Source organism: Cyprinus carpio, chromosome B7 (assembly GCF_018340385.1).
Source record: "Cyprinus carpio isolate SPL01 chromosome B7, ASM1834038v1, whole genome shotgun sequence".
NCBI classification, from domain to species: domain Eukaryota; kingdom Metazoa; phylum Chordata; class Actinopteri; order Cypriniformes; family Cyprinidae; genus Cyprinus; species Cyprinus carpio.
This window is the reverse complement of record NC_056603.1, coordinates 39,766,042-39,910,220: the sequence shown is the minus strand read 5'-3', so window position 1 is coordinate 39,910,220 and position 144,179 is coordinate 39,766,042. Positions and strand designations below refer to the sequence as shown.

Here is a 144,179-nt window from a genome sequence, read left to right as displayed (position 1 = left end):
AACTGTGTTTGTCCTTTTATCGACGCAGGAACACATCCATCATTTCCCTGCTCTGGATGGCCTTTGGCCTGCGTATTGAGCATGCAGGCTTATTTTAGGATCAGTCTAAATAATGCACATTTATGAACACAGGTCATGTTATGAGTTCTGTTTGTTTTTCTGTAAGATTGGCAGTTTTAGAGAGCCTCCTTGGGCTGTGCTAATCAGACGCTGTCTTTATTCATGGGCTGGGAAGTGGGAAGTGATATGGAGAGAACGTTATGTCAGTGATTATGTGATAGTGATTATATTGTGATTGGAAGGAAACGAACATGTAATTTGCAGTCTATCCTGTAGTGTATTCGTGTGTTATTTACTTTGAGAATTTGGTGTGTAGTAATCATGTTGTTATTATGTATTGCTTTCATCCGCACTGGGAGAATCTACATGCTCATAAAGCTGGATCTATTACTATGATTAAAAAGAGATACAAACAGTGACTCTAACAATACAAAGTGGATCCACATATACAGTTGCACTCCAAAAAATGTACTCACCATCAGGCCACCTGAGATGTATGAGTTTGTTTCTTAATCATAACAGATTTGGAGAAATTTTGCATGACTTGCTCACCAATGGATGCTCTGCAGTGAATGGGTGCCGTGAGAATGAGAGTCCAAACAGCTGATAAAAACATCATAATAATCCACAAATAATCCCCATGACTCCAGTCCATCAATTAACATCTTATGATGAAATATTACATTTATGCATTTGCATAAGCATAAGCAAATCCTATGGAAATGTTCATATTCAGCTATCAGTGCTTATTTTCAGGTTGTGTTTTTGTCTATTTAAAATTGTCCACTCACCACCCTCAATATAATCTTGACAAGAATGATCTCTTCTCTATTTCAGTGAAGGTCACCTAGTGTTTGCTTTCAGATTTGCAAAAACATTCGGCCTCTTTTGTGGAACACATTCCAATTGCCCACTCCTGCAAAATTATGCTTAACAACATAAAACAAACAGCTTCTAGTTTTATAGCAAAGCAAAACAGAAGCATGCAAATAATCAGCATCAAAGGAGTGCTGAATGAAAGATTTCATATTTTCTAGGACTGTATCTTGTCAGTTTAATACACAAGTTGAAAAGCAACTTCTTTAATATCATGTCTATGACTCATTCGTAAATTCAAGAATTCATGTTTTTGTGAGTCGGCAGTCTGTCCAGCCCAACTGCTAAACGAAGCACCTTGCCAAACCACACTTACAGACAGCAAAATGAAACTGGATATAGGATATCAAGACTATTTTTAAGTTGGCACAGTGTTAAACATGCATTTCTTGACCTCTGCTCAGCTTTTTGTGTCATTTCACAGCCAAACTACTGCAGTTCTTTTCTTGCCGGACTACCAGCATCTGCCCTCTGTCTCCTCAAGCATAATATGTGGCCACACGACTTGCTTTAACCTCTGGAGGTTTTCTTTTTATGGCTCTACTCGTGTCTTGACACTTGCTGCCAGTTTTTTTCTAGAATTCAGTTCACATTTATCTTACCACATCTTATAACACCCAGAGAAAAGTTTTAATGTTCAGAGTGTATATATACAGGTCCTTCTCAAAAAATTAGCATATTGTGAAAAAGTTCATTATTTTCCATAATGTAATGATAAAAATTACACTTTCATATATTTTAGATTTATTGCACACCAACTGAAATATTTCAGGTCTTTTATTGTTTTAATACTGATGATTTTGGCATACAGCTCATGAAAACCCCAAAATTCCTATCTCAAAAAATTAGCATATTTCATCCGACCAATAAAAGTAAAGTGTTTTTAATACAAAAAAAGTCAACCTTCAAATAATTATGTTCAGTTATGCACTCAATACTTGGTCGGGAATCCTTTTGCAGAAATGACTGCTTCAATGCGGCGTGGCATGGAGGCAATCAGCCTGTGGCACTGCTGAGGTGTTATGAAGGCCCCAGGATGCTTCGATAGCGGCCTTAAGCTCATCCAGAGTGTTGGGTCTTGCGTCTCTCAGCTTTCTCTTCACAATATCCCACAGATTCTCTATGGGGTTCAGGTCAGGAGAGTTGGCAGGCCAATTGGGCACAGTAATACCATGGTCAGTAAACCATTTACCAGTGGTTTTGGCACTGTGAGCAGGTGCCAGGTCGTGCTGAAAAATGAAATCTTCATCTCCATAAAGCTTTTCAGCAGATGGAAGCATGAAGTGCTCCAAAATCTCCTCATAGCTAGCTGCATTGACCCTGCCCTTGATAAAACACAATAGACCAACACCAGCAGCTGACATGGCACCCCAGACCATCACTGACTGTGGGTACTTGACACTGGACTTCAGGCATTTTGGCATTTCCTTCTCCCCAGTCTTCCTCCAGACTATGGCACCTTGATTTCCGAATGACATGCAAAATTTGCTTTCATCCGAAAAAAGTACTTTTGGACCACTGAGCAACAGTCCAGTGCTGCTTCTCTGTAGCCCAGGTCAGGCGCTTCTGCCGCTGTTTCTGGTTCAAAAGCACAACGCCTGTGCACGGTGGCTCTGGATGTTTCTACTCCAGACTCAGTCCACTGCTTCCGCAGGTCCCCCAAGGTCTGGAATCGGTCCCTTCTCCACAATCTTCCTCAGGGTCCGGTCACCTCTTCTCGTTGTGCAGCGTTTTTTTTTGCCACACTTTTTCCTTCCCACAGACTTCCCACTGAGGTGCCTTGATACAGCACTCTGGGAACAGCCTATTCGTTCAGAAATTTCTTTCTGTGTCTTACCCTCTCGCTTGAGGGTTGTCAATGATGGCCTTCTGGACAGCAGTCAGGTCGGCAGTCTTACCCATGATTGCGGTTTTGAGTAATGAACCAGGCTGGGAGTTTTTAAAAGCCTCAGGATATCTTTTGCTGGTGTTTAGAGTTAATTAGTTGATTCAGATGATTAGGTAAATAGCTCGTTTTAGAGAACCTTTTCATGATATGCTAATTTTTTGAGATAGGAATTTTGGGTTTTCATGAGCTGTATGCCAAAATCATCAGTATTAAAACAATAAAAGACCTGAAATATTTCAGTTGGTGTGCAATGAATCTAAAATATATGAAAGTTTAATTTTTATCATTACATTATGGAAAAATTAATGAACTTTTTCACAATATGCTAATTTTTGAGAAGGACCTGTATATATATATAACATACAGTACAGGTCAAAAAGTTTGGAAACATTACTATTTTTAATGTTTTTGAAAGAAGTCTCTTCTGCTCATCAAGCCTGCATTTATTTGATCAAAAATACAGAAAAAAAACAGTAATATTGTGAAATATTATTACAACTTAAAATAATAGTTTTCTATTTGAATATACTTTCAAAAAATAATTTATTCCTGTGATGCAAAGCTGAATTTTCAGCATCATTACTCCCAGCCTTCAGTGTCACATGTAACATCCACTCTATCACATGATCATTTAGAAATCATTCTAATATTCTGATTTATTATGAGTGTTGGAAACAGTTTCTGCTGTCTAATATATTGGATGAATAAAAGCTTAAAAAGAACTGCATTTTATTAAAAAAAAAAAAAAAAAATTCTAATAATATATATTCTAATAATATATTTTCTTTACTATCACTTTTTATCAATTTAACACATCCTTGCTGAATAAAAGATTTATTGCTGAATTATTGATTTTATTTAAAAAAAGAAAGAAAAAAAATTACTGACCCCAAATTACTGACCAGTAGTGTATATTGTTATTACAAAATATTTATATTTTAAAAACATAGCTTCTTTTCTTTTTTTTTTTTCTTTTTTTTACTTATTATTCATCAAAGTATCCTAAAAAAGTATCACATGTTCTGAAAAAATATTAAGGAGCAGAACTGTTTCCAACTTTGATAATGAATCATCATATTAGAATGATTTCTAAAGAATCATGTGATAATGATCCTAAAAATTCAGCTTTGCAATCACAGAAATAAATGATAATTTAAAGTATAATAAATTTAAAAACAATTATTTTAAATTGTACTAATATATCACAATATTACATTTTTTTTTTCTGTATTTTTGATCAAATAAATGCAGGGCTTGATGAGCAGAAGAAACTTCTTTCAAAAACATTAAAAAATTGTAATGTTTCCAAACTTTTGACCTGTACTGTATATATATATACAGTATATATATATATACATATACATATATATATAACCTGTACTGTATATATATATATATATATATATATATATATACAATATATATATATATATACATACATATATATATATATATATATACATATATATATATATATATACATATATATAATATATATATAATATATATATATATATATTATATATATATATATATATATATGAATATACGGATGGGATATATTAGTCAAGGAAGAATGTGATGGTAAATGTGTGTCTTAAAATCACTGAGTTTAATTGCAGACTTTAGTTTCCTGTAAAATCTTAGCATAGTTTGTGACATGAGAAGTGAAATATGAAAAATAAATCTGAGAAACGGAATAAACTCCATTTGCTCTCAATTCTCCATTTAATCTCACAGCTGTCTGTAGTATAAACGATTGAAGATAAAAACTGATTTACTTTCATACAGGCAGAGTCATAGATGAATATACACATACAGTATATATATTTAGTATATATATTCAGACATACTTGTAAACTCAGACATACTTATATTTACAAAAATATACAAAAAAAAGCCAAAAATGTATTGCTAAAATAGATTTTACATGAATGTATTTTTATTAGTTTAATTATACATTTATTTATATTAATAACCTTATATATTTTTGGCCATATAAATATATCAGTAGTCAAAAATACATTTTACATTTACCCAAATTGACTCCTAAAGTACATTTTGCAATATCATTTGACATTTAAAGTTTTCCAATTTGAGAAATGTGTATATATATATATATATATATATATATATATATATATATATATATATATATATATATATATATATATATATATCCTTAATCAGTGCTGTTTGCAACATATATTTGCATATATTTGAAAAATTGTTTGGCCAAAAAAATCATCATTACACCATTATGTCACCATCACACAATATAAAATCAATATAATTTCAGTATGCACTATATGCATTTTCTTTGAACTGTTGCATTCATTGTGTGAGACGCAAAGCATCTAATTTAGAAAATTACAATTGATTATTTAAAATATATTTTTTTTTTTTTTTTTTTAAATGGACCGTGTAAATCTATAATGATTCTCTGGCTTATAACTAAGTGTAGTAGATCCATTGGAGTCTTAAAGTCACCCTGAGGAATGAAGAGCTTCTTACTAATCAAGATCAGCGGAGGAGCTTTACGCACAATCAGACTTTTCTCACACATGCCTTCAGCTTCACATTCTTCCATTTAAATGAGTCAAGGTGTGGTGTCTGATTGGCAGAGATTAGAGAAAGCAGACAAAGATTCACAGGAGAGTTTAATCTCTGCTGGCATCTGAGTATCCATTCATCTGAACCCCTGCGTCTCCTTCATCTCCTCCTTCCCAGCAGCACCTCCTGCTCTCGTTACGGTGCTCTTGCTGGAAAACAGTGCCAGTGGTTATGTAGTAATCCAAAGAGATTTCCGTTTCCTACCGGGTCTGCGACACAGCTGCCACTGTGGTTTTCATGCACCCATTCACACTTTTGAAAGGGAGATGTTTGTTGAGAATGCTGATCTCAGATTACTGTTGTGCCCACATCACTCTGCTCATTCTGTGAAGTTATATGAGTAAAGAAGGGCATCTGATAAGTACTATGCACATGCGCATGAAACTGATGCAACTGGATTCATTTCAATCTAAAATGCAGTAGAGGTCTTCTTGAGGATCACTTAATGTATAAATAACATTCTGTCAGCATTTACTCACACTCATTACTTTATTTCATCATTAAAACCCAAAGTTTTAGTTTTTTTATATTTATAACTTATGGTTAAGCAATAACACATGAGGAAGAGTGCTGTTTTCCCCAGTATCAGCATGATTACAAATGTGATATTAATTTTATGCAATTCAAAAACACAACATTAATATAACTTACATTGTAGACCCAAGATTGTATCTGGTTTCTTCTTCTTCTTCTTCTTCTTCTTAACGTTGGGATCCTTCAGAGGCATTTGTGACTCATTTTAAGGGTATTTAGTTTCAGAGCTTGCACTGCTTCTATTTTTGGATAGTTTCACTTTAACTTTTTCACACTCCTTCCCACATGTGTTACCTAATGTACACTACATGAAATTTATTATTATTTGATTTCATTTTCAACTCATTGTATATTTTATACCTTTATAGTGTTTATTGATGTCTGTGATTTTTGCAGGGTTTTTTTTTGAAAAGTGAAAACAATATACATATATACGTATTTAACTGCAGAGGAAGTTTTGAGTTTGGTACGTACCTCGATTTTGACTTCATGGTTCGGTATAGTTTCAGTACAGCAGGAGGAAAAAAACAAAAAAAAATTTTAATAAACAGTGGTTGCTTAAACAAATTGCTTTTTCTTTAAATAAATCCAATTACAATTTCATTTTTCTTAGGGATAAAAATCTACCTCAGCTTCTCCTCCAAACTATAAGGAGTCCTTTTGCATTACTATAAGGTTACAATTAACAAAAGAGCCCAAACTTAAATTCAATTACTATTTATTTTTAACTATAATAATAAACACTCAAATTCAAAATTTGTATGCAAACATGTAAATTGCATATAAAGCAGTTTTTTAATTAATTTCTAAATGATGTAATTTATAATCTATACAGTGATCTGTCTCACCACATCAAAGAGCACCAAAACAGCATTTATTGTTTGAATTTCCTGAAAAAATGGAATGATACATGCGTGTACCGAACCGAAAAGACCCATACCGAAAATTTCCGGTACGAATACGTGTACCGTTACTTACACCCCTAGTTTTCTGTATTTTTCTAAGTGCAATATAGTACAACCCTTACAGAAATTAACTATGGTAAAAGTTTTCTATCTTTTCCATTAATCTCGAATCACATTTGCATACTTACATATTCAAACCTACACAAAACAGCAAGTGAATATATGCTAGTGTGAATGAGATTTGAAAGCTATGCCTGTTTCTGCCACTGAATAAAAAATAAAAAAGTATCTGCAGAATTTCTCAGAATTGCATGACATAAATCCACAATTGAGAGTTATAAAGTCAGAATAGCGGGATATAAATTTGCAATAAACTCGCAATTCTGACTTTTTTCTCACAAATGCAAGTTTGTATCTCGCAATTTTGACTTTGTTTTTCATCATTGTGAGATATAAACTCACAACTGTGAGTTATAAAGTCCCATTTTGAAGGGAAAAAGACTGTTAATGCATTTATATCTCACTATTCTGACTTTTTATAAGAAAAAAAGAAGTCTGAATTGTGAGATAAAAACAACCTTTTTGTTTTTCTTTTTTATTCAGTGGCAGAAACGAACTTCCATAGGATCTTAATGGAATAACAGTTAAAATTGTAATTTAATAAACTTGGAATATAAGTTTCATTGTTGTATTAAAAAGAGCAGCATGAGTATTTCACTTAACATATGCAATCACACATTACTTGCTTTATGTTAACAGGACTGTTTGGGATGTGTGCATTAGTCCATAAAAATAGGACCCAATGTACTGTAGTAATATGAAGAAATTTTGAATTATGTATGGAATTGTTTTGTGTTTTAGTTAATTGAAACGGCTGTGAACCTAGCAGGTGATGTCCTGGCAGAAAATTAACTGTACATTTTTCTTTATTTTATTTTTTTTCTTCTTACAGTGTCTGAATGAACATGGAAAAGCATATATAGCATTGAAAAGACATGAGTGTGCATAAATGATGCATACATTTTCATTTTTAAGTGAGCTAGTTTTTTAAAAGTAGGTTGTGTGTTCTTTAAAAAGTGACTCAGTTTGTCTGAAAAAATAAAGCTGTATCCCGGTGTTTATCAGGCTGTCTGTTTTTGTCTTTGACAGCTGTGCAATGTCAATGACAGAGTGCGATGTAACCCAGGTGGAGTCGCATCATTCAGGGGACATTCAGCAGCACTGCTACTGACATGTTTAGCACATCTGAGGGCCCGCTGGCCTCACAGTTCAGTTGACAAACACACACTGGAACACCCAGAGGGGCTGTCACACAGCTTCTCTCTCTCTCACACACACACACTTCAGAGCAGAGGGGCTGGCACCCCTGTAGTCCGCTCTTAACCCTTCCAAGCTGTTTGCTGGCAGGGAAACTGTCTGCCACATTGCCCGAGGAGGAAGAACAGCTCGTTTCCTCACAGCAGTTCTGACACTTCCTTGTGGCTCATGGGGACAGGAAAACTTTTTTTTTCTTTTTATGTTTAATGTTTCTGGTAATGTAGCAAAGCATGTCAGTAACATTGAAATAAATAAAAAACACTAGCTATAGTACTCTTAATTTCTCTAAAAACTGTTCAAGCTTGAAGTACTGTCTTTATGATTTTTGCTAATCCAAAATAACCATAGTTCTTCAAATTAAACTATAAAGTTAGCATAAAATGTATTTTATAAATGCATGTTAATGATCTTATTGCGAGCATATTTAAACTGACCATGCCATATTTAATCAAAATAATATAACTGGATCTACCAGTGAAAATGACAGACTTCTTTCTGGTGATGTAAGATTCTGATTATGTAGCAATGCATGCCACCAAAATAAAAACTCTCTTCTGTTTAAAAGATATGATTATGTTGTTGATTTCTAGGACTTTACATTTTTTGTGTGTTCATTTAGTGTAAAAATGAACATCCATCCTTCTTTTTTACAAATTCCATCTGAACAATTAAGTACCACTTTCATAATTTTGCATGCCCAAAATCAGCATAGTTTTTTACATTTAAAAACTAATTTTACCCTATTGCATGATTTGAAATTTCACATCTATTTTCTCATTATTGATTTTATTGTAAATGATTCATCCATGCATATGTATCCTGTGTGTGTGTGTGTGTGTGTGTGTGTGTGTGTGTGTGTGTGTGTGTGTGTGTGTGTGTGTGTGTGTGTGTGTGTGTTTTAATAGACCTTGTAATATTTAATTAAAATATTTAAGATTAATACTTAATCTTCCAGTGAATAAATAGACTTCTCTCTGGTGATGTATGCAAACGTTTCCAATCATTGCACTCCTGAAGCTCACATCCATCTGGTTCCAGTTTTGAGTGCAACTGTATGGAAGAAAAGGTCTGTTGCTTCTTTAAGTTGCCACAGATTGAAGTTAATTAAAATAATAATAATAATAATAATAATAATAATAATAATAATAATAATAATAATAATAATAATTAACAAAGCAGTCATCCATTTGCATGTGTCCATACACACAAAAAAAAAAAAACCCCACAGATATTCAGTAACAAAAAACCCTCTGACCTACCTCTTAGTCTACCTCAAACTCAACTCCAAAATGAATGGATGTATTCCACTAATAGACCTTTTTATAAGCTCAAAACCTGAATGGATCTGATATGGTGTGAAATGGTATGAAATATGGTGTGAATAATTTGCTGTGGTACAGTTCTATTAAAAACTGAATAGAGTCAATGTATTCATTAGAGGATTTTGTCCTATTTTTCTTCCATAATCACAGTCATTTTCAGCCTTAATTAAAGATTTAGGAAAGATATTGAGTGTTCTTCATCCCATAATAGGCCTCTTTCATACAGCTATTGTCAGTTGTGTAAAAACATCTGAATTGATGTTTCTCATGATCTAAAAGAACGAAACAAGTCGTTTGTCCAAAGTTTTGACTGCAACTGGTCTCATGCCCTTAAAAATCTGTAAAATCTACCCGAAAGCCTTGGATAGAAAGTTGAAAATGTTTCGTGCTGGCACTGTCTACACAGATCATAGCTAATTAATCAAATTAAAACATCTCTGCAAATGAAAGATTTCTCTCATAAACACGTTAGTAATTTATTTATACTGGAAACATTTGTGTCAATTCATTATGCCAAAAATAAAGATTTTCTAGGTAGAAACTACTGAATCCAAAACTCATTTTGATCCCCTTTTGCATGTACTAATTTTTTTAACTCATGCAGTATAAGGTTAAATTACTTTAATTTGGTGTTTTTCTCAGCAAACAAAAAGATATGCTGATTATTAATTAATGTAATTAATTTAAGTTTTAAATGATTGACGGCCTTTTAAAAACCCCAAGAGCTGAATGACTTCCTTTGTACTACTTACCAAGGACATTGATGGGAAGATAGGACATGTTTTAGTCGACCCAGAAGGGTGTCTTCCACATTATTATTAATCCATTCAATCCAATATTCTACACATGGTTAGGAACCTCTCATCAGTTACAGTACACCATACTTGGTTCATAGTCCCTAAATGAGCAGAGAGCACAATGTATAATTGTCAAATTCCCAGAGGTGGAAAACGTATTCTTTACCCTTGACTGTGCTGACCCACTTTAGCACTTTCTCTTTCTTCTCACTCATCGAGTGACACAAGAGACCTGACTGGTGTGAGGGTGAGAGTACGGGTTTCGATGGGCAGTCTTGACCAGGGTGCTGCTTACTTTGACCTCCTCTCCTTACTGCTAATTACAGCCATCTGTGGCCGACTCTCCTGCATGATTGCCCTGGTCCTCCACTGGCATCATCTGCATCACTGCCCAAATTTTCCAAAGAGACACAAAAGAGTCAAAGTGCTCGGCCTGCTCAATTATCCACAGCGTTGACTCTGTGCTTTGTGGTATGAAATGCAAATAGCTTCCACCTTCTGGAGATGTGACATTCCCCATTTTATTTTAAAAAGTAATCTCCAGCCACTTTAGCATTTCAGTCATGTACGGCCTGCTTCCACCACTGGCTGCATAGATTATTTTAAAGCTCTGCCTTTTTCCTAATTAAACGAAGGTCACTGAAAGCACACAATCACACAAATATAAATGCAAACTGATCTTCAGACTATTTTGTTTTTAAGGAGGCCACTTACCTTCAACAGCTTGGGGTTAATGTCAATAATGTGTCCACTGCAGCGGGGACCAATACAAAACTGGATTGTTATTGTAAAGGTCCTTCTCAAAAAATTAGCATATTGTGAAAAAGTTCATTATTTTCCGTAATGTAATGATAAAAATTAAACTTTCATATATTTTAGATTCATTGCACACCAACTGAAATATTTCAGGTCTTTTATTGTTTTAATACTGATGATTTTGGCATACAGCTCATGAAAACCCAAAATTCCTATCTCAAAAAATTAGCATATTTCATCCGACCAATAAAAGAAAAGTGTTTTTAATACAAAAAAAAAAGTCAACCTTCAAATAATTATGTTCAGTTATGCACTCAATACTTGGTCGGGAATCCTTTTGCAGAAATGACTGCTTCAATGCGGCGTGGCATGGAGGCAATCAGCCTGTGGCACTGCTGAGGTGTTATGGAGGCCCAGGATGCTTCGATAGCGGCCTTAAGCTCATCCAGAGTGTTGGGTCTTGCGTCTCTCAACTTTCTCTTCACAATATCCCACAGATTCTCTATGGGGTTCAGGTCAGGAGAGTTGGCAGGCCAATTGAGCACAGTAATACCATGGTCAGTAAACCATTTACCAGTGGTTTTGGCACTGTGAGCAGGTGCCAGGTCGTGCTGAAAAACGAAATCTTCATCTCCATAAAGCGTTTCAGCAGATGGAAGCATGAAGTGCTCCAAAATCTCCTGATAGCTAGCTGCATTGACCCTGCCCTTGATAAAACACAGTGGACCAACACCAGCAGCTGACATGGCACCCCAGACCATCACTGACTGTGGGTACTTGACACTGGACTTCAGGCATTTTGGCATTTCCTTCTCCCCAGTCTTCCTCCAGACTCTGGCACCTTGATTTCCGAATGACATGCAAAATTTGCTTTCATCCGAAAAAAGTACTTTGGACCACTGAGCAACAGTCCAGTGCTGCTTCTCTGTAGCCCAGGTCAAGCGCTTCTGCCGCTGTTTCTGGTTCAAAAGCACACGCCTGTGCACGGTGGCTCTGGATGTTTCTACTCCAGACTCAGTCCACTGCTTCCGCAGGTCCCCCAAGGTCTGGAATTGGTCCTTCTCCACAATCTTCCTCAGGGTCCGGGTCACCTCTTCTCGTTGTGCAGCGTTTTTTGCCACACTTTTTTCCTTCCCACAGACTTCCCACTGAGGTGCCTTGATACAGCACTCTGGGAACAGCCTATTCGTTCAGAAATTTCTTTCTGTGTCTTACCCTCTCGCTTGAGGGTGTCAATGATGGCCTTCTGGACAGCAGTCAGGTCGGCAGTCTTACCCATGATTGCGGTTTTGAGTAATGAACCAGCCTGGGAGTTTTTAAAAGCCTCAGGAATCTTTTGCAGGTGTTTAGAGTTAATTAGTTGATTCAGATGATTAGGTTAATAGCTCGTTTAGAGAACCTTTTCATGATATGCTAATTTTTTGAGATAGGAATTTTGGGTTTTCATGAGCTGTATGCCAAAATCATCAGTATTAAAACAATAAAAGACCTGAAATATTTCAGTTGGTGTGCAATGAATCTAAAATATATGAAAGTTTAATTTTTATCATTACATTATGGAAAATAATGAACTTTTTCACAATATGCTAATTTTTTGAGAAGGACCTGTATAATTTGAAAAAACAACAACAATACATCTCAAAATATCTAATTTTAAGAAAAGTTTATACAGGTTTGAAACAACATGATGAGGATATATAAATAATCACAGAATATTTTTTGTTTAACTTCCCTTGTGAAAGAGAAGTGTGCTTAATTGCAATGAATGTGGTATAAATCTTAAAAGTACAGCTTCTGGTCATATAATAAGAATATCATCAAAAAGTTGATTTATTTCACTAATTCCATTCAAAAAGAGAAACTTGTATATTATATCCATTCATTACACACAGACTGATATATTTCAAATGTTTATTTCTTTTAATTTTGATGATTATAACTGACAACTAAGGAAAATCCCAAATTCAGTATCTCAGAAAATTAGAATATAATTTCAGACCAATACAAAGAAAGGATTTTTAGAAATCTTGGCCAACTAAAAAAGTATAAAAATTAAAAGAATGAGCATGTACAGCACTCAATACTTAGTCGGGGCTCCTTTTGCCTGAATTACTGCAGCAATACGGCGTGGCATGGAGTCGATCAGTCTGTGGCACTGCTCAGGTGTTATGAGAACCCAGGTTGCTCTGATAGTGGCCTTCAGCTCTTCTGCATTGTTGGGTCTGGCATATTGCATATTCCTCTTCACAATACCCCATAGATTTTCTATGGGGTTAAGGTCAGGCGAGTTTGCTGGCCAATTAAGAACAGGGATACCATGGTCCTTAAACCAGGTACTGGTAGCTTTGGCACAGTGTGCAGGTCCTTGGACCTCAGAAAACACAGTGGACCAACACCAGCGGATGACATGGCACCGCAAACCATCACTGACTGTGGAAACTTTACACTGGACCTCAAGCAACGTGGATTGTGTGCCTCTCCTCTCTTCCTCCAGACTCTGATACCCTGATTTCCAAAGGAAATGCAAAATTTACTTTCATCAGAGCACATAACTTTGGACTACTCAGCAGCAGTCCAGTCCTTTTTGAACCGAGATGCTTCTGACGCTGTCTTTTGTTCAAGAGTGGCTTGACACAAGGAATGCGACAGCTGAAACCCATGTCTTGCATACGTCTGTGCGTAGTGGTTCTTGAAGCACTGACTCCAGCTGCAGTCCACTCTTTGTGAATCTCCCCCACATTTTTGAATGGGTATCGTTTCACAATTCTCTCCAGGGTGCAGTTATTCCTATTGCTTGTACACTTTTTTCTATCACATCTTTTCCTTCCCTTCGCCTCTCTATTAATGTGCTTGGACACAGAGCTCTTTGAATAGCCAGCCTCTTTTGCAATGACCTTTTTTGTCTTGCCCTCCTTGTGCAAGGTGTCAATGGTCGTCTTTTGGACAAACTGTCAATTCAGCAGTCTTCCCCATGATTGTGTAGCCTACAGAACTAGACTGAGAGACCATTTAAAGGCTTTGCAGGTGTTTTGAGTTAATTAACTGATTAGAGTGTGGCACCAGGTGTCTTCAATATTGAACCTTTTCACAATATTCAAATTTTCTGAGATACTGAATTTGGGATTTTCCTTAGTTGTCAGTTATAATCATCAAAATTTAAAGAAATAAACATTTGAAATATATCAGTCTGTGTGTAATGAATGAATATAATATACAAGTTTCACTTTTTGAATGGAATTAGTGAAATAAATCAACTTTTTGATGATATTCTAATTATATGACCAGCACCTGTATATTTAAAACATAAAATTAATAATATAGTAATAATAAAAGGCCAATTAAATGTATATAGAGTACACATGAATGATTTCTTAACACACTTAAATTGGCTTGTGCATTCTGTACAATAATCATAGAAAATTAAAAGTTTTACTTTACATTTTAAATAATTGTGCTTTAATAATTGTTTGTCGTTCTTCACATATTTTTGTTGACTAAGATAAATCACATGTAAAGGACTAGATTTCATCTGTAGTGTGTTAATCAATATTACATTTAAAGTTAATATATTTTACATTAAATACAACATAATTTCAATAATCGCAGTAATTAAAAATATATTACATTTGAGACATTTAAGTTTCAATAGAAATGGCATTAGAGTATGTTTTAGGTTACCACAAATGCTGGTCAGTACATATGACAGTGTACTTTAACCATATTTCAAATACAACAAAATAATGAAATTATATATACTGTAGTCCTAGATGTACTTAAGTCCTACTCAAAAAAGTGGCTCAAAAAAGCACTCTAATTTCAGCTAACTGCATTTAATATAATTTAAACTATAATATATTTTAATTGCAATTCAAATACATTTTAAATTTGCACTCAAAGAAGCTGTAAGTAGTTTTGTGTATTTTTTGCGACTCCAAAAACGATAGCGGGACCGTGAGAAAGAGACAGAAGCTATTTGCCCAATTAGAAGTCATTGCACCATCAAAATTATTCGAAACTGGTATTTCAAGGTAAAAATATATGTTCTCTTAGCATATCTTATTTCCATAATAAGCACTCTCTTTAACAATTTCACAAATTAACTTTGATTTTGCAAATTTAGCAAATTTAACGGTGGTTTTCGGTGCATTTGCTATGCTGTACTGTGTGATTTTTATGGCTTTAATAGATACTTGCTTACTTGCTCAAATCAAAAATTCCTGTCTCTAAATATGGCTCAGGTGACATCCCTCCTCCATTGTACTGTAGCTCTATGGGATTTTTGCAAATGGTTCAAAACGAGTTAAGTGCCAAAGTAGTGAACAAACCTCTAACACTAAGTTGCAATAACAGTGATGCACTGCGCGATTAATATATCTCAGGATGAGCTGGACATAATGGTATTACAACTTGGCAGAACAGTCAATAAGTAAGTCCTGTAGCATGACTAAGTAATGGCCCATGAAGAGTTTATTGAGTCTTTCATCAGCTGAGCTAACGAGAATGGCAAGGACAGACAGGCGTTTGTCTGTGCATATTAAAATGTGACAGTCATTAGCCGGTTCTCAGTAATGGATTACCTGCCAACTCATGCATCATTGTCAAATAACATATAGCAAATAGAATACATTCATAAACTATCTGTACCAAACAATTTATGTCCTCTATCGAGTGCTCCCTGATCAGTGTGGACAAAGATCCAGATATAGGATTTGTAATGAATGGCTCCATTTAACACAGAAAGAATGAATCAACATTTATGGCCTCATTAGTTTTCACAAAGCAATATGGGAACATTTTATAAATGGGATTGAACAAAATATTGAAGTAATTAACAGACGAACACTGAATAATGCAGAAATCTAATAAGACATGACTGAAAAACAAAGACAGACTAAATATCCTCAAAAAACGAATGACTCATGCAAATCCCAGTACGTCTTAACCATTCACATCAAGCAGAATTCTTTAAAAGATTTATAAAATTTCCACATATCCACATAATATGTTCTCCACTAACTGTGTTCCATTTCATTCAGCTATTTCTATTCTCTGCCTCTTGAATTTCTTCTGCTCAGTGTTAATCAAATACGGTGCTTTACTTGTAGAAAGAACATATTTAAAATGTATTAAAAGGATATGAATGTAATATATAAATCATCAATGATAACTACCTTAAACTTAACACATCTTAAATAGCACTTCATATTCCTACATACAATGAGAGTGACTTTAGACTTATTCCATCTTATATGGCATGTTGTCATTATTACAGCTAATTAAATTCAAGTACTTTAGGTCATCTACTCAATATTCTGAGTGTTCTTTCATGGCTCCATCCAATCATTCACTGGAATAAACTAATTTAGACTTTCCTTAAGGCCTCTAATCTGAACTGTGAGGTATTCTGTGAACCTTTAACAAGCATATTGCAGAATTTTAAAATTAAACTTGTCCTCTTACAGTCTTCCTTTTGTATATTGTATTTTGATTTTATTTTACTTATTTATTTTGAGAAAAAAAATTGTCTGTAAGCCATATATTGTTTACAGTATCTCTGTTCTGTCTTCTTGAGCTGGTATAAATCTTCTGTTGTCCCAAATATATCTTTAAGACAAGATGGAAGTTCTAAACTTCATATCATTATATTTAAAATAAATACCTTTTTCGAAGTGATGTGCGGAAAAGAACAAGTTCGGCAAAAGGCATTTTCAAACTCTGGTTAATCTTGTCACAAAAAGTTAGTGGTACACGTTTTACTATCTAACCAATGCAGACGTTGTGTGTGAGGTTAGTATAAATAGCCACTGCCAACAAGGAGGGCTATGTGCACTTATATAGACACTCTGTAAAAATGTTTTTTTTTTTTTGGAGATGGTAAGTTGGTACAGTGCTGCAACAGAACATTTCAAAATAGTTTAGAACTGTAGAACAAAGATGGAAGTGGGAGACAGTAAAATAATGTTTTCTTCTTTTTTGCATAAAATGCATTAAAGGGATACCCTTACGAAAAATAAGTTTATTTAAATGTGCTATTAGTATACTTTTTATGTACTTCTCAGAAATGGGCTTTATGTACTTCTCAGAAATATACTTAAAATGACTTTAAGTATACATGACTTATACTTACAAAAATCTAAATATATTTGAACTATACCTGTGCTCCTAGAATCCTTGTTTTCATTGTTATACGGTAGAGGGCGCTAGTAGTACACATCAATTTCCAAAAAAAAAAAAAAAAAAAAACACAAGTGAAGAAGAAAAAGAAACCACAGATAGTAACACGTTCAATCTAACACGATCATCTGACATAAAAAAAAACAGCATCAAAACTGTAACGTTATGGAATAAAATGTCAACCGATGAAGAGGTAATAATTACAGTCAAGCTTTGGGGTGTTGATCGACTCCATCTATGTTTTGATTATCAATCTGAATCCAATTCATAGTCTTTTTTCAGCTTTTTGTTCAAAATGTTATTTCTTTATTTTTAATGAAATTTACCCACATTAAAGTGTTTAAAAAAAGAATGCATGAAGCTAGAATAAAATGTTTTTGTTTACAGGCAGACCCTGTTCTTTCTTTGGATGTTTTGTACAGTATGTTCAGATATTCATATAACAAAATATATACAAATTAAAACCTAAATAGGGACATATTGCTACTCTTATACTTAAAGTATACTTAAAAGTATACTTTTATATACTAGAAAATGGGCCAATTTAGTCCCAAGGAGTATTGAAACAGTACACTTACAAGTATACTACTAGAACACTGATATTTGTATACTTGCTACACAAAGTATACTTAAAATATACTTGAACTTTACTTAAGTATACTTAATAAAATAAACTTGAAGTATACTACTTTTTGGTAAGGGTAGTTCACCCAAAAATGAAAATTCTGTCATTAGTTACTCGCCTTTATGTCATTCCAAACCTGTAAGACCTTTGTTTATCTTGGGAACACAAATTACAATATTTTTGATGAAATCCGAAAGCTCTCTGACCCTCCATTGACAGCAACACAACTGAAATGTTCAAGGCCCAGAAAGATAGTAAGGACATTGTTAAAAAAGTCCATGTGATATCAGTGTTTCAAATGTAATGTTACGAAGCTATGAGAACAAAAAGAACGACAATCAACAGAGGTAAAAAGCTATAAACGAACTACTCCACGGTCGCGTGACTTCAACGTCACCACCATTAAGCTTCCCTTTCAGTCTTCATTTAAAAACAGAATAATTTGCAAGAGTGTGAATATAAACATAATAAGGTTGTAAAAGCAACATATTAGTCTTTAAAGTGAGTCTTTTATAAGATGTAAACCCTTTAAAAGTAAGAATAGATTTAAGGTGTTTTGGAGAGATATTTGACATTGGCATGTAAGGCGAATTTTTGCTGTAGACGACAGCTTATACTACAACTTATAATGCTATTACAAAAGGTTCACTGGCAATTATAAAGAGCGCAGGGGATATAGGGTACACTGACTTACATTAAAGGATATAAGGCGGTAGCATAAAGCGACTTGACCCACTCGCATTTTTTCACCAGGTCCTAATTTGGTAAGAGTTTAAAGATATAGCCATTAAACCTTATGAAGGCTTTTTTCAGGAGCAGTGTCTGATTTTCCCTTTTCATGATAAAGAACATTCGGCACTTTTCCAGCGTTGTGAAATCTCTGTCTGGTGTGAAACTCATCCTGCTGTCTCTAAATAGGGTAATGAGCCTCCAGAATCCTCTTCAGCTTTACACAAAGTCTTTGTGTCTGAATATAAAAGGATGATAGGGTGCATGTTTTCAAAGTTTATGTTGATTAAAGCCTCTCCCAGAACAGGAGAGAAGAAGACCTTAGACAATAGTCTCATCCGTTTGTTTCAGTTTATTCTGACAAGCAAGTATGCTTCCTGCTGTCTTCCCTAGTTCCTTAGAAGACTGTTTGAACTTCTACATAACTTATATAAGCAGCTCTATTCGCTGACAGTGCATTACATTGGAACGAGGAGAACGCATTCTGTTGGGCATCAGCGCAAACATCCATTAATCTTAAGACCCAGAAATGTCAACTGTTGTCGAACTAATAATTTGGTTTTAAAGGCCTCAAATGTTATGCAGGGAGATGTTTCAGATAGATTAATCTTTTATTTATTTATTTTTAAGTCTTTGAAAGCCACTTATGCTCACCAAGGCTGCATTTATTTAATCAAAAATACAATAAAAAACGTATTTATTTAAAATATTTCTGTTTCTGAAAATATTATATATTTTATATGCTGATTTGGTGCCCACGAAAAATCAAAATTCAATTTTTGTCTTTCTCAGTGGTTGTTTTTATGCTTTTTGTGTAATTCCCAACCATTTGTTAAACATTTTAAACCTTGGACATGCTATTCTTTACACCGACACTGTCACAGAATTCAAGGACTGAGAAACAAAAAACAAACTGAAAATAGTAGTACTCAAATACCTGGATTTCAATCAATAATCTCATCAGTTTTTTTCAAGGTCGATAAGAAAAGCTGATACAGAAATGCCTTTATGGCCTTTACAAGAAAATTCCTCAAAACAGTATAGATACTCTCTTTATGAAACAAACAAACAAACAAAAGCTTCAAAAGAAGCCATAACCAAGAAAGACCTAGAAGCAATGTAGGAAAATATTTTGTTTTAAATCGAACCAAAAATCAAAACTAGGTTGCATGGCACTGGCTGCTATTCATTAGAAGTGACAGAATATCTTATTAAAACAAGAGAAGTATCAAGGCCACAAAAGACTAGAAAAACTGCAAGAAAAACTTGTTTAGGCCGGCTAAAAAAAGTTCAGTGTTTTGCAGGACTATGATAATAATACAAGGCCAACATTAACATTGGAGAGTCTCAAGAAAGAAAAGTTTAATGCCCTGCAATTGGTCAGTTCTATTCCTAACTTTTTTTTTTTCATTTTGATAAATGTTTTATAATAAAGAACGAAGGTTATTGATTAGAAAGTAATTGAATAGTTGCTACGCCCCTGCACTTCACTCAAAGTTCAGTGCAGCAAAAATTTGGACATTTAATTTGAATACTTTTCAATGAAAATGTGCAAATACAAGAGTGGAAATTAATAACAGTTTCTTTTTGACTTGCATGAATGCACAACATATAAGGTGTTTTGTTTGTGCTGCAGAGTCTTCACCAAAACCTGTCAATTATCTGAAATGTCACAGCTTAGTGCCAGTTGGTGTTGGTATTTCAAACATGCTCTTGTTGTCTATTCAGTAAGCTTCCCTTTAGTGCAGTCCTTTCATTAACATGAGAATAAAGGTAAACAGTTTGCAAGCTGATAGTGCTTTCTATTATGGGATATTGATTGAGATATTATAACACATTCAGTGTTGGAAACAGAAATGAAGTCAACACTAATTGTTTTGTTGCAAGAAATAAAATCAAAAGCAAGATTTAGCATGCTGTTTTCATTCCAAGTGACATTTATATTTTGTGCATCATGTTCAGTATGGAAGCAGTGGTTGAACTCAATATTGAACTCAGCAGTGGTTGAATGCAATATTAATAATGTTTGTTATAATGCATTATATCTTTTCAGATATGATTGTAACCAAACTTAAAATGCATTATAGTATTTGCAGATTCCATGTTAATATCCCTGAAATAGGTTGTCTGTCATGTGTTTTAATGCATATTACTGTACTATCTAATGGTGCGACAATGTACTGTATATATACGTAATTTCTGGGCAAACAATTCCTGTAAAAACATTTTTATAATGCATTACATATAAAGGCTTCAAATAAAATGTTACCACTTTTGTTTTACCACACTAGAAAAGCAGAAATTACTATTAGTCTACTGGTATTATTTCTCGGACACATAACTGCAATGCACTTTAGATTAAACTGTGTTTACTTCTTTATTAGAGTGAGTCTTTTGGAATTTGCTCAGGTTATGAAAGAGCAGCAGTGTTCTTGTGCAAACAGGCCATATTTTGGGGGTTTAATATGCTCAGTGCATTAGTATGAGTCTGCTGTACTGTGACTTTCTCTCCCTGCTGGCAAGTCCTCAGATAAACCCACCACCGCATGTGTCTGCTCATGTCGCCTGCCATGAGGTCGTGTGCTAGGTCGCCTGGATGGGACTCCATTCCCTCATTTCATGAACAGAGATTAGGTGATGGTGAATTACACATCTGTAATTGCATCCACATAGTCTGTTTCATCTATTATCTATAATCCTAGGCTAAAGCAACCACAGCTCAGATGGCAGCCGGAGCAGCGAGCGACACAGAGCAGAGCCAACAAGCCCCAGTAATCCTGTGTGGGTTCAAGAGATGTCAAGAATTAGGCTTCTTTTACAAAGTTGCCCCCGTTATCCGCTGTGTTGCTGCTTAGTATTTTGGAAAATGTGAATAGTAAATGTGTAAAGTATATAGAGTGAGGTTAAAAAATCTAAAGCAACTAATGGTGGAAAATGGTTCTATTTAACATTTTTCCAATTTTCATAAACTTATTTTATAGCAAATTCTGTGATCAAAACAATAATTTAAAGGGGTTATTATATATATTTTGACATATAAGAGGTCTTTATACACTGTCAGAAAAAAAGGTCACTGGGGCAGTTCATTTTCAAAACGTACACCTTTGTACCTTATTTACCCCTAAACGTGCATATTAGTACCAAAATAGTACATATTAGTAAAAAGGTACTGCCCCAGTGACAGCTTTTGCATATTTTTTTCTGAGGTGCTGTTGACTTGAAATTTTCACCAGTAATCAATACATACAAAGAAAAAAATAAAATAAAAAATAAGTTCAGAAATTATGTTCTGTGTAATAAAATGGAATGGCACAGGGGAAAAGCATTCAACACATGAAGAAAGGGAGGTGCAAAAAGGCATGGAAAGCCAAGACACCAGCTGAAATCTATCAGTAATTAGAAAGCAATCCTGCCCCTTGACAGTGGAAATTAATACTAGCTGGTTCAGTCCCAACACCTACAGTACCAGGATGATGAAGATGAAACAAGGGTGGAAATTTCAGCAAGACAATGATGCCAAACACCGCCAAGAAAACTCTCAATTGGTTTCAGAGAAAGAAAATAAAGCTGCTAGTATGACCCAGCAATCACCTGACTTAAATCCAATAGAAAATAAGAACTAAAAAAGAGTTCACAGAAGAGGCCCAAGAATTGAAGACATTGTGGAAGAATTGGTCAAAATCACACCTGAGCAATACATGCCACTAGTTTCTCCATACAAGAGGCGTCTTGAAGCTGTCATTACCAACAAAAGCTTTTGTCCGAAGTATTAAATAAGTTTCAGTAGTTCAAAACTTTTTCCCTGTGTCATTCCAATTTATTACACATTACTTAATTTCTATTTGTTTTGTTTTCTTTGTATGTATGGATTACTTGGGTTGTTACCGACATCTAGTGAAAAGTTCATGTCAATAGCACCTTTAGAAATATATTTACTGGGAGAAATGGTGGTGTGTTCAATACTTATTTTACCCGCTGTAAAAAAAACAACAACATTAGTTCACGTATTTATGAACCAATATGAATTAACAATGAACAATAGTAGGCTATATTTATAAATTTACATGAATAGATTAAATTGCTAATATATCAAATTAATAGATAAAAATGTTGCTCATAGTGTTGCCATTCATTTTACTCTTTTTTTTCTTTCTAGGCTTAAATACATTTTTGAGTCCCAAACATTTTTAATGTGCTTTCAAATTGTTGTGCACACAGAGCACAAATTAAAGGGAGATAAAAGTAAGTGTGGGAAGGAAAAAGCTTATTAGGAAAGACTGCAAGCGAAAAGCCGGCAGTGGGAATGAGTCGGATGCCTCTATGGTCTACAGTTATTAGTCACTGTCATGGTTCGTGCCTGAGCAGTCGTAGAAGCTTTTCATTGAGGATGATATCCAGAGACTACACTATACACCCCAACAGAGACCAACAAGCACAATAATTGCTCATCCTTTCTATTATTTTTTTCTCTCCAAAATTGTAACCCTTTATGGCTGCAGCTCTGTGAACCATTTAGCCCTTGAACTTGTTTTTTATGTCTTTTGCTGAACCCATTATTCTGAAGATGGGCTGTGGAAGAAAATACTTTGAAGTGCTATTTAAACACAACCCTGCTTCAACTCACTCACCTACGGTGAGCTTTTATGAGAGCTAGTCATGCATGTTCACGGCTCTGGTAAATATAACACATCCAAACAGCTGTAGCCAACAGCATCTTTTTCGTGTCATTGGACATTTTATTGGCCGTATGCTGCGATCTCCTTTTACCATTAAATAACACATTGCAGTTTTAGCCCAGTGAGTGAGGTCAGTGTGCTCAGAAAGAATGATTCGATTAGAAATGACTCCTATATCCTGGCAAGATATGAGGAACGCAACCTGAGTGTAAGACAAATAAACCGAGGCGCAGAGAAGTGTTTTTCCAGTGTGAGAGAGAAATATCAGTGGGCTTTCATTGCATTACACACACTAATGCTGGACACGAAAGGACTTTTATCTATGTAGAAGTCTATTCTTGTGTTTCAGAGTAAGACCCATCTATTATTCTGCTGCTGACCACAAAACTAATGACCTCACATGATCTTGCATGCTATGAATGAACTGAGAGCACCAACTAGACCAACATAAGGAATGGGTAAAAATCAATTTTCCAGTTTTTTTCCAATCGATATTTCAGTGATCATTATTTGAGCAATCCAGATTGTATGTTGATTTTTAAAAACCAAAGATTAGTCTTTTCTTTGAGCTGGTTCTTTTTTTATGAATCAAAACATACAGATGAACAGTGGTACCTGTGTAGTCCAATTCACTGACAAATTACTCTTGTGAGAGTTTTTTTTTTTTTTTTAATGAATCAAAAAATACAGTGGAACAGCACTGCGTAGTCTGATTCATGAACAAATGACTCTTATGAACAAACAAATAACTCTTGTCAGTTCTTTTTAGTCAAAAGTTCACATAAACACAATCGGTTATGTCTGCAAAAGAGTTGTGAAATGGTGTCTCTTGGACATGGTGACAACACTGTGCAATGTAACCGGCCCTTATATTTTTTTGTTTGCGTTGGGCACAAATATGGTCAAAGAAGAAAATTCAAGACTCCAATCGAGTTGTTTGCGGGTGTTCAGAAACAGTACTTACTGAGAACAATTCCCTTTGGAGTGAACTTTGTGTTGTGTAACTTTGTAGATCTTTTTCATGCAAAAACAGAAAGATTATGCCTCAAGGAAGTTGAATCATAGGGCTCCTTTATATCAAAAGCTTGTGAATCCCATTTGAAACAAGACTTTTTATCAGTATCTGAAGCCCTAAGCATAAACCAGTCTTGGTTTGCATCCAACATGACAGCGGATTCTGACCTAAGTTGAACTTCTTAGCATAGTTCTTCTTAGGTGGAAGTAAGAGATCAGATCAGGACACATCCTATAACCTGTCAAATCAGACAGATAAAATAATAGAGTGATGGAAAAACCAAAATAGCTTTCAGTACAAACGCACAATGCAAGCAAATAAACCTGCTCTCTTCACCTCGTATGACTCTGCTTCAGGGCTGCTGGAGCTGATTTCTTAATCCATCCCACTGACTAATTGGAATGTAATTAACAATTAAGGGTTGACAAACGCAAGATGAGGCCTTCTTAATATGGTGCTGATGAAACTGTGGGTTTGGAGTGTTAGAGATTGGGCAAAATGCCTCCGAAGGTTTTATTAAAACCAGCTAATGCCTGTCTTTATGATTTATCAAAAAAGTTTTCTTGCTCCCCTAGAGGTGATGTAGGGCGATATCTCTTGTTGCAGACATGGGCCGTTGTGTTGTTAGTGCTTGCACATATTTAAAAGAAAATGAAATGAATTACATTGAGGAACTGCACCAGAATGCAGAAATGACTTTTGCTCCCATGGTTTGCGTAGGCAATGTAAAAGACAGCTGGAGCTCTTGTGGACTGAGCCGTCTGGCTTGGGGAAGCAACTCAGTCAATATGCTGAAAATGGAAGATCATAACCTGGAGAAAAAGAACAGGTACCAACCAGTTCATTTGTAATCCATATTCATGAGTCGATTGACAGACATACTGCGGTACTTATGGGACATTATGTGCTCTGTTGGTGCATTGATTGCCTTACAGAGAACGATCTTGGCGAAGTTTTTTAAACATTTCCATCTCGGAGTTCACCTACTGTCTACTAACATAAAAGTATAATGATATTGCAGTGAAAGAGCCTTTTTCACAAGGGTCATTTTAAACCCTGAATTACTACACCTGAGTTATCCTGTTCACTCTTTGTTAGAGCTGAAGTTCTTATTTATAATTTTTATTTGATTAAAAGCATCGACTGGAGAAGTACAGCAAAATTTGTTTTCATTAACCTGTTAACTTTTTCCCTCAAAAGAAATTAAACACAGTGGCTTCTGAGACTATAGCACATGAATATTTAATAAGGCATGCATTTTTAGTTTATGATTAGTCTCACGTAGCCACTTTGACACAATGGCAAAAGGTCTGTTTCACACTGCAGCTTATTTTGGCCAAAAATAACCCACTTAGACAGGAAGAGCGTGTCTGACCGACATGCAAAGCATTTTGTTTTATAGGGTGCGTTTATATGAAATATAGTAATAATAGGCTGGTGTGGAAAATAAAACGAACCATTGCACAGAAAACGACAGCAAAATAACAAGTCTGGTCAGAAGTTCCATTCCTCCAAAAGTAATTTACACAGACATAACTGTCACTGACACAACTCTTGAAATGTGTCCTTGTGAAAAAGAAGTGCACTAAACTGTACTGAGTGTACTTCAAAGAGAAGTATTTTTAAAAACTGTAGTTGTAGATAATATTAATGAATTAAAATGCACTTAAGTGTGTTTAAAGAGAGTACATTCCAATGTTTCTTAACACACTTAAGTACACTTTTAAAACTGTAATTTGTAATAAAGTCAAATTTTTTTTTTTTTAGTTTAAATCATATTTTAATAATCTTCTGTCATGCTTTATCTAGGTACACTTATTTTAATGTATTGACTAACATATTCACACATGTAAAGTATTTAATCATATTTTCAACTGCACTGGTATTCAAATTAATATTGCATTTAAGGTTTATATATTTTAAATGTATTAAAATGCTAATTCATTATTACAAAGGTGTAATTACAAGTATATTACAATATAATTCATGACATACAACTTTTAATACAAATGGCTTTCAAGTATAGTTTAGTTTATCATAAATGCTTATCAGTACATTCAGCAGTACACTTTAACCTGATTTCGAATACTGTGTGCAATTATTACATATAAAGATATATTTATGTCCAAAAAGCACTCTAAAGTTCAGCTAATTCCATTTAATGTTAATTAAACTATTACACATTTTTCATTCAATTGCAATTAATATGCAATTAGTGTCTGAAAACATTCCATTCAGTCCACACTTATGTTAAGTATATTATTTTAGTACTCTTTTTAAATGCTAAAGTGTGCTTCTTTTTCACAAGGGGCATTTTTCCATTAATTATCTCTCTCAGCATGTTAAAGGTCTGAAAAGGTGACATGTCTAATGGGTTAAACCAGCACATCAGTCTCCTCCCAACAGACTGATCAATGGCATTGATCTAGTGGTTGGCACTTACAGCCTGTGTCTAAAGCTGGATGTGGAGTTGGATTACGGATAGCATTGCACTTAGTCTAGACTCCACACCTCCATTTTCACATCCCATCCACTGAGGGGCAGCGCAGAGATTTACCTGCCTGGATCAAGTAAAGGGGTTGTGTCAAACTGCTGAAGGCTTGAGGTTAAAGACAAGGTTAGTGCTAATGATGTTCCAGGGCTGAACATGCCGAACACTGTTCGTCGTCCCACTCTGAGCAGTGCAGGTGTTGCTCCATGACAGGTGAATGTGGTAGGGTCAGTCCGGAGGTCAGAGCACTTTAAGAAGATTCAGGTCGAACTGGAAGGTAGTTGACTTTAACTGTTCATGAATTTTACACTTTGAAAAGTTGCTCAAAGACAGTGAAGTGTGTATATATGTATGTCTCAGAAAAAAGGTACAATGCTGACATTGCAAACCTGGCGGTATCCTAAGGTGCAAAAGCTCAAAGGTACATCTTTTTACCTTATATACACCTAAATGGTACTTATTAGTACCTTAGAGGGACTTGTTTTTGCATAATAGTACTTTTTGAAGTGCCCCTGAAAAGCATTTTGACATAAAATAATGTTTGCATTTCTTTGCAATAATAACAAAAAACTCTAAAGAAATAAAGCACAAATAAACTTTTTAGTGTATAAAGAAAAGTTTATTAGGTTTAAAAAGAAGTTTATTAGGTTTTTTCAGGTCTGGATCACTATTGGTTGTCTTACGCTATGTCCACACTAATATGTTTTCATTTAAAAATGCTAATTTTTCTCTCTGTTTTGGCCTTCCATCCACACTGAGACAACAAAAAAAGTCGATAAATTTGAAAACGCCGTTTTCACTTCTCAGTATGGACTGTGAAAACGGAGGCTTTCAAAAACGATGCATTTTTAGTCATGTGGCCAATTCAACTAAAATGGTGGACGACATTGTACAGCAGTTGTTTTGGATGCTCTCCGTTACTGTTCTTTGAAGCGGTCCAATATTTTGGCGTATTTGTTTTGGCACGTCTCCCAGTCTATAATCTCACTCGCTTTTGCAACTTTATACTCCTGTGTTACAGCACCTCACTGTCGGTCCATTTAAAAAACTTTGTTGCTTTTCCTCGACATATTGCTGCAACGTTTCAAAGAGCCAGAAAGTAAATAAACGGCAAACGGAAATGACGCAGGTCGAAGCGTCTTACGTTTTACACATACGCCCTGCAGGGATGAAAGCGTTTTCAGTCGTTTCAGTGTTGATGACCAACTTTTGGGAAACGATTGAAAACGATAGTATGGACGTGGAGCGTTTTTAGACGAAAATGCCGTTTTTCAAATTTATCCGGATTAGTGTAGACGTAGCCTTAATTTGTGTTCATATGTTAATATGATGAACTTGATGGGATATGACTTTATACATCTAAGTCCAGTTGGTTGATTTAACAAGTAACTTGAAAAAGTGAAGTAACTTTTTTTCAGAAATAATGAAGTTATATCCGACATTTGTTTGTAGATGTCACTTGTTTGATGTGGCATCAATGCAAGTGCTATCTATCTATCTATCTATCTATCTATCTATCTATCTATCTATTTATCTATCTACTGTATTACACTATTACATTTAGCTATCTATTACACTGTATATTCCACCCAAAATTAAGGTGGTATGGGATTCATTTAAATGCATGCAGGTGTTTTGCTTGAAATGTATATGTATGTATGTGTGTAGCATAGCAAACAAAACCATCAATCTTATTCAAAACATAAACTCTTTGTAAGCCTCTGCTGTAGTTTTTCCTTTAGTTCAGCTCTTTGTTATCAGGAGCTGTCAGCAGATATTAACATTGAAATTATTCTCTTTTATTTACAAAGCTCCTTCATCTACACCTTCTCAGGTTTTCTCAGAGGAAGACTGAAGCCAGGCAAAGGTTGTGCTTGTTTAAATGCTGCATATTGTTCTCTTATCCTGTCAGCCTCTTTAGAGCGTTTAGCTCCTTTATGGCAGTAACCGTATCTGCTCCCACCCAGAACGCTCATGATATTTCAGAACAGAAGTTAGGAAGCCCGCATGAAACCAGAATGATGGATGTGAGAAACTTCCTGTCAAAAGTCTTAAGAAAAAGTTCTTGGAGAATGTGCAGGTTTCTGTATTACAGCAATCAGAGGTAAACTGTTACTTCATTAAACAAATGATTACAAGCCAGTAATCTTCGATATAGAACAAATTAAATGTAATTAGCTCTCCGTGTCAGGTTTATGAAGGGAGCGTTAAATTTAGGATCACAGTGGCGGAAGTATTGATTAATGTCGCCTTTGAATGGACACTGAGCAATTACAGAATATTAGATCTAGTGAACAAGACGGTGCAGTTGTTCATCATGACTGCATTTATCAGAGCGGGCATAATGGAAGATACAAAAGGCAGGCATATTATGTACCATATAAGCCTCTTGAACAAGGCTCATGGATATTAATTGATGTAACATTCCCTCAGTCAGACATGATAAAGTTGGTAAGTAAGAGCTAGTTGTATTAAGATCACCATTTACAGACTTGGCATTTGTGTCTAATGCTGATGCAACTATTTGCAAACTTTGTGCTATAGGTCTTAAAGATGTTGATTTAAATGGTCAGCTTTAAGCAAAATTAAAGGCAAAAGTAATTGAAATTTGTGAAAAGTAAAATGCTTGCTTGCTACGTCCTTGCACAAAACTTCATGAAAACATTTTACAAAAACTACAAAATCTTTTATGTTGCTAACAAAAATTTGTTCACCTGCTAAAATGATTTAAGCAATGCTTTCACCTGATCATTTCTGGCTAAATATCAGCACAGATAAACTACCTTTATTACTGACAGAGCGACTCGCTGGATTTGGATTAATGTGAAACTAAATGAGCCTTGAATGACTGAAACTTGACAGATGCATTAAGAGCAGAGTCCAATGCTCTTTTAAAGAATATTGTACCTGTAATACATTGAACATATTAGCCAGGACGCAGAATCACATATCTGAGCCCGCAGATTTCCACAGAATTGGAATCCCATCATTCACAAAAAATATACACATCCTGCACTCTTTTAGATATTCATTTAACAGCTATTTTTGTGCTCGATAATGCTTTCAATTACCAGTGTTTGCACATGCATATTCTTCCAATTTTCTCCCATAATCAGTGCAGAAAATGTGTGTGGGGGGAGTGAGGGGGCAGTGGAAAATATACAGTGGAAACAATTTTTTATTGTTATTACCACAAAAAAGTTTTTTTTTTAATTGTTTTAACTGTAATTGATATTTCTTTTCTTTTTTCTTTGTCCAATCAAAAATGATGATAAACAATACCAATAAATAGTTAATATTTTCTACAGTAAGCTCATAAGGACAAGAAGTATTTTTAGTTGTACCTATGTCAGATACCATACCCAACTCAGTCAGTTCGGTCAGAAACTGTACCATAGTGCATTTGAAGTACTAAAATAATAATGCTCTAAAAATAATCTTTAATGCTCTAAAGTAGTGTAACCAACTGATTGCAAGTGTTTAAATATCTTAAAGGATACCGTACCATATGTTTTCCCAGTCCTTGGGGTAGGTTTTTTTTTAAATCCATTAGATGATATTACTTTAGTGCGGTGAGTCTACGAAAGGCATGAAAACATGAAAGCATAAGCACTGATATTAAGTATCTAGTTTTTTTTTGTTTGTTTTTTTTTTAAAATAAGATTTAAATATTGAGATAGTTTTGTTGATAGTTTAGTTTTGTTTGTTGTAGTACTGGTTGCAAACTAGATTAATCTCTTACAAAACCATGTAGTGGTTTGTTTAGCTTGGTGTTTTTTCAAAAGGACTGAGGAAGATCATCATAATTGCACATTAGCATTTATTGCAGAGGAAAATAAAATATTAAACAGCTGCAGTGGAATACAAATCAAATTTAGCCCAAGGGATCATCCTGGTGTGCAAGCAGAACAAGCCTGAGTGAAATTAACCACATTAATCTCATAAAGTGACCACAATCTCAAGCTGAAACAACTTCTTATAAAGGCTGACTTAAAATGCACTGCTTACTTTCTCTATATTTCCATCATATGCAACTGCTGAATTTGAGCAGGGTGTGCATTTTTGTTATAAATGCTGCTAACACTCCAGGGGCGTAAAAATGTTAACTCTAAATATACTTTAAAAAAAAAAGAAAGGATATATGAATAATCAATCTCAAAATCATGAATCACAAATTTGTTGAAATACGGTTGTCCATGAACTAATCCACTGATGATTAATGCGTGTCTTGAACTTTGAAGAAGTATATAGAACTAACCTTTCTGGGAAGCTTATCTAAATAACCTGCTAATATCCAGTTTAAAAACAGACTATTTGCTGTTCCAGACGCTGCCCAGTTGGCAATAGAAACACTGTTTTTTGGCTGTGTGGAGTCAGTGGGGTGAAATGCCATGGTTCTGATGTGCAGCTTGTGCTTTGAACATTCATTTACATCAGAAATGCAAAGTAAAGGGGGCAGACATCAAATACACGCAGCTCAATTGAAGTTTCTATTTTGTTGTTTGTTTGTGTGTGTTATCAAGACACGGAAATGGACCTGCCTGCTGCACAGCTAAAATACTGGCAGTCAGTTTGATCGGTAGCACAATGCCAGTTCATTTCTCTTATAAAAGCTAAAATGATAAACACATTTTCTACTGCTGATATCAGGGACATTGGGGGGAAAATAAAAACTGTTGAAATAGACTTGGTCTTATGGCTTTTGCATGTGGGTGTTTATTCAGCTTTGGTTCAGACTGAAAATCAAACTGAAACTTTTTACTCTTCAGATGTCTTTTATTTTAGTCCCAGATTTTTACATCTTAAACTATGAAAAGCCTTCAAAATGTTACATGCATTTTTAAATCTAAACAAAGTTTGAAATAATTATAATCCATTTTAATGATTTAGTGAAAACATTTTAAAAAATGGCAAAATATGACACATATAAAGTAAACAAATATCTCTTGTGAACATAATATTTTTGTCATTACATGCTACATTTCTGTAAAATTTATGAAATTACCATATATAACTATATTGTGTATAATTAAGATACATAGCATGCTAGATATGAAATAATCCTTCACTATTTGTTCCGGAAATATTTTCACCATTTCCGCCGCCATCATTTCCACCACAGAGTGCTATTAAATACAATATATCATTTGAGATCTGGTGAAATGGCAATTTTCATGACTTTCAGACAAAATGATATAATTCTCCTATCATATCTGTCTGCTGTTGTACTGTGGTGACAGACCACCAAAAATGCCAATAGTTGAAGAAATACACATTTGCATAACCAGTTAAAATGTAATTAGTTATTTATTAAAGGCATGGTCTTTTAAAATCTTTTAAACATCTTTTAAAGAATGGCAGAAAACCAGCTCTCGGCATTGTTGTGCTCATTGTGCTTCAGGTGGTCCATGAATGGTCCGTGGGTGGTTTGATCTGTTTTATATATATATATATATATATATATATATATATATATATATATAGACAGACATGGTCATCAAAAGGTGGCAGAAACAGAAAGCCAAGGATAAGGGAAACATAATGACTTTCTAAGCTGGCTAAATTCAAAAGACAGACATGGTCATCAAAAGGTGGCAGAAACAGAAAGCCAAGGATAAGGGAAACATAATGTGTGGAACATCATACACAAAAATCAAAAAAAAAAAAAAAAAAAAAAAAAACAACAACACAACAGAGGAAAAAATGTTCAATTAACTCTGCATCCCTTATATGTATACAGAATATGTAAGCTGTCATATAACATACCCATATATACACCAGAGGTCCTCTTGGCCAATGCATATTATCCTCAGTTTGAAGTTAAAGGTATGGCTTTGCTATTATCATGGTTTTGGCAGCTGTGTTTCTCTCTTTGGGATGGATTCCTTATTTGGCAGCTGCCATTAAAACTTAGAGTTGTCACGTTCACTGAATTCATTCAATAAACCAGTTAAAATCCAATGCATTTTCCATAAAATGTAATTTACAGTTTGTGCACAAATAGTGAAAGGTAAAAATACTTGCATCTGACTCTGAATAGGATGACTGGATAAACAAATGAGTTTTTCTTTCAGTAAACATTAACAATGGCAATCCTATTCCCATCTTCAGTAAACAACAAATCGGGTATTTATGCTCTTACACAGTCTCAGAAACACATTACTGATGGTCTAAAAACCTGTGTATAACTCTACACAGCGTCAAGATCACTGAAGTTGCAATTCTGTGCTATTCTTTGAACGGCCTGAACTTCACTCAAGGTTGTTCGGCTCTTTTAACAATTATCTGCTCCAGCTCATCTCGCTCCATTTCTTCATGGCTGCCCTTTAAGCACCCAGCAAAATCTCCATGGCAACTACAATCATTCAAGCAGTCACTCAGTGAAGTGACGCGACCGAGGTATGCTGAGGAGACCTCATAATCTTCAGTGAAGATCCTACCGCCGGCCTCCTGGAGCTGGAAAGCTGCTCCGCTAGCATATCACGCAAATGACAAGATTCACTTAGATATTGCTTTTGTGCAGCACATTTAATGCTTATGGTGTGAAGGCTGAAAAATTGAAAACAAAAAAACAGTGTGGATTTCATTTCCTTGAAATAGGTTTTTTCACATCCTTTTATTACATCCGATACAAATGGCAGGATCTGTATCGCTCTGCTGTGCCAATTACAGCTAATTTAACTGTGTCTATTTTTCTAAATGATCTTTTTTCCGTCCGTTTTAGATAGGGTGTGTATTACAAGCGCATCATTTATAATAATACTGTATTTACTCTACACTGCGTGTATTGTAGAAATGACTTTATTCAACTAAATTACCAAACACTTACACATAACATTTGAGTCCATGACAATTAGAGAAGTCCATTTCTCTAACCCCAGGCCATTTTCGCTGATTATTATCTTAATCATGAGAGCAATAATTGCAATATAATTCACTTTCTTAGAAGCTTAGTTCTTCAGAAAGCCTTTTCTAAGGTTTAATTGAGCCTGATATTTATTTGTTAATAAGTAGATTATATAGACCATCCCACATAAAGCTATCTGCATGAGGAAAAAAAAAAAAGGAAATGAAGCAACTAGTCAGAAATGACCTGCAATTATGCTATCGCATGCTTATAAATGCTGTGCATTGTCTGGGTTACTTTAAGATGCTGTAATGCATATACTTGATGCTTATCTAATGACAGATGTAGCCTCTGGCTTAAATATAAAGACACAATTCTGTTGCTGGATGCATTTAAATTACCACCACAGATATTAAAATAAAACAACTTTTTGGAACTAGCAATATTAGTCTGATTTAGATAGAATGTGACCTCAATTCATTCCCAATTTAAGGTTTTGCAACTCAAATTTCAAACAATAAGATATACACTACTCTGAGAGTTTGGACACATTTACTTGCAAAGTTTACGTTATCTTAAAACTTTTTAAAACTCTCAATTCCTTTCAAATTTTGCAATTTTGAAACAAAAGCAGCTAGAAAATGTCCAGCATTCATGAGAACGTCTTCTCCCATATGTGACATATATTGCCATATATGCTATAAGGCGATATATAATTGTCACATTCTCTGGGTAGATTAAGATTTATCATGTATATAAAATCTCCATAGTAATATTTACATGTACATATATATTATACACTATTATATGTAGCAACAATATATGGCAAAAATATATTTGTAATATTTATATTTATATATGCAACTTTACTAAAGAAACATATATATATATATATATATATATATATATATATATATATGTACAGTATGTATGTTTATATGTTTTTGTAATTTTAAATTTATCTATCTATCTATCTATCTATCTATCTATCTATCTATCTATCTATCTATCTATCTATCTACATATATACTCATATAAAATCATAAGCTTTATTGCCAGGTTTTAGAATGGATATACATGTACATAACAAATATGTCCAAAAATGTATTACACATACATAAATATACATACTGTTTTATATGGGTTAGATATGTATGTTAATGAATGAAACTGTTCCAGTGTCTTTCATATATATTTTTATTCCATTTGACAATATATTTCACGTATGGAAATTTTATATATTTACGTTTTACATGTGCATATGAACAATGATGTTGAAAAAAGGTCTTTACAAATATTCATCATCTGCCAAAATGTAAATATGTCCACCTCCATCAAATCAACCATTTCTTATCCAACATTTTTCCTTTTCAACATGCACAATGACATACCACCATTCAGTCAAATTATTAAAAGATTTATTAGCCTTGATGCAGGATTACAAGTCTAAACTACAACAAACGAGCTGGCGCAACTCGCTTCAACAGAATAACACTGAAATCAGACGGGTACATTTCAACACAGAGGAGTGCATGCAGTAAATCACAGCTTTTGAAAGAGATACTTCCGGTAATGTCACTGGCTCAAATCAAAGCACATTGTTAAAGCATAGACAAAATATGTTCAGATGACTCCTTTTGCTCCCTGCGATCCAGTGCCTTAGACAGTGAGAACAATACAATTTAATGAAGATTCATTGTTGGACAGCATAATCTGCCAATCTTTTCATTCATATAATGCTTTAGGATGCAGCTGGCTGTCTGTGAGCAGACTTAATATGTTGCCTAATAACTCAGAGGCCTGTATGAATATATCTGCAATGACCTTAGGCTGCAAGAAAATACCAGCAGGACGATGACCCACATTTCAAATGAATAGTACAAGGAAACTCATGCTCAACATTTTCCTCTCCTTCCGCTAGTATGTGGCAGAATAGCACCTCCAAACAAGAGAGAGCAAACTTCTCCCGGATACACTGAACATGCAAATGCAGTCAATTTAGAGATGGATTAAAACGACAAGTGAAGAAAAGAAGGAATTATTAATTAAATGCAATGTACAAGACCGCTGCGGAAATTGGAACAGGCAAGGTGTACAGTTCAAAAGCCATTTCAAAATCAGCAACTTGTTAAGATCTGGCAAACTTCATTTACATAACCATATCACAGTGGAATGAGAATGTTGCAGTCGTACCATACTGTGCTTCACAATACTGTGGGCAGAAAGAAGGGGAGAAAGCAGCAGCTACAAGAGTACAGGCTCATTCATTTGTGCTCTTGCATAGATGTGTACTAAGCACATCATGGGATGTGACACTTTCCACACCCAAAATGCCATCATATATACCCTGTGTCAATGGATAACTTGAAAATATTGATTTGCACTTTAAATACAAATATGCATTGTATAAACATTTTCTGTTAAAACTCTCTAGTCAGTATGCAATGCATCATCATATGCCTGTCACGATTTTGTTAAAACAGCTGTAATAAATTGATGCATAATGCTGGATAAATACTCCATAACATGGAGCAATTCAAAAGTTTGCAATTCAGTTTATAATTTAATAACAGGGCATGTATATTAATGCTAAGCAATACTGAATTAGGAAGTTTGTATTAGAAGTTATCGCTGTTCTGTTGTAATATGTAAATATAGTCATCAGTGTTTGTTTGTTTGTACATCTACAGTGTTAGCATTTGAGGTCATGCATGTAGAACTGTGCAGCCATCCGTATTTGACATGGCTATGTTGTTTGTTGTTTGATGCAAATGTTGTTTAAACTGCAACATTATGCACTAGTAAATTAAATGTCTGTATCTTATTTCCATTGCTGTAAATAGTGCAAGTGCCACCCAAACATTAGATTAGTTTAATGTCTAAATAAAACTTGCTGCTTTAAAGCTGATGTGTGTTTTGATGTTAAAATGCTTTGTTTTATTGCATATAGTGTGTCTACCCTTGTGAAAAAGAAGAACACCCTTAGCATAAACTTAACTTAAAAAAAAAACAACATATTACAATTACAGAAATAATATATAATGCAAACAGAATTTCATTTCATTAATGTCTTTAAAATATGATTAAAGTGTATTGCTGAATTTACTGACAAGCATTTATGGTAAATTAAATTATACTTTAATGTAATCGAAATATGTAAATCAAGTATTTGAAAAAATATTTGTGAATACACATTTGTGATGAAGTTGTAATATATTATAAATAATAATAAAATTAAATATATTTATATATAATATTGAATATAATAAAGTACTTTACATGTGCTTTAGTATGTTATTCAACACATCAAAATAAGTGTATTTCTTATAACAAAACATAATGATTTAAAATGTACTTATTTAAAACTTTTAATTATTACAAAGTGAACTTTAAGTATAATTACTACAAGTACAGTTTAAAAAAAAAAAAAAACACCTACAATGGCTGTCAGTAAAATTAAGTTTAGTTCTTTTTCACAAGGGTAGACATGCATATGTATGTTTGGCCCACTAAGGACAGACAGGGGGAGTGTGTATTTAAAACAGTTTGAAAACAACAGAATTACAGTATTTATGAAATCCTCTTGGTTCTGCTACAGGCGCAGAAATAACCCACTTCACCTTTTTAATTAGAGCTCTTCTCTCATGATTGACAAAGTGCCTGTGGCATTTTTTTCCCTCATGGCAATATTCAAGTGTTTCCACAAACCATTTAAATGGGGATCAAATCAAGTAGTTTACATTTGAATCAGTGCATTGGTGCAGACTTGTAGACAGAATGTGAAAGAATTCCCAATTTTCTCATGTAACCAACTGACTAGTCTAATAATTCTGTATAGTTTCTGTTGGCTGATCAACACTTTGTGATCGCTAATGTTTGTTAGGGGTTGTTGACAGATTATGCATTCATGCTAGACACAACAGAATAAAATAGACCACAAGAATCTCAAGACACATTTTAAAAATGTTTTTTTCTGTAAACAACTCATTTTAATTTGATGTCTTAACTCTTTCCCTGCCAGCATTTTGGAAAAAAGTTGCCAGCCACCGCCAGCGATTTTGATGATTTTCACTAAAGTTTATGGCCTACAGCAGGGATAGGCAACTCTGGTCCTGGAGGGCCACTATCCTACAGAGTTTAGCTTCAGCCCTCATAAAAACTCACCTGCCTGTATCTATCTAGTAATCCCGAAAACACTGATTGCCTTGTTCAGGTGTGTTTAATTAGGGTTGGAGCTAAACTCTGCAGGACAGTGGCCCTCCAGGACCGAAGTTGCCTATCCCTGGCCTACAGTATATTTTGCTGTTTGAATATTTGAACATGCAATAAACCAGAATAAAGATCAAAGCCTTGAATAATAATAAGAAAAACTGTTTTATTTTAGCTGAAAGAATTCTTTTTTATCAACACTTGAATATAGGTAGGTTTCATAAAAATGTATAATTTTGAGCAAAAAGGTGAGAAAATCAAAAATTTTGAGCAAAAAGGTGAGAAAATCTTATTTTTATCAAAAACTACTTCTGGATAACATTGAGTACGATTATCAAAGCATAAATCCAGTAAATCGCTTCCATCAACACCTCCAAAGCTTGCACAGCCATATACCACTTCCTGGATCAACATTTTACTCCGTAACATTATGCAGTTTTCATTTATATGCTGTCTATTGCTGATGATCGCATTATTTATCATATGCATCTGTTTACATAAGAGATCGCTAGTTTTGCTGTCCTGTTTACTTGTGTTTTTGTTCGGGAGGTTCTGTACTCGTTCAGAAGATGTGTAATAGCGCCTCTGAGTGTATAACAGTGAAAAAATGAAAAGCCGTAAAAACTCGTCAATGGCGGGGAAGCGTTGTCTTCTAAATGACGAGATAACTCGTCAATGGCGGGGAAAGAGTTAATAATGCTCATGGCGCAAGATGCTTAAAAGACATCATGAAACACCCTGTCTGCTTGTGAATGGCTGTGTTGCCGGTGTCTTAAAGGCAATGGATTTGAAGATGCAGCTTATCGTTTCCATCGTGCAAACTGTCAAACAGTGCTCTGTCAGCATGCTAATTCAAGCACCACCGATAAAATATTTAAAACTAGTCATCCTGACTAATCGACTAGCCAGATGATGACCATTCTCACACACCCATTTACATCTTTACATCAAGATGATGATAATTTCAGCAATGAACTATGCATATTTTTTCCAGCAAAACCAAAGCAAACTCTTTTAGTTAATGTACATGCTATTATCTATAGATTGATTATTCATATTACATTGTATTGTATGTTTCTCAGCATTTCTGATCCAGTTCTCGTGGAGTCCAGGAATGAAAAGAGCCCACAGGCAGGCAGAGCAAAGTCTTTAAAACTCTGAAGGGCATACAAAACAGCAGAATGCAGAAGTGGCCTTGTCAAGTTGAAAAGAGTCAGCGGGGTTCAGAAGGCCTGGTCCTGATGGGAATTCAATGTATTGTCTGCTCTTACGCGAAGCAGAGGGGAAAAGGACTCCGGTTTGCATGCTGGGAGTGCAGTGATGGTGTCAAGGGCAAGATCACACACCAAGATCCAAACCGTCAGTCATGTATGAACAGCTTACGAATGAACAAAACGTAGTCAGGGTGACAGTGTATACTGTACGTTGTGGCAGAGCAGCCCTGTCCCAGCTCTGATCTGTTTCAGTACTGTGGAGGTGTACAGGGCTGGACCGGACCTCAGGTTGAGTGTTATTCAGGTGTGTTGGCGATGGAGTTGGGGTTTGAATTCAGCACTGGGTTTATCGGCGGTATGGCCTTGTGACTGAAGTACTCCACTACCTGTTTAGGCACCTCCGCTAGGACACACTTTGCCAGTGCAGCTGGTGAAGCCTGCAAAAGTCACATTTTTATTGGCCTCCGTGAGGGGGAAACATTAACATCAGTAAAAAAGAGCAAATCAACCAAATTCATGGTAATTTGTGTTCAAACAAAGGCTTGAGGAAAGTACAGTTTGCAAGTTAAATTGTTTGGTAGAGAGCCAAGCAGAAGGCTCTTGAGAGTATTTACACATTTTTAATCCTCACTCCTCTAAAATGACTGTTTTCTCTCTTTTTTTCTAGCTGTGTACATCAGTGGAGGGAACAAACAGCTCTTATGGAGAAGCTGTGAAACTCTAAGAGCCATTTCTGTCCGAATGCACCACTGGCTAATTCTGATTTGCCCTTATTGCCTGCTTCATTCACCTACGAATCATGTTATTTATGCAGTGCATCCTTGGCTACTTTTACATTGTGTTAAAAGTACTTTTCAGATTTTAAGGCCATAAAAAGTATTACAATATATAATTTTTTTTTTCAAATAGACAGTCGTTACTTTTTATTTACCTGCCTCTAAATGTCAACATGTCTGCACTTAACTAATGATGTGTTTTAAATTATTGTGCATATTTATTTTCTAGATCATTACTGACTATGAATGCTTGTTTCCTCACCAGAGAAAAAAAAATTAATAAAAATAAAAATATAATTGCAACTTTTTTCCCATAATAGTGACTTCATATCTCCCAATTGTGATTGTACACTATATCTGGCAATACAAATTTAAAACCGAAACACTGTCATATATTTTACAATGTGATACTATCTCAAAATTGCAATTTTATTTCTTGTAATCTTTACTTTATTTTAACTTTATATCTCACATTTGCAAATTTATAATTTATTATGTTATATTATATTATCTATAAATGTATTATATTCTCACTTTATGTCTCAGAACATATCTCAATTATCTTTTTTATACTTTACCTACATATTTCTTATAGGGTGATGATGAAAATTGCAAACATTGTTAATTCTTTCTTTAACTTTTGTTTTTTTATATTAGTTTATATTATTTGTGTATTTTCTAGATTATTACTGTTTATGAAAGCCTATTTTCTCCCCAGAGTAAACAGAATAATTTATTTTTAATTCTTAAGCGTAACTCTGCAGATACCTTCTTTCTAAGTACAAGAGCTACAGGAACTACGGGATCTACAAAAAAACATCTACCTTCATTTTCAAATTCCCAGTGACTAAGAACTGAGAAAAACTAACCGTTTTAAAGTCTCTGAAGGGCACAAACTGGACGATGTCCCTCAAGACAGGTTCCCCTTTGGGTGAGCGCAGGACTCCATCATCCCCATCAAGGATCTGCATGTCCGTGAAGTCGGCGTTTCCCACTCCCACTATAATGATGGACATAGGTTGGTAGGAGGCCCGAACAATGGCCTCCCGTGTATCGGCCATGTCTGTTACCACCCCGTCTGTGAGGATCAGCAGGATATGATACAGCTGGCAGAGAAAAGGGCTGTTATCAGTTATATTGTCTGATTTATACAATGTTATAAACATGTCTGGAGCTTCATCCACTAAGCATTCACTTTCAAGGAAAAATGGCAATTAATGGAAATCGTCATTACTTACTGACCCTCATGTTGTTCTAACCTGTATTCTTAATTTCACTGGTACAAATCAATTTGTTTAGCATGAAAAGCCCCCAAAACGTGCAAAAAATCACCATGAATGATTCTTTAAAAATTCTACTGAACAGAAAAAATAGCATAATTTGGGTTTTAAAAAACATGAGAGTGAGTAAATAAACTGAATTTTAATTTACAGGTGAGCTGTTCCTTTAAATGTCTAGATAGTAATGAACTGAATATTGGATACCCTTCTAAAACAGGCAGTCAATGGGCTAAAATTAGCAATATTTACTGGCCTGAACATCCCAGAGGTCCTGTCAACATTAAACATGCAATATTGACCGTTTGAATGAATGGCCTGGTTTCTAAACATTGATCTCGCTGAGCTCATTTACTGAAAAATGATCACTTTTGGGGAAGGGGTGATGTAAGATTAAATAATAAATGAAGATCATCACAAGGACATAGCGTGTAGAAGACAGCAAAGAAACAGAGCAATGCATAGATAATTGCTAAGCTTGAGGGCAAATATTTGACCCGAAACCATCAAATGACACGTAAAGGGACTTAATAGAACTCTAAATTGATTGTAGCTGTGTTAATTATCAAAACAGCTTGCAAGATAATCAGCTAAAAAAACTTTAAGCGGTTTCATTTGGACCTAAATTTCAAAGGTTATGTGAACAAAACCACAGACAGAAGATAAAAACCCCAAAGAATAGACGGGCAAAATCATTAAACCACTTTAAAGAGCAGCATCCATTTTTAACTAATTTTTCACCTGCAGTCCAGACACTAAATTCATGTCACCATGCATATTTCACCATGCATATTTACATTAAATCAAAAATAAAGTCCTTTAATTGAAATTCATTTCATAATTAATTTCATTGAAAGGACAAACATGTCTTTTCAATGCAAATTTGAAAAGGGTAGAAACCATCACTGCTATCTGCATGATGCCATTAACCCTGCAATATTACTGAAGCCGAACACCTTATTCAGAAAGGTGCAAATAATGAATTCTACTGAATATTCTTTAGACTGATTATCCAACAAGCAGAAGGATGAAGTGATAGAAACAAATATATCAAATTAAAGTACAATATTGAGTCTGCAAACGTTAGAAAAATGCACTTTTGAAATCCAGTCTTAGAGTAACATTAACCTATTCTATATACTGTATATTAAAAGAACTTACGCTGTTGTCATTATATTTCTGATTCAAGCAGAAACTTTTTATCATTAGCTATTTATTAATATTTTTTATTTTAGGTAAATTATGTAATAAAAAACAGTTTAGTTCCCTATCTGTCGGTCACTACGAGTTATGTCGTGATGACATAGGGGGGTTCACTTGGGAGCCCCAATCCTCTCTGACTCTCTGAAAATCTGTCGATTTTGCATACCTGAGCCACTCCCCGTGCATACGGGTATAAATAGTAGACAACAGCATCAACCACTCATCATTTTCCTCCTTAGCAGACTAGTATATGATAGTGCTTGATCTCCACAAAGCCCTTTACTCATCTGACTGGAAGAAGCTGTTCCTGTTTGGCGTTATGGTGCAAACAGCGGTGTCCCTGACATCAGTGATTCCCCTGGGCACTTCAACTGAAAGAGCAGTTTCTCTAAAAGAGCAAATTACGGTCGGTTCACGTCTTTTTAAAGATGATGTTCCATCCATGCCACCTTGGTTGCTGTTGTTATCTGTCCTCTGTTGACGGACATGATTGTTGTATTCAATGTCTGGGCATCCAACATACTGAAGTTGCGTTCGTGGATGACTCATGCGTTCATTGTGAGCATATGAGCATGGCTTCACTGCAGTCTGTCACGAGCAGGGGATCGCCGGCTAGAGCTCTGGGACCATTTCATTTGGTGCACCACCAGAGGATCGGGTGTAGATCGCGGCATTGGGGGATGGGCTATCATCCTCCAAAGATGAAGATTCAGCGGGGCTGCCCCCCTCGGGCCGAATTGGCCAAAGCCTTTAAGCTGACGGCAGTTCTCACCGCCAAAGCTTACAGTAATGTGGGCCAAGCCACCTCTGCCCAGCATGCCATTGCTATCCTGCAGGTCCACCAAGCCAAGGCACTAAAACAATGAACAAGGGTGTTGATACAGGAGCTGCGCTCGACAACTGACTCTGAACATCTCTGAAAGTCACGGCGTGGTCCCTCGGGAAGGCGATGTCCACGTTAGTGACCCAAGAGAGCCATCTGTTGCTCAGCCTTGTAGAGATGAGAGACGTTGGTAAAATTTGTTTTCTTGATGCTCCCATCTCGCAGGTTGGCCTGTTCAGCGACATTGTTGAGGACTTTGCCCAGCAGTTCTCGGCAGTACAGAAATAGACTGAGGCGATCCAGCAAATCCCACCCCAACGTGATCCTCCGTCTGCCACCGTTCCGTCACGGGCCCTGCCTCAGTCTGCACGTCACTGAGGGCGCCCCCCTGTGTCCTCCAGAGCACCTCTGCCCCATGATGATGGAGCCACTGGCGAGGACAGCATCACTCCTTCCCCTGGAGGAGGACCGGGCGGAGAATCCTGTGTTGAGTGTTTTTTTCTGTTCCACTACTGGTTCAATGGCGCTGGTTCAGTTCGCAAGGCGACCTTCCAGGTTCAGGGACATTCTTGAGACTTCTGGAGAAGCTCGAGATGCCCCTGTCCTGCGTGACGAGATTGCTGTCCTACTGGCGAAGGAGGCAATCGAGCCAGTCCCTCCAGAGACCACTTCAGAACTGGTTACACTCCAGCATCGCGGTACACTCCACATGACCATCATGCTGACGTGTCACTGCTCATTCAGCCCCTGGACAGACCTTGCCTTTCTACAGGCCGGAGTGCCCTTAGAACAAGTGTCCCGGCATATCGTTGTCATGACGGATGCCTCCATTACAGGCCGGGGCGCTACATGCAATGGGCAGGCAGCCTCAAGGCTCTGGATGGGGCCTTAACTGCTTTGGCACATCAACTGCCTAGAGCTGTTGGCAGTGCATCTTGCCTTATGGCAGTTCTGACCACTACTACAGGAAAAGCACATGTTGGTCTGCACCAACACTCCCTGACCCGAGGCCCCCCTCGGCACAGATCCACTGGCACACAGCTGGCCATGGGCTCTATGCAAGTATGCATGTCCCCTAGTTAGCCTTCTCGCACAGACACCGTGCAAGGTCAGGGAGGACGAGGAACAGGTCTTGCTGGTTGCGTCATACTGGCCTACCCGGAGTCTGTTCATGAACTGGTGTTCTTCTCCCCAAGAAGACCCCTGAAGATGCACAATTGGAGTATTGCTTTCTTTCCTGCAAGAAAGGTTGGAGTGTAGGCTGTCACCCTCAACCTTGAAAGTGTATGTGGCTGCTATCACAGTACATCATGATGCAGTGGACGACCGGTCCTTGGGAATCGGAGGGAACGGAGACGTTATGTCCCCCGCCACAACTTTGAACCATCGGTTGACAGGGACAGGTTCTCGGCTCCTCAGCATAAATCTTGGATGAAGTGGATGAACCTGTCACCTATTTATACCCATATGCATGGGGAGTGGCTCAGGTATGCAAATTCCACCAGCCAAATTTCATTGGCATTTTCTCTTAAAGTCAGAGAGAATTGGGGCTCCCAAGTGAACCTCTGTCGTTAGTCACGACATAACGTCTCCATTCCTTCCATCAGGGAATGAGGGTTACATACGTAACTGAGACGTTCCATCTAAAATATGGTTATAATTTAGTTTCAGATTTAAGCCCTGCCTACATTTGAATATACAGTAGATATATTCACTTTGACGTGGAAAGTCTTGATGATTTAAAAAAAAAGATTTGTAAAAAAAATTTCAAACATTAAAAAATACATTGATTCATTTGTTTATTTATTAATAAGAAATTTGTATCATATTTATAGTTTAAAAAAAAACTCAAATTTGCTGCTTATCAATAGTAAGTAAGGTTTTTGTTGTAGTAGTTACGTTTAGGTATATATCCAGACACATAATGTTAAATTCGTAAAATGCACTTTATACATTTTGATGTATATGAATAACAGTGGTGGAGTAACACTGTACAGTCTCAGTGAAGTATACCAGATCACGATAGTCAGCTGTATCTTCCACAACATAGAATCCACTAAGGAATTTCCCCATGCAAATAGCCACCAGAAATGCTTTTCTGGCCATGTTTCCGCTATTACCTCATTGCATAATTCCTCTGTGTCTAATTTTAATGAATTTCCCTTTCAGTGCTGTGCCATAAACAGATACTTTAAAGCAACTCACAGAAGCGTCTTTGATGGGTTCTTTCCCAGCCGCCAGCTTAGCTATTCTGTTGATGATGGGAGCCACATTAGTAGGACCGTAGAGCTGGATCTTGGGCAGGCAGTTTTGGTAGGCTTCCACGACCCCCTGGATCTCTGATCAGAGAGAGAGGGGACACGGCTATCACTTCTGTTCTGGAAGCTTATTTGTATTTCTCTCTCTGCCTTGAAAGGCTTCTGAGAGCAGTGCTGAAGTATTGGCAGTGAAAGCAACAGATTTTGGGATCAAGAGACTGACTTGGAACTCTCCATCTTCTGCAGAAACGTGAAAGGACTGAAGCAAGCCCAAGATTTTCTACAGCCTTCACACATTCTCTTTGAGTGTTAAAGGAACTGTTCACCCATAAATTAAAATTCAGTCATTATTTACTCACCCTCATGCTGTTCCAAAACCATATGACTTTACTTGAAGCCTTTATGTATAATGCATTATAAAAGTATTCATAATGTATGTTGCAATGCATTATAGCTTTTCACAAATAATTGAGACCAAAGTTAAATGCATAATAATATTTTCAGATTCCTTGTTACATCTGAATTTTTTTGTCATGTGCATTATGCATTATACTTTCTAAAGGTGTAACAATGAATAGATAAGTATTATAATGTATTATAGCTCTGGTTACAAATATTCCAGATCATACAATGAATTATAAGGTGTTTTACATAAACAGTGCATTCAAAAACAAAAACTTTTATAATAATTGTAACCAAAGTTAAATGCAGAATAACATTTGCAGATTCATTTTTTGTATCTGAAATTGGTTGTTTGTCATGTGCATTATGCATTATATTTTCTAAAGGTGAAACAATGAATAGATAAGTATGTTATAATGCAATATAACTGTGTTTAGATCATAAAATGAATTATTAGGTGCATCATATAAATAAAAAATGTTATAATATTTTAACCAAAGTAAAATGCATAATAATATTAGCAGATTCTTTTTTTACATCTGAAACTGGTTGTTATGTGCATCACACATTATACTTTCTAAAGGTGTAACAATGAATAGATAAGTATTGTAATGTATTATAACTGTGGCTACAAATATTCATGATCATATAATGAATTATAAGGTGCATAACATAAATAGTGCATTCAAAAACAAAAACTTTTATAATAATTGTAACCAAAGTTAAATGCATAATAACATTTGCAGATTCCTTGTTGTATCTGAAATTGGTTGTTTGTCATGTGCATTATGCATTATATTTTCTAAAGGTGAAACAATGAATAGATACGTATTATAACTGCATTACAGTGCATTAAAAAAAAAAAAACTTTTATAATGCATTATATAAAAAGGCTTTAAGCAGAAACATTACTTACATTTCTTCGTCTGTGAAACACAAAAGCAGAAATGTTGGAGAATGTTCAATTCACTCTTTTCCATATTAAAACAATAACTGGAGTCTGAGTTGTTTAGCTCCAATATAATATGAGCATTATAAATATTCAGAAACAACATAGTATATGTGACTTACAGTCTAAGAAAACAGCCTAAACCCTACTAAAATATCCAGTTTAATCTGGTTTGTTTGTGGTTTTAAACATAGCAGCTGGCAGGTGATCTAGTCCAGCTTATACCTTGAGCTGGTATAACCAACTGGTTTGTTGCTAGTCCAAGATGGTCAACCAGCATGTACCAGCAAATGAGAACCGTAGACTAACCTGCTACCAGCTTCCAAACACAATTAGGAGCTTAAACTAGAATCTCCTGCCATCTCATTCACACTTATGTCTTTCGACAGATTTACTGTGCATTGATTGGTCTGTTGACGGCAGGTTTGATGTCGTCATTGATGTCACCATAACATTGATATCAAACCTGACTCAGCCTTAAAGGCACGTAATACTTGAATGGATGTTGACAGTAAAGGGTGAGATTTTCTGTAAATAAAACATATTTGGATCCGTTCTTCACACAAAGTTGGCTTCAGGAGAAAGTGGTGCACAAGTCATATGGGATCACTTTTATGAAATGTTTATAGTGCTTTTTTGAAAAGAGTCGCCATTCCTCAAGATTTCTTCTTTTGTGTTCCACAGAAGAAAGAAAGTCATATAAAGTTTAAAAATCAGTTAGGGTAAAGGTAAATGATGACAGACTGGGTGTCTCTGTTCCCTTTCCGTGAGATGTTCCCTCACTTACTAACATACAAAGCACTTGTCGCTCTTACCTTCACATTCATCATCCTCCGGGTTGAAATTGATGGCAAAGTCATGAGACACCTGTAGTTTGGAGAAGAAAAACACGCATTAAGGCTTTGTTTATCCAGTTTCAGCCTGTTTAGCATGCTATTACACACCTGGTTTCTGGTTAAAAACCTAATTCAAGGTCATAAATCCTGCTGTTAAAGGAAGGCAATAAATCATGCTGTGCTAATTTGCATGTTTCTAAGAAAAATACTTTCTGCAACACTATGCATGAAATCACCTGATGATGATGCTAAAACAAAATAGCATCCTTCCTACAGATATTCCATTGTAAGCAACAACCACTGTGGGCCCCCTCTGGTACTTTTGTACACATTTCATTGTAATTGATTTTCATTTGTTGACAAAGACATTCTGAATATAACTATAATTATTATATTTTATTAAAAAGGAAATAGAGCTCAAAGCTAGTGCAGTGCAATCTGCCTGAACAAACAGAGCATAAAATGAAATCCTGTGACAGTTTACTGTCAACAGTTAGGGAAGCCTTAGCAAGCTGTTATTATTTTAATTCTGTAAGAATAGCCCTTTTTCTGTAAAGGCTGTTGTTTCATGAGAGTCTGTAAATAAAATTAAAACTAATAAAGATATGGCTTTGCATATTTGAGATACACAGTGCCAGAGACTGTGGTTTGCTGATCCGACTGGTCTACCAAATATAGAAGATGGTAGATACCACATTTAGAAATTATATATACAATCTTAATGAAGTAAAAGGTGTACTTAAAGAAAGAAACACTTTAATGACTGTAATACAATTAAGTACATAATTCATGTAAAATTAAAGGTTTTATTTTAAAGTGCATTTTTAATCATGTTTTAATAATATTTTGCCATGCTTTAAATTTGACTTGCATATTAAAGCACATGTAAAGTACCTGACAGTAATAAATGTAATACTGAAGTACATTAAAATTACAATGTACTAAATTGCAACTGAATCATTACAAATGTGTAATTACAATATATTTAAATACATGACACACACGTTTCAATATAAATGACATTAAAGTATATTTTAGTTTACCACAAATGCTTGTAAGTATATTCACCACTACACAATCAAGTAAACAATAGAAGTAATTACAATTACATAAAGATGTACTTAAGTACAAAAGCACCTTATATGAATTTAGACAGTATTACACTCTTATTTAAAATGCAGTTAACATGGAATTAAGTCTCCAAAAACAATATATCCAGTTTGAAACAATACACACTCATATATTGTTTTAAAGTATATTATTTCTGTAATAAGTGCTCTTTTTAAAAGTATGCTAAATGATACTTCTTTTTTCACAAGGGGTTGTTTTCACTGTGTATCTGTTCATTCTTCTCACATAGACTTTAGTATGTACTGCAAAACGCAAAAAAACAAGCATGTATGCACTAAAATATACTTTAATGTCATTTCTGTGGAGACTTTTAAGCCATGTGTGTAAATATACTTGTAATTTTGAGCATGTGTTCTACTATTTTTTTCACACGTGAATCTATATAAAGTATATAAAAAACGGTCTTTTACCTCATAATTAGGAGGAATTCTTGCCCCAAAGCCCAAAGCAGAGAATCGTTTGTCACTGGGATCAGATAAATACATTCATTAGTAAATAAAACAACACATTGGGAAAAGATATTAAAAAAAGGGCAAAAGAGCAAATAATGTGAACATCTCACAAATTGGTAATGTTTCCTTATTAAAGTGTTTTACCATCATTTGTTCTTAATACAGCTTTCAGCCTACTTAGAATAGATTTCAAATATTTTTTAATTGTCTCCAGTTGAATATTGTCCATAAAAACATCTGCCAGTTGCTTTAGAGATGCTGAAGGAGGAAATTGGGTTCTCACTCTTCTCTTCAAAACTGCCGCAGTGGTAATATTCAGGTCAAGGTAATATTCTGGCCAGAGCAGATGCTAAAGTTCATCTTGGTGCTCTGTCCCGGATGTATGATCATGCTTTATTTTTTAATTTCAGCATTGGTGTCTGTGATGAAATTTTTAGCAATTACAGCTTTTGGAGGAACAGTGTCTTTGTGAAGGTCTCTTGGTTTTTTTTTTTTTTCTTTAAACAGGGTGAATATTGAGGTTGTTGTCGTTTTGGCAGCAGTTATGTTTTTGGACACAGTCACTCTTAGTGCTTGACTGTTCCTATAATTCACTTTTGGTTTTTGCCTACTTTTGTTACCTATATTAATAGTCATAATTGTAAAGTCTGTTGCTATTAACACACCAAACAACTGGGCTGTTAAGGTTACACATGCTCCTGTTATACAGGCTCTCATGAGTTGAAACTTTTTGAAAGTACATTTCACCCACAGCTTGAACTAAACACATACTATATAGACAATGAAAACACATTTAAATTTACTCATCCTCAAGTCGTTCCAAACCTGTATAAGTTTCTTTCTTCTGCTGAACACAAAGATATTTTGAAGAATGTTGGTAAGTCAATGGCTACCAGCAATTGTTCAGTTACTATAATTCTTCAAACTATCTTTGTTTGTGCTCAGCACAGTAAATATTTTGAAGAATGCTGGGAACCAAACAGTTGTTGGTAGCCATTGACTTTTATAGCATGGAAAAAATTACTATAGAATTCAATAGTAAACAACAACTGTTTGGTTACCAGCAGTCTTCAAAAAATCTTCTTTTGTGTTCAGCAGAAGAAAGAAACTCATGCAAGTGAGTAAATTATAACTTTTTCATTTTTAAGTGAACTATCCCTTTAACCCTTACAGTAATGGGTTTAAAACATTATTTTGTCCAAACTGTATATGTGCAACTCTTAGGTCCTTTCTCAAATGTTTAATTCATCCAAACCCTTCCATATAATCCCACACAGTGCTTAGTATCAACAAATACCCCTCCAGCATAACAAGGTTCAAATATCAATACGGCACTAGGGTGAACATGGTGAACTGCTCAGGGCAGAGGTGTGTGTAAGATCATCATCATATATATGGAGAGTGTTGGAGGGATGAAAGAGACTCCAGAGGGAGAGGGGAAGGCACAGACGCAGCAGGACAGCAGATCCACGCAGCTGATCACTCAACAGGCGACAACTCACAGCCGTGTGACGGAGAGAGGAAGGGTATCATGGGGTCAGAAGCACAGAGGCGTGCAGCAGAGAGCTGAGACATGAGAAACACGATAACCACAGGCACAGAGCTTGTCTTTCACTTGCTAATGTAAACTAGATGAAGTAGCGCCATTCTGATAGCTGTCACCAGAGGCCACTAATGCCAGCCAATCAATGCCACTTTCTTTCGCTCCAAAATCTGAGGTGTGATTTGAATGAACTGCAGTTGAGCCAAGTGTGTGTATATTTTCACAAATAGCATTAATGAACAAAGTTAGTGCAATAATCCACTAAACTGAGTGTGCAGAACTTTTATTCACATCAAGGTTGTTCCTCATTCAGAACTGAACTGAGAACATTATTTAAATTCCAAATCAGTTGCTGAATCTGAGTTGAATTTAAAGTGAGGTAGCAAACAGGAAGCAGAATTGCGAATTGAATATGAATGTAAGAAAGTATTCATTAAAATTGAGAATTAAAATGAATTAAAATTACATAGAAATCCATATGACTAATGTTTAACTAAGAAAGACAAACTTTGAATGCTTGACAAAGTCTCGTGTCAATTTTTTTTAAAAAGTTCTAAAAGTCTTTGAAGTTTAAAGGTTTTATAAGACCAAAGAAGAGAAACTGATCGAAAGATAGATTTGTATTTAGTATTTCATCAAATAAATTATACTTTGTGAACAAGGGTGCAACACAATTTCCCAGAATGCATAATGCATGCATTTTTTGCATTACGTAAATGTATAATTCATTATAAATACTGCATTACATATAAAGGCTTTAAAGTTACCTAATAAACTAACTGAAATAAAATATTTTAAAAAACTTACATTTATTTTACTTAAGCTAGTTTCTAGTTCTAAGGCAACATTTCTCGTTTTTTATTTAGTTTACATACTAAAATAGTTAAAACTAAATTTAAAAAAACCTAATCAAAAAACTAAAACTTACAAAAAAAAAAAAACATTTTAACTAATCATCTTGTTTAAAATATTAACAAAAACAATAAAAGTATATCAACAATACAAAAATTAACACTGACAGAAACATATTCTCTAAAACAGCCAGAAATAAAACATGATCAAATATCAATCTGTGCAATCTGTCTAAAAAATGTCCTGCTCGGTTTCCTGCGAATGGCCAGAACTCTGGACTCATGTGTGGCTCAGCTGATTCTCCTCACATTAACATGTTTGGTTGCCTGAAGACATCATGCTGTGACAGCTATAGAATATGTTCCTTCAAGCTGATCCACAAAGAGACACACACTAATCTCTGACATAATGTAATCTCCATAATCACATTTTAGCTGAAGTTAACGAGAGCTATTTGGCTGTGATAATTTGTTTAACATAGTGAAGAAAGAAGTGATTACTGAGATACACCCATGAGAAGATAACATGGAGACAAGTATTACAGCTGTTGTATCTTTCTTCGGCTCTCGACTTCCAGCCATTTCAGGCACAACTAAGCCCAAACAATGATGATCGCATTATTTATCATATGCATCTGTTTACATAAGAGATCGCTAGTTTCTCTGTCCTGTTCACATGTTTTTTTTTTGTTTTTGAAGATGTGTAATAGTGCCTCCGAGTGTAAAACAGTGAAAACACGGAAAGCCATAAAAACTCGTCAATGGTGGGGAAGCGTTGTGTTCTAAATTACAAGATAACTCGTCAATGGCGGGGAAAGAGTTAAAAAGGTGATTTTCATAAGTTTTCCACTTTTTGGATGATTGGCAGTATTTTAACGATGCAGGCACATGGTCTGAAGCATGTGGTGCAGGTGCACTTAGGGCACCTACGAATCCACTTCTGCTAGTTTAACGACAGAATGGTCTAAAAGTGTTGTACTTTTTCTCTTAATGAGTCATGGGTGTGCTTTGGGCATAACGTGCAATAAACCAATCAGAGTCTCATCTCTTTTTCCCTTTAAAAGCCAGTTGCTTTTATGCAAGTCACATTGTTGATGTGTGTGTACCTGTATATAATGAAGTAAAAGCTAATATCACTTATTCAATTATTTCGTTAGACATAACAAACTACACTTATTTTGCAAAATGGAACAAAGATTGCAAAATAACATGAAATGAACAATAACTGTTCATATGAAAGACTTTATCTCTAGGAAAAATCTGCACATTAGTCTATATACCAGGTCTTCTGAAGCCATATGATAGCCCTAGCTCTCAAGTTTCACTGTAGCTCTCAAAAAAAGAGAAGGAAAATAAAACGGGTTTGAAACCAAATTGAGTAAATGAAAGCATTTTTATTTTTTGGTGAACTGATAGTTTAATGGAGTCACAAACTGAATAAATAAGTGCTTAGAGTTGAGCTATCATTTTCTTTTCTCCCTCTAAGCAGAAAGAATTTTAAAAGACATGACATTTAAAGACATTGACTGACACTGACTAAAAACTTGGCAGGTGGGTTACAGAAACAACACATCTGTAAGATTGGCAGATAAGTATAAAATCTGATGACATTCTGTATTTTAAATGGGTCAACACCACGTGGCCTCCAAAATGTAACAAATTTTTACGTCGCTAGACAATATCTAAACTCCAATATCCCCTGAAGAACAATTAGAAATATATTTCTAATCTTGGATTCAGATCTCATTCTCTGCTGCTGCTTGTCCTTTCGTTCATTTATTAATATATCCTACATCCATTTGCTGCTCCAATAAGCATGCATGCAAATTTTGTGCAAATCACTTTGAAACAGATTTTTAAACATTTTACCAAAAACCCAAAAAGCAGAAAATGCAAAACATGGTTACAATGGGTCAAAGAGGCAATTTTGTTCTTCATGAGAAGAGGGATATGAGTGTTATTTTTCAAATTTGTTGCTGAAATGGGTCAGCGGGTCTAGGCTTTTGAATTTCAAAATTTTACAAATCTGTTGCTAAGCAACCACAGCCCTAATCAATCCCATAACTGAAACATAGCTGTAAAGTGTTATTCTAGTATTACTATAGTTTTAGACAATATTGTGAATTAGATTTTATTCCTACACTTTCCTTTTAATTTAAGTTATTTTCTTGTGTGTTTTGTCATATGCATTGTGTTTTTGTTTTTTTTATGTATAGGCCTATATAGTTTTTATTAAATTTTAGTTTTTAAGTTTAGTTTATTTCGTTTATTTTAGTACTTCAGCTTAAACTAAACAAAATGAGTTGTCTTGGCAATCAGCTAAAATATTTTATGATAATCCTTTTTTTATTTTTATTTTTTTATTTCAAGTACTTTTTTTAAAGCTTTCATTTTTATCTAATGTTAATAGCCCTGATTTATAGTATTTTGATTTTTCACCATACTGTCACAAAGTCACACCTGTACACTTAATTTTAAGAATATAAATTCAAAACATACAGTCCTTTTCATGGGCCTAAGCCTTCCCTGCACTCCAAATAAATTTTCTGATGTGCTGAATCCATCAGCATGATTTATATGTATAATACAATGATGCTTGACATGCTAAACATTCACACATTCATGATTGCGAGGCAAGCTGTTCCGACAACTGTGACTTCTTCCCTCTCTGCCAACTGCTTTGCAAATGAGAAAAAAATAGTGCCTTCTCAGCTTCCCAAAAGCATTCAACTTACTCATAGGCCTCTGTAAAACTGGGTCACAAGAGGTGCATCCATATTGTTCAGTCATTTCCATTTACTTAGTTCAGTTACTTGCATTCTTAATCTCATTCAGCGACTTGATTTCAAACTACAAGTTTCAAATAAATCAAATAGGTAGATTCACCAACAAATCTCAAAAAATTATATGTTGCAAACAGTGAAGCTTAATTAAATATATTTTGCAAATAGAAAATATATTTAGTTTCAGTTTGAATGTAATTCAGGGGCAAGAAAATACATTTCCAGTTTTACAGTAGCCTACATTTAGGATATATACAAATGCGGGTGGCCTACTAAAGATCAAAAGTAGATTTATAATGATTTAATGATGTTTAATATTTTTTATAAATTGCAATATTGGAGCATTTTAAATGATGTCCTTGCTGAAGTTTATTTAAATGTATTATATGTTCACATGTTATAGACAACAAATCAGTTTTTCTTCCAGTGAGACATATGCAAATGCATTTTCTTGGACTGAAAAATATAGAAGGCAAAAAAAATGCTATTTTAACATTTAAATATATTTTCAGATTTCAAAAATATATAAAAAAAAACAGCCAAAAAATATACTGATAGAAAATATATTTATGTAAATATATTATAAGAACATATTCAGTCAAATATTATATATATATATATAAAAAAAAAATAAAAAAATAAAATGTATAAATTTATTTTCAAAAATATACAAAACAAAGCCCAGAAAAATATTAGTAGAAAATATATGTATTTTGAAACATATTTTAGCAAATACATTTTTGGCCATTTTTTGTATATTTTGAAATACATATTTAAAAATATATTTCAAATGGTTTTTGATGTATAGTTGGAGAACATCCATTTTTCCATCCACAGAGGCACAAAGAGTTCTAAAAGCTGCGCAATTACGAAAAACAAGCTCTTTTCTTGCTCTCTCCCTCTCACATCAGTACACTAGCAGAAAATGCTCTTTTTTTATTTTCCCGGCTCCTCAGAGAGATCACATCAGCACATCTCCTGCAGAATCTGATGAGGGCAGTCAGACTGCCACCACCGTCTAGCGTTTCCTCTGAGACGAGGAAAAGGCCTAATCCTGCTTTTAACAAAAGCCCAAAAGAACAACCTGCAGGGAGCCATACAGCAGCAACAAAGACAAATTAGTCATGACGCTGCTTGCCAAAGTCACACTGGCTCTGACAACTCATACAAACAACTGCAACAATACATGCACCGGTAATAAGCCGAGCATGTTGAGCAGAGTTAATTGTTTTTCGACCTGTAAGTGAGTCATGCTACCAAAGTGTTTTAAACACAATTACTGAATGCACATGCTCAGACACAAAGAAATCAGTATTTGAATTAGAAATCTTAATTAGTATATGATTAGGTTGTAGTGGTTATTTTCATTTTAGATATTATCTGATAGAGATTTACCACATGTAAAAGATGTCAGGCAACAGCCATTTTGTAAGTTCTTTCTCTCTGCCATTTTCTCTACCCAGCAAGAGGATGCATTAAGCAGGCAAAATGAAATCAATATCCTCTTATTTTCACTACCATTATCAGAAAATAGCAGTGGGATGAATATCCCCCCAAGGCCATGTATATCTGTCAGTGCGGCTGCGGTTATAGGAATATCAGGAGAAAAAGATTTCCACATGCATTGCTATAAGAGCTACAAAGAGTCTTATTAAAGCATTCTTCACAATCTCTGCAATCACAATGTATGCAAATATTATCATGTGTTATAGGAATAGTTCACCCAAAAAATACATCACTCATTACATCACTTGCTCTGCAGTGAATGGGTGCCGTCAGAATGAGAGTCCAAATGGCTGATAAAAACATCACAATAATACACAAGTAATCCACACAACTTCAGTCCATCAGTTGACGTCTTGTGAAAAGCTATGTGTTTGTAAGAAATATCCATTATTATGACTTTGGGACTGGGACTATTTGGGATGGTTTTTGCTTATAAAAAATGCTTGATCTGTGCATATTTCTCTCTTAATTCAGACAACTAAACTTTTTTAGTGGAGAGACCATTATAATGGACTAGGCTTGTATTCTGGCCAGAAGTTAAAAACATCTTGGTAATTGATTTGTTTCTTACAAACACAAAGTTATTCACTTCACGAGACATTGATTGATGGACTGGAGTGGTGTGGATTACTGTGATGTTTTTATCAGCTATTTGGACTCTTATTCTGACGGCACCCGTTCACTGCAGAGGATCCATTGGTGAGCAATGTTCAGAAACAATGTTCTTTTTCAGACAGGCTGTGTTGGCTATTAATAACCAAATATTCAGGCAATGTTTTTGGAAAATCACATTAGGCAAAATTACAATATGTTTTTGTATGACTGGAAACTTTTTCATTCATAAATGATTTGCAGTTTAGCTGGCAATATGTAAATTTTGTTCTTTTTAGTGTCTATACAAATGTAAGTGATGTATATGTGGTAGAACCAAACATTATGCAAAATACATATGAATACTCATGAGATCGTGTTGGACAAACTTGTGCATTAGATTGTGTAATGTAAATGTGTAATGTTTATGCTGACAGTGTGTCCTTACTGTACATTTCAGCATCTAACAAAAATACAAAAAGTATGTTAGATATTTTGTACGGAGAGAGAATTTTTTATTTATTATTATTTCTATAAAAAAAAACAAAGCCCACATCATCCCACTTGTATGATTACATCCATCCTGTTTTCAGCTTCAAACGATCACCTGATGTGTGATGATGAGTAACACACCCTCTCAGCCTGATCAGGAAACCCACACAGCGTAGGTGTACGACCCCGGAGAACTTCAAGCATCCTTCAGCAAAGACCATATACTACGGTAGTGCTATCTTAAACCTATAGTTCATCCAAAAATGAAAATTCTGTCATCATTTATTCAACCTCATGTTGTTCCAAACCCATCAGGCTTTCATTCATCTTCAAAACACAGGTAAAGATATTTTTTATATTCTCTCATGCTTTATGTCCATCCATTAAAAACCTTCTCACATTAAAGAGTACAAAAAGACAACAGTAATCCATATAAATTGGTTTAATCCAAATCTTCTGAAGGGACATGATTGCTTTATATGAAAGCTTTTATAAACCCTGATTAACGGGCATACATAGAGAACATCAAATTTGCTAAACAGAAGCTCAAATGTGCTTCCTTGACATGCGAAAAGCAATAATGTTTGTTTTTGTGTCACACAAGAATGTTTCTGCTATAAGCTTTGTTCTCAAACAAGTCCGGTAAAGCTACTGTTTACCATATTTGATGAGCTCTATGCATGTGCGTTGATAAATGTTTATGTGTGATCAAAAGCCTAAATTAAATCTGTTGTTTCACGATTTAAAATGTCAACCTACAGACTGCATCCAAAATCACATACTTCCCCATTAAATAATAACAGCATGCAAGAGACTGAATTCACAGTATTTTTAAAACAGTAGGTGAAAAGAACTCTGATGAGTTCTGGATTCTGAAGTGTGCATCACTGGTAGGTCACATGACAAATGTTGCACGTCCTAATTATATTCATACCATACACATTCACACTATAGATATAGATCATATTTTTTAACGAATGCAAAGTAATTACTGATTTAAAAGAAGTACATACTCAGAAAGTATGTGATTTCAGAAGGAGCCATGCTCTTTCACTTATTGCATGGGTATTAAACTGTGAGCAGTTTCATATATTCCAGTTGATATTTATGAAAAAAAAAAAGATTTTAAAGTTTTATTTTATTTAATTATTATACATAAATTGTAATTTATTGTATAAAATGCTTGATGTTAAACTGGTGCTAGTAGAAAAATAGTACACAGGGATAATAAAAAAAAAGATAAATAAATAAAAAATAGAGGCCTAGAAAAGCTTAAAGGTGCTGTGTGCAATTTTTTTTGCCTGTACTAAAGCATAAAAATATCATGTTTGCAGATATTTTTCCCGAAAGTTCCATTTCATTCACACTTTCTCCGAAAAAGAAATAACACACAAAAAAAGTTATTCTACTTTGAAATGTTTGTTCAGTGTCGGAATGTCTGTTTTTGTTTCAGTCTGTGTAATTCCGCCTACTGCCAATTTACCCAGTAGTATTTCAACACACCAGGTTGCCAGTTAGAGGAAAATAACCATGGAAGCCACCAAAAAATCTGGATCAAAGATCACAGATTCTACCTGACCCAAGGCATATTAAAACTTGGTTAAAACAACTCATCAACTTACAGTCTAAAGATCATCGCCATACATTGTCAATTGGCCTCTGGCAACTCATGTGAGTGTTGAGTTTGAGGATGAGGGGCTGGGAGAAACAACTCTCTCCAGTATTGTGAATTTGGAATACAGTACCCATTTTAACCGCTTGCTGTCAATATTACATACTGCACCTTTAACATATGAGTGTGTTTCTTCAACTTTTACCACCATCATATCATAAGCCTTTCCATTAAGCACAATGCTTTGTTTTTAGTTCATTAGGGGGATATAGCTGTTGACTCATTTGGCTCTGATCTGAGGAGAGAATCCTCCCTTTGAAACAGATCTCATTATAAATGTGTAAGACGGTAATTAACCAGCTCCTATAAGGCTAATTGTAGTAAGCCCGCAACAACTTAAGCACATATTGATTTAGTCACTGTGAGTCCAGGACTACCATTAAATAAAACAGGAACTGAATCAATGATCAAGGGAAACGGCTGTTTAAAAGACAAACAGTGAATCCCTTTCCGGAAAGAAACGCACTGAACACACTAATGCACAATGTTTTGAATCAGGCAGGAAAAGGGAAGGCAAAAATTGCAATATTGCACAATTAGAGAGAATAATTCAACTATATTAACTAAACATACACAATGCTTTAGTTCAGTTTGGATAAATAAAGACCAAATACTACAGGGAAATTCTGTTTGGCTGACTAGTTGGTTCTGATTTCTTCCTATTGTCTCTCACACTGGTGTTCCACAAGCACAGCAGTTTATAAACCACAGACTACAGACACGGGCAAGTCTCTGGCACCAGTCACTGGCAGGATCTGCGGAGCCATGGGTTATTAGGATGTAGCCCAAAGGAAGAACACAGCCTTAGTCAATGGATCGAATGGACCCCTGATACCTCACAGTACAAGAAACAAAGTAAATAGTGACCCAAGCTAACCAACAATGCCTCAAAGTCAACAAACAGCCTCCAGGCAAGCTTTAATAAAGTGATCCCTCTAGTACTGTACCAAGGTCTGAGTTATTTAAGTCATTTACCTTAGTCACAATAATCTAACTGGGTTACAGTATCCATGCATTCAAATGTAAGGATATACTGTATAACAAAAGTCTACATAAAATTGTATTCACAACCTATTTTACCCATTTTTTAGATAAATTTAATGAGAAAAAAAAATATGTTTGGTGGGACCAAACTTTGTGAAAAAGAAGTACACTTCGGTATACTTTTATTAAGATTATTATCATGGTGTGTTATTATTAATAAGTGTACACTTAAGTTTACTTGCATGTTAATTGTAATTAAATTAAAATGTATTATATCTTACATTTATATGACCCGCTTAAGTTGAACTTAAGTACATCTTTATATGTAATTATTATTAAGGGTTTTGTTTCATTATTCTATTGTCTTTTAAATAAGGTTAAAGTGCACTGCTGAACAAGCATTAACAGAAAACTAAAATATACTTGTAAATATATCTGTAATGTCATTTCTATTCAAACTTTTATGTCATGGATTTAAATATATTTAGAATTACACATTTGTAATGAAGTTGCAATTCTGTTAATTAAAAATGTATTATCTGTAAATGTAATTGAATTACACTACAGTTCAGACTTTAAGTACATGCGGTTTAGTATGTTAGTGGACACATTTAAATAAGTGCACTTCTTAAAAACAATGATTTTTAAAATACACTTTAAAGTAAAACTTTAAATTTGACAGTATTACAAAGTGCACTTTTTAAGTGTTTAGAAACAGTCATGAAAGTATACTTTTTAAGTACACTTAAGTGGCCTTTTTATTTATTTATTTATATAATTGTTTTTGTCAAAAAAATATATACTTTTAATAACTGAAGTATGCTACAATTGCACATTCAATACAAATAAGTGCACTACTTTTTCACAATAGATGGACTGCAGCCCTATGGGATAATGGGCTTATTGTCACATTTGCAATTACAAGATACAGAATACAGTTGAAGTTATGAGAATAAACTCATGTGCATATTGCAAGAGACAACAACACACCACAATAGTATGAAATATCACAGCTGCAATAAGACGTTCAAAAGACTCTGTTAGTGCTGACAAGATGCCAGGAAAAGATTTTCTCATTACTTCATTCATTTCATACCATGCCAACAGTCAGTGGCACACGTTCAAGCACTGTATGTTTCTATGTCAGTTTTACATCTGTAGTGGCATGTTTTTGTTTGTTGTTAGGATTCCCTCAGTTCGAGGCCTCTGGTAGTCAGAGGACCTAAGGCACTGGCCCAACCGGCCTGGTCCATAACCCATTCTTGGACAGGACTTGTTTTGTCTGTTGGGAACTGACTGGGTCATGAAAAGTGGGTGTTCCAGACCTGAATGCGAGTTGAATGAGGAGGAGTACTTTCTTTCTGAAAAAACTGCTGGCACCCACTATTGAAGAGGTGTTTTGAACAGGAAGAGGAGGCTGAAGGTCAAGTTAACCCTCCAAAGCATCTCGGTGTATTATAAAGGAAACGCTTCCTTTAGTTGTTCATTTTTTGCTTTTATAACTGTTCTATTATGAATATTTAAGTGGGGGAGTTTGGGGTAAAGTAAGATTTTTTTTTCAGCAAGGACACATTGAAAAGGTGAGCTGATGTAGATAAGTTTACTCACTTTATATGATTTAGAACTTTAGACATGTAAAACATCCATGTTTCACATCATTATTAGGTGCTTTAATAATATAATTATGTGTATATCATTGCATGATTAATGTACATAAATAAACTGGTTCATTGGACCAGTTCATGTAAAAAATATTTCTCCAAAAGAGCCACTTCACTGAAAATAATCTGATTCCTCACTTTCTAAGTAAAAAAAAAACATGTAATAAAAAAAAAAATGTTCAGTTTCTTGCACAAACAAATCGTTTCACTTCATAAGATCTCAATACATCATCAGAGGACACTGGTATTCATTTTGTGTTCTATTCTCAAAAATACAAAAAAAAATCTCAAAAAATTAAAAATTCTCTTTTTCTTTTTTGGGTGAATACCATTAATCAGCATCCAATTAATACATTACATTTTTTGGAATGCTTTTTAGGAAGGCTTCATTTGCATTACTTACAACAGTCGCCTAAAACGATACCTAAATAGCTATTTAGATATTGGTTGAAATTACCAATGGTGTGTACAGCCTATTTGACATCACTCAAAAATGATAGTCAAAGGTGGATCAAATACATTTAAAAAAAGATGCACTAAATTCCAAGAAAAATTACAAGACTATGTGATAGTGTCCGCCTCCATCAGCAGAGACACCAGCACTGACCTGTCGTAATCCTGGCAGATCTCCCCCACGGCTATCAAAGCTTTCAGATACTCATTCGGCTGATATGGGTTGATGTAGTGCAGGGAACAGCTATTGCGAGGGTCCCCATTGGATGCCGTGAAGTCAATGGCAACCTAGAGAGATAATAGCATGACGCACTCTTGATAAAACTGCAAAATGCAGGACAAAAATGGAATGGGTTACATAATCTGATCGATCGTCAAGTAAGTTTAATCACTTTAGTTTTACGCCCGAAACAATAGTTGTCTCCATTGTAGACAATTGAAAGGAAATGTCAGTCTACAAAAAGACAAGCACTCAAGAGCTGTCTTTCCTGGGAAGTTACACAAAACCGGACTAGAACAGTTCTGCAATCAAATAGCCATCTGTATAAATAATTAAAGTGCTTAAAACGGACAGTATGTACATTTTATTTGTTTAGAGGAGAGCCAGTTGTATAGTCATTCATCAAGCAGATGTTATAATCCAAAATACCACAAACAGCTACCATATGCTCTATAATACAGAAATACAGCTCATATCCCAGTAAACACTTGATATATTATATTAAAGCACTGTATTACAATCCTGTGTGAATCTGGCCCCAAAGCATTCACTCTGAGGCTTTCACTACTTGACATCTGATTATCTTTAATTTAACAGGCAACGGGAGAATTCGGATATTTAAATAATGAATATTCAATTGAATTCATTAATAATCTTGGCCCATTTCGGCTGCTCTTAAGGGAAGCATAAGGGTGGGGCACTTAAAACAGTTTGGAAGAGATATTCATTTGTTCTTTTGCCTACAGCCGTGAAACAATCACATTCTAACTCACTATAAAACTCAAGAGCAGCTGGTCAAAAAATGTAACAAAAATAACAACTGTGAATAGGGACAAATTAGCATATTCTAATCTTGTTTTAAGAATTCTGACTATTTTTACTAGCAAACAAGAAATAAAAATACTTAAGAACATTATGTTTTGCAGTCTGCCTCACAAAATCGTGTCTAATCTACTATAAATGAGCTGCATTTGCGATTAGGAGGCAGTTATCAGTCCAGCACGCCTGGCATCTACATGCTTGCTGGAGAACATGGGCAGTGAATCTGTGAAGGGTCTGGATCGCACCGCGGTGCTAAATGTGGAGCGCACTGCTGTTCCCACTTACTGTGAAGTGTATTTGGCAGCCTCCCATGATGTAGTCCAGAAAGGAATAGACTCTGTGAAGCTGCAAAATGAAGAATGGAGGGTGAGTCTCAGAAACCCTGCCACATGTATCTGCCTGCCTCACCAGAAAACACTATCTGCTAGACTACCGGCAAACTTTTAGCAAACTCAAAGTTCTGTACACAAGATATGAAACTAGGCATTCTATTTCTGTTTCATTCTATTTAATACTAGTTAATGTTGATTTGGTGCTGGTGAAGCTAGCAGGCCAGTAAAGTCTTGCCAGTTAAACTAGATACTTTGCATGAAAAATTTTGCTGTCAAAGTAATCAAATTAATGTGTTGTATGTTGCAAGTCTTGTATCTTATTATTAATTTATTACACGTTTGCATTGAGTTCAGTGATTGTTTTTTCTAGGCATTTTTATGTAGTTTGTTAAATGTCCTGACCAGTAAAGTGTGCTGATGTATAAATGTGCAATCTAGACAAACTGCCAAACCTAATAGGTACACATGGGTCTGTTGTTTGGTTTTCCCAAAACTTAATTCTTTATCTGTTAATGCATTCATTAAATCAGTTCTGAAGTTATTCATGCATGTACTAATAAATAATAGCCTTAATGAAAAACAAAAACAAGTTTCAAACTGAATTGATACATGTGAAAAACAACAACAACAACAACAACAACAACAACACACTTAAGCAGTACTATAAATAAAAAGCTTCCCTATGTGAAAGCACACAAACAAGACAAATGCATTAGCCTCTTCCCACCCCACTAATGTCTTTAGGCAAAGCTTGATTGTCACACCCACCCACAACAATAATAACTCCGCAGTCTTTTCATTCACAGCTGGTTGGTCAGTATTGTCAAGTACTAGCATCCCTAAAATAAGGATGGCATGTTTGCAAAGCTCTCTATACACTCAAACATAGACTGTCAGACTCGTACCTTGAGATCACTGAGAATAACCAACCCAGAGTTCTTGTAGTTCTTCTTCTTCAGTTTGTATTTTGGATTGATGCAGTCCCATGTGACCTTCAGGGGCACAGGAAGAGATCAAAGAGGTGAGCTGAAAATTGAAGGTGGTACTGCAGCGAAGTCATTTTTACCACACATGTAGAAGGGTTGTGACATTTCTTTAATCCATTCTAGTTCTCAGCAGGAAACAGCTATGACCGATATCAAACGCCAGTGAATGACTGAATGTCTCACACTACTGACCTTGTTTCCTAAGGAAATCTTCTGCATTTCTTTGAAATTGGTGTAGAATTCGCCAATGAAGTCATGCTTTCCCCTTGAGTCGTAGTCCCAGACTAAGCACTGCAGTTCACAGACAAATTACAACAACTCATTTGTCTCTTATGGTTCCATGTGTTATTTTGGTTTTATTCTTGTCATGACTTCTTTATATAGGAATAGCTCATCATGTCTGATTTTGTCATACCAAATCGGTGTGAAGTAAAAGACAAAAATAGTTATTTAGCGTAATGTCCAACATGCTCTCATACAACAGATGTACACAGTGACCAATCAAAGAAAAAAAATGACTGAAAAAGCACTATAAAATCACCATAACAGTAGTCCATATCACTCATGTGAGGAGTGTCATGACTGTTAATTGTGATTGCCTATTTTCACTTGGGAAGGTTTTCAGCGAAAAACTTAAACTTCCATTTGTTCTTAAAACTAAACTTGGAAATACTTGGAAAATAGTGCATACGTTGTAAGGATTTTAATGGTTCATTATTTTTGTTGTTGTTCTTTTTGGAGGTTCACAGCCACTGATTACTATATACTTATATTGTAAGACAAAGGACATCTTTGGGGCTGTTCACACAGAATGCATTTTTCCAATCCAATGTGCTACTTTTCCATTTTTTTTCTATGTAAACTTGTGCTAGACTGATGTGTATGACTGTTGCTTCTCATGTCTTTTGCGCCATCTTGCATATGAGTGTCACGTTTTTAAGACACTGTGTCAAGTTAAAAGAATTTCAACTTTACACGCAGCACTCATCAGTCAAAGTTCCAAAACAGCGGACCAATCAATTTAAAAACCATTCCTGAGTGCAGCATCTTGCATTTTTAGACTCAAAGATGCATTCTATGTGAACATTCCCTTGGACATTCTGCAAGACATCTCCTTTTCTCGTTCGACAGAAGAAATTAAGTCATAAAGGTTTGGAACAAAATAAGTAACACAATGCCAATTCTATAGTGACCTGTTCCATTAATATTCACCTTCAACTTCCTTTCGTCATCACAGCTGCACAGAGAAATGAGAGACACCTTAAAGGGTTCCCACACAGGGTTCAGATTGTTTTTAATCACCTGTAGATACAAATCAATATCACTGTATAAACTAAAGAAGAATAATGAACAGCAAAAGAAAGATTATTATACCATGGGGTGGAGATGCTTACTTCAGTTCTGTGTACAAGCTGTTCTGTTCCATCATCATTGATCCGGTAAATCTCCAAGAATGGATCTGACTTGCTGAAGAGATCCTACAGTCACAAAAGAATCTCAATACAGTCCATGCATTCAAAGGAAAACATCTAGCAATAATATTTTAAAGACCCTATGGCTTTATGAATACAATCTACTTTACTATGTTGATGTATTTCCTGCAATAAGAACTTAGGTCAGGACAAAGGACTTGTCCTTTTTTACACACCCAATAGTCATTTGCTACTTGATCTCAAGGAGATCTATTATACTTGAAAGTTATCATGAGCATTCACATTCATGTCAATGCCAGTTTGCTCTGCTGGCACAAAAGCACAGATGATTCGATATTTGTCAATTTAGCTCATGGGCACTCAGTTCCAGATGCAGATTTTTTTCTGAACTCTAAATGTCTTTAATCAATCTGACTAATCAATTTGGAAAGTAATGCCATCACAACACTCATTGACTGATGACACCACAAGAACATGCATCAAACTTTAAACTAACTACTTTCTGTCATGACACCTCTCAGAGAGTTTAGCATGGAAAATTAAGCTACATGGCAATGTTAATGTGTTTTGTCTTGGTGGAATAGATCTGCTATCATGCTGCTGTGGCAGAGCAAGTACTTGCTACTGCCAATACATCCACAGACATGCTGATGTGAGCATGTAAGAAATACTGCTGCTGCACATATAATATGAAATAACCCCAATATAACATACATGAAATTACCCTGTAGCAGATCTATACAGGTGGAGCTGGGGAAGGTGGAGGGTTTCAAAAGCTAAATCAAACACCAAAAAAAAACAATATATTTGTAAAGTATTTGAATGTTGAGCAGCAAGCTCATTGGCTGCTAAGGTGAAAAACCAATCCACTGCACCATGTTAGTAATGATGTGATTATATCAGATTGAGTTAGAACCTATCGGCGCCATCTAAAGTTTCATGATGAATAACTTGAGCAAATGGAAAGCGTTAATTCTCTTTAATGCTTTAGAGCCCTTCAGAAAAGTCACTGCCATATCATTTTACAATAATATTATGTATTTATGATTAATGTGTTGCTTGCTAACAAATTTATTTAGAAAACATGACTATTTTTCAATGGCTGTCAATTAAGAAAAATGTGTATGCTCCCATTGGTGTAGTTATGGCACCTACGTGCAAAGGCTAATTTCTAATCATATTAACCAGCCAAACCTTGACACTTTTGCCAGCTATTGCTAGTATTTCTGGTCCATTTCCCCTGAATATTTAAATTTCATGCTTAAGGTGCAGTCACATTTATCACTGGTACTACTGACAATAGCTACCCAAGCTCACTGGAAAAATATGTGCCTCTACTGACGTTTCTGCAAAACTTAAAAAACACAGCTATACGTATGAATCACTGCTGTTTCCAGTTGAAATTAACACTAGAGACAGTAAAAACTCTGACCACTTTTATTCCTTTTCACAATATTAAGATTTACAAGACCAGAGTTTTCATCAAGAAAGCCTAATTTTCCACAAAATTCATTATTATGCACCATATTATGTTATGTCCTCAAAACAAATTTAGATTTGATTTGAAAAACGATACTTTTCAGCATCATTCACCGTTTTAAAACTGCTGCAATCCGTGTAGAAAGCCATGTAATATCAGTGTTGCAGAAATGTCTCCACAAGCACATATTTTCAATAATTTCAATCTTTTTTGTCCATGAAAGTTTGTGATGCATGTGACGCACTTTTTGAGGGGGTATATTACCATATGATGGCCTAAAAACAGATATGGACTAAAAAGCGACAAAAGAAATTCATTTTCAAGGGGTCTTTAACCAAAAAGGGAAAAAAACACATGCACAATAACACTTTCGGGTGAAAATATTGGTCAAGGAAAAATGAACATTGCATGCCCATGTGTGTTTCTGCCAATTGTGCTCATAGCTGTGGCAAATCAAATCAACAATATTGTCTGAAACAATCATTCAACATAAGGTTTCTGAATTGCAGCTCTCTGGAGAAGCCAGAGGACTTTGTTCCTAAGTGTGTGCAGATGTGAGAGAGAGAGAACGAGGCACAGAGAGATAAAGGAAATGAGAGAGAGATTGGTAGAGCAAAGAACGAGCTATTTAATATCCCCATTTCTCGCTGCATTAGTGTGCGACATCTCCACAGGGACGCTGAAAGAGGAGGTGCCCCCACTATCCGGTTGTCAAGGTAACATCTTGCCAGTGGTTTGAGTGAAGACTGATTTAGACAAGTGATTTGTCTGTTGTTCATATTCATCGCATGCATCACACCTCTCACAACTGTCATTGCATTTGCGAAGTTCATATGCACCGATGATTTCCGGCTGTTCATTATTCCCAAAAGACATTTAAGGCTCCAAAGAGATTAAATCTTTAGTTTTTGCTTTATCGGATGGTTAAATGCACAGACTAAAGGTTAATTCTGTGCTTGTCTTTCATGATCTGATGAAAAATAGAGCTATCAATGTCTCCTGAAAAAGACAAAATATGTACTAATATCTACAGAGAAGCCCATGTGAAGGTACAGCACCAAATTAAGCATTAAAATTCACAGAGAAATTGCCAAGTGAAGAGTCTTTGATAAATGTCATATAACCCAGAGCGACTTTTCGATTTAAAATGCATTAGCGCCTTCTTCATAAAGAGAAATGGCATTCACATTAAAGGCATCTAGAATGCGTCACATGCAGAAGTTGTCATGAAGTCCAATATAGTTTGATTTACTAATGTGTCCATTCTGTTCAAATCATATCAGTCTGTGTGCACAGAAAGCCAACGTTATTTGAACAGACAGATCCTGTCCAAAGATAGCAGCATGGACATTATTCTGCCTAGCTGTTTATTAGACTCCATCCATCCTCTCGCTATAATATCCGGACTGGGATACCAGAGCCAACTCTGGACACTGACGATGAGTATGAAGAAGGAATGCTAATCAGCTCGTGTAATACAGCTAATGTAAACAATGCAAGCATTCAGAACACACATATTAATGACTGTAATTCCTAATAAACATATAATGTAAAGCATCATAATCTACTGAGCAATAATTAACAGACCTGAGGGTAAAATGTGAAAACACAAGCTGCAATATAAGCAATTACAAGAGGGGAAACAATAAAATCCCCCCTCCCTGAAATAGAGCATTAAAATGGTTGGCTGATGAATATGTTGGGGGGGTGATGGCAGATATTGCTAGAAATGAAAGTGAGAATTCAATTTTATTGCCTTACAGAATTTGCCACCATTAGCCTTTCAAAATTAGCCTGGTTAATGTTCTGATGGGCAGGCGGACAAGCTTGTCGTTAGGACGGAAATAAATTAGTGATGTGACAGCATAGCCTCTGCTTTTATGCATATGCAATGTGCAAAGAATGTGGTTCCATATTCTGCATACAGCAGAACTAAAGATTTATTGCATCAGCATGCCTTTAACCAAGACAAATCCTCTCTTAACAAACTTGAGATGACATGCTGGATTAGCTTTACCATACTGAACTGTGCGCATTTTTAAGTTGAAGAGATGGAGGATTATCTACACCAGTGGTTCCCAATCCTGGTCCTGGAGAACCCCCAACACTGCACGCTTTTGGTGTCTCTCTTATCTGACACACACATTTGAGGTCTTGGAGTCTTCACTAATGAGCTGATGAGTTGAATCAGGTGTGTTTGAATAGGGAGACATCTAAAATGTGCAGTGTTGGGGGTTCTCCAGGACCAGGATTGGTAACCACTGATTTACACTACATAGAAGCTGCAGATATGCTGTGCATTTACCCAGAGGCATAGAGGTGGAATAATGAATTTAAACACATTCACAATTGCAGGAAACAGTGGATCATGTGCATTGATTGTTTTGTGTGCACATGCAGCAGACAGAAAATGAGACGTGTACCAATTGATTGTGAGAGAGCTGCTCTAAAGATGTGTCTGTGTAAAGATGCTTTAGGTTCAGAATCTGACAGGGACCCATTGTTAAACAACAAGTTCTGTCATTGCTAGCATACTTCAGTGAGTCTGCATTTACCAAACCTATAGTTACAACAAACATTCGCAAATTTGTATGGTTAGAACTAAAGCTTTCCACCTGTGGCTCGAAACATATAGTTTCTTGTTGGTGTAATAACTGGACTTAAATAGATCTAGAGTTTAGAGAGTCTAGAGTTTATATGAGAAACTATGAGAAGAGAACAGAAAAAAGTAAACAGAAAAAAAACTCTTTGCACTCTTTGTCTCAGAACTTTCCTCAGACCCCCAAATGTGCAAAAATTGTACCTTTAGAGGTACAACATTTTATACTGGGGCAGGAGCCCTGAGGGACTTCTCTGCACCTTACTTTCCTCTACAAGGTACCCAATGTACCCTTAAGGTACCCTTAAGCTTTTTGAGGTAAATAAGGTACATAAATATTCCTGTAGTGGTCCTGCCCCAGTAACAAGCTGTTTGTTGTCACAAGTATAACAAGTTCCTGAATTAGCCATGTTTGACCCTGCAAAAACTGGGACCTTCCATTCTGATGATTTTCATTTGATTTTAAGGAAGATTGTTTGACACATTCTCAGAAAAAAGGTACAAAAGCTGTCTCTAGGGCTACTTCTTTAACCATTTAGGTATGTATGCTTTGGTACAAATGTGCAACTTAAAGTATTAAAATGCACCCTTTAGGGGTAAGTAAGGTACAAAGGTGTACCATTGTTCCAGCACCGGCAAAAGATGTTGATCCAGGAACACGTCCTAGTTGGCAAAGTCACAGTCAGCCAATGGTTTACGTGGGTGCTTTGACTCACTGTATGAGCGTCTCCAATCAGAATCACAGCCTGCGCTTTCTGTTCTGGTACAAATAGCATTTCTGTCTCACTGTAAAAAGATGAATAGACAATATATTGATTTTCCCACCTAATGTAGGGTTGAGGGGATGTGAAGCTTGAGCGAACAAGTCATGCCTATCGATTCGCTGTTTCCCTTCATTACATGAGATGTTTGAATTCATGAAAGTCAGATAAGAAGGGCTGAGGAACGAACAAAAAAGCTGTGTTTTGAAGATAACCGCTGAGCATAAATGTCGCCCCAGGCTAAGAGGAAGAGAACAGTAGCATGTGAAAGAGGAAGAGGGAGAGAGAAACAAGAGGAAAGAGTAGGAGAACCAGATGAGATGAGTGCTGAGAGTAGGACGAGGGTTGCAGAAGCGTTTGTGTAGTGTGCGGCAGCGCAGCGGGAAGTGCAGACACCTGCAGAACTACAGGGCATGGAGAGAGCTGCGCCGTGGGCCGCGCTGTGTGGGAGAGGCTGTTTGCACACAGAGAGTCAGTCAGCCACCCTACGCTCCCTCAGCGCTTTAGCTCTGTTAGCTCTCGCTATCTAGAGAGCTTCCATTCTCATTAGGCAACCTCAACTGAATGAATAGGGTTTCAAACATTGTGCCAAAGCCAAAAAATGAGAGTGGGATTTTATGAAGCCATAACAGGGCTGAAATTGAGAAGCCAAAACATTAAAGGCGAGTTGAAAGGTTTACGGCAGCTGCAATTGTCAGTTTCAAAGGGTCAAAAATCACTACTTTACAAACAAAGAATATCATTTTCTGTCACTAGGTATACTTTAAATCCAAAACCAAACTCTTGTGAGTAGTTCATTCCTGACAATCTGTTGTTTTATTTATTTGTTGTTTTTTAATAGAAAAAGAAATCATAATTCCTTACCTTATCATCTAACTTCTTGGCACAGAAGGAAAGCTCGACGTAGCCATTGTTCCCAGAAATCTCTTCTGCATGAATTGGGAAATAAGAAAAGGGATTAGCTAAAACAAAGCCAACATACTGTTATTGTTTGTACTCTATATGTGGAAACCAGGACTCCACATGCATATTTGCTCTTTAAGTAGTTTATTTCATAACCATTGGCACTGAATTCTGTCTATCTATCTATCTATCTATCTATCTATCTATCTATCTATCTATCTATCTATCTATCTATCTATCTATCTATCTGTCTGTCTGTCAATTCATTCATCCATCCATCCATCCCATTCATCCATCTGCCCAACTCAGCCTATCCATTCTTCCTTCTGTCCATCCATCCATCCATTTATCTGTCCATCATTCCATTTATCATTCGGTCTGTCCATCCATCCAGCTGTCCTTCCATCCTGTCCATGCATTCATCTATCAGCAATTTCATCCATCTGTCTGTCCAACCATCCATCTATCCATCCATTCATCCAATTACACATCCCATCCATCCATCCACCCATCCTTTCACGTTAGTACATCTGTCTGCCCACACAACCCAATGGATCTGTCAGTCCAGCCAAGTTAATCCAGCCACCATTCATGTGTCTATCTGTCCATCTCTCCATCCATCCACCCATTCATTATTCAATTCATCAGACTATATGTCCATTCATCCTTCCTTCCATCCATCCATCAATTCATCCATTCATCCTTATTCCGCTGTATGTAAATCCTGCCCATCCAATCCATCAAAGTGACAAAGTGACAAAGTGACGTGACATACAGCCAAGTATGGTAACCCATACTCGGAATTCGTGCTCTGCTTTTAACCCATCCAAAATGCACACACACACCGTGAACACACACCCCGTGAACACACACCACAGTGGGGGCAGCCATTTATGCTGCGGTGCCCGGGGAGCAGTTGGGGGTTCGGTGCCTTGCTCAAGGGCACCTCAGTCGTGGTATTGAGGGTGGAGAGAGTGCTGTACATTCACTCCCCAAACCTACAATTCCTGCCGGCCCAAGACTCGAACTCACAACCCTTGGATTGCAAGTCCGACTCTCTAACCATTAGGCCACGACTTCCCCACAAAGTCAACCCAACCTATCCATCTGTCATCCATCCATCTGGCATTTCATCCATCTATCCACTCATCCATCCGCCCAACCCAGCCAATCCATACATCCATCCACCTGTCTATTCATCCATTTTCCCATCCCATTCATCCATCCATTCATTCATTCATCTGCCCATCCATCCATCTTTCCAACCATCCATCCATTATCCATTCATTCAACTCAAAAAGATAAGTAGAAATTGAAGAGAAACTGCAACTCGATCAGTCTTGAGTGCAAATGTTCTAAATTACTAACTGCAATTGCTGTTTCTGGAAATGTTTTAGCACGGAATATACTTTCAGCAACACGTAATAAAGGAACCATTTTTGGAGCTATCTTTGACCTCTACTAGTTTGTTTGTCAAGAGTGGTTAAATCAACCCATGTTGTCTCACCTCAGATCAAAATGTAATTTCGTCAGCATTAAAAATCTACAACCAGTTTGTAATACAATGAGGGGGTTCAGCAAAAACAGTCACTGCTGTGGGTGTTTCAACATGAAAAGGCCATTAGTTTGCAGTGTGGTCAGGAGAGACTTTGTTAAAACTGATGAGAAAGCAGAGAATCAACACCTATGATAAGGTATGACCTATGTTATTACATTTTGTCTTACGGATGAACCTTGTCTGCCTGCAATAGAAACATGCAAAAATAACTTGGGGCATCACTTTTTTTTTGCACGTATGCCTTGTTTGAATTAAGTTGAACTAGCTCTGATATAGTAACTGAAATACTATTTTGACATAACAAAATAGATAGTCTACATAATTTTACACCATGTTAGCAGATATTGTAAGAATATCCTGTGTCTGTCTACCTACAGTATGAAAGGTCTAACTGTGTTATATGATATGAGCCCAGAAAACAGCAGAATTTAAGTTAGAGGTCACACCGCCTGCACTGCAACCCAAGCTACACAGAGTTATATTAAAAGTCCTTTACACGGGTTAGACCTTATTCCTGAAACCTGATGACTTTTTAATGCACCGGTGTTATGGAGATTCCACATTATCTATCTCTCAGGCATCACACATACTAGCGGTTTCACTCAACTGTATCAAGACATATTTTAAAGTGACATTTAATTCAAGAAGTAATAGGGGGAAAAAAATTCCTCATTTTGCAATGTGCAGTCATCCTCTGAGTTTTGTGATGAACGACGTGGGCATGATTTGAAATTGGGTACACCAAAAAAAATTAATGAATATCACTTTTGAGTGACATCTCATAATACAAAACTGTGCATTGTAAATGGGTGGGTGTAGATGCCAAAAACCCAGCCGTAGTTAAGGCCTGTTCACATTATAACTATAATAATAATGTGATAACTATAAAAATAACTACAAACTCTAAAGTAATAATATTTATTCTAGTTGTATTAGAATAGAGAAGTCTACAAATATAAAGACCTAGATATACTTGAGAAAAATTTGTCTATTTTCACTTAGAGAAGAATCAATGTCACATTTATATAGCACTTTATATGACAGATTGAATTAAAGCAAGCAGCTTTACGGTATTAAATGTGAAAAAAACAGCGTTAGTGTCACTTTCAATTTGATTTACAACTTCAATTTCTACTATAAAGCAGCTCTCCGTGTTTTTACTTGTGTCTGATCTCGACAGAGTATACAAAAGAAATGAACTGGAGAAAATTTCCATGTTAAAAAAATTGTGTGAGCCCCAAAAACACACCTACCTTACGTAATCACCACAGATCAAAGGTGTTTACTAGAACTTTTACGGAAAGTTTGCTTTGGCAAGCTGTTTTGATCCAAAACCAAAAAAACTTTGCATTGTATTATAACTTATCAAAACAAACTTTCTATTAGTGTAATTTTGTCTGAAATTACGTCATGCAATGACATCAAATATATCATGGTTTAATTATAACTACAGAGGAGAATGATATTGTTGGAATCATTCCAAAAGTGTTTTTTTTTCAGCTGTTGAATGATAAAACATTGACAGCCAATCAAATTCTACCCAAAAGATTGCAAGCATTTAAAGAGGCAGACGTCATAACTGCAGCGCATTCTAATAATAAACAGACCCTTTATACCAACCCAATCTCACGGATATTCGTACTTATTTTACAAATTTGTATGACCTCACATAAAATTTTTGCTGAATCGTACATATTTTACAAGATGCACAATTCATATTACTTTTTCGTATAATTGACCTGCAGTACACCTAACCATGCCCCTAAACCTACCTGTCACTGTGGTCTAAATCATATAAAATCATACGAGTGAGGTCGTACAAATTAACCACCTTGTAAAATACGTAAATTTGATTGTGTCTAATTAAACACAGTTATTCTTAAGGAAATTTCTGCTAAACAGTGGTTATTGTCAAAGGATGAGCTGGCGTGCGAACAGCGTCTGCTTTCATTTTGCAAAAGTACAGCTTCATCCTCATCTGACTATCTAGGAGTGTGTCTCCAGTAAAGTAAATTCAGTTGTCTTTTAGTTATTCTGTAAACAAAACAAAACCCCCTTTTGTGAATGCTAAAATAAAGTGAAGCCAAATGAAATTTCAACCACGAGAGCTTTCAGTGAATGAGTAAATGTGTACTGCAGCAATTAAATATGAATTATGTGTGTATGATTGTTTTTTAACTCACTGTGATTGTGGATTTTCCAGCATATTTTCCATATTAAAAAAAAAAATAATAACAACATCTAACTTAGAACAACAAACTATATAACAAACATTTGTAAAGTTATGAACATCAATGATGCTATTCTCAAATATGTTTCAAAATAAGAAAATAAAAAAAGGCCAAAAATATAGCTATATTTGCTTAAATAAATGTATGTTAATATATTTATTTCCGTAATATCTTTAGGCCATTTTTTGTATATTTATCAAAATATATTCTGAAAATAAAAATGTTTTCAAATACATTTTCATATGTCACATCTGAAAAAAAGAAAAGAAAAAATTTTGTTTTTTAAAAAAAATGTACAGTATATACATATAACACATTTGAATAAAAATCAGCAGTGAACATACTTTACAACCACCCCCACAAAAAAAAATTTATATATATAATATATGTTACAATATATGAAAAAAAAATCTACATTATTAAAATCATTATAAATCCAGTTTTGATCTCTAGTAAGCTATTCCATCCACATCTGCATTTAGACTAAATGTAGCACAATTGGAAATTCCTGCCCCGAAATACATTTTAAAATATATTTTGGTATATGAAGGTTACAATATGTGTGTACACAAACACACACACATATTTCATTGAATGCCCCTGTTTACAACATATATTTAGTGAAAATAATATATATATATATATATATATATATCTATATATATATATATATATATATATATATATATATATATATATATATATATATCGATATTGTATTTAATTATTGTATTTACTTATTTATTATTATTTTATTTAATTTTTTGCCATTATTAGGTGTTAATTGGAGAGGCATATTTAGACCCAAATAGTGTATTATAAATAAAATGCAGGGAAAAGTAACTTGGGAATCACTTTTTTTTTTGCCGTATGGCCCCGTGTTGAATTAAGTTGACTAGCTCTTGATATAGACTGAAATCCATTTTGACATAACACATGATAGTCGACAGTAATTTTACACCATGTTAGCAGGATATTGTAAGAATATCCTGTGTCTGTCTACCTACAGTATGAAAGGGTCGTAACTGTGTTATATGAATGAGCCCAGAACAACAGCAGAATTTAAGTTAGAGGGTCACACGCGCTTGCCACTGCAAACCAAGCTACACAGAGTTCTATTAAAAGTCCTTTACACGGGTTTAGACCTTATTCATGAAACTGATGACTTTCTTAATTGCACCGGGTTTGTTATTGGAGGATTCCACATTTATCTATCTTCTTCAGGCATCACACATACTAGCGGTTTCACTCAACTGTATCAAGACATATATTTTAAAGTGACCATTTTAATTCAAGAAGTACTAGGGGGAAAAAAATTCCTCATTTTGCAATGTGCAGTCATCCTCTGAGTTTTGTGATGAACGACGTGGGCATGATTTGGCATTTAGTTGGGACTTCAAAAAAAGTGGGTGGACCTACAGATGAATGAATATCACTTTTGAGTGACATCTCATAATACAAAACTGTGCATTGTAAATGGGTGGGTGTAGATGCCAAAAACCCAGCCGTAGTTAACCCTCTATGGTACGCATTATGTTCTAACCATGAAATATTTTTTTAAATAAGTTTTTTATTACATGAAATAGCTTCAATTATACAAATCCAAAAAAAAAAAATGTAAAAATTTTTTTTGGGGGGGTTATTTTAGGAAAACGTTGCCATATGGCAATCAGTGTACCACCAATGCAGACAATGGCCAAAAAAGTAGTTTTTCTATTAAAACTATGATTATCTTTTCTATTTAAATTGACATTCTTTTAGATATTGATAGATTTTTATACTTGGGGACTCATTGCAAACCAAAAGTAAGTAGGTTCCTATCATTTAACCTTCAAAATAGTACTTAAAAGTATTATAATATATGCTTGCAAACGGACAAAAAAATTCGCTTTTGTACCATATATGCATATCCAAATTCATCAAACTTTTGTTATTGTTTTAAATCCACAAAGATTCCACAACAAAAAACAAGTCTTTTTGAAAGTATTTTATACAAGTTAAGTAAAGTGTATGGTACGCATGGAAACATGCACTAATACCATGTGAACATGAGAAAACAGTAAAATTCAGGTATTACCGATGTATGTGGGGATCCCTGAAGTAAAGTGAAAAGTGGGAAAGTTGTGGACATTTGCCCAAGTTATGGTAAACCCATACTTGGAATTGGTTGCTCTGCATTTAACCCATCCAAGTGCACACACACAGCAGTGAGATGTGAAAACACCACCGTGAACACACCACCCGGAGCCCAGTGGGCTAGCTAATCTATCCAGCGCCGGGTCGAGCAGAACATGGGGGTTCAGTGTCCTTGTTCAAGGGCACTTCAGCCATAGGTATTGAGGGTGGAAAAGAGCGCTGTTCATTCACTCCCCACCCACCGACAACTCCTACCAGCACTAATTTTTTTTTGATGTGTCAAAACCGCGTGACCTTTGGGTAGTAACATAGTCCAACACTCTGACTTTTAGGCACAGCTTGCCCCTACAGTGTGGGTTTTCCAAGTCCATCACGTTGCAATGTCTCAGGTCCAACTCAAGTCACATTTATGACATCCATGAAACTGCAAAAAAGCAGTTCCTTTCAGCTGTGATGCAAAGGTTGCAAGCGTCACATTTGCTGCACGTCATGCGGACGATCCCCCTGCAGCCAGGGTATTGTGCACCTTCCCTTTAGTGTCTCCCCATGACAGGCCAAGTCTGCACTCTTCCTATTGCCCTTTTCCCATAAAAATAAAGCTGTATCATTTTCTGAAATGAAGGACCTAATTTTGTTATTTATACAGAAATACAACTATACTACAATAAAACACTTCAAATCATTTAAATAACTGTGATAATTTTTTTTCCCCATCTGATGCCATACGCTACTCTCTATAAAAAATCCCAATGGGGAAATAAATTACTGCAATCCTCCACTGTGGTACAGTGTCCTGCCATATGGCAACACACCTTTATTTTCCATAGTGGTACAGAGTTGCATATGGCAACCTTGATATTTTCTTAATTTACAGTAAACCTATGTTAGACAAAATTGATTTATGAATGAAAAATATCTAATTTACTTACTAAAGATGTTGCAAAAAAATCCCCCTTGAGAAAAGAAAGATGTTTAGACATTAGGTTAATTAGAGCAATTTCTGGAGCACTTCAAATTAGGTTGTTTCGTGCAGTGTGGCTTCTTCGTTCTTCGTTCTGTGCAAGGGTGACAGTGGGAAAAGGAGTTTTGGGGTAGGACATTCAGTTGTCATGTGACTTCAAAAACAGCACATCATTGGCTACCTTAAGGCCTACCCTTTTAATTCCCATAATGTGATATATCGTATGTTTATTCAGAATTAACAAGGAAATGGAGTATAAAATTAATTGTTGCAATATGGCAAACTCCGTACCATAGAGGGGTTAAGGCCTGTTTTCACATTTATAACTATAATAATAATTGATAAACTATAAAAATAACTACAAACTCTAAAGTAATAATATTTATTCTAGTTGTATTAGAATAGAGAAGTCTACAAATATAAAGACCTAGATATACTTGAGATAAATTTGTCTATTTTCACTTAGAGAAGAATCAATGTCACATTGAGTTTATTTATATAGCACTTTATATGACAGATTGAATTAAAGCAAGCAGCTTTACGGTATTAAATGTGAAAAAAACAGCGTCAGTGTCACTTTCAATTTGATTTACAACTTCAATTTCTACTATAAAGCAGCTCTCCGTGTTTTTACTTGTCTCGACAGAGTATACAAAAGAAATGAACTGGAGAAAATTTCCATGTTAAAAAAATGTGGAGCCCCAAAACACACCTACCTTACGTAATCACCACAGATCAAAGGTGTTTACTAGAACTTTTACGGAAAGTTTGCTTTGGCAAGCTGTTTTGATCCAAAACCAAAAAAACTTTGCATTGTATTATAACTTATCAAAACAAACTTTCTATTAGTGTAATTTTGTCTGAAATTACGTCATGCAATGACATCAAATATATCATGGTTTAATTATAACTACAGAGGAGAATGATATTGTTGGAATCATTCCAAAAGTGTTTTTTTTTTCAGCTGTTGAATGATTAAACATTGACAGCCAATCAAATTCTACCCAAAAAATTGCAACCATTTAAAGAGGCAGACAACATAACTGCAGCGCATTCTGATAATAAACAGACCCTTTATACCAACCCAATCTCACGGATATTCGTACTTATTTTACAAATTTGTATGACCTCACATAAAATTTTTGCTGAATCGTACATATTTTACAAGATGCACAATTCATATTAATTCGTATAATTGACCTGCAGTACACCTAACCATGCCCCTAAACCTACCTGTCACTGTGGTCTAAATCATATAAAATCATACGAGTGAGGTCGTACAAATTAACCACCTTGTAAAATACGTAAATTTGATTGTGTCTAATTAAACACAGTTATTCTTAAGGAAATTTCTGCTAAACAGTGGTTATTGTCAAAGGATGAGCTGGCGTGGCGAACAGCGTCTGCTTTCATTTTGCAAAAGTACAGCTTCATCCTCATCTGACTATCTAGGAGTGTGTCTCCAGTAAAGTAAATTCAATTGTCTTTTAGTTATTCTGTAAACAAAACAAAACCCCTTTGTGAATGCTAAAATAAAGTGAAGCCAAATGAAATTTCAACCACGAGAGCTTTCAGTGAATGAGTAAATGTGTACTGCAGCAATTAAATATGAATTATGTGTGTATGATTGTTTTTTAACTCACTGTGATTGTGGATTTTCCAGCATATTTTCCATATTTCAGCAACAGAGGTTTCACCATCTTTTTTTGATACAAAAATCATTGAAAATAAAATAAAAAAAACAAAAAAAAAAAAAAAAAAAAAAAAAAAAAAAAAAAAAAAAAAAAAAAAAAAAAAAGGCCAAAAATATTAAGCTATATTTGCTTAAATAAATGTATGTAAATATATTTACTTCCATAATATCTTTAGGCCATTCCATTAGATGTTTATCAAAATATATTCTGAAAATAAAAAATGTTTTCAAATACATTTTCATATGTACATCAAAAAGGCTATTCTCAAATTTGTTTCAAAAAAAATGTAAAAAAAAACATAAACAAAATAAAATCAAAAGGCCAACTTTATAGCCACCCCCACTTAAATAAATTTATGTAATATATTTATATGAACCATTTAATATCTTTAGGCCATCATTATAATATTTTTGATCTCAAATATATTCCTGAAAATAAAAATGTTTTCTAAATACATTTTCATATGTCACATCCCTAAAAAAAAAAAAAAATGTTTTAAAAAAAAAAAATTGTTGATTAAACAATTGAAAAGAATAAATGTTGTATATAACACTTGAACAGATAACACATTTGAATAAAAACCAGCAATGAACATACTTTACAACCCCCCCCCCATATATATATATATATATATATATATATATATATAATATATATATTATTATTTTTTATTTTTTTTTATTGTACTTATTTAATTATTTATTTAGTTTTGCCATATAGGTGTTAATTAGGAGAGCATACTTTAGACCACATAGTGTATTATTAAATAAAATGCAGAGGAAAAGTGACATCACCTGTCCAAGCGTGCACTCCACTCCACCCAGGAAGTCGTCATCTCGCGTCCCAATACTGTGGGTTCCGTGAATGTCGTAGACTTCAAAGCGTAGTTTCTGTACTTCCTCAAAGTAGTAGTCGAGCATTAAGACTTTGGCAAAGACCGGATTCAGGTTACTCTTGATCACCTCAGTACGGTCCAGCTGAATTACAGAAAGAACAACAATTCAGTAAACAGTAAGTGAAAATCTTCTCACTGGAAGCATCTGGCTTCACCGGCTGTCCCTGGGTAAAGCCAAAGAAATGATGGCAGTGGGATGAAGGCCTCATGAGTCTGATTGTTGAGAGCTTCCACTCATGCAGCTGTGATGATCATGGCCTTGCTCTCTTACAAAACACATTTGTTCTCGTTTCTCATTCATCAGCTGTCTCTCTCCTCACCTCCCCCTGCTTTGCAATTGTTCACTGGTGCATGTCAAAAACAAACAGAGCAAATACAATCATTTCTGAATTAAAACCTCACTGAGGCAATTAGCTGGAGGAGTTAATGCATCATTCTCCAAGATGTTGGAGAAGATATTAGGGAATTGGTTTAGAGATGCAATCTGAAAATATAAGTATAAATGCATTGAAAGAGACAAGCATTTGGGCTTTACTTTCTACCAAAGCAAATGCTGAACAAAGAAAGAATGGAAGTTTATAAAAAAAAGAAAAGGATTATTTATTATTTATTATTAAAAAAAAAGTGAATCTCCAGTGAATGGGTGCCATCAGAATGAGAGTTCAAACAGCTAGTGAAAACATTATAATAATCCACAAGTCCATCAGGTAACATCTTGTGAAGCAAAAATCTGTTTGTAATAAATACGAATCCATCATTAAGGAGTTTTCAATTTAAGCCAAAATAAAAGTTCATAATCCACAATAAAAAATTATTTTTGTGTGCATCCCCTGTTGTCCTCTCACATCAAAGTCCACCAACATATGGTTTAGAACTGTTTTGTAATGTTCTCTCTTTTTGACCGTGCTTGATCTGTGCATATTTCTCTCCTGATTCAGACAAGACACCTTTTTCACTGGTGAAAGCAATATTATGGGTAGAGGACTCATATTTTAGCCAGAAGCAACAGTTTGAAGCTAAAAAGGACTTAATGATGGATTTGTTTCTAACAAACAGCTTTACACATTAATTGATGTACTGGATTGGTGTGGATTACTTGTGGATTAATGTGATGTTTTTATTAGCTGTTTGGACTCTCATTCTGACGGCACCCATTCACTTCAGAGGATCCATTAATGAGTAAGTGATGCATTGTAAGTGATAAACTTCCCCAAATCAGTTCAGATGAAGAAATAAACTCATTTACATCTTGGATGGCCAGAGGGTAAGTGCATTTTCAGCTAATTTTAATTTTGGAGTAAATTATTCTTTTAATTGATACATTTTCTCTTAAATCTGTCAATAGTTCAGCTGTTTTCATAATAGTGTAGCCTTTTTCTTCTTTTTCTTTATATAGCTAGAGTAGCTTTATCTGTTTTTTTTTGTTTGTTTGTTTTTTTGCAATGAATATTGGTTTAGCATGAAAAAATGTTGCTTCACTGTTTCAGTTCAGTTCGTTGGATGGTCCATGTTAATGAACCTGTTCAAATAAACTGATTCAACTGAGCCCCAGTGCAGATCCGCCAAATTTTATTATCATATTTTTGGTTTCAGTGTAGTTGTCTGTTTTCATTTATTACATTTAGTGTACATTGTTTTTGTGCAAGGTAACTACTGCTCTGATTGAAAAAAAAAGTATGGATTTGGTTTTTGTCCCCTTAAACAGCATCCCCTTATTAACTACTTTTTAAAAAGAGAAGGTTGGTTGTACAGTTTATGAAACTGTGTAGAAAACTACAGTTTGAGACTGACATTCTCTGGCATATTTCTGAAAAGGGCATTTGTTATTGTCACACAAATGGGGAAAAATAGCCATTTAAAATCATGTGAGGTAATTGGTCATACTCGCACTAAATCAGATTAACAGTGTCAAACCTCTAATGTGTCTGCATAACACATATCAAGCAAGGAATGACCCTCCTCCACCATCCTGTAGTCTTTCTTAGCAACTACATACAGCATCACATATAAGATATTCAGCCCTTCAATCTACTATGTATGTGCCCTTGAACTCAGGTGAACTCTCACATAGTGCAAGTGGTAGTAAATCAAACTAAAGGATTTGAAAACCATTCATAAACCAATATGTCTAGGTCATAATTCTTCCCAAAAGACTGAAACAAGACATAATCTGCATAAAGAAAAGGTTCATTAATATTTTGTGCACTGTGACATTTGTGACCATGGTGCACAAAACCAGACATAAGTAGCACGGGTATATTTGTAGCAATAGCCAACGATTATCGATATTTTTTTTATGCCAAAAATTTACCTACCGTAAATATATCAAAACATATTTTTTATTAGAAATATGCATGGCTAAGAACTTCATTTGGACAACTTTCTCAATATTTGATTTTATTTATTATTATTATTATTTTTTTTATTTTTTATTTTTTCAGTCTCAGATTACAGAATTTTTTTTGTTTGTGTGTGTGTAATTTTTATTTATAGTATATATTTGTACAGTATGTGTGTGTGTGTGTGTGTGTGTGTGTGTGTGTTGTAAGGAAAATTGTTTTATACACGTACTCCTTTTAATCTATGCTGATAAAAAAAAGTCACAATACAATCAAAAAATTTATTTTGATGTTTTATATCAGGTTTCCTTATATAAAATATTTAGACATTGAAAGATTTTTTTTTTTTTTTTTTTTTCATGACAAAAGACCAGGACATGTTTTTATTTAGCTGAGAGGACGTAAAGATATTTTCTAGCACTGGATTATCTAAACTTAAACATAGACATCTTCCTCCTCGGAGGTCAAAAATTTGCTGTTCTACAGGAATATTGCTAATATTACTTTTGAGGAGCATTACGGATGTAGAGCATGACATTGAGAAACTATTATGCGCAATAACCTCTCGACTAGATTACTATAATACCGTGCTGGCCGAATGGTTTTCTGAATCCTTATATAGGCTACAACTAGTTCATACTGCTGCTAGACTAGAGTCTCTGCTATCACTACAAACACCCGACTGCCTCCCGCAGTCCCTCCAATCACAGAGAAGCAGACCTCTTATCAATTCCAAGTACATCTGCTTCTGGAAAACCATTTTGTTACAGAACTCAGTTATGGTACGGCCACCCTGCCAACATACAGAAATCAGACACGTTCCCAATACTGAGGTCTAGTTTGAAAACTCTGTTTTTCAAGATTTGGCTGGGTCTGTTCAGCTACGCAGCCAAAACTAGTTTGCATACCGATGACAAGGAAAACCTGAACGGAAATTATAAGGCCGTCAACCTTCCAATTAATTTGTTTACTCAAGTTATCAGGTGAGGTGAGGTGACAGGCTGCGTACTTTTGAGTGGATTTCTCATTTCAGCTTTTATCAACCTACCACTCTTTGCTCAACGCTAGTTTAGATTTATTGCCATATTAAGCTTCTTTGCTAACAATTTTGACTGCTAAAAGCTTTGAATAAACAAATGTGTCAAACTTTTGTTTCATTCAACATTTCTTCAAATATACAGAGAGCAAGGAAACCAAGATGAAGAGACTTTTGATCTTATTGTCAACATGAAGAACCTCATAGTGAGTTATACAGAACTGTAAAGGAGCTGTTAAATGAACCGGAGTTTGTCTCTTTGCCCCTTACAGTGGCAGCTTTAAGATGTTAATAACAGAAGTATAACAGAAGGAGTGAGAGAAAGGAAGTGATGTATGTAGCCTAAGGGTGTTGTAGAGAGATTACACGGGAGGTTCATGAGGGTCTTAGACTATTATGCTATATTTACACATACTATGTAGTGTTCATCTTGAGAGAGAGAGAGAGAGAGAGAGAGAGAGATTGAGTAAGTGAAAGGGAGCGCAAAGAGAGATATGAGTAGGCTTAGCTCCCACTCAATTTTAGCTCTTGCTTTGCATGACAATGGCACTTCCCCATTGATAGGTGCTGCATGAGCAGATAGTGGAACACCTAATGGTTTAAGAACATCAGAGAAGCACTTGGTACAACATAGAGATTAAAATCCACATGGTCTGAATCAGTTACCAATGGCCACATCTGAATATGCCAAAGCAGTCTCATTGAAAAATGTGCCTGTGGCATGATTTCTTCAAAATGTTGGCTCTTGGGAAGTGAGTAAAGCAAAGACCATGTTCAGTTTGATCCAAAAACAAATGTGAGTTTTCAGACGTGATTCTGACAATGTTTTGTTTTTTGTTGTTACATTGTGGTTTTTATATTGCAGTAGTTCAGAAATGAAATAAAAGTTTAATGCTCTATTGCATTTGAAAATAATGCATCACCTATGCTAAACTAAATCTAACCAACAGTGTTAACAATAGCAAACATGAGATAAAAAATAAATAAAAAAAAAAGTTTGCTGAAGGAACCATGCCATTTTACCTTGGTTCTACAAGACTTTGAACTGTTTTATTGTGATTTGTGTTTAATCTGTAGTGCTGTACCAGGTGAGGTACCAAGCAAGTTTACTTCAGAAAAGCCATAGATATGGAGCAATGCAGGTAGAGATCAATTCTTTTTGTGTACACAATCTATGTTGGAATATGCACACTTCCATACTATATAGTACAGTATGCAAAAAAAAAAAAAAAAAAAAAAAAAAAAAAACCCCACATATTAATGATAGCAATCTACTAAAGATTACAACAATAATGGATGCCCATGATAAAAAAAAAAGGTTCTGAGATACCCGCAAGTCAAGCTAAAAACAATACAATTACATTTTAATAAGTCATAACTCCTGGAGAGAAATAGTGCAGACACTGGACAATGACAAACATTTTAATGCACATGCATCAGCTGCCTGTATTTGCACATTTGATTAAAAGCCATATAACTTGAAAGACCATGTGCTGGGTTGGACACATATGCTAATCATTCATGTCAAAGCTGAAGTATACTTTGGAATTTAGAATATTATTATTATTGCTAATGCTTATGCTGTGTTCACATCATGTTGGAATTACTGTCATTAAAATATACCGACTAGGCAATACCATAAAAATTTTTGTCAAAAACAGATATTTAAAGCAACTCACATTTCATCTAAGGTATGCATTTTATTGGTTGATGCATTACTTGGAAATCAATGTACATATTTTTGTTAGATATGAAAGGGATTTTGCGTTAATCATCCATTGACTGTACATTGTTAATGTGTGCACTTTCTTAATTCTTAAACAGTTTGCCAGAGCATATACTATATACTACCCAGCAACCTGCCCAAAACACCCTTGCACAAAACACACTCACACTATTCACAAAAACTTTCTTCATAAAATCTAACAATTTAGAACTGCTTTGCAACCACCCTTTCACTATGCACAGGCATTTACTTCTGAAAATCTGTTTTGATATTCTCTGGAGAATTTTTGGACTCAATATTGAACTCAAGTTGTCCTACAGTGCAGCGCATTCACATAATGAACTCACATTTTGTGCCCTAAGTAATATTAAAAACAGTCAGTCTTTTTAAATCCTGCCACCCCTCTTTTCCATATCAGTCTTTGCTGTGGAGGGGCTGTGTTTGGAAGATATAAATAACAAAAAGTGACAGCAGTCAGAGATTTGGTAAGCTTCTTACAAACCACTTGACGTCTTAACAAAAAGATTCCATTATGTCTAATGCCTAATGTCTTCAGTGAGCTATTTAAACAAATACTTTTAGCAAAAAGGACAATAGCGCACATATCTGTTGCTTTGATCATTCAGCGATTGTAGAGCAGCACCCACTTAGTGTCTCACGCTGTGACGATTCATACGCTCACTGCTTGCATGAGGACATTAAAGCCTAATATTTAACTTATCATATTCTGGGCATTCTGGTAATATGATCATGGATCAATGCAACATGCTCCAGTTCATCATGAAAGCATCGGACCTAATGGGAATAACATGGGAGTATGCAAAATGAAACTATACTGACACATCCTAGATGTATGCCAAGATCCATGAAAACACATGGCGGACATTCAAGACAGAAAATGTAGACTAATGCCGATGACAAGAAAACGGCATTGCATATATGTTTTGCACTGACTTTCTGGCAAAATGTCTGAGTCTAATATTAGGTGGATGTGGTTATAATTTTTTTTCTGTTCCTGTGAAAGAAATCTGGCATGTGTAAAAGCTAATATCAGGGAAGAGATCAAAATCATTAATTAGAAAAATACGACTGCTCTAGGTGTAAAACCATGCAAATGATATTCAAAGTGAGGATCTATATTAGTACAGTAGAATAATGACAGTGGCACTTCTAATGCTATGTCAGTATGCGAAAACTCTTTTGCTTAAGAGACTGTATTTTGTCATTTTGTGAAGAAAACCAAGAAAGGTTGTCAAATATGCAAAGAAGATTGCATTAAAGAATTTGGATTCTGCAAAACCAAAACTCAGTTTCACAATCATTCATTCATTCAGTTGTTGGCTGGTACTGATATTTTACACAACACACTTTCACTGTTGCCATCATGACAAAGGAATAGGCTAGATCCCCGCAAAATGAACATTTTACTTAATTGCATGGGAGATATTTTTTAAAATGTTCATACAATATCCATACATTGAGTCAATAGTGTCCACTGTCCGGTGTTGTTTTTAGACACCACTGACTTTGACTGTACGGACAGTTAAAACATTCTTCAAAAGATCTTCCTTGACGTTCCACAGAACAAAGAAAGTCATACGGGTTTGGAACGACATGAGGGTGAATAAATAATGACAGAATTGTCATTTTGGGGTGAACAATCTCTTTAAGAGCACACTCGCCAGAACTCTCATCAGCATAACCGCTACAAATACTTCATACTGAAAACTAATCATGTTTATAAGAATGCTTCTCAAACCATCAGTTTTTAAACAACTTGCTGCTGCAGTCAGACTTAATCATTGGCATGCAGTGTGAAGATAATGCATTTAGCGTTACGATTGTCTTATCCACACTGATTAAACGGCTGCAAAGCATAACCATTTTTCCTTCCTACACTGCTCATCTTTGTGTACCGCTGCTCCCTAAGTGTGACTGAAATATGTTATGCAGAGAGCTGAACATTTTTGAGATGCAAAAACGAATTTCACTGCAAAGAGTCATTTAGAATCAAATGGACTGTTTTCATCGCCTGCACATGGAAATATGCAAGAAAATCTGAAGTGCAAAGCGTCTGTATGCGTCTGTATTATGGTAATCAGTTATTTCAAGATACTCTACTCATGTTGATTGTCAAACTAATCTCAGAAAACAAAGTCTACAATAATATATCAATGGTTTCTTCATTTTCCTTTTCCTGTTTCATGCGGGTGCTCTTTAAACTGGAATCTTTTGAATGAAACGAACGCTGAAGCAGGGTGGCATCTTTCACTTTGTTCACTGTGATGTTGAATGTGGCACAGTTGTTGGAATAATGGGGCCAGGATTAAGATTTCATCCTTCAGCCCGACACATTGCTGCAGACAGCTTCGCAGCTTTGCCGAGCTGTCTTCAGCACCACTGCTGTGGCTCCAGATAATTTTTTTTTCTCACTCTGACTGCTTTGATATGGAAAAAAAAAACACCAGAGTGGTCGCTCTCTTTGCTTCAATCGCCTTTTCCTGCTGTGTGACAATTCCCTGCACCTAGATTCATTCCAAAAAGTGCCCACTCCCCCCACTCACATGCACTTTGAGCAGTCCAGTCAACCTTCACAGTCAAGCCCTATACTATCCAAATGTCAGCTGAAGGCATTGCGAGAAATTATACCCATCCAACAATCTCTAACCTAAAGCCTAGACCTAACACATAGACCTGTTTAACTTCTAATCATTGAAGAACAGAAAGAGAAAAAAAAGAGACAGGTGATCCTGTAGCACTACAAATGTACAATTAAAAAATTCAATACAAATGAATTGTTTTATAATTAGTTATAGACTGATATATTGGCCAGCAGAGACACAAATTAACTTTTCTATTTAATGGATCACTGAATCATTCTCTCAGTCGTTTCATTCAAAAACACCATTCAAAAAGGAATGAAACACCACTGTATGCTGCCGTGGCTTTGTCTGGAACTATTTTGCCAATGCCAAAATAGAGCAAAACCAACAATATTCACAAGATTGTCCCTAAAAACTAACTTAATATTAACTTGCTTATATTTAGGGGAAACAGCACTCTTGCTTGTGTGATATTGCATTAACTTTATCATATGATACAAAAATAACAAAAACTCATACAGGGGCATTTTCTGCCCATATATCTTTAATTTTGGGGGCATTTTTGCCATAAGCGACTGTTAATTTCAGAACCTATTGTCCAGGCCCATTAATTAGCCATTTGTAAATTATCACCCTTCTCATTAAAAATGGCACATTTCTTGTTTTTTTTTTAGATATTTAAGTGAGTACATTTTGTTTACAACAATTATAAGGTAGTTCAGCAAAAAAAAAAAAAATATATATATATATATATATTTATTTTATCATCTTGTTTAAAATGTATGGAAGCCTGTTTCCAATGTGGAATAAAACATATGGTAATTGTAACTTTTTTTTATCACAATTCTGACTTTTTGTCTCGCAATTCTAAATTTTTGCCTCAGAATTCTGAGAAAAACTGTTATAAGATTAAAAGTTGCAATTACATTTTGTATTTTTTATTCCATGATGAAAACAGGTGTCCATAAAAAATTTCCTTTATACATTTCTTAAAATCAAAATCTTACATTTTTGAGCACTGCTAGATTTTATTTAGCAGTTTCTGTTTACCTTTATGGTTTTTGCCACTTTATCAATGTATTTAAGCCCAATTAGTCCAGGGCAAAAGTGAGGGTGAGGGCAAAAGATATTAACCGATTAACCTGCTTATGGTCAGCAGGGGGCCCTTCAAACATGGCTTGCAAATGGTGTTTAAAACCACTACTGAGACCAACAGGAAAAAAGGAAACTCACTTCAGTCCATTGACCTTGGTTCTGTACCATGAGCATGACGCAGGGGTCAGACTTATTGAGCGTGTCTCGGTCCAACAGGGACTTGCAGGAAACACGCAGCTCCACCTTGGATACGCAAGCGGCAGGGCCTCCTATGCCTGCCACTGGGGACGTCGCTTCCTGTGAGTCACTCATCCTGACAGAAAGTTGAGTGCGGAGGGTCAGCTGGAGATGGGAGACGGCGGTGCCAATGGGCTGATCTTTAAAAGCCTCAGTTTGATTGAAGCAGGACTCTCCCATGCAGGGAGTCTATTTTTTTATGTGACCTTGTGTTGTTTCTGCGTAAAGCAAAGGATGTGGGATGTCTTAAAACATATCTGTCAGTTCGACTTACAGTTCTCTACTGAGAGACATCTCTATGTCTGATTCGCTTTAAAGGAGAATGGGCTGCTGGGAGTGGTTCAGATATAAAGGGATCAGATGGGATGTTGTAAATCAGAGATGTCCATTAGTATTACAACCGCAAAATCCCAGATGAGATCTTCAGTTGACAGCCTCTTCCACAACAGACTCCTAAGTGAGAAATAAGCACATGTGGGTAAGAAATATCAGGATGTACTTTCTAAATGCACTTTTAACATCCAATGAATGGTCAAAAGCACTGAAACCACGCGGTCATCAAAAACACAGCTTACAATGTACACACAGTTAGGATTCACATGTGAGTAGATAGATATAATTGCATGGACTGAGTTAATGAACATCCACGTGTTGGATTTCCTTACTCAGATTTTGCAACAGTTGAAGTTAGTCAAGCATATTTGTGGTGATGACCAACAGAAAGCTGCTTGGTTTGAAAGTGGCTCCTGTGTGAGCTATATATGCTTCACATATCACTAACATTACTGACAATGGCAACAATTTTACCCATAATTTTAATCAGGTTAACCCTTTAACCTGACAATCAGAATATCTTGATCATCGGACAATTTTCTAAAACTGAGCATTCTGTTGAAACCTTTAGGCTACATTATTTATATTTAGCCTACTTGCATTTTTATTGTTTAAATTTACAGTTACTTTAATTGTGGGAATATAGTCAAATTTGAAGTGGGTTAACTACTTTGTAGAGGTAAATAGTGAAAACCCGAATTTTCGTGCAACAGTTCCGAGACTTTGACTTTCTTTACATTTTTTTACATATATTTCTCTAATCGAGTGGAAAAAGTAATGGAAATGTTTACGTTTTCGATGTTCTGTGATTATAATACTAAAAAATGAGGGATACCGTTTAGGGGCCGTTCACCCAGAACGCGTTTTTACATTCCACTGCGCTACTTTTCCTTTGTTTTCATGTAAACATACACAGTCTGGCTTTTGCATCGCCTCGCACATGACACCGGGTTCAAAATAGTAAAAAGAAATTCAACTGGGGAAAAAACACGTCCATGTAGAACTAGAGTCATTTTTAGCCCCCTCGCACCTTTTAATTTGACTTCCTTTCTAGTGCTCAAGCTAACCCGTCCCCTATAATTCGTGCTCTGCGGTCATATTTTGATATCACATTACCAGTAACATTTATAGTGTGTTTTATGTATTAGATATTCACCCTTTGAAAGATCAAATCACCAAAAGCAATGCGTAAATCTATCAGCCGGCATTGCAATGCGCTCCAGCGCGCGTGGTTCAGCACCACAGATCATGGACAGCTCCTCTCACATCCACTCACTACAACAATCACTCCAGCCATTAATACACTGCTAAGAACGTGAGCTTTCCTACACTGCTATCTCTTGTGTCTGAACTATCATTTGATTCAAATGCTTAACATCTGAACCACAAGTTAAGAATCACAGGCTACGACAAATGAAATGATTAAACGTGTGATCACTTGATCTTCATGTAATTGGCGCTTGTAGGCTACTACTTGATGAGTCTACATAGTTTTAGTATGCAACACGAAAACGCCAAACTTTTTTCGTTTAACGCAAAGAATCCAGTGTAAACATCGTGAAGAAAATGACAATAACGTAACATGAAGTGACTGTTAATAGATGACACTTTAGTCCAGTAAACTTAATCTCTCTCGCGTCTGCAACCCAACATTTGTTTAGTAGCCTAATTAACCCACAGTTCACTTCATATCCTCTATTATTTAATCTTATGAATATAATTGTCGATAAACGAGTTTAGTTTATTTTGGCTGCATCCTTTACCACTCCGCAAAAATTTGCAAGCAATGACAAGTTAGATACCACATGTAAACAACCTAATCAGTTGTCCCTAAATATAGCCTAACTAACAACACTGCATATGCAAAGCAGCATATAGTCTAATAGTAGTAATAATTATTATTATTATTATTATTATTAATAATAATAACAATAATAATCATTCAAATTCCTTGATGACTAACAGCAAACATAATCTATTAAGTCTAAATAAGAGAGCTGGGTTCTCACCTGCTGTTGCTGCTGCTCTTCTCTCAGTGTGTGTGTGTGTGGGGAGAGAGAGAGAGAGAGAGAGAGAGAGAGAGAGAGAGAGAGAGTTTTTGCCGTCATGTTACGTCGAAGAGCTACATTGGAGTGAATTTAACAGCCTCAGCTGGGAAAAGTCTTTGACTGACGTCAATTTCGCCAAGAATCGGTATCCCAAGCTTGAATGAGTGTGCAGACGTCATTTATAGCCTATAAGGGATCCATTTTGAGGAGATGACTTTCATGAATTGCATGTGCCACTGTGAGATTTTGAGTGTTTTGTTGTTGTTGTTTCTTTAAATAAACTTAGGGAATTGCATGTGCGACTGTGAGATTTTGAAGGATTTTTCTTTTTTTCTTTTCTTAATAAACTTAGGGAATTGCATGTGCCACTGTGAGTGTTTTTTTTTTTTTTTTTTTTTTTTTATCTTAGGGGTGTAATATAAAAAAAAAAAAACTTTAATAACAGGGTTGGTGTGTACAGTTTAGACATTACTAGCCTCAAGGCCATGGTTATAAGTAAAACTATACCAACTTAGCCTACCATACAAAATCATGGAAAGTTGACATATCCTTACATAAAGAGGAGATTTTTAATTTCCCTTCCAGTTCCATGCACTTCCTAAAAGGATGATTATGGAATTTTGACAGAATTCTTCTATTATTTATTAAATTATAATTAAAATTATAAAAGTCTCTGAACCGCTGGTGTTTTTTAACCACATCAACTAACTTCTGAATTTCTTGTTATGCTATATTATTATCAAATATTGGATTCAATAATTTCATCAACTTGTTTTCTTACATTTCGCACAAGTTTTATATTTCTCTTTGAAAGTGGCTGGTCATACACCTCGAGCTCGGATCATTGAAGTCTATAACCAATTAATTCCAAAAAGAAATACAAAACCTGTACTAATTAAAAGCAAAACTTTGTAACCAGGATCTCAGAACGATGTCAGTGTAGGAATGGCTTAGTATTAGCCTTGCCACATGAGCGAGATTTTCAAGGCTCTAGAGTTATTGAAATGATTTATGTTATTTTTTCTGGTAGCATAATGGCATAGTGGTGTAATGGTGAAAAAGTGGTGAAACTAGTATTGTTAGACTATTCTTACATAATATTACTAAGATACCTAATGCTTTCATTCCAAATCTGACTAGAGTTTTATTTTGGGGATTTTAAGAAAAAGAATTGTCTTCACATATATAGACAAGATTTTGAGATAAACAAGAAATGGCATTCTCATTTAATTGGAGATAGTTTCCTGTCATTTGTTTAGTGAGCAGCATGGATGCATGTTGACAGGATATAACATAACTTGTAAATCAATTAAGAAGAGTAATTAACGGCTTATAGCTTTCTGAAGCCATACCCAGAGGTAAAACGCCTACATGTTTGCAAGTAACAAATGCCATTATTGTGCTCACAGAACCTTTTTTCATCCCACCCACATTTTTTTTCTTGTTTCTTTCTTTTTTTTTTTTTATAGGACAGAGTTAGATTGGTCAGGAAGTGAAGTGAGAAAGAGAATGGAAATGGCTTCATCAGAGATAAAGTGCTATTTAGTTTCTGCAAAATAAGCCGTTGTGGCCACTGTGCTGATCATCAGGTTCTGATGATTCTGTCTGCCACTCCATCACGAATCCTGATGAGAAGGACTAACAATACTAGATTTCAACCAGAAAGAGGAAACACATTTGCTTAAATGTATAGTTTACACAAAAATGAATATTTGCTGCAAATGTACTCACTGTCAGGCATCCAAGATGTACATAAGCCGTTTTTTTTATTTTTTAATCACATTTGGAGAAACTGCACTGAATGGGTGCCATCAGAATGGGCCTAAATAGCTGATACAAATCACAATAATCCACAAGTAATCCACACGACTCCAGTAAATTGAAAAGTCAGTTGTTTGAAAAAAAAAAAAAAAAAATCATTCAATCAAGATGTTTATAACATAACCCAATGCTTCCGACTGAAAAACGACTCCTCTATCCCATACTGCTTTCTCCAGTGAAAAAGTTGAGCAGAATGCATATGAACATCTTAAAAATAATAATAATAATAAAAAGTATTAAAAGTATTTCCCCAAGACTACTTTAAATATGCTGATATATACATGGTTTTCAATTGGCAGCATTTTAGTCAACATCTGTCCTGTTCACCTGAATATCATTATGCTAAAATATTTATTTTGTATTGCACTCTAGGAATATGGTTCTTTAAAAAATCTTCACATATATAGTAACAGTTCTATATATATATATATATATATATATATATATATATATATAAATTATTTAGCACCAAAAATAGCTGAAGAACCCAGATCTGGCACTGTTTAGAACTATTTTTCTTAAGTGTGTAGATAAAACATATGAATGGTACCCATTTTCCAGTGTTTTAACAAGTGGTCTAAATTAACTCTTTCCACCAGTTTCACTGATCAAGGGTAACTAGGACACACTCTCTACATCTTATGTAACCTCATACGTGATTATCTCCCCACTCATCTCCACTGGGTCAAGATATTTTTGGTTTATTGATCCATGTGTAGGTTTTCATGGAAAAAAAATCCCAATGGTTCATTGATTGTGGACAGCCCCAATTATAACGGTCCCTTTACTTCACTTATAATTGATTTGGGCCACTTCAGCTTCAGTTTCAGTGACACTCAGTTCAGCAGCGCTGGAAAATGTACAATTATTCGAATCATTCACAGTTATTTCCACATTAAAGCAGTCTCTAAACCATCTGTGTGCAAAAGCCTCTGAGAAACGAGTTTATAAAACAGGGCACACAATACAAGCAAAGATAGCACCAAAACACAGCCCTGGCATGAACTGAAATAAAATATGTATTCTCCTGCTCGAACTCACACACACACACAGCATATAATGATGTGGGAATGCAATGTTTGCATAATACACCCACAGTCCATTCAAAACCACCACCGGCCATTATGACATCACCTACAGGACAGAGAATAATGGCATTTATAAACATTGAAACAGCTGATCTGTATCAGTATCAGACTTTCTGAAAAATAGTATTTTTTTCCCCCACCCACACACTGACAATCAGCTGTCTCCAACGTTGTTTGATTCACATTCTGCAAAACATCTATATAGAAACATTCAGATTTGAAATGATATATGTGTGTGTAAATTATATTTCTTAAATTATGATTAGAACTACAATTTTTGGTGGACTATCCCTTTAGCAACTCTTACTAGTGCAGGCCTGGAAAAATAATTTTAGTGCAGGGATGGAAAAATAATGTAAATGCAGTCCTTACCCAGATCCAGCATAAAAAATAAAGTTAGCAGTTATCTTAGAAAAAAAAAAAAAAAGTTATTGCTAAACCAACCACTTAGAAAACTTTCAAAATCAATAAAGGTAAACACTGCCATCTTCTGGTGAATATTAAAAATATCAATATCACTCTCCTAAAAAAGGTTATGCATTTGTAAGTTACTTTTGATGCATAAATTTTATAAGTGCTTGATTACAGGAATTAAACCAATGACTTTAGCCATGTTTTTAAGCATACTCAAACAGAAAAAAAAAAAAGAATAGTTTCTTTTTTCTGCATTGTCGCCTGCACCCTCTATCATCACCCAGTGAGAGGAACTCCTAAACATCAGTCTAAATAAGTCACTTGAGACAGAAGAACTATACACATACATATCCTCTTAAAAGCAGACAAATCAACTTTTTTTCCTCCAAGAAAAGACTCCAAAAGCATGATTTTTTTTAGACATTTATTTTTTGACAGTTCCTTACAAAGTATGGTTTATTTCTTCTTTTCGGGATCCTGCTCTGCGGCCTCCTTCGCCCTCTTGGCACGGATGCCGAACAGACGGGCGTTGGCACGGGCCATACGCAGGCTGGCAAAGGCCTTGAAGTTCTTCTCGTCCTCTGAGATCACGCGGGCCTTCTCTTTCTTGTACACCTGCAGAGAATATGGACACTTCCTCAGTTGCAGCAGAACACTTCGTTATACATCAAGAGCTGAGTTTACATTAAACGTCTTATTTCCACACATTTCCCAACCTGCATCTTATTCCTGAAATGAAATAAGACCAGTTTAAACCTGCAAACAGTATATAAAGTTTGTTTTTATCCACCTGGCCTGAGTATGATTTAATACATCACACTTTATGGCTCTGCAGGGTTTACGAAGGTAAATTTCAAGAAAATTTACTTCAAAGAAACTTATTAGTTCAAAGAAACTTATAAATTAAGGAACAAATTGAATGAAACAATACATCAATAGGTTCTGTAAATACAACTTCCAAAAGATGTCCATTACTGTAATTCATTTTGAAAAGCTCACGTTCCTACACCTCTGCCCTCAACCACTAGAATATGCAAATAATTTTTACTGCACTTTCTAACCACACGAGTGTTCTTCCTCACTATATCGCTCTTGTTTTCCCGTGCAAATGTCTAAACATTCTTTAATCGAGATACATTTACTTGAGAAACAAAACAAGACAAAATGTCTGGTTCACTGAGAAATTGATCAAAATATTGAAAAACAACATCTGCCAATGATTCAAGAAAAATATGTTTAATTCAAAGGGAAAACAAGATTTCATTTACATATGTTAGGTTTTAAACTGAACTTAATTTTGTTCAATCTCAAAAACAACCGCATATGTTCAAAAGTAAACATGCATCTCAAATAAATGTGCCTTGATTTAATGAGAATTTTTTTTTTTTGGCAGTGCAACATTCAATGCCATGACTTTATGAATTTAAGATTGCTAATATTTACACGGCCTGATAGCTTACACTGTAAATCAGTGATAGCAGACTGTTACAAAAAATGCCAGAGAAATATTTAGCAGGCTAAATATTTGGAATACAGTACAACTCTAAATCTTGCCGTGTGAAATGTTTTGACTAGAGGTGACATTCGCAAATGACAAATATAATATAGTAGGCTTTATAGTGTTAAGGACGAGATACATACGTTTTTGATGGGCATGACGGGTCCAGTAAGCTGTGTAGCCATCTTGACCTCCTCCTCCTACACACACACACACAAAACAGTGTCAAAAGACCCGAAAACAAACAAAAACACTACTGCATAAGGCTAAACGTTTGCAGTCATCAGCTGTAAAAGGGTTCAAAGTCATCAAGGGTGTGCAGAGATTCCGGAGAAAGTGTCATCATTTGACTGCAAACACTAAAGCTGTTACCCGTTACAATACACTGCATTTTAGTCCTGCTGCCATATTATACATTGAAGGCTATGATTTACAATGAATAACAGCTTCAAAACAACATCTATCTCAAGAAAGGTCAGAGTTATGAACAGAAGGAAGCCACTTACAGTGCTGTCTCCCTTCTTGGGCGCAGAAGCCTTCCTGGGGAAGATGATGAGTTTGGAGCGGTACTCCTTCAGCCTCTGAACGTTGGCCTGCAGAGACTCTGTGGATCGGTTACGCCGACGAGGGTCAACGGCGATGCCGATGGTGCGGGCCACCTTCTTGTTGATTCCTGCTGCCTGTATAAGCAAATTACAGAGCAACGTGAGACCTGATTGTGCTGTAACAGCTGGAACACATGAATAACGTCAGCATCAACAGTCATCAGAATATAGGGTTCAAAGGAGGTCATCAATGAAGTACAGAGATTCCGGAGAATTGTCATCATTTGACTGTCTGAAATAACCATAAATGAAAGAAGAAAAAGCCTCATAGTTAAAATGGATAGTTCACAAAATAATTATCATTTATTCACCCTCTTGTCATTCCAAACCCACAAGACTTGAGAGGTTTCTGTCCAATCATTGAAAGCCCAGGTAACCAAAACCGGAAGATTCAAAAGCACAACGTGTTGTAAAATGAAACCATATAAAATGGTTTAACCCGAATCTTGTGAAAAGTAATGATGTGAATAAATGTCCTAATAAAAACATTTATATACAACAATTGCCTGTACAGCATGTACAACAACATATACACCAAGGCCTTTTTGGATCTTCTAAGTTTTGGTTACCTGGATTTTCAGAAACTTCAAGATACATTTAACATCTTGTGTTTCAAACATTAATCAAAGAGTGAGGGTGAGTAAACTACAAATTTCATATTTGTGACCCTGACCACAAAACCAGTCTGAAGTCACACAGTTAGGCTACATTTGTAGCAATAGCCAACAACACATTGTATGGGTCAAAATTGTAAATTTTTCTTTAATGCCAAAAAGCATTAGGATATTAAGTAAAGATCATGTTCCATGGCGATATTTTTTATACTTCCTACTGTAAATATCTTAATTTTTGATTAGTAATATGCATTGCTAAGAACTTAATATTTATAACTTTACTTTTTTTTTTCTAACAAACCATACCTCAACGGAAAGCTTATATATTCAGCTTTTAGATGTGCAAATATCAATAAAAAAAAAAAAAAAAAAAGAATTGTAGTCCAGGGTCACATTCGGGTGAACTAACTGATTAAAAATTTGCTGGAAAAAAAAAAGTTTTGAAAGTGATTCCAACGATATTGTTTTTTTTGTCTTCATCGTTATAGTTGAGGTGTGGACTCTGCTGTTCTTTAATACTGAAAACGATTTTTAGAACTATATCTTTATCGTTATCTTTATAGTTATCGTCCTTGGTGTGAACGGGCCTTTAGGCTATATTTGTACCAATAGCCAACAACACATTGTATGGGTCAAAACTATAAATTTTTCTTTAATGCCAAATATCATTAAGATATTAAGTAAAGATCATGTTCCATTGAAATATTTTTAAAATTTCCTACTGTTAATATCTCAAAACTTAATTTTTGATTAGTAATATGCATTGCTAAGAACTTAATTTGGATACCTTTAAAAGTATTTTTTTTCTTCTAACAAACCATACCTCAACGTAAAGCTTATTTATTCAGCTTTTAGATGCTGTGCAAAAAAAAAAAAAAAAAAAAAAAAGGACTGGTTTTGTAGTCCAGGGTCACATTCGGGTGAACTAACTGAATAAAAAACTAGCAATAATGTGGCATCAACCTTACCTTCAACTCCTCCAGAGTGAACCCGCGTCCGGCACGGATCTTGGTGTGATACCGGATGGTCGGACACCTGACCGCTGGCCGGAGAGGTCCAGAAACAGGTCTTGGGGCGATGCGACGAGCCTTTGCCTGACGGGCCTTACGTCTGAGGAAAAAACATGATGCATTTTAATAAAGTGATGATTTCCACGAACTATTAAAATCCATCTGTCAGTAGACTTGTGTTACCTGCGGATCTTTCTGGCAGGCTGGTTGAACCAGGTGCGCACTCTCTTCTGCCAGTCTTTATGAAAGTGAGGGTTCAAGATCATGCCATTCCGACTGGGAGCCATGACTGTTCACTCCTGATGAAAAACAACACACTCCAGCAATGAGCACACAGTTCCCTGCTCCACTTCACATATATCTCAACTAGCATTAACTGAAGCTGTGCACGGTCGCTTATGGTTTCTGCACGCTCATGAAAGCTATTAAATCACTTCTGTAATGTTTTTTAAGTATGTAGTCCAGTCCACTCACTCCATGTGAGCTCCGCTGTGGCCTGACTGCGTGTCATGCTCGTGGTTTACAGCGCTGAGACAGCAACAGCTCGGTATAAGACGACAGTAAACAGTCTAATGTGTGTTTTATTAAGGTTTCCAAACACCTGACTGGTTCACGAGCGGCTGTTTAACACTTCAAACTCATATTCGAAAGAGCACACGGGGGTATGGAGAGAGCGACGGAGCAGTGTGTGCTAAAATGACCTTTTAATCTCTCAGAAATGTATAATACTGGAAATAGAGCCATGTTTACACATTAAACAAATTACACTTTAAGACTGGACTACTTTAAATATCATATGATAAACAGTTAATAAGGATTAATGCGGATAAACCTGATGTTTAGCCGGAATAAATGCACATACCGTCTACAGCGGAAAATGGCTGAAAAGGAAAAGGAAATGACAACGCGGGGCTTTATGGGAAGTGAAGAGAGGAGCCAATAGCAACGACCGATGTGCCCGTCTACCGGAAGTGTGAAGCTGGTTTTTGTTGTGACAAATCAGCAGTCAGCACGTGGATGGACGTAGATTAAAAGTTCGACAACTAATAGTTCACCACTACTACTACTACTAATTATTAGTATTCATTTAATAGCTAATAAAGTGAATGTAAAGGAGAACGTTGTTAATTTAACGCGGTAAACTAAAAAAATGCATACATAGATACGTGCATGCAAAAAAAAAAGTTCATTAACATAATCGAACATAAATTAAATTGACAATCGAAATTACAATTAAAATGCTGACTAAACGATCACACTCCATCATAATAAATAAATGACAAAGCAGCGATGTATGAATATGCAAGTAAAATGCTTTCTATTTAGTAACAATATTTTTAAACATAAGGAAAACTTACATCACTGTAGAAAACTGAAAATGTATATACACGGAATTTTATTCAAATCTGTTCTAAATGGGCCTGCTTTATAAACTAGAAAACTGTATGTTTTCATGTTCAGCCACTTTTGAAATTCTCTAATATTTCTATGGGATTTGGGAAACTTAAAAACTCTTGAAAGAGTTGTCTGTAGTCTAGTAAGAGAATTTTAAAAGGTGTGATTACATGGAAACCGTGGTACATCTGTAGTAAGCATTGCTTTGCGTCCTAAAGAACAGCAATTCTCTAAATGAAAAACCTGTTAGAGGTGCATAGGTTCTTTCTTATTTTGACAGATAAACTTTCAAATTAAACTTAAATTTTTGTAAACTTGTATGGTAAACAAAGGCTTATATAAGTATACATCTATTTGCCTTTTACACTTATGTAATGAATGTCATTCATCTCACAAGGTCAAGATAATATCAGCCATATTTGATTCGCTGGTCGCATCTCATTACATAAAGTCTTAGAATACATAACTACTAATCAGTTTTTAAAATGTATAAAACAAGTACAACTATAATCTGTATATAGTTACCAAAATAAGTTATCATTATAAACATCTAAATAAATGTCCTGTAGGCCAAGGAGTTTGAATGAATCTGCTGTGAATTCTTTTACACAGGTTACAGGGGTTTTTTTTCTTTTCTTTCCAGGCAGAAAAAGATACTATGATCACCCTTCATTAATCATTGATCCCTGGAACACAGAAACTCATCAGTCTTTTAATCTCAGGGCAAAGGTCAGGGTGTGCTGTGCTGCGAGGTGCTCTTGGTTCCCTTCTGCACGTGTGCCCTTCTTTTCTCTATCTATCTCAGCATCAAGAGAAATTCAGCTTTGCATCACAGGAATAAATTACATTTTAAAATATCAAAATAGAAAACAGCTATTTTAAATAGCAATAATATTTCACAACATTGCAGTTTTAATGTATTTGTAATTAAAAATAAGCGCAGCCTTGGTGAGCAATTAAGTCTAACTTCAAAAACAAAGAATCTTGTAGATATTTTTGGTAATATATGATGGAAGCACTTGCTGTAAAGTACATCAGAAGCAATGCTTCACATTCATGTGTTAAACTCATCATTTATTATATGCTTTAAGTTATAAGAACAATACTTTACTGGGTCAAATTTGAACATACCAGAATACAGACGCAAACTGGCTCACAATGTTACATTTTCAATTTTATTGCATGTCATATTACGTCAACGTCACACACGTTATATTAACAAATGTACTATTTAAGACAATCAGCAGAACCAGCCCTGTCTTTGTTTGAGTCCATGTAAAGCACCTCAAACTGTATCCAAAAGCCCTCGAAATATTTGGCTTTTGACTCCAAAATACATGATTTTGTTAAGCTCATACAAAAGGGTATTCTAGGGAATCCTTAAAGGCTCTGAATGATCAATAATAACAAATAACGAAGGTCTGAACACCTTTATGAATCGAGGGATTTGATGAATTTTTCATAAGCAGCTTCATCCATGAGTTCGTCAAGTTCTGCAGGTTTCTCTATGGTCATCTTAATTAACCATCCTTGAGGAGGGAGAAAGGAATGTTAGCATATTCCACATCCACGTACAGTATTGTGTGATTTCAGTTTAATAAGAGACAAACAGCTGCACTCACCGTCTTCATAGCAGGCTTTATTTACTAGTCCTGGGTTATCGGTCAGATTTGTGTTGATTTCGGTCACCTCTCCGGTCAGTGGAGAATACAACTCACTAGCAGCTTTGACGCTTTCTAAAGCACCGAACTCCTCTGAAAAACAAATACATGTCATGTTGTCTGTGCTGTAGCAGGGCAAAGGCAAAAGATGGGGATTTCAGCTTCTTCTCACCCATTTGTTCAAGCTTCGTTCCCACTTCTGGAAGCCCACAGTATACCACATCACCTAACGCTTCCTATAGCGATTGAACAGAGAAAATGAAAGACATTTATTAATAAGGAAGATCATTTTAAACTAAACTTGAAAACTGCATTAAAAAAAAAAAATATTGCAATAACAATATAACGTTTAAAGGGATACTCCATCCCAAAATGAAAATTTTGTCATTAATCATTTACCCCATGTCGTTCCAAACCTCGTAAAAGCTCTGTTCGTCTTCATTTTGGATGAAAATCGGGAGGCTTGAGACTGTCCCATAGACTGCCAAGTAAATAACAGTGTCAAGGTCCATAAAAGGTATGAAAGTCGTCGTTAGAATACTCCGTCTGCCATCAGACGTGCAATCTGGGTTATATGAAGTGACGGGAACACATTTTCCAATTTAACAAAAAAGAAATAAAGACTTTATTCAACAATTCCTTTGTCAACAGTCTCCTCTGTGTCTCTCCAAATCACCGTATGCTCTTCTGTACCATCCGCGCCACAAGAATGTGCTGTTTCTACGTGTATTTAGCTTTGATTTGAAAGAAAACAGCGCATCCTTGTTATTTACTTGGCAGTCTATGGGACAGTCACAGGCCTCCCGGTTTTCATCCAAAATATCTTAAATTGTGTTCTGAAGACGAATGGCGCTTTTACGGGTTTGGAACGACATGGGGGTAAGTGATTAATGACAAAATTTTCATTTTGGGGTGGAGTATCCCTTTAAAGTCAACATCAGATTAAAATGGACCCCTCCCCCTATAGTTTTTTTGCATGTTATTACAAAGACACATGCACAAAAAAAGAAGAAAAAAAGGGTGTGCATATATTGAAGCTTGTTTCTGCCAAGAATCAAAAACTAAAAACTAAAAAATTTAATTGTGATATCTCACAGTTCAGTCTCTCTTTTTGTTTTTTGTTTTTTAAGAATAGCGAGAAACTCAGAAATATGACTTTTTCTCTTCCAATTCTGAATTGACATCTCACAATGCAGACTTTTTCCCTCAGAATTCTGTTTTTCAATTGTCAATTCAATTTCAAATGTTTTATCTTTTTATACTTTTTACTACTTATTCTGTAAAGGAGGGGACCTTTGCAGAATAAGTAGTAAAAAGTATAAAAAGATAAAACATTTGAAATTGAATTGACACCATCTTTAAACACTTCTTTCTTTCTAAAGAGGAGCACACCTGAGCAAAGTTGCTGATGCCAACCGTGCCCACACTCCCCTCCACTCTCACCCATTCGTGTTTGTCTGTAAACTTCAGAGCTGGAAAAACACAAGAGAATAGAAATAATAATAAGATCAAGATAAACAGAACCATTCATTAAAATAACATATCCCCAAAAAAAAAAAAAAAGTGTCCTGTGAATTACTCTCCCACATAGTGTTATTTTAGTATACTATTAAATATTATTTTGAATGAGCTTTTATTTTTATATTTTCAGTTTTGATTTCAGTTCGTGCTTTGTGACTTTATTTAAAAAACATTTCTATATAGTTTTGATTTCTTTTTATTTTAGTAATTTCAAATTTTTAAGTGCAAGTTTATTTAATATTAAAATTTTACTCCAGTTACTGAACAATACAAGTATAGTAGTTTTAATTTTAGTTAAGAATAACAACAGTATTCTCATGTTATGAAAAAACAACTAAAACAAACACTTTTTAGTTTGGAATGAGATGAGAATCACTATTTGGCCTATTTTGGCACAATTTACATTCTTTTGGTTTCAAAGAACCATTCCTTAAAACATAAGTTTTCATTCAAGGACATTTTCTTTTTGCATAAATATTAACTTATGCCGATGATAGTTTGACCATTCAAACTCCATAAAGTTAATGATGCATCAATTTCCAGGTCTGTCTTTCCATTTCACTACAGGTTTTCTGAATTCTTCTAATAAATCTTATAAATTACTGTACTGAACACGATGCAGTCACTGAGGGCGGAAGCAACTGTAAAAGGTCAGGTTAAGGCATGCCAAACGGTGTGCTTTCTGTGCCAGATAATTGCAAAATAACATCCTGCTTTCAAACAGGTTTCTCAAACACCCATTTTGGGGTTTCTGTACAACAAACCCATAAAATTAGAATAACATGATGAAACAAATGATCCAAATTAAATGCAAGCATGATTAAAATGTCAAGATGCCTCCATTTCCCAAGACTTGATTCAGAGAGAAAATCATTGACTGTTCTTAATTTGATATAAATGTAATATTAACAGTCTGGCAAACCAATGAACACCATCAACTGAGGACTCCCAGAGGGGCAAAGCCTCAACTGACTCGGATTCTAGCATCAGCCCATGCAGAAACAATACAGGTTTAAACCAGATTGTGAGCAGGGCTGAAAGCTGAAGCATGGCTGGGCTTTATGCGAGACACTCCTGTAGTTATTTTTGATCTTGAGGCATCTGGGGAAACATAATAAAGGTGAAGCAGTCTAATTTCATAGATTTCGTGAATGGCAGATTTAAGTGAGATCATGTGAGTCAGGGGCCTCTGGTCAAACTTCACGGGCACAAGATGCAGCACAGTCTTAACTTTAATTAGCTTCAATCTCAAAATGATTAGAGCCACATGATAATACTGAACCGAGACAACTAGTCAAGCGTGGCGAGTTTGATCCGATGAAAGCGTCAGGAAAAAAAAATAAAAAAATCACACTGACCAGTTAAAGAACACTGTGCAATTTTAACACTTAACATAAAAGGAAGCCTATGTAATAGTTCCAAAAATAAGAGGGAATTTAAACGAAAGATTCGAATTCGAAAATTCGAATCCGATAAGTAACTTTCTGCGAATAAATCACTGGAATGTATCAAACGCCTGCGGACCTTCACGACGTAACGTAACAAACGAACCAAAGTAACCATCGTTAAATCCCAATACAAATTCAGTTGATAAGCAAACCTTAGCATTTAGAAGATTAAAGTTTTAAAAAAAGACCAAAGGGCAAACGGGAATGCAGCAGTTCTTGCGGCAAAGCTAAATGCGAGATGTAAAACGGAGGAGCCGTGAAGTTCTGTAAAGTTTTTACCTCCCGAGAGCCGTGAGCTCGTGTAAAGCGTCCTTAAACCGTTTGGTCTTAGGGAATTTTGGCACGTCCAGATATGTGCAGATCTCGAGAGCAGGGGCAATGCTGCCGAGAAGTTTGCCGAAACGCATCGGAGCGCCGCACACATCGCCATCTTCACCGACTCTAAGCTTCAGTCATGAAATAACAAGCTGATGCACTTGACCGCGCGAGAGGCGCGCTCCCGCTGAACCACAGACCCCACAGTGCTGATAAGTTTGACTGAGAATAAAGATATCGATAACGAAATACACAGTAAACGACCTGTTATACAAAGTCCAAGCATGATGAAAGCAAAAGTGTAGCACAAGGAGTAGAAATTCCTTAGTTTTGAGAGCTGTGGAAAAGCAAAGCAAGTTTCTTCACATACGGACTTTAAGCCATATATAGGCTAATAATAATAATAATTATGACACAAGATTTCAAACCACATATGCATGTAGCTCGAGTCGTATTTCATGTGATTTTTGCCATTCACACTTGCTAAATACTATCCGATTCCCATCAGATAAGCACAAAAATCGGATTGAGACTGTCACTCTGAATAAAGTTTAAGAAGGCTAGATTGTTCCTGCAATTAAACGAACCCAAACATTTTACCATTTACTTTTAATTAACTAGTGATTTTTTAAGTTCACACAGGTGTCATAGCAGTATAACAACATGTGTAATTAATCACATTAACCTGGTTGCAGTAACATTTGACAAACATAAGCTCACACTACTTCAGTCTAATATTTTATGTCAATCTTTAACATATATCAAACCTTGTACATTCTCTCTATAAAATAATACAGTAGTCAACATTCGAAGTGGATCAAAAAAGTTAATCAAAGTTGTCTTAAGACAAGAACGCATTTTGATTTTAGGACAACTTTGATGCAAGGTTTTGATCCACTTCAAATGCTGACTAGTGTTGTTTAAAATTGATACATTTTGCTAACACAGTTACACCTTTTAGGCTCACTTGTGTGAAGAAATTTGGAGTTCTTAAAACTGTAAAATAAAACTTGCACATTGTTATGACAACTACTATTAATTTAATAGTCATTTACAAGAGCGCTTTTATTTTTTGCAAGGGAATGTCTCTTATTTGAACCAAAAGCACAAGATGCAATATTGAGGAAAAAAAAAAAAAAACACAAACCATTTGGCTTGGCCAAATCATTATTTAATATGATACAATTGAACTGTTAAAAAGCACAGTTGGACAGAAGATCATAAAATATCCAAACATGGCTGATAAACCCTTAATCACCCCACACCACAAAAATACAGAAAATTGACAATGGATAACAAAGAAAGGACAGCAGGGTTCCCATTCCCCATAAAACCGTGAGCTATACGTTAAAATATGATATGCTGAAATATTTCCCTTCATTATGGACAGTGCATAGGTCTTAAAAATTTAGACTATAACCCGCAAAAGTGACAGTAACTTTTGACGGTTCAGACTGAATCAAGAAATCCAGAGATGGACGAAATCCGCAGGTGTGACTTTTCACTCCTATTATAAAGTCATTCACGGCGTTACACTGATGTGCCATCTGCAGGTGGAGCTGGTTTATTGTCTTCCGGTTTCATGGCCGGGAAGAGAAGCACCTCCTAAAGTAAAGCACATCAAGTCAGAAGCAGTTTTAATATCAAAGTATTTACAGAATGAGATTTGACAAGTCTATTTACAGGGCCACAATGTCCATTGTTTTATTAGTACACAATGTTTAACAATCCGAAAAAGGGTCGTACCTTGATGTTGTTGGAGTCTGTGAGGAACATGGTGAGGCGGTCGATGCCCATGCCCCATCCTGCCGTGGGTGGAAGGCCATACTCTAAGGCAGTGCAGAAGGTTTCATCAATAGACATCGCCTCATCGTCACCCTCTGCCTTGTCCTGTGGACACAGTAAAGAAAAAGCCAAGTATGGTGAGACACGCTCTTTATAGCCATTTAACAGAGCAGCTATCGCAGATGAGATTACAAACCAAACAAAGACTTACTAACATAAAAAAAAAATTATTAAAAGAAGTCTCTTATGCTTATGCAAATTTTTTTTTATTATTATTTATTTTTTTACTTTTTTTATAATATAATTTATTCCTGTGAATTTTCAGCATCATTATTCTGGTCTGCATTGTCACATGATCTTTCCACATGAAATCATCAACATGATTTCTTATTATAAATGCTTAAAACCGTTTTTTCTGCTTTGTGGAAACTGATGCATTTTTCTTTTCAGGATTCTATGACGAACAGAAAGTTCAAAAGAATAGGATTTATTTATAATATAATTTTTTTGTAATAATGTGTATAATTTTTTTCTTTGGACAACATTTGAAAACTAAGTCCCCTAAAAAACAACATTTGTGCAAGATAAACAGAAAATTATGTATTCAGTAGTTTATCTTCACCTTAGCCTGCTGCTCAAACAGTTCTCGTTGTCTGATGGGATCGTTCAACTCAGTGTAGGCGTTGCAGATCTCCTTCTTCATCACAAACAGTTCAAATCGCTCAGTTAGACCTTTCTGGGATCTGTGCCTGGGGTGGAGACATCAGTATATACATCAGTTGAATGTTTTAGATCATTTGTGACCCTGGACCACGAAACCAGTCTTAAGTCGCTGGGGTATATTTGTAGCAATAGCCAAAAAAAACATTGTATGGGTCAAAATTATCGATTTTTCTTTTCCAAAAATCATTAGGATATTAAGTAAAGATCATGTTCCATGAAGATATTTTGTAAATTTCCTACCGTAGATATCTCAAAACTTAATTTTTGATTAGTAATATACATTGCTAAGAATTTATTTGGAAAACTTCAAAGGTGATTTTCTCAGTATTTTGATTTTTTTACACCCTCAGATTCCAGATGTTCAAATAGTTGTATCTCAGCCAAATATTATCCGATCCTAATAAACCATACATCAATGGAAAGTTTATTTATTCAGCTTTCAGATGATTTATAAATCTCAATTTTGAAAAATTGACACCTAAGACTGGTTTTGTGGTACATGGTCACATTTGTGATTCAAACATACACTACAGTGAAAAGTCATAACTGGAAGTTAAGCACATACCATTTTGCTAGAGGACTCATGATCTGTGGATGATCACAGATGAAAGTTGGATTGATGCACTTCACCTCCAGGAAGTCTCCCACTAACTGTCAACAATAATGTGCCAAAATTAGTTTAAAATGTGTGTACGATGAAGAACACAAAGAATATGAAAAGTATAAATTTTTTTTTTTTTTTTTTTAAAGTGTCTTGAGTGCATATTTTTGAGAGTCAAAAACAATTATTGCATATAATTAAACTGGTCTGTTAGTGTGCTTTGTGTGGCCAAACACGTATCTGCCATTTAAAAAGGCCAAACTAAGGCTTCTGGGGCAGCATTCATGAAAATCTCAAGAGAAAGTAATTTAATGAGAAGAATTTTCAAAGGAATGTTCCAAATCTTAATTTTGTAAAGATGTTCTCAAAAAAAAAAAATAATAATACACATACACAAAGACCATCTTCCTGTGCTTTAATGTAGATTTCTGTACTAATAATAAGTGTGCACTTTTTTCATTGTGACTGGTTTATTACAGTGTCCAGTACTTCATACCTTGTCCAGAAGACGGGCAGTAGTCCTGGGAGGAGAGCATTCAACTTCTTTCTGAACACAAAGGTCATCTAAGAACTTGCGTGTTTCTGTAAACAACAAAAATAATTAAATAAATAATGACCTTTAATCATTCTAACAATACAGTAAAGCCCCAGCACCTACATTAGGATGTGTCAATTAATTTTTACATGGAACTACTTATACTTTGTAAAAACCAAGTGGTTGAACATGTTCTCTATGCTTGGCTTATGGACTGTAACCCTTACCATCACTGTCGTAGGTGTCAGGATCTGGAAACTTCACCCCCAATTCCTTCTCCAGCCCTTGAGTCATGCTGATCCGTTTGAAGGGAGGAGTGAAGTCTATTTCACAGGCTTGTCCCTCTGGACCATCAGGATGATAAATCACCTTATAACCTCCGGTAATGTGCTTCACCATTCCTGTGATAGCAACCAAGAAACTTCACTTGGTGTTCTCAGACACATAATTTTATAACTGTATACAGATTAAAATTTTAAGTATATACAGATAAAAAAAAAAGAAGACAGAGGAGACTGATGGAAAAAGGAATTGTTGAATAAAATCGTTATTTTTGTTTTCCTTCTCTTACAAAAACTGTTCCTGTCGCTTCATATAACCCAGATTGCACGTCTGATGGCAGATGGAGTATTCTGACGATGACTTTCATACCTTTTATTGACCTTGACACTGTTATTTACTTGGCAGTCTATGGGACAGGCACAGGCCTCCCGGTTTTCATCCAAAATATCTTAAATTGTGTTCTGAAGACGAATGGAGCTTTTACGGGTTTGGAACGGCATGGGGGTAAGTGATTAATGACAAAATTTTCATTTTGGGGTGGAGTATCCCTTTAAGACCTTGCTCTTCAAAAGACAAATTAAGATATTGTTAAACCTGAGAGATTTCTGTCCCTCAACCGAAACTCAGGTGCTTAAAAAAAAAATTCACAAAGAAACTGCAAAAGTAATCCACATAGAAATCCATATGAATGGATTCGTTTTACAATGTCTTGAACTTTTTGAAGCTTGAAAATGTTTGTTATGCGGTCTTTCAATGGATGCACAAAAGTCAAGAGAGAATATAAAAACAGTGTTTTGAAGATGAATGCAATTCTTACGCTGAACTTATTCTCCTGAAAACATTGTAAATTATGACTGAATTTTACAGTTTCATTTGCTTTAAGAAGCACTAGGAATGAGAAGTAAGAAACTAAACAATTGTTTCAACTCTACTTCATTTTTCCAGTTTCTTAACAAGCTTATGTGTTTTGCTTATTTTCTTGCGATGCTTCACCCTCTTCAGTTACAGGATGCAGACATTCCAGAGCACGAAATGAGAAGAACAAGGTACAGCAGGGGTTTAACAAACCTGAGAGCAACTTCTCTGTGATTTCAATCAGGTCATGATAGTCCGCGTAAGCCATGTAAAACTCGCATGTGGTGAACTCTGGGTTGTGGGTGAGATCGATGCCTTCGTTACGGAACTGACGGCCGATCTCATACACACGGTCAAGTCCTCCGACTACCAACATCTGAAACGTATATCAAACGTGTTGATATAGGTTAGATATTGTACAATATAACTCAGGAATTTCAATACTGAACTACTACTGCAGTGACACGTTTACCTTGTGGTAAAGTTCAGGAGCAATTCTCATGTAGAGTTTCATATTGAGCTCATTGTGGTGAGTAATAAATGGTTTTGCTGCAGCACCACCGGGTATCAGGTTCATCATTGGTGTTTCGATCTGTTAAACACATTCACAAATGGCAAGCATTAAAACTTGAAAGAACTGAAGGAACCTCTCAGCAACAGGCAACCTAAATGTGCACTGCTCTTCTTTGCAGAAACCAACATCCTTACTTCAAGAAACCCAAGCTGGTCCAGAAAGCTGCGGAGATAGGTGATAATCTTGGTGCGGGTCACAAACTTCTGTCTCACGAAGTCATTAAGAATAAGGTCCAGATATCGCTGTCGGAATCTGGTTTCCTGAAGGAAAAATGACAAAGTTTATCATGTACTGTAGATCAGTACATGCAAATTCATTAATGGGTGCTGAAATATATACTTAACAATCTGTAAATTCTAAATCTCTGAGTGTAAGTCAATGTTGCATAGAACAATATGCACTATTAATAAAAATACTAAATATATATTGATTCCTTTTGTAAATCTCATTCAAATTCTCTGTGAAAAGTGTACTTGATGTGTACAGTCGTGGCCAAAAGTTTTGAGAATTACATAAATATTAGTTTTCAAAAAGTTTGCTGCTAAACTGCTTTTAGATCTTTGTTTCAGTCGTTTCTGTGATGTACTGAAATATAATTACAAGCACTTCAAACGTTTCAAAGGCTTTTATCGACAATTACATGACATTTATGCAAAGAGTCAGTATTTGCAGTGTTGGCCCTTCTTTTTCAGGACCTCTGCAATTCGACTGGGCATGCTCTCAATCAACTTCTGGGCCAAATCCTGACTGATAGCAACCCATTCTTTCATAATAACTTCTTGGAGTTTGTCAGAATTAGTGGGGGATTGACCACAAGTTCTCAATGGGATTAAGATCTGGGGAGTTTCCAGGCCATGGACCCAAAATTTCAACATACTGGTCCCCGAGCCACTTAGTTATCACTTTTGCCTTATGGCACGGTGCTCCATCGTGCTAGGAAAATGCATTGTTCTTCACCAAACTGTTGTTGGATTGTTGGAAGAAGTTGCTGTTGGAGGGTGTTTTGGTACCTTTCTTTATTCATGGCTGTGTTTTTGGGCAGAATTGTGAGTGAGCCCACTCCCTTGGATGAGAAGCAACCCCACACACGAATGGTGTCAGGATGCTTTACTGTTGGCATGACACAGGACTGATGGTAGCGCTCACCTTCTTCTCTGGACAAGCCTTTTTCCAGATGCCCCAAACAATCAGAAAAGGGCTTCATCGGAGAATATGACTTTGCCCCAGTCCTCAGCAGTCCATTCACTATACTTTCTGCAGAAGATCAATCTGTCCCAGGCGTTTTTTTTTGGAGAGAAGTGGCTTCTTTGCTGCCCTTCTTGACACCAGGCCATCTTCCAAAAGTCTTCGCCTCACTGTGCATGCAGATGCGCTCACACCTGCCTGCTGCCATTCCTGAGCAAGCTCTGCACTGGTGGCACTCCGATCCCACAGCTGAATCCTCTTAAGGAGACGATCCTGGCGCTTGCTGGACTTTTTTGGACGCCCTGAAGCCTTCTTTACAAGAATTGAACCTCTTTCCTTGAAGTTCTTGATGAACCTATAAATTGTTGATTTAGGTGCAATCTTGGTAGCCACAATATCCTTGCCTGTGAAGCCATTTTTATGCAACGCAATGATGGCTGCACACGTTTTTTGCAGGTCACCATGGTTAACAATGGAAGAACAATGATTTTCAAGCATCACCCTCCTTTTAACATGTCAAGTCTGCCATTCTAACCCAATCAGCCTGACATAATGATCTCCAGCCTTGTGCTCGTCAACATTCTCACCTGAGTTAACAAGATGATTACTGAAATGATCTCAGCAGGTCCTTTAATGACAGCAATGAAATGCAGTGGAAAGGTTTCTTTTTTTGGGATTAAGTTAATTTTCATGGCAAAGAAGGACTATGCAATTCATCTGATCACTCTTCATAACATTCTGGAGTATAATCAAATCACTATAAAAAAAACTTAAGCAGCAACTTTTCCAATTTCCAATATGTATGTAATTCTCAAAACTTTTGGCCATGACTATACTTGTAGTGTAGTTCAAATCTTACATTTATATTTTCAAAAAACTGTACTTGCAGATAATACAATCTTAATGAAATAAAAGGCCACTTTCATAACTTAGTACATTTCTAAAAAGTTCACATTGGAATAATTTAAAATTAAAAGTTTTATAGTGCATTTTAAATCAAGTCTTTTTCTTTTGTCATGCTTTGAAATAGTACTTATTTAGATGTGCTGACCAACATTGTAAAGCACATGTAAAATACTACAAACTAACACTCACTGAACTGTGTTCACTTACTTAAGTCATATAATTTAAATGTGCTAAATTGCAACTTCAATACATGTGTGAAATTACAAATATATATATATATATATATATATATATATATATATATATATATATAGAAATTACATGAAAGTATATTTTAGTTTCCCATAAATGCTTGTCTGTGCATTCGGCAGAACCCTTCAACCATGTTTCTATTGCAGTCAAAGGATTAATCCAAAATTAAAATTTTCGTTTACATATTATATGTGTGTGTACTGTGTTTATTATGTATATATAGATACACACACATACAGTATATATTTTGAAAAACAAAATACTTGTATATACATAAATATATTTATATTATTAGATCTTATATTATATATTTAATATATAAACAAATATTTTTAAATATATACATGCATGTGTTTGTATTTATATATACATAATAAATATACACAGTACACATTCATATATTATGTGAACAAAAACTTTTATTTTGGATGCGATTAATCGCGATTAATCATTTGACTGCACTAGAAATAACATATAAAGAATTTCTTAAATCCTACTTAAGCTGGTCAAAAGGAGCACTCTAAATTTCAGTCAATCAAAAATAATACAAATTTAAACAATAAATATAAAACATTTTCAATTTATTGCAACTAGAATGCAATTATGAGCTCAAAAACATTACATTCTATCTGCACTTAAGTAAATTCTCATAAAGTATATTTTTTCCATAATAAGTAACTGTTAAGTATGCTAAAGTGTACTGCTTTTTCACAAGGTGTTTGTGCTGTGCTTCTGTACTGGTAAAAAAGAGTCAAAGAGGATGCTGATGAGGAGCAAAGCTTAAAAAGTTGAAACACCTTGGAAATAACAACAACTAAACTTTACCTTGTCTTTCAGGCCAAAGTGAAGGTGGGGAAGCATGTGAAGACATGGAGACAACAAGGTCATCTCGATCGGGATGATGCTCAGCTCGCCCTTCTTTGTCTTGCCAGGGTTGCCCCGGACCCCAATGATGTCCCCACGCCTTAATTTGTTGTTGATGTGCACAAAATCTTCTTCTGATTTGTAGTAGTTCCTAAAAATAGCAGAATAACAACTTGTTATGCTACTACGATAAAACAAAAACATGAATGAAACGTGATGGAGCAGAGTGCAAATCAGACCTGGAGTTGGCCATGACCTGCAGCTTGACTCCCTCTCCTCGCAGATCATAGAACAGCAGCTTGACACCTGAAGCCCTCTTGGCGTGGATACGACCTTTCAATCAAGCAAAACGCAAAGGTACTAAATTAGAAAAGGATCAAACTGTCTTTAAATGTATGTTCCATGTCAAACAGCAAAAATTCTCATCATAAAAAATCATAAAATCATTGACATAAACAGGTTGAAGATATTGATTATTGATGAATCTTCATTTTGAAGAACCGATATCAATTCTTAAATCACAAGATCGCTCTTTCAGTCTATGCCGTTTTCTGTTGATGCTTGAGCAAAACTCAACTAAACGTTATTTGTAGCGGATTTGGCTTTCAATATTAAGCGCAACAAGCTTTTTGCTTGGTTACTTTTTACTTTACTAAGTCTCAGCTTTGTCAATTTTATCACAAAATGAATAAATGTAATTTTGACGCTCTTTAATGTGTCATGACAAATCGCCGCAGCAACAATTCAAGCGGCAACACGCAGTACACGTAAACCAATCATTACTTCCTCCTCACTAACTTCCGCTTTACTATCATGTCTCATGTAATCATTCAGTGTTTTAACCATGGAAAGACATCAATAAAACATGTCAAATGTCACGTTACCTTACATTTACATCATTAACTCAATACTATGATGCATGCTAAGTTAAGTTTCCCAAATTTAACATGAAACTTCTTTTGTTTTCGGCTTTAATTTCAGTTTTGTATATTCCGTTTAGTTCAGTTCAGTGCACCATTATGTAAAATGCAAGCAGAAAACATTTACCCGATAAACTGAGGACGACATCTGTCAAGTGGTCCCCTGACTGAAGGTTGTTATATCGGTCAATGAACTCTGTAAGCGACAAGTCCACGTTGAATTTGTGAGGGTATGGGTCTTCAGCTGTCCCCTTCAAGGCTTGAATGGCTTGTGAACGAATCTTGAAGTATTGCTGCGTTGAAAACAGAAAGGGATGAAGAAACTGTTACAATTAGGGTTGGGAATCGAAAATCAATTCCAGTTCCAGAATCAGATACTTAAGGTCAGGAATCGGATACTTTTAAATTTTAATTTTAATACCATATATCAATTCCTGTGTGCACATCTTTTTTTTAGTTGGCGAAAAGGGGCTGTTAAAAATGTATTTGTCTTCATTCATTCAAGAGATTCATTCCAAAACACTGATTCATCCACTAATGAAACAAGTAAATCTTGATTGAGTCATTGAATCATTCCATTTATAAATTCCATGAGGTTTTGTTTAGTCGTCTAATATTTATTCTTCAGAATCGCGAGAGAACTACAGTCTCAATTTATCCAGAATCACGCAGCTCTATTTTGCACACAAACAGCTCTTAACAGAGTCCGGTTTTTATGCAGCCTGCTGATTTTTGTTCATGGCATTCAGCAGCAATTAAACGTTTGCCAAAAAATAAAAAAATAAAAACACACACAGAATAAATATGGTTGATATCTAAAGTTTTGACTTTTTTATACCACATTGGAATTGAAACTTGGAATCGATAAGAATTGGAATTGAGCAAATTCAAACCATGCCCAACCCTTGTTACAATTAATTCTGAATTTATGTGCCAGAAATGTGACTTCTATAATCAATACTCAACGTACATTTGGGTCCAGAGTTTCCTCATCTGCCTCATTTGCATCTTGCTGTGACTTCTCATTGGTCTCCTTCTGTTCCTGCTGTTCTTTGTCCTTGGCTTCCTTCTCAGTTGCTTTCTTCTCAGCTTTCATGCGCCTTTTCAGCTCACTGAGGACATATAAAAAAAGAAAATGATTTGAAACACTACACAGGCATTGGTGTTGCACATCTAGCTTTGGAAGCCTTAAGCAAGCACAGTTTTTTAGTGACAAAAGGTTGGTCGCTTTTTGCATTAAATGGAAACACCACCAACCTTTTGCCACTTCTCCAGCGACTTCCTCCAATAAGCAAATGCAGGTTTTGTGAGCTGGGAAGAGCAAACGTCTGCAGCCTGAACGCTTGCAGCCTGCATATTCTGACCAGAGTCAACATGATGCAAACGTCCTATTTGATGAATCAAGAAAAATCAGGGTCAGAGTCATTGCACCCTTAGCAAAACGTACTTTACGGATGGTACTGTATGGGGTTCCTAATATGGTACTCCGGAATTAGTATTCACTATCATAAATATATTTTGGTATTGCCGTTTCTTTCTTTCTTTTTTTTTCTCAAATGAATGGGGACAGATGTATATATTATGCTTCTCATTCTAGAATAATAACACATTTGCGTCCTGGCAGGTGCTAACAGCTACCTTAACATGACAAACACAGCAGAATCTGAATGATTCGTTCTTTTTTGTGTCGGAACGATTCTATGAATCACTTTTATCGGTTCACAAATAAAAGCAGTCCTTTCGTTGAATTCGGAACAGCATAAGCATCAGGCACATGCAGAGGGGGGTGCGGTGGCTGCCCCTTTTTTCCCTTGATGCCCAAAGTGCCCTTTTGTCAATGCAATTTTTTTTTTGTAATTAAACACCCTCTTGTGAAGGCCTGCCCAATCTAACTATCAGTAAAATTAATTAATAATAATTTAGCCAAAAATTAGATGATCCACATGATGACATTTCACCTGAAAATCTCATCAGAGACGATCCCTCACGTTCAGACACCTTTAGTAATTTAGCACGCTGTAAACAAAGGTTTGCAAATAATAATGCCATCCTATCCCCATTTTAAAACTGAATTAATATCACTTATTAAATCTCTTAGTTACATATATAACAAAAAATCCCTAAGATTTATTAAATATTATGAAGAAATGTTTAAAGAAAATGTAAATACATGTATTTAAAAGCTTTCCCTGTATATTAATGTTTGTATGTTATTGTATTAATAATGGTAGTGTATGCATTCTTGGGTCTCCTTGTCTTGTCATCTTTAGTTTTTTGTATAATCCTTGTTTTTTTCTCTGTGTTTTATTATATGTATTTGTATGTCATTCCTTGACAATGTTCTTATGTTATATAGCATTAATAAAAAAAAAAGAATAAAGTAATTTAGTGTCCTACCAGGATGCCTACAATAACGTCCGCGGCTGCCAGTAAGTGAGGTTCTCAGCAGAGCAGTGTGCTTGTTTACTTATATTATTAAATTATTATTATTTTACAAGAACAACATGAAGAGAGCATGCACAGCTGTTGTTTATTTTGTTGTGTGTAGCCTGTAGAAGTAGCTGCAGCAAAGAGCTATAATATTTTTGTTCAACATCTTCCTAATGACAATTTTAAGATTGGTTTTTAAAGTCTACTATGAACACCTTTCCCCCATTTTTATCACAGAATAAGGCAGGAAATATATTTTATAGTTTCTATACTAAATGATATGTCAATCAGTACTGCATTATTCATATAGTCTATTTATTTATTACCTGGAGTTAACTTGAAAAACGCACATTAACCATATATTTTCACAATCGTGTGTTTATCAGTAACGTCTCTGCTTTTTATTCAGCTCAGCTACAGCGATAGCTGGGTGCTTTTGTCCATATCAGGGATTTCCTGCACATCATAAGTTATTACTTCTATGAGTCTGTTTTGGACTTTCTGAGTGAGAGTGCCCTCCGGCTTTGAGTATGAACGAAACATACACTGCATGAGAGTGTTCAGTTTTCATATTCTTGATATTCATATTCTCCTCATTTTGGATACGAATAAAATGTCAGGTCATGCAAAGACTATCGATACTGTCTCTTTGAATTTAAATCTAGATTTAAATTTACAAACCTCTACGTCAACACACCTGCCCGAATAAAATGCGGGGGACAAATTTACATTTTATTAAAGTTAAATATTTATTAAATATTAAAAATGCGGCAAACAGAAATATAAACAAAGGTGCCTGTTCTCTTTCATTCTTACGGTTTGATTGGGAAAATTTAAAGGGCATCGAGGGATCTTGTCTTTTTATATTATCTGACAAAAAACTATTCATACGTAGAACTATTATTATTACAGTATTTATTTATAAAAAAATGTAGAGTTCATTAAAATAGTTCCCTTTCAAACGTTCACTCTCGTTATGTATGGGAAAACTCCTTTTTTCCTTTCTGCTGAAGCCTGATTTGTTCACATTTGTGTAGCTGCACAAACCAATGGCGCTTCACCCCGCCAAAAGGGGCGGGGCCGACCGCTATAACAAATCGGTCCATAGTGCCATTCATCAGATTATTCTCCTTCAGCGACAAGGATCATCTCTTCGGTGACTCTTCTGCAAGAAAGAAGCTGTAGAAGAAGCTCCAGCTCTGCTCACCGCCACGTAAGCATCACTGCAGGCATCCGCCATCCGGGCAAAGAGCAAATTTCAGCGTGTGTTGCTTCAAATGTCACGCTGCGAGTGTGGTTCATGCAAGGGACTCTTGCATGATGAAGACGGGTACAGCAAGTGCGCCGCCTGCCTCGGCCGCACCCACACAGAGGCTGCGCTCACTGTTGGCTCATGCTCTTTTTGCGAGAGCATTGATCTTTTCCCGTCTACGCTCGTGGGTCACCTTGTTCCATCAAGGCAATCCCCCCCGCCAGGCCCTCCTGTCTTTTTCCTCCACTAAGAGGAAAAAACAGTGGGGCAGTGGATCTTTTCCAGCGGGTCCGGGCAGTGTCACGTCGGCTCAGCGCCTGCGTGCCCCACCCTCCCCGCGTCCTCTCACGCCGGTGTGCTTCGCACATGAGGACCAGCACCCCTCTTCAGCTGCGAGCGGACTGGTCTCATTTGGTGCGTCCGAGGAGGACATCGTCATCGATGACATCACCGCCAATGACTTTGTGCCCTTGGCGTCAGAAACGGAGGAATGGGGTCATTCCGGCAAGGAGCCCGAAGCAGCCCCTGCCCCTCAAGTGCCGAGGACAAAGCCAAACGCAGAGCTAATCCACATCCTCGCAAAGGCCGTGTAGTATCTTGGCCTCAAGTGGTCGGCTCCAGATGAGCCCGCCCATGGCTTATTGGATGAAAGGTTCCTGCCAGAGACCCGCCAGCAATCCTCCCGCCAGCGCCCAGCCCCGTTCTTGCCAGCCGCCCATGACAAGCTCACCAAGACGTGGCGAGCCCCCTACTCAGCACGGGTGAACCCCTCTACTGCATCAGCTCTCACCACCATTTACGGATGGCTCGATACCATAATTTTGGCTTCGGTACGATACCAGAAAGTAATACCTCGGTATCGATGCTCAATCAATACCATAGGTGGCAAATAACCAGCCTCAAAAATTAAGTGAAAAAAAAAAAAAATGGAGGATAATAAAAGTGAATTATCATCATTTATAGTATTTAATAATCTTGGTTAATGTTAGGTATGTGTTTAATGCATAAAGTATTGTTTACATACTAAACATGTATTAGTAGCCTACATTTATCTTTTATAAATAATCATTGACCTAAGTGCTGTAATGCTGTTGATGAGTTATAAAAAAAAAATTTCAAGTGTTATTTTAACAGTCAAAGTAATATTCAAAATCACGTTATTATTTCTCTCCCCCTCAGAATGTTTTTTTAGATTTCAGACTCAGGCAAAGAAAAAGCTCTATATAAATCTCTCTCTCTCTCTCTCGGCTGCTTCATGTTAGCAGTCGACAATGTGGCAGAAACATTCCCTTCATATTATTGATACTAAAATTAATATAGCAAAACTGCCAAAATGTGACTAAAATGTCACTGGTTCTAGCGTCACATGTTTGAGCTTTCGTGTTTATTTCGTCACATCTTATGTTTGTGCGTTGATCAGTTGTGAATAAAAGTTCAAATTAAGTATTAATTTATGAATGATGCACTAACCTGTCGATCTCTTAATTCTCAGAAAAGATCAGGATGAGCACACGATTGAGCAAGTTAGCAAGATTTGATGTGCTGAATCCTGTGGTCAGTTCGTTCACCTTTATCATTGGTTTTGTATGTAAAGTAATGACATATTTCACTTCTGCTTGATCCATGGCGTTGTTCTTCAGGTTTACCGGTTTTGCATCAATTTGGGAAGCACTGCCACCTACAGGTGAACTTCGGAACAGCAGCGCATGAAATACCGAATTGAGCAAAATTATGATATCGTACCATTTGAAATATAATAGATACCGGTATTTTTCCAGTACCGGTATACTGCACATCCCTACCACCATTGACAGCGCTGATGAAAGGGGATACACCAAACTCCAAGAGCACCAAGAGGCCTTTAAGGAGCTGTGCACAGCAACAGATCTCGCTCTGCGTGCTACAAAGGCCACAGCGTAAGCGATCAGCAAGACCATAGCCAGCCTGGTGGTGCTGGAGTGCCTCCTCTGGCTAACGTTGACAGAGATCAGGGATGCTGAGAAAATGGCCTTCCTTGACTCGCCGGTCTCACCGAAAGGACTATTCAGCTCCGCTTTTCATGGATTCACTGAACGGTTTTCGAAGGCTCAGAAGACGCAGCTGCGGGCCGCCAGAAGAGCCCCGCTGCTCAGCCTGCAAAGCCAGCACAGCATCAGCGTCAGCGGAAGACAGAGCCTCGGCTGAAACAGCAATCCAGGCCGGTGAAACGCTTCCACTTCCCGAAGCGTCAAGGTCCCCACCCACGAGTTGTGCTGGAACCTTAGCCGGCGAAACCGTCCTGAGGCGCTAGAGAGGAAGAGGAGGGGCCCCGTTCTCACCTTGGCCGGAACGCCCCCAAAACAGCTCACCTTCACTCCTCACCACTTCGAACACCTCTGAGAGACGGAGTTTAGTTTTCAGCGGGTCACGTCCTGCAGGTGCAGCGCGTGCTCGAATATTTTACTGCTGTAATAGTGGACCTACATGCTTTAAAGAGCAAAATTCCTCATCCTCTCTCAATCACTTATACGAACGTAGACTCCCTGCTTTTTCAAGGCGAGCTCTCGTTCGCCTCCCATTATACGGCCTGGGCAGCCATTCCGGGAATCTCGAGATGGGTTTTGGAAACAATTCGATGTGGCTACTCGCTGCAGTTCGCTCGCAGACCGCGAGCCCCGATTCAGAGGCATCGATTAAACTTCTGTCCCGGACAACGAAGCTATTGTTCTCCGGCAGGAGGTGCAAGCACTGCTTGCAAAAGGCGCTGTGGAAATAGTGCCCCCAGCGAGTCAGGCTTTTTCAGCCGCTATTTCCTCATCCCAAAGAGAGACGACGGGCTCAGACCCATTCTAGATCTCAGACATCTGAACAGCTCGCTTATGCGCCGGTCGTTCAAGATGATGACGGTCAAGAAAATTTTCCCGCATATTTGCCCCAAGGATGGGTTTTTGACCGTGGATTTGAAAGATGCTTACTTTCACATCCACATAGCCCCCGGCACAGACCGTTCTTGAAATTCGCGTTCGAGGGAATGGCCTATCAGTATGCAGTCCTTCCGTTTGGACTGTCCCTGGTCCCATGCACTTTTATGAAGTGCATAGATGCGGCTCTGTCCCCTCTCAGGCAGATGGGAATCCGCATATTGAACTACCTCAACGATTGGCTGGTTTTAGCCAGATCAGAAGGGGAACTGAATGCTCACAAAGAGCTGCTGCTCAGTCACTTAGAGCGCCTCGGGTTGGTCATCAACCCAGGCAAGAGCCAGTTGTTGCCCAGATGACGAACTGTCTTTCTGGGAACGGGTCTAGACTCCGCACTAATGTGGGCGTGGATCTCGCTGGATCGGTCCCTGACAATTCAGCAATTGACGGGTTCCCTCAAACAGGGGACGACATGCCCCTTGAGGGTTTTTCAGAGGCTGCTCATGGCCGCTGCCGCCTCTGTAACTCCACTGGGCCTGCTCCACATGCGGCCCCTCCAATTTTGGTGGTTAAAGAGATTTTCGGTCAGGGTGGACAGCCACTGTATCGAAGCTGTGGCCCCCTGGAGGACCACTCACCTGTTTCAGACAGGAGTGAGAATGGGCGTGGCCTCCAGAAGGAAAGTGATCACGACAGATGTGTCCAACTCTGGGTGGGGCACGCTGTTGGAGGGCAATCCAGCATTCGGGTCCTGGACAGCTCAGCAGCGATGCCTACATATCAACTGCCATGGAAATGTCTCCTTAGCCCTGTATTCCTTCCTTCCAGCCATCAAAGACCACCACGTCCTGGTCCGTTCAGACAGCACGACAGTGGTGTCCTACATCAATCACCAAGGCGGTCTCAGGTCTCACGCCTTATACAGATTGGTTCATCGTTTCCTTCTCTGGGAACAGAGAGAACTCCTCTCACTAAGGACGGTTCATGTGCTGGGCAAGATGAACCTGGGGGCGGACATGCTGTCCAGAGGCAAGGTAGCCCCGGGCGATTGGGTGCTGCATCCTCAGACGTTACAGCGAATTTGGGTGGTCTTTGGGAAGGCAGAAGTCAACCTCTTCGCCTCGGAACTCTCATTGCCCAACATTTTTCTCGATACGGAGAGATGCCCTGGCCCACGACTGGCCCAGGGCTTGCTTGTATGCATTTCCTCCTATCACCATGTTTCCCCAGATCATCAGGCGAGTCAAGGAAACCAAATGCTCCCTCCTCCTAGTAGCTCTACTCTGGAAGAACCAGACTTAGTTTCCAGAGCTGATGCAGCAGGGAACGATGGCCCCGTGGCCCATCCCATTGAGGAGGGACCTTCTCTCGGAGACGAAAGGCATGATTTGGCATCCCCACCCAGAGTTGTGGAGCCTTCATGTCTGGTGCCTCGACAGGAGTCTGATAGGCTCCCAGCAAGAGTAAGCAACAACACCATTCTTGAGGCAAGGACACCGTCCACATCACGGTTTTATGGCCAGAAATGGTCAGTATTTCTCAATTGGTGCTCTGCATGGCAAATGGACCCGGTTTTGCATGCTGACTTTTCTGCAAGTTCTGCTAGATAACGGGCGCGCCCCATCCACACTCAAAGTATATGTGGTGGCCATCGCAGTGAATCATTCTCTCGAGGCCGGCCGGCCATTCAATAGGCAGAAACGACTTGGTCCTTAAATTTCTGAATGGGGGTGAGGAGACTGAATCCTCCTCAACCTCGGACTGTGCCGTGTTGGGACTTATCCATGGTCCTAGGGGCCCTAAAAAGGCCCCAAATTGAGCCGATCAGTTCGGCTGACTTGCGGCCCTTATCGCTTAAAACGGCCCTACTCCTTGCTTTGGCATTGGTAAAGCATGTGGGTGACTTACAAGCACTGTCGGTCAGCGCCTCATGTCTTGAGTTTGGGCTCAATGACTGCAAGGTCATTTTGAAACCGAGACACGGCTATGTTCCTAAAGTGCTCTCTACTCCCTTTAGAGCGCAAGTAATATCCCTATTGGCGCTCCCCGCTGCAGACGGCGAGCAGGAACCGAACGCTCTCTGCCCTGTTAGGGCTCTGAGAGTCTATGTGGAACGTTCTAAACAGTCTGAACAACTGTTTGTTTGCTTTGGAGGCCACCAGAAGGATCTACGGGTTACCAAGCAAAGACTGTCTCGCTGGATTGTTGATGCAATAGCTCTGGCTAATGCATTGGAAAGGACTGGAATGCCCTAATGGTGTGAGAGCCCACTCCACAAGGGGAATGGCCTACTCATGGGTGTGGTCTAGTGGCATATCTATCAGTGAGATCTGTGTGGCCACCGGCTGGTCGTCGCCGTCCACTTTTGCCAGATTCTATAACTTAGACATCTCCGCCCTGCAGGTATGGATTCTATCTGTTTAAACCTTCCATGTGGGTAGTGATTTCTCATGCCCTCAGCTAATCTTGGGGCGAGACAATGCCTTAGTCCCTTAGGGCCCTTATTAATGCTCTTACACTGGGCTCGCGGTTCCCTGAGATAAGGGAACGAGCGTTATGTCACTTCAGTCGAATGATCTGATGAATGGCGCTACGGACCGACTTCTATGGCGGTCAGCCCCGCCCCTTTTGGCGGGCTGAAGCACCATTGTGAAAGATTATTGGTTTTTAATCAACTTTAGTCAAATGTATTTGCAATCAACTGTAGCCAGCTGTCTTTGTTTACAAACGTGTGAACCAAATGGCCCATATAATTAGCCTCTTAGGTCAACATCAGATCAATGAATGGGCTCTCAATGGTAGAGGTCCTGTCAGGTCATCATAAGGTTACACTATCATTGGCTCTCCATGGGGTGTTATTGTATTGTTTGAAGCACATTTGTTACCAGGTATAAAGGTCTGGTCTCACAGACAGTACCTTGGGTTAAGATTGTTTGAAGGATAACATGCTAACAACACTGCTGAGGAACTGCTACACTGCTACCTTCAATAAATTCTTCTCCCCACAAGAACTTTGGTCAAGCTTACTTATTTTATGTATTAGCATTATGTAGACAGCATTATCAGCAGCGGCAATCCACCTGTCAGTCAAGTGGCCACGCCCTTAATTATGCAAAACTTTAAGGCTTAATATAATTTGAACGGATGAGTTATAAAAAAATTCGCCCTCCTCACAGATGTCATGAAGGGAAAAATTAGCTATATAGACCAAAATCATTTCTTGAACCATGATGTATACATGTTTTTTTCTGCTGTAAAGTTGGGCATTTTAACATGGGGTGTCTATGGGACTGACTCCCTTTTGCAGCCAGCCTCAAGCGGCCAGTCGATGAATTGCAATTTTAGTCACTTCCTTGGTGGCTTCACTAGAGAGAGCGGGAGGTTGCCACTCGGTGTTAAGCCGCAACAAAAAACAAAAGCGCCTGTTTGGCAATATTTTGGATTTTTAAAACTTGACTTTTGGCATTTATCTAAGGTGATTTTGGAAATTTTTATTGTTTAATATTTGTTTCTCATTTATTTGGTTTCACAGTGTTTGCTGATTTTTACTTTATTTAAACATTGTGTCATTTATTTATTTTATTTGACATCAAGGTGCATGCTGTACCTCCAAGCTTTCTTACTCGTTTTGCTATTAAACTTTCTATGTTTCTTATTTATTTGGTTATATATTATACATGTTTACTTGTTGCCTGTTTCCATTTTTGTATACCTATTTAAACTTTATGTAAGTTATTTGTTATTTTATATTAGGCATTGCCTGCCCTATAGCATGGTGTATTTTTATTTGTTTTGTTAATAAAAGTTATATGTTTTATATATAGGCTAAAGTGAGTTTGACGTTGTATTTTGATGTTGCATTCAAGCAATTGAATGCTGCTAATTCGAAAGTGAAAGTAAAATGCTCACGGCGCATTTAGGCTGTTTAAAAGCGAAGGAAAGCGAGAAAAAGAGGGACAATTGAAACAAAGTAAAAACGAACAATTGGTTTATGCCAAAATGCCGCTATTTGAAACTAAAAGTAAAATGCGTATGCCAAGCTATTTAAAAGCAAAGAAAAAAAGAGGGAACGCCCCACACGGTGATACCGGTTTTACCTGTTGTCACACGTCGATTAACCAGTTGGAAAATTTCCTCAACGTCACAACCCTAATTATACTATATACGAATTATACTCATTAATCCTGTTTTTATTATCATTATCAATCAAAAAATGAATAAATTCAGAACAGGATTAGAATAGAATTGCTATGATAATAATAATATAATTCAGTGTGTAATTCCAGAGTATTTAAAAGTTGCAAAGAGAAAAAAACTACTTTAACTTTTAATCTTAAAATGGTATTTTCTGTTCCATGTTTCTTTTTAAAAACTGTCACAGCATTTGCTGCTATCAATACAGAAGCATAAGTTTCGATACACGTATAAGCAAGGAGCACAGCCCTATTAAAAGCTGTGCTCCATGTGCCCCTTTTATACTTTGAGCATCTGCCCCTCCAAAGGTCTCCGCACGGCCCTGATAAGCATACTGTTATTTGCTTGTGTGATATGCCTATAAAGAAACTGCAGAAACTGAAATAGTAGTTAACTCTTATGCTTGCAAGGTATTCTGCATTCATCTTGCGTCAGCTTTGTAATGACCCGAGAACCGATAGTGAAAGTATTTAGAGTGAACCGAGTAAATACCGAAAAAATAAGTTACTTTAATAGCCTAATAGCAGAAAAGTCACAATAAGATAAGCCTACGCAGTCACGACGTACAATAATCGCTCATTCTTATTTTTGAACGGTTCTCATAAACAAACACGCCATCGGAATTATGTGCAATTAAATTGTCATTTGGACAACTTAAGCGCAACCGCGTGAATCTTTTGCATAGTTACATACATAAAAAATACTGGCAAGAGAAAAGTCAAAAACACGCTATCAATCTCATTTATCACTACGGACGGGATAAGCCACATAATACACATAGGCAAACTTATCTTGAGTGTCATTTCGTACAGAATCAGTTTAAGCGCTGTAATGTTATAAATGCATGTACTTTTTGCTGAGTTTCTCTCCATCCACGACATCTCCGTCTGCCATCTTCGCCGCGATCCTCAATCAAACTGCAGCAGCCGCGGACCGTTAAGCCAGTGTTCTGAATCTGAAATATTCGGTGTCTCAGATATAAGGTGTGTCAAGGCGGAGCATGCATGAATATTCATGAGTTTCCTGTTTCGCGCAAGTATGGGTAACTGCAGCCTGAAGCAAAGGGCGTGCCAAAAGGTGGGTGCGTGCCAAAAGGTTTCTCATTGGTGAAACGAAAGGTAGGGGGCGTGCCAAAAAGTAACGCGAAAGTTGGCTGTTAAAAAAAAACAAACAAACAAACAAACAAAAAAAACCTGGTGAGCCATACTCTTAATCGCCTACAGATTAAAATGAAGCAATAAATTCAATATAATCTTATAAAACCAAATTAAATTCTTGCAAGGTAAAAACGGCGTTAATGATATTAATATTATTTTAAATTACTTACTCTGCATGGCGCGGGTTACTGACGTCATCACCACCGCAAGTTTAGGTCTTGATTTATCAATAATCAAAAAAAAAAAAAAAAAAAAAAAGTCCATTATTTTTCGAGGATACAAACGTCTCTTAGCATCGCACTAGCTGTTCTTAAATTAAAGTCAAAAGTTGAATTTGTTAACATTAGTTAATGCACTGTGAAGTGAACTAACAAGAACAAACAACGAACAGCTGTATTTTTATTAACTTACGTTTAATAAATACTGTATCATCTGTATTGGTCATAGTTAATGTTAGTTAATACATCAGTGTCAACAAACGAAACCTTATTGTAAAGTGTTACCCTAAAAACTAGGTTTTGCCTAATAGAGAAAAATATAGTTGACAAAACCACTAAATAATCAAATTTAAAATTAGTCAGAAGTTTAGTAACCTTATGTTACCTGACATTAACCAATTAAGCAAACAGACAGCTTTATCCACTAAAACATTTATTTCGCTTTCAGTTTCAGTCGCCAATTCAAGTAAAAGATAGATAGAGAGATAGATAGATGATAGATAAACCACTCATTCATTCATTCATTTATTCTGTAGTAGCAGTCCATAGAACAGAATCCAGCAAACTCTGTCTGAATAGAAAGCTGTGAAGACCCCCTTCTTTCCAAGACCACAGTATCTACAGCCATCACACCTGCTGAGCTCCAACTCCACTCTGTGTCCTCCTCACATCTGGACTGACAGACTTCCAGTCAACGATACCTACACAAGAAAAAAAACAAATGTTGAGAGATTCAAACAAGTAGTATCCAATAAGTTGAATTAAATATAAAATAAAAAAAGACTTTAAGTGTTGTCACTAGCGGAAGCACAAGTGTCTGAGAGTGCAAGTCTGCAGCCAGACCCTTCTCCATTATATTATAATACAACTGCATTGCTGACTCTGCACTGAGACAGTCATTTTTGTTACCAAAAGGACCAAAAATGAAGTACATATGCTTCCTGTGCATGTTTTCTAAAAGAATGGAATCACAAGAAAAGTTGACTGGCACTCATCTATACCATAGGTTATACTAATATTTGGTTCATGTGCATGTACAACTCCAGCATGTTGGATTAACTTCAAAAGAGTGAATGTCCTTCGAGTGCACTTTGGGCAATGGTACAGTTGAGGCATGATCTAATACAAAAAACTAATCATTCAGAGTAATGTTACTGGCAGTGCTTGTCTCCATCTTCTAGTGTTGAGAATGTGCCTCTGAAGCAAAGTCAGTGTCTTTCTCAGGTATGTTGGATATGCAATGTTGAAAGGCTGGTGCACTGGCACACGTCTATTCCATCTTCTGTCACCACACTGAACCCTCCTCCTAAAATTGCCATTTTACAGTCAGTATCCATCAGCTGTATGGTAGGAAAGGTGTAGCAGGGTCCCCCTACATAAAATAAATAAATAAATAAATAAATAGATTTTTTTATTATTATTTTTTTCTTCAAATTCATCAGATTCTGTTCCATCTTCTTTGGCTCAGACAGAGTAGCTACATACAGTGCAGAACTGCAAAAACAATCAGAAGCTAATGTATAAGGGTCACAAAATACGATGCATTTAATTTTCTTTTATACACTGATAAATCTTACATTGTTTTCTAAAACTATTGCTTTAATTTTTTAACAGATGGGCTAAAAGGGTACAGAAGAATAAAATATTACATTAAAAGATTTGAAACAAGATATTTCACAGTTGATAATTTATTTACTATACTCACTCCAGCAGGTGTTCTTAAGTATGGGTGTTTTTTGATTACATTAACACATTCACATGAGCCTCAACAGACATTGAATCCTCCCCAACACAAGTTTCCTTCATCAGAACAACAGAAACAGATCATGCTTAGACCGTGACAGATATGCAAAACATCTAAAACATTGAACTGCATAAACATTAAGATGATGGTCAGGCAGTGAAATAGAGTACATACAAAAAAGATTTAAATGTCTGTAGTATTTTCCTTACATTGACCTGCACTAAGTGAAAATGTAAAATTTATTAGCAGTGCAAAAATAAATTATTCATATGGCAGTGTGCTTACATATGCTACACTAGCTGGCTTTTGACACAAAGCTGCAAGTGGTGCACGTTCTGCTTTAGTGCTAAAAACACTGATTTGGCTGAATTAGTTTTTCTTTTATTTTTTTTATTTTGTTCCTCGTTTCATAAGTGTGAATTGTTCTTAGTTCAGTTGTAATACCACGCAGCGGTAAGCAATTATTATATTAATGATGTATTCTGTACTGTATTGCACAGCAAAAGGGACGCCGATACAAACTATCAAATCTGAAGACTTCGCCTTCAAGCAGGTATGCGGTTTCATGTTTTGTTCCTCACTGTATGTCTGGTCAACAACAATAAACTATGGATAAAAATATGATAGTTATTGTAAACAAGCTATCTTTAATATACATATTTGTGGTAATGACGTAAATAAAACGGAGATGAATAAATTCCTCACGTCTTCATCGCGTCACCTTCGCAGCTCAGGAAAATTACGATTAAACGTATAATTACCGCTGATTGGCCAACACAGTAAACTCCTTTCACCAATGAGACCCCTTTCGGCCGCCCCTACCTTTCGTACCATTGCTCCAGCAGCTACCCGTCTCGTTTCTAGACAGTAAAAGAATATGGACACACCATGCGACCCCTTGGAAACTCAATTGAGACACTGTCGAAGCACCGTTTTAGCGATTTTTTTACGAACTTCCGTTTCTGACGCGCAGTACCTCAAATAAAGCTTGATGACGGTCGCAAACCTGTCTGACGATGTTAACTTCTAGTAGCTGGGCGGGCAAAACTGCCTCGTTAAATCTTGCAGAGACGGCGAGCTTGAGCGGGGAGTTCTTTGGCGTTGATGTGAGGCAGGAGTCAGTATCTGATTTAATGTATTTTGTATAGTATTTTAAAATGTAAAACGCAGTAAGACACCAATCTCTTGGACGTCTCCCCGATTGCATGCGCAGCTTTTCTGTCTGTACGGTAATTTTCTACTGTTGTGAAAGAGTCGAGTGGTATGGACCGCAATCGTTAGCCTTATTTTTACAAACCACAAATGTTTTATACGGGGCCATAATGTAACATGACGAAGGTAATGGATCCCTTTATACCTTGTGTGTATCTTTAGACAAAAAAAGGGGACAAATGGAGTCTGTAAACGCCTCAGATGTAAATTATTCGGTCAAATTGACGCATAAAAATGAATGGGAGTCAATGGGATGCTAACGCAAGGTGCAGTTCTGCACAAGATGGCGGCACGCGGCGACTTTCAACCCGGTCGACTTCCTTGCCCATGGTCTCGTTTCGCGTTAAATTTAAACTTAGCTTCGATCTAAAAATGATTAAGAGCAACATGATAATACTGAACCGAGAAAAACTAGTTCAAGAGTTTGATCCGTTGAAAGCGTTCAGCAAAAAAAAGAAAAAATATTCACACTGACCAGTTAAAGAACATTGTGCAATTTTAACATTAAAATAAAAAGAAGCATATGTAAATAGTTCCAAAAATACGAGGCAACTTGACACGGAAAATTCGCATCCGAAAAGTAACTTCGGTTAACCAGAGTACGTCTAAATAACCGACGAGAAGGTACGTTCTTACCAACCGACACAGTCTCTTTGACTGGTGCATTTTTATTAAAAAACAACCCCCAAAGAAAAACACACCTGCATTTCCATGCAGTCACTGATTAGGTCACATGACATTTCCCACAGTGTTGACTAGGCCTATTGCCTGTCCCCTCCCATAGACATCAAAAACACATTTCCCTCATTAACAAAAAATACCAAATGAGAGCCTCCATTTATACATGTCAAACACCCCCACTTGCTATCCCATGTTATTAATCAGTTGTTTGAAGTGCGTACTTTCTACACTGACTACACCACGGTTCCGCGCCATGCCTGCTTGTGGCCTTTGTACCACACCTGTGGAAATGTCGGTACGTCCAGCACCACATAACAGCTGTACTAGCTAAAGCGGTTTTACTGCCGGCTGCGCTACCTGTTTTCAAAACATTGTCCTCGGATTCCGGTTGCCCGCTATTTCCATGTCTTCATAACTGCGAAGCATTGTTGTAAAATTCCGCAAAAGTCCATTTATAATCTCTCTGGCTAACATGAATGTGAAAATGGCGTAAAGTATAGGAAGTCCAGACCATTGTATTTAAAAGTCCCCCACTGCTTATCTACATGTATTTCATCAGGTCCACAGCTCATAATACAAATTCATAGAACCGAACATAACAAATAAATTTCTAATTAAGCTTTGTTGTGGTTTTAGTTAGTACATCTGCAGCATATCTTCAGTTGGACAGTACTCCAGGACTACATTCTGCCTTCATTAATTACGGACCTCACAAATGGTAGTTAATGTCAACATGGTTTACAATCTTGTTATAACAGGATTTTTTTGCTAAAGCTATAGCACCCTGATTGTCTTCGTAGACTATAGACTCATACACCATACCATCAATGTTTGTAACAATTGCTGCACAAGTATAACACACTCCTGTATAGTTGCAGCTAACGCCAACCTCACTGGGAAAGTAAAAAAGTAGGCTGCCCACTTTGGTTGCCCTGAGACCACTGGACCATTTCCTGTTCTAGGCTTAATAGTAACCGTAGTACTCCGCCTATCATTGACATCTGTGCCAAATTTGCTAATGAATTGGCATTGTATAAAATTTTCCTCATTTGCACCGTCTGTAACACAGTTCTTTTGTCTTTGGGCCTTGCAAAATATCTAAAAACATGCTTTACAGTACTCCAATGTTATATTCACATCACCCGTTACATCAGCATTCTCAGTGTAACTTAGTGCTGCTCACAAAGGGCACGCTCTGGGTTACAGTTTTGGCCTTGTCAAAAATTTCCAAGCGAGTTCTTCAACATTAACACGGGTTGTGACCTTTTGACAACTAACCCTTGCTCAAAGGTGAATGCCAAGAAAATGTGTCAGTTTTCCTAAATCCTTCATCTAAGGCTTGAACATGGAGCATCTATTTCACATCTTAAGACAAACTCAGATCACTGGCAGCAATAATTCAACTCATCAACCCAAAATTATGAAAACTTTCTCACTTTTTGTAACTTTTGTGTAACACAATGGATCGTGGGTTTTGAACAAAACTGGTTTCAATAGGTATCCGTTGTAACATTCTGTTCAGTTTCTGCCAGACTGTTTCAGCCGTTACAATGATTTTTTAGTTTACACCCCAATGGTTTCATTGCCTTGAGATTTTACCTTGTAACCTCTGGCTGTTCTTATAAATATCAATTCTATTGGTGCCGTAAATATGCTGTTTTTACAATCCATATGATGAACAATTCAAGTTTTCTTGAAATGCTTTTGCATCAACACTCTGAATGTCATGATATCAGTGGAGAAAAAGGTCTCATCCTCGTTTACAACTTTTCTCTTGACTGTACCCTTTGGCAACATTATCGGCTTTGTATTATCTGATCCATCACTATTTTTATTAATTGAATAGGACCCATTTACCCCCAACTACTTGTTTCTACTTCATCACCATAGCCGTTACCATAATTTGCATTACTGGACGTTACAGCCTTCTGTGTAGGTTCTGCGGTAAAGTACACACAAGTCTGTAACCAAGTAATCAATATAGTACATCACCTTCAATTACCACAAAAATAGTCACTCAAAAAGTTGGCTTTTTCCTGTCTCTTGCAGGATTTTCTTCCTTTAAGGTTGATTTCTTCTGTTGTGTTGGTTACTACTACATAATGGTTTTGTAACTTTGTGACCTAACGGATTGATTTGATTTCACAGATTCTCTGAGAGGATTGTTTTGGTTCAAAACATCATCATCATCATATATCAGGATCGTCTCATGTATTTGGGATTAAAAACTCCACTAGTCGCCTTCTGTACCTTCTTGCTGTTAGGATCGTACAATCATGATGCCGGGACTATTCTTTTCGTATTCCAAAAAAATACCCTTTCTCACAACCTTGAATCAAACTTACTAACTTCCTCTGGCATGTCTGTAAGCATAGCATGCTACTCGAATTCTGCATCCTTGCAAGTTAAGGCTGTCTACTGTCAACATAAAGTAAGCCTGTTATGTTTAGTGCGATTGTTTTTCAAACATGGGTTTCTCACTACAGAAGCTGTTCTGGAATGCATTTAGTCCCCAATGTTCTTGGTAACCCACTTCTATTAACATGATATAGCACGGTCAAATAAAGTTTCTCCAGAGTTCGGTTAAATTGGCAGATATTCACAGATCGACTTTCGGATCATAAACTCGCGAGCAAAAAACATTTTTGGGTACACCAATTATGCCTCTTTTTACTCGTAGTGATGTAGCAAACGAGCTAAACAAGCGAGTTTGCCTGGAAAAAACAAGCTTTTCCTCCGCTCTGTACAAAATACGCGTTGCTCTCAATGCGCTGGCGTCTGAGAGGGACAAGTCAAAAGGGGGAAAGTTCTGCAAAGTGCCGAAACGCCCCCCCCCCCCCCCCGTGAAACAAAGGTTACGTAATTACAAAAATTTACCTCAATAACTTAACAGTACCACACTGTAGTGTCACCAAATTCCAGTTCACACCATCAACTGCTATCCTGATGGGTATACTACTAAAACTCATATTGCAAAATAATTGCTTTGGCACATTTATTATGATTTTTTTATTATGAAAAACTAGTTAATAACTTTACTGTCAGCATTAGCACTAGGTACTGTTCACCCAAATTAAGGTCCAACACTACACTGATGGTCCTGCTGGTTATGTCTACAAACAATCATTTTAGAAAATTAATGATGTTGCCACATGTTATATTATGAAAACATAGTTAATAACTTCACAGTAATAGAACATAATAGTTAATAAAGGTAAATGTCACACACTTTATTTACACCAAATTCAGTTCACACATCCAACGGATCTCCTGCTCGTATTACTTACAAACACCATTTGAAAAGTAATTGCGTTGGGCAAATTTTTTATAATTTTTATTATGAAAAATAGTGTAATAAATTCACCATTATTGGGAAATAATATGTATTTAAACTTTAATGTAACACACAGTACATTCATCAAATTTCAGTTCACACATCACTGCTCTCCTGCTGGTTATTACTTACAACTTTAATTTTGAAAAGTAATTGCTTTGGCACACTTTGTTATGATTTTTATTAAGAAAAATAGTTAACTTTACTGTAACCACACTGTACTTCACCCAAATTCAGTTCACACATCCCTGCTGCTCCCCTGCTGGTTATACTACAACTTTCATTTTTCCAGTAATTGCTTTGGCACATTTTTTTGACATTTTTTATTAGAAAAACAGTTAATAACTTAACTGTAACAGGACTGAAACTTTCACCAAATCCAGTTCACACTCACTGCTCTCCTGCTGTTGATACTACAACACTCCATTTTGAAAAGTAATTGCTTTTGCACAATATGTAGTTTTTTTATTATGAAAACGTTAATAACTCCACCGTTTATGAACATCATAGATTAATAACTTTACTGTTACACACTGTATTTAAAACCAATTCAGTTCACACACATCACTGCTCTCCTGCTGGTGATACTACAACTTGCATTTAGAATGTAATTGCTTTTGAACATTTTTTATGATTTTTTATTATGAAAACGTTAATAACTTCACCACGTTATTGAACCAATAGTTTTAATACATTTACTGTAACAGACTGGATCTTTCACCAAATTAAGTTCACACATCACAGCTCTCCTGCTGGTTTCTACTACAACTTTCAATTTGGCAAGTAATTGCCTTTGAACATTTTTTTAGAATTTTTTATTGTATGAAAAATGTGATGTAATAACTTCCCAGTTACTGGGCCATAATAGTTAATAAAATTTACCGTTAAATCACTGTATACTTACACCAACAAATTTCAGTTGACAAATCACTGCTCTCCTGACTGGTGGGACTAACAACTTTCATTGTTGAACGTAATTGCTTTTGCCACATTTTTTCGAATTTTTTATTATGGGAAGAAATTTTAATAACTTCACAGTTACTGGACATAATAGTTAATAAACTTTACTGTAACACACTGTACTTTCACCAAATTTCGTTCACACATCACTGCTCTCTTGCTGGTTCTTATACCTACAAACTTTCATTTTGAAAGTAATGTGGCTTTGCAAATTTTTTACAGATTTTTTATTTTGAACAAAAAGTTAATAACTTCACTTTGTTATTGAACTAAGAAGTAATGTACTTTACTGTAACAAACCGTTTACTTTAACCAAATCCCGTTCACCACATCCACTGCTCTCCTGCTGGTTGACTACAAACACTCATATTGCAAATAATTGCTTTGGCACGTTTTTATGATGTGTTATTAATGAAAAAATAGTTAACTAAACTTAACTGTCACACACTGTACTTTCACCAAATTCAGTTCACACATTACTGCTCTCTGGCTGGTTTTACTACAACTTTCCTGTTGCAATTTAATTGCTTTGGCCACATTTTTTAGAATATTTTTATTATGAAAAAAATGTTTATACACTTCACAGGTACTGGGACATAATGTTAATAAATTCAAGCTGTCAACACACTGACATTCACCAAATTCAGTTCACCACATCACTGCTCTCAGAATTATGGGTTATACTACAACAGTCAAAATTGAACAATAATTTATTTTGACATTTTTTTGTAATGATTTCTTATTAGGGAAAAAATAGTACTAACGTTACTGTTACAGACTGTACTTTCACCAAAATGTCAGTTCACACATCACTGCTCTCCTTCTGTTTATAATACAACATTCAAATTGAACAAAAGTTATTTAGATGCACATTGTTATGGATTTCGTATTATGAAAAACATAGTTAATAACTTTACTGTTACCGCTTGTACTTTCCCCCCCAACCAAAATTCAGTTCACAACATCACGGCCTCTCCTGGTGGTTATACTACGCACTCGTTTTGACAATAAATTGGTTTTACACATTTTTTTCGGACTTTTATAATCAGAAAACACAGTAAATAACACTTTACTGTAACACACTAGTTACTTTCACAAGTTCTGTTAACAGAATCAGCGCTTTCCGCTGGTTAAAATACAACACTCATTTGGAAATGTAATTGCTTTGGTACATTTTATGATTTTTTTTATTATGAAAAATAGTTAATAACTTCACCAGTATTGAACACAATTGGTATATCATTTCACTGTAACCCACTGTTCCTTTTCACCAAATTCAGTTCACACATCACTGCTCTCCTGCTGGTGATTATACAACCTTTCATTTTTGCAAGTAATTGCTTCTGGCACAACACCAATTTTTTTTAGAATTTTTTTTATTATGAATAAAAGTTCAAGACCCGTACCTGTAAACCCACTGTACTTTCACCACTTCTGTTCACACATCACTGCTCTCATGCGGGTTATAACAATACAAGTTTTATTTTGAAACGTACTTGCGTTTGGATCACCACATGTTTTTATGATTTTAGAATGTATTATGAACATCGCTAATAAGGTTTACGGTAAACACTGTACTTTCACCAAATTCAGTTCACACATCACTGCTCTCTGCTGGTTAACTACAGCACTCGTTTTGAAAATAATTGCTTTGCACTTTTTATGATTTTTTGTATGAAAAATAGTTAATCTTTACGTAACACACTGTACTTTCACCAAACATTCAGTTCACACATCACTGCTCTCCTGTTGGTTATACTACAGCACTCGTTTTGAAAAATAATGTTTTGGCACATTTTTTATGATTTAAGTTATGATGAAAATACGTTAATATTTTTACTGGTAACGACACTGTACTTTCACCAAAATTCAGTCTACACATCGCTGCTTCCCTGCTGCGGAATATACTACAGACTTTCATTTTGAATGTGTAATTGCTTTTGGTACATTTGTTATGATTTTTTATTGTGAAAAATAGTTACATAAACTTCACCGTATTGGACATAATAGTTAATGATGCAAAATTTAATCCAATTCAGACGGTCAAGGGTGTAATAATATGTAAATTTATTCAAAAAGAATATAGAGAACAGAAACCACAAATCATAACTTGAAATGAAGTTCTGGATACATAATAACACAACATTCAAATATAGAAAATGTAAATCCAAATGTTAGTAACATTTTTAATAACAATTCCATTTAGTGATGGATTGAACCCAACCAGTATTAATCAAAAACATTACCATAGTCTGTAATTAAAACATAAACAATTATTCTTGTCTGGAAAGAAAGTACCAAAATATTAAGTATTGCAAATATTAAAATATCAAAGAGTATCAGAGTCTATCAAAGTATCTGAGCTGGAGCTCAAGGTATCTTGAATTTGAATAAAACTCTGTAAGGAGTTCTAAGTCTGAGTCTAAGAGTTGTCGAGTGAAGCCAAAGAAGGAGGAAGTGAGCTAGAAAAGATAGAGAGACCAGAGGTCTCAGAAAGTCAAAAACCCTATTCCTATTTTGCAGAGTCTATCTTATATACTGTTGTTCTAGAAATAAGTCTGTCATCTGGCTATCACTAATAAACACCTGACCTTTAAAAAATAGTCTAGTCAATGTCTCGATTTTGGACTTCTTCCTCTTTTAGATTCAAAGTATCATACTGGATAATTCTAAGAAATATTGATACAAAAGAACAATACATGTTGTATTGTTGTACAGCTGCTACGCAGTTAGAATAATGTGAAATTACATTAGAGGAAAATATACCCTAAAGTTTACCAAAAACATTTTTTTGAATATAAAAAGAAACTGTTAATATATATATTGGAGACAGATCCTTACCCTGAAATATTAATTTTAACTTTTGAAATAAAACTATCATTATGGAATAGAACATTCTGAGTACGTGACTTCTCAGACGGAATCTCTCAACAACACTTTGGGTTTAATTTAAATACGATAACAACTTCTTCTTAGAATCTCCACACAAACCAGTATAACATAACTACACATATAAAATAAGTTAAAAAAAAAGTTAAAAATAGTTAATAACTTTTCATCAAATCGTTCCAGTCACTGCACTTACAAAAGCTCCAATACCTGCTGGTTATACGACAATTTTTCATATATTGTAAATATAATTGACTATTTTGCATTTTTTTTATAATGAATTGTATAAACAGATGGAAAAATATGGCAATAACCTTTGTAACTACTAAACTTCATGATGTAATAAAATTACATATTTTATTGGACTTTGGTATCCAACAATTACAACAATAGTATCTCAACTTAGATACCTAATGCAGTTTACGTTTCAGTTAACTGTAGGATGTACAGTAATAGCACATAATGAAACTAAGAAATTCTTAACATAAATTATGTTGTTAAACAAACACCTAACATAGATACTCTCACAGTGTCATGTAAGTTTGACTTTTTGTTTTGTGTGTGCACCTTTCCCGCCGTTGTTAATTTGCCATGGTCACTGATTTTTGGTCATTTCATTTAGCTGTGGTGCTTGCCAACTTAATCACCTAGTTTGTATTGCCTGTGTGTTGGATGGAAAAAACTTTTGAAAACATGACACTCATATTGTATATTTACGCATAGTTGTGACTGTTAGCTTTTTCACCAAAAATAATTTTTTCTTCCTCTGTATTCTACATTTCTAAATTCTCTACTTGACCTTTGCAGTCCACTGAGCAGATAATGATATGGAGCAGCAGTTGTAAAATCGTTGTATTTGCTTGTCTATAATAAAATTGTTAAACACAACAACAATAATCATGTAGTGTAAGCTCAAAACGGGATTAAGTAAACCGATTTATCATAGATTAAATTAAGATTAGATAAAGCCACAAAACATCATTAAAAATAATTGTGTTGATATGACCTTATTGTATTTATTACATGGAACTATATTAAGTACTACAATAACAGCACACATCTAGACATCCCATTTGCCACAGAACTGTAACATCTCTCTCATCTCTATCTGAGATCAGAATCAGAATCAGATCATCAATCAGAACGAGCTTTATTGCCAGTATGCTTGCCGCATACAAGGAATATATAGTATATTTAGTGACATAAGCTTTCCAGATACACAAAAGACAACAACACACAGGCAAAAAAATAAAAATAAAACCCTTGCCAGATAAATAAGTGTATAAACAATTGTGCTATAATGAATAAGGGAATTGGATTGAGTAGATGCAGGGATGTACTAGATGAAGGGTTAACAAATAAATATAAGGATATGTGCACATTTTTTATTGTATAAGTGGGGAACATTTACTGTTCATGAGGTTAGAGTGCCTGGGGGAAGAAACTGTTCTGGTGCCTGACTGTCCTGGTATTTGCGGCTCTGAAGCGCCGGCCAGATGGCAAGAGTTCAAAGATGGGGTAACTTGGGTGTGAGGGATCCAGAGTGATTTTCTGAGCCCTTTTTCCTCACATCTGAATGTATACAGATTCTTGACAGGGTGGGCAGGGGAGTACAAATAATCCTTTTAGCAGTCCGAATCGTTCTCTGTAGTCTTCTGATGTCTGATTTTGTAGCTGAACCAAACCAAACAGTTATTGAAGTGCAAAGGACAAGACTCAATGATGGCTGAGTAGAACTGTTTCAGCAGCTCCTGTGGCATGTTAAACTTCCTCAGCTGGCGAAGGAAGTACTAGCCGTTGTTGGGCCGTTTTCACAATGGGGTCAATGTGATTGTCCCACTTCAGGACCTGAAAGATGGTGGTTCCCCAGGAAATCTGATGACTCCACTGCAGCCACAGTGCTGTTCATGATGGTGAGTGGGGGGAGGGAGGGGGTTTTAGTCTGAAGTCCACGATCATCTCCACTGTTTTGAGCGTGTTCAGCTCCAGGTTGTTAAGACTGCACCAGACATCTATGTGTGTGTGTGTGTTTGAAGTACATATTTTATTGTATTAAATTTAATTTATTGCTTACATTTTGTACTTTTGTGTGTGGTATTTCCAGTTTTTCATTGCTAATGTACTCCATTTTTTGTCAACACGTGAGCACCTGTCACCAAGACAAAATTCTTTGTGTGTGCAGTGTAAACTTTCTTCGGAATATAATTAAGGCAAAATTAAGTAATGAAATTGGAAGGTTCATTTGTTTTGGAGTCAATGGGGTGCTTTTTAAGACCACTGTTGTTCATTTTTTACCAAAGGTTGTTTTGTATTCAGGTTTTTTGTCTGTCAAGACTGATATCACACAACCAATAGTTTTTTTTTTTTTTTTTGTCATTATTATTAAAATAATTTTATTAATTCATTTTTGCATTCATGATATTATTCTTTTATGTATTTTTTTATTGTAATTGTATGCACTCAAATAAATGTAGAGAAAAATTGTAAGTATTGTTTGGAGAGAACGATACAGTTACTGACAAACTTTCCAAAAAAAACAAAAAACCCAAACAAACAAAACAAAAAAAACATTATATTGGAATGCTGTTTAGATTACTGAAATAGGTCTATCCCTGTAATCTTTTTAATTACTGTAATGTCGATTCCTGAGCAAACCTATCTTTTTTATTGTAAATATATGAGATATCAAAACTTTATTTTTATGTTCAGGTGCTCTCAATAAATTAGAATGTCGTGCAAAAGTTAATTAGTTAAGTAATTTAACTCAAATTGTGGAACTCGTGTATTAAATATACAGACTAAAGTAGTTTAAATCTTTGTACAATTCTTTGGTTTCTTTTTAATTGTGATGATTTTGGCGCTCCACATTTTAACAAAAACCCACCAAAGTCTCAACAAATTATAATACTTCATCAGACCAATAATAATAATAATAAGAATATAATAAAATCATTTTTAGTGAATTGTTTGGCCTTCTGGAAAAGTATGTTCATTTACTGTACATGTACACAATACTTGGAGGGGCTCATTTTACTTTAAGTACGCCCAATTTCGCGTGGCATGAGAGGAAGATCAGTTTCTGTGGACACTGCTGAGGGGTAGAAGGCAGGTTTCTTTGACAGTGCCTTCAGCTCATCTGCAATTTTTGGTCTCTTGTTTCTCATTTTCCTTTGACATACACCTAGATTCTCTCTGGGGTTCAGATATGGTGAGTTTTGCTGGCCAGTCAAGCACACCAACACCATTTTGTCATTTAACCAACTTTTGGTGCTTTTGGCAGTGTGGGCAGGTGCCAAATCCTGCTGGAAAATGAAATCAGCATCTTCAAAAAGCTATCAGTCAGCAGAAGGAAGCATGAAGTGCTCCAAAATTTCTTGGTAAACAGGTGCAGTGGACTTTGGTTTTCAAAAACACAATGGACCAACACCAGCAGATGACACTGCACCCCAAATCATCACAGACTGTGGAAACTTAACACTGGACTTCAAGCAACCTGGGCTATGAGCTTCTCCACCCCTTCCTCCAGACTCTAGGACCTTGGTTTCCAAATGAAATACAAAACTTGCTCTCATCTGAAAAGAGGACTTTGGACCACTGTGCAACAGTCCAGTTCTTCTTCTCCTTAGCCCAGGTAAGATGCCTCTGACGTTGTCTGTGGTTCAGGAGTGGCTTAACAAGAGGAATAACATGCACAACTGTAGCCAAATTCCTTGACATCGCCTGTGTGTGGTGCTCTTGATGCCTTGACCCCAGCCTCAGTCCATTCCTTGTGAAGTTCACTCAAATTCTCCTGAACCGATTTTTGCTTGACAATCCTCATAAGGCTGCGGTCTCTCTCTCGTTGGTGGTGCATCTTTTTCTTCCACACCTTTTCCTTCCACTCAACTTTCTGTTAACAGGCTACAGCACTCTGTGAACAGCCAGCTTCTTTGGCAATGAATGTTTGTGGCTTCCCCTCCTTGTGAAGGGTGTCAATGATTGTCTTCTGACAACTGTCAGATGACTGGCATGTCACCATATTTTAATTTGTTGAGAGAGAGAATTGGTGGGTTATTGTTAAATGTGAGCCAAAATCATCACAATTAAAAGAACCAAAGACTTAAACTACTAGTCTGTGTGCATTGATTTAATACACAAGTTTCACAATTTGAGTTGAATTACTGAAATAAATGAACTTTTCCATGACATTCTAATTTACTGAGATGCACCTGTGTATTTAAAATAGACGTAACTGTAACTTCAGTAGTATTCCAATCAGGAGCAACTTTCAGTTAATCTCTCACCTGCATCATTGCAAGTAAAGACGAAAAGCTGTTGCTTCTCTGATTGGCTGGGTGAAGTGTGGTAGAAATGCAGTCGATTTAATCTGTTAAAATTATTTTGGCACTACAGTCTGTTACAGTAAAAGTTCTTAACTATTTTTCATAACAAAAAGAATCGTGAAAATGTGCCAAAGCAATTACTTCAAAATGAATGTTGTAGTATAACCAGCAGGAGAGTGCGTGATGTGTGAACTGAATTGGCAGGAAAGTACAGTGTGTTACAGTAAAGTTATTAACTATTGTTCATAATAAAAAATCATAAAAAATGTGCTGAAAAGCAGTTACTTCAAATTGAAAGTTGTAGTATAACCAGGAGAAAAGTATGTGAACTGAATTTTGGTGAAAGTACATTATAAAAGCAGCAAAGTTATTAACTATTATGTTTAACAACGGTGTAGTTATTAACTATTTTCAATAATAAAAAATTATCAAGTAAATGTGCAAAAGCAATTACTTTCAAAATGAAAGCTGTAGTATAACCAGCAGGAGAGCAGTTATGCGTGAACTGGAATTTGGTGGAAAGTACAGGCAAGTTACAGTAAATTTATTAACTATTATGTGCAATAATGGTGAAGCATAACTATTTTTCATAATAAAAAATTCTGAAAATGTACAAAGCAATTACTTCTCTCAAAAAATGAAAGTTGTAGTATAACCAGCAGGAGAGCAGTGATGTGTGAACTGAATTGAAGCTGAAGTACGGGTGTGCTACAGTAAAGTTATTAAGTATTATGTTCATATACAGTGACTTTACTTTTTAACTATTATTTATAATAAAAAATCTCCTAAAAAATAAAAGTAAAAAGCAATTAATTTCCAAAAATGAGTGTTGTATTATAACCAGCAGGAGAGAGAAAGTGATGTGTGAAACTAAATTTGGTGAAAGTACAGTGTGTTACAATAAAGTTATTAACGTTTTCTCTCATATCAAAAAAATTGAGTAAAAAAAAATATGCTTTCAAAGCAGTTACTTTCACAAAAATGAAAAGCTTGTAGTATAAAACCAGCTGGGAGAGCAGTGATTGCAGAACTGAATTCTTAAGTGAAAAGTACAGTCTGTTACAGTAAAAGTTATTAACTGTTCTATTATAATAAAAAAAACTTATTAAAAAAATCAGCGAAAAAAAAAAAATCATTTCAATATGGAGTGCTGTAGTATAAATCCAGTAGGAGAGGAGTGATGTGTGAACTGAATTTTGGTGAAAGCATACAGGTTAAGCAGTAAAGCTATTAACTGCTAGTATGCTTAATAATAATGGTGAAGTTATTAACTATTTTTCATAATACAAAAATTATCATAAATAAAAGCCAAAGCAATTACTTTCAAAATGAAAGTTGTAGTAGCAACCAGCAGGAGAGCAGTGATGTGTGAACTGGATTTGGTGACACTACAGTGTGTTACTGTGGAAGTTATTGAGTATTTTATTAGTAACCTTTTTTCGCGTTTCGCACTTTGCAGACGGTCCCTTCGGACTTGTCTCTCAGACGCCAGCGCATTGAGAGCAACCTTATTTTAAAAATACAGAGCGAAGTGAAAGCTTTGTTTTCAGACAAACTCGCTTGTGTAGCTCAAGGTTTACTGGCATCACTACGAGTAAAAAAGAGTGCATATTTCGTGTACCAAAAAAATGTTTTGCTTAAGAAGGAGTTATTGATCCGGAAAAGTCGAATCTGTGAATATCTTGCCACTTTACCGAACTGTTCTCCAGTTCCAGCTCAGCCAAAAAGTGCGTTCTGGTGTGCAGCAGAGTACGGCGCTGGAGTCCTCATACAAGTGTCTAATACAGTTTCTGCTTTAATAATGCCTGGTACTCCCTTCCTGTAAATTCTGTACCATTGTCAGAGCTTTGCGCATTTTTGGTACCGGTCTTTATGTAGCAGAACGTTCTTCCCTT

The 144,179-nt window shown here is 36.1% G+C and overlaps 4 protein-coding genes and 2 non-coding genes across 6 annotated transcripts; all 6 read right to left on the bottom strand.

The window, feature by feature from the left end:
* Nucleotides 1-38,411: 38,411 nt before the first annotated feature.
* Nucleotides 38,412-92,240, bottom strand: LOC109065267 (copine-7). Its single transcript, XM_042728642.1, has 16 exons — nucleotides 92,081-92,240; nucleotides 89,640-90,191; nucleotides 80,594-80,784; nucleotides 79,759-79,823; nucleotides 71,189-71,265; nucleotides 65,446-65,529; nucleotides 65,264-65,353; nucleotides 64,244-64,342; nucleotides 63,971-64,057; nucleotides 63,019-63,078; nucleotides 61,846-61,979; nucleotides 49,114-49,168; nucleotides 47,552-47,603; nucleotides 45,333-45,466; nucleotides 40,694-40,930; nucleotides 38,412-39,485 (listed from the first exon to the last, which is right to left on the bottom strand). The coding sequence occupies exons 2-16, from the start codon at nucleotides 89,916-89,918 to the stop codon at nucleotides 39,345-39,347; spliced, it is 1,785 nt and encodes a 594-aa protein (XP_042584576.1). The 5' UTR covers nucleotides 89,919-90,191; nucleotides 92,081-92,240; the 3' UTR covers nucleotides 38,412-39,344.
* A 3,589-nt stretch (nucleotides 92,241-95,829) lies between these two features.
* Nucleotides 95,830-100,174, bottom strand: LOC109088790 (60S ribosomal protein L13). The gene is made up of 6 exons (XM_019102921.2): nucleotides 100,032-100,174; nucleotides 99,353-99,468; nucleotides 99,128-99,269; nucleotides 97,447-97,620; nucleotides 97,084-97,140; nucleotides 95,830-96,057 (listed from the first exon to the last, which is right to left on the bottom strand). Exons 2-6 carry the CDS (start codon nucleotides 99,454-99,456, stop codon nucleotides 95,899-95,901), a joined length of 636 nt encoding a protein of 211 aa, XP_018958466.1. The 5' UTR covers nucleotides 99,457-99,468; nucleotides 100,032-100,174; the 3' UTR covers nucleotides 95,830-95,898.
* Nucleotides 97,206-97,285, bottom strand: LOC122138101. The gene has a single exon (XR_006155313.1). It is a non-coding gene; the product is annotated as a small nucleolar RNA MBII-202 (small nucleolar RNA).
* LOC122138102 lies at nucleotides 97,683-97,768 on the bottom strand. The gene has a single exon (XR_006155314.1). It is a non-coding gene; the product is annotated as a small nucleolar RNA MBII-202 (small nucleolar RNA).
* A 1,543-nt stretch (nucleotides 100,175-101,717) lies between the features above and the next one.
* Nucleotides 101,718-105,728, bottom strand: LOC109088742 (glycine cleavage system H protein, mitochondrial-like). The gene is made up of 5 exons (XM_042728640.1): nucleotides 105,474-105,728; nucleotides 103,618-103,697; nucleotides 102,398-102,461; nucleotides 102,187-102,318; nucleotides 101,718-102,093 (listed from the first exon to the last, which is right to left on the bottom strand). The coding sequence occupies exons 1-5, from the start codon at nucleotides 105,622-105,624 to the stop codon at nucleotides 101,996-101,998; spliced, it is 525 nt and encodes a 174-aa protein (XP_042584574.1). The 5' UTR covers nucleotides 105,625-105,728; the 3' UTR covers nucleotides 101,718-101,995.
* A 936-nt stretch (nucleotides 105,729-106,664) lies between these two features.
* LOC109093871 (lysine--tRNA ligase-like) lies at nucleotides 106,665-128,331 on the bottom strand. Its single transcript, XM_042728641.1, has 17 exons — nucleotides 128,298-128,331; nucleotides 127,776-127,843; nucleotides 126,618-126,722; nucleotides 116,249-116,379; nucleotides 115,962-116,103; nucleotides 115,119-115,284; nucleotides 114,311-114,404; nucleotides 114,033-114,222; nucleotides 110,999-111,124; nucleotides 110,763-110,882; nucleotides 110,504-110,666; nucleotides 109,381-109,554; nucleotides 109,115-109,200; nucleotides 108,583-108,668; nucleotides 107,917-108,043; nucleotides 107,256-107,399; nucleotides 106,665-107,114 (listed from the first exon to the last, which is right to left on the bottom strand). Exons 1-17 carry the CDS (start codon nucleotides 128,314-128,316, stop codon nucleotides 107,040-107,042), a joined length of 2,016 nt encoding a protein of 671 aa, XP_042584575.1. The 5' UTR covers nucleotides 128,317-128,331; the 3' UTR covers nucleotides 106,665-107,039.
* Nucleotides 128,332-144,179: the final 15,848 nt, after the last annotated feature.

Bases quoted from the DNA above. Each gene is read 5' to 3' on its own strand.
- LOC109065267 (XM_042728642.1), bottom strand. From the start codon at position 89,918: ATGGGAGAGTCCTGCTTCAATCAAACTGAGGCTTTTAAAGATCAGCCC. The intron at 80,785-89,639 runs GTGAGTTTCCTT...TCTGTAATTCAG, and splicing joins ACCAAGGTCAATGGACTGAA to CTGGACCGTACTGAGGTGAT. The intron at 64,343-65,263 runs GTGAATATTAAT...TGTGAACTGCAG, and splicing joins ATGACGAAAGGAAGTTGAAG to TGCTTAGTCTGGGACTACGA.
- LOC109088790 (XM_019102921.2), bottom strand. From the start codon at position 99,456: ATGGCTCCCAGTCGGAATGGCATGATCTTGAACCCTCACTTTCATAAA. The intron at 99,270-99,352 runs GTAACACAAGTC...TTTTTTCCTCAG, and splicing joins CCTGCCAGAAAGATCCGCAG to ACGTAAGGCCCGTCAGGCAA. The intron at 97,141-97,446 runs GTAAGTGGCTTC...GTGTGTGTGTAG, and splicing joins CCAAGAAGGGAGACAGCACT to GAGGAGGAGGTCAAGATGGC.
- LOC109088742 (XM_042728640.1), bottom strand. From the start codon at position 105,624: ATGGCGATGTGTGCGGCGCTCCGATGCGTTTCGGCAAACTTCTCGGCA. The intron at 103,698-105,473 runs GTAAAAACTTTA...GTGTTTTTCCAG, and splicing joins GAGCTCACGGCTCTCGGGAG to CTCTGAAGTTTACAGACAAA. The intron at 102,094-102,186 runs GTGAGTGCAGCT...TCCCTCCTCAAG, and splicing joins TAAAGCCTGCTATGAAGACG to GATGGTTAATTAAGATGACC.
- LOC109093871 (XM_042728641.1), bottom strand. The intron at 126,723-127,775 runs GTGTGATGGCTG...CGAATATTTCAG, and splicing joins GTGGAGTTGGAGCTCAGCAG to ATTCAGAACACTGGCTTAAC. The intron at 107,115-107,255 runs GTACGACCCTTT...GCTTTACTTTAG, and splicing joins CAGACTCCAACAACATCAAG to GAGGTGCTTCTCTTCCCGGC.